Here is a 104,860-nt window from a genome sequence, read left to right on the forward strand (position 1 = left end):
TTGTACTTACAATTCATGCAATTGTATTTTTACCAATCTTTCAATCCTTCAGAGACACCTATGACTAGTAAACCAATGTACCAAAATAGAAATCAATGATTTTGTGTACAAACTAGCTAGAGGTTGGAAAACTGGTTGATTTTGAAGACTAAGTATACTTACTACCAGTATAAAAAAATACTTAGTATCGAAACTTGTTCCAAAATACTTACTAGTAATACATACTCAACTGGAACTAAAACTAACTCCATATTATTACAGTATAGTCACCATTTCTGTCCTTCACTATACCAACTTTACAATTAGGGAGAAAGAGAGAGAATGACGATTTGAAATATCGGCTTTAATAGAATCGCTAAAAATTACACTGAGTGCTGAGGCGATTTTAACCGGATAACTGCCGCCAGCGTCTTAGCACGCTTTTCTATTCCGAGAACAGAGGGCCGGCCAAGCAAAATGCGCGTGCAAAGACGCTCCACTTGAAACGCAATATATCGGCCGAGGTCAATGTTTTGAATAATTCAATCACGTTGCCCACACAGCGACATCTCTTAGGATCATGGTGTAATACTTACATTTGACAATTTCTATATTATCATCAACGAAACGTCAATTTTAAACAAAGCTTTCTTGGGTTACCGAAACGCGTCGCTAGTAGGCTTATGACACGGATCCGATATTTATCAAATCACACGCCGGGATTCCCGTTTACTTATAGTAGATGCAATCGAAATTATGGTTCGCTTATACATATGAGAAACGGGGAATACTGTGATTCCTGAATATACACTAATACTCAATTGGAGTGACATATCTTGGAATACATACCAGTTGAATATTCGTAGTCGTATTTGACGTATCTAATTCGGTTTCGCGGCTGAAATATTTTCACTTTATAATTCATTTCTTTTATGATAGTTTTATAATAATTACTTTTAAACTTTTTGCATTTTTATTCATAATTTACGGGTACGATTTCGTAATTTTTAAACCTTTGTAATCTGTGTTGTGTCGATAATTGTTTATTTTATAAGATATTAGTGTCGGGACTTAGTTTATTCGCATAGTGTTTAACTTATTTGACTTTTTTGTATTATATATTTTTATAGTACGAGGGTGGGTCAATAATTCCTTAGAAAAAAGCATTAAAACAGTTTTTATTTTTGTATTTTTTTTTTTATTTCTCAACATAATCTCCTTGGAGCTCAATACACTTGGTTAGACGTTTCTCAATTTTTTTTAAACCGTCAGAAAAATAAGTTTTCGGAAGGTCCTCAAAATAAGCATTTGTCCGATCGATGACTTCTTCATTTGAAAAAAAACGTTGTCCACTTAGCCATTTTTTTAAGTTTGGGAAAAGGAAAAAGTCACTGGGGGGGCAAAATCTGGCGAATACGGTGGGTGGTCGACCAATTCGAACTTCAATTCTTCAATTTTAGCCATTGATCGTAAACATGTGTGAACACGGGCATTGTCCTGATGAAAGAGGATTTTTTTCCTGTTTAAATGAGGCCGTTTTTCTTCAATTTCGTTTTTTAGCTGGTCCAATAAAGATGCATAATAATCCCCTGTTTTGTTTTTCCTTTTTACAAATAGTCAACGAAAATAATTTCACGTGCATCCCAAAATACAGTAGCCATAACCTTACCAGCTGATTTTACGGTTTTCGCCTTCTTTGGATATGGTTTGTCTTCGCAATCCACTGCTTTGACTGTTCTTTCGTCTCGGGAGTATAGTGGTGTATCCATGTTTCATCTACAGTCACAAAGCGACGAAAAAATTCATCCGGATTGCGTTGCATGAGCGACAACAGGGCTTTAGAGGCCACCACCCTATTGCGTTTATTGTCGACTGTGAGCAAACGCGGCACCCATCTTGCAGAAATATTTTTCATGCCCAATTTGTCATGTAAAATAGAAATGACGCTACCTTTTGAGATCCCTGTAACCTCAATTATCTCACTCAACTTTAATCTTCGGTCACTTAACACCATATCGTGGATTTTATTGATCATTTCTGGTGTAGTCACCTCTACAGGACGTCCTGAGCGTGGTTCATCCTTTGTTGATGTACGACCACGTTTAAATTCATTTAACCAGTTATAAATAGTTGCAAGTGAAGGAGCAGATATGCCGTGAACTAAATCCAACTCATTTTTTATTTCCTTTGCTGTTAACCCTTTTATATTAAAATGTTTAATAACAGCTCTAAACTCAATTTTCTCCATTTTCCATTTTTCCATTTTCCACAAGCAAATTTTTTTTTTAAATTTACGAGAAACACACAACAACCCGACCAATCTGATTGAAACTTCGCAGCATACTGAATCGGTAGTGCCGCTGCATGAAAACAAACCGCTTACAGTACTAGTCGCGCCACCTGTCGGCTTTTCTAAGGACTTATTGACCCACCCTCGTATGTCAAGTTTCTGGGATATTTGAACTTTTTTACATATAAAAAATTTTATCTTCAATATTATTATAAAATTTAATCAAAATGGAAGGACACAAAGTACATCAGAAAATGCCTAACAGGCCTCACTGTTGAATCGGATGACAGTGATTTTGATGAAGAGGAACAAGATGTTTTGATTCCCAGTGCATATGAAGCTGCATATTGTAGAATTATTTCTCATACATAATCACGTTCTCATCTCTACTGTGAAAGTGTTGTGACAACCCTGACGTTTTGTGAAACATTAAGTTTGATTTATTTCAATAAATCAAGGCGTAAATGGACACATCGTGTATTAATTTGGTAAGTTTATATGATATAGTATTAATATAATGCCGAAAAAAGTATATTTACTAGGGTTTATTTTTTCAAAGAAAATCGCGGCCCTCCGTATACGGCCATACTAATACCTCCTGGCATAGAACAGGTTAAACACATTTAAAATTCATGAGCTTTTTTTAAGTGATGTTTTAATATTCTTGAACGAATATACAATTTTTTTTATTTCAAACATATTTTGAGCTGTCATAATAAGCCTGTGGGAATGTGATCCAATAATTACACAAAATTTATCACCTATTGTTTATACATAAGTGAGTCGCGGCGATGATGTCATAGGTAGCAACAGTACCAACTAGCTAGCGGACTCGCTAGTATCAAGGATGGCGAGATCTCATACTCGTTGCATGCATTCTGCAATAACAAGTATATTGGGCCACACGTACTGAGTATGGGTAGTACATGCCAAGACTTGAGTACGCAAACTGGTGACAGTATTTCTAACTCACCTCTATCAAACATCCTTTTTTCTGGTTTGTAAATCTGTTGAAATACCTCAACATTGTCAGGTCAATAAATATTGCATATAGGGTATGGCCATTCGTTATGTCCTCTCCCTGCCCCTAAAACAGAAGTAGAACAACCAAACCTCTATAAAAATTTTGTTAGATAGGTCTACATTGAGAGTTGATATGAGAAATATTTGAATTTAATTGAAATTAGGATTCAAACTCATGACAGTTGTTTTCTAATTCGATGTTTTACCAACAAATGTCTACTTTTGAACAAACAACTATAACTTGCGATGTGACCTTTGTGGCAGTGTCACCAGTGGCGCACCCAGGATATAATATTGGGGGGGGCCCAAGGAGGAGAATGTAAATTAGTCCCATAGGCTCTTTTTCTTCTTCACAGCCTAATTTCTCGTTTATCGGTCTTTTGTCTATTGCACTCGGTGTACCTACACCATGGTCCTAACATCCTGAAACGGGCCCTCAGGCTAGGATATTTGGTGGCCCCCCTACCTACCGCTAAGATTAAAGGCAGTGTGAAACACTAAATTAACGTTTTCCAAATTGTGTTTTAGTTCAAATTAAGGGTACTTATACGGTGAATTATTGGCGATTTTCAATACATCTACTTTAATAATGGAGCTGTCGAGTATCGACACATAATAATCAAAAAATATATTGCACAATTATATAAGTAATTGAAAATGGTCATGGCCATGAAGAATAATAGCGCTGCAGGCGACTTTTTATACTATTAAAGTTAATTTATGATGTGTGTTTATCTCACTTATCTGGTCAACCCGACACGCCGGGCCCCCCATAACCCGGGCCTCCAGGCTAGAGCCCTGTCAGCCCTCCCAAGCTATGACCTACACCACTCCGGAATTCGGGTGGACACGGAGAATTTTTTGACAGTTCCATTAGGGATTGGGTTTCTAAAAAAACCCGACATTAGTATTTCGAAATTTTGTGTTTAAAATCTAAGAAATTTTTATTTGTTTAAGCCCAAAGGTATAGTTTATTGGCTTTCAATTTCAATGTTTAAAACGGGGGTTTGTTAAAGTTTGGTAAAAGTTTAAAATGTTTTAAAATGGGGGTGCCAGGGCCCCTTGTCCCCCCCCCCTGGGTGCGCCACTGACTGTTGGTCACTAAAGACTAAAATGTTTGGGGAGGTGAGCCTTGAATTTTTATTTTCTGATTTCGGGGGCCCGTGGTATGAAAAAGTTTGAGAAGCACTGGTCTAGACTCAAGAGCTACAACACAATACAGCCTAATTTCTCGTTGATCGGTCTTTTGTCTATTGTACTCGGTGTACACCAGTCCAGAATTCGAGTGGACACCGAGAATTTTTTGACAGTTCCATTAGGGATTGGGTTTCTAAAAAAACCCGACATTTTCGAAATTTTTGTGTTAGAAATTAAAATCTAAGAAATTTTTCTATAAATGTGCTGGTGAATTACATTCTGATAATTTTTATTTTGGGGGGTGCCAGGGCCCCCTGGCCCACCCCCTGGGTGCGCCACTGAGTGTCACGATGCGAGTGTTGCTGGCGTATTGTGACCTCACTTCTTGGTTGTTCCCTCATGGTTGAGGCCTAAACTGCTGCATCTCAAGTTATAGTTGTCCTACGAATAAAAATAAGGAATGAGCATCATACAAATCACGGCAATCAGAAAGGGCGGCAAATATGGCCGACATTGCGTGATACACAAAATTACAAACGCATACGAAGATTATACACACACGTCCAGACCACGTGATATTTGTTTACGCAAAATCGTCGCTTTCCAAAATGGCGAATTTTGTTGCCCGTTTTTATACTGCAATGAATCAGTATGTTCCTTCCTTTCTTTTTTTATTCGTTGTAGTTGTCACTATTTAGATTGTTTTAATTAAATTTAAGTTTTTATACAAGATTTAAGACTGCAACATCCTCTAATGAATATACATATCTTGGAAGAGCCTTTAGATATACTAACACTATAGCGCGACATTTGAGAAGTTGATTTTCCAGCGATAAACATTGTTAAATTGTGCGACATCTCCGCGACATTCCTGAGCTCAAGCCACCTGGCGGATTCAAAAAAAATCAAACCATTCTCTCGGCTACGCAACTTCTGTAGGTGGCCCAATGTCCAACGAGTCAGGGATCTAATACAAATAGCCCAGTATAGGCTGGTGTACTGCAAGTTGGTCGCCAACTTTTAATGGATGATACCAAAAGAAGACATAAAAAAGCATCAAGATGGTTTTGTGAACTGAAATAGTACAAAATGGTGTTTGATAAGGGACGTATAAGGACAGGATAGTGGACTCTGGTGATAAAACAGAATTGGTGCGTGATGAAATATGAATCCCCGTTTATTATCCCAACCAATAAAATGATATAAAGATTTACAGACAAGGAAATTGCGTACAATTGACAAATCAAATTACGAAAAGGCGTTTCTGAGAGAAATTACTATAATCGATGGTCAGAGCTTCTACTGTATGCACGATTTGACTGACTGTGTGTTGAATGGACGTTGGCCCGTCCGTTTTTGCAGTTTCAACCTTGATGGGGTCGCTCTTCATAAGCACTATTAATTTGCTTGTGAAATCGATTCGGTCACTGACTCGAGCAAAGCTTACAAAGTTGCGAGACAACCAAAAATAATATTTTAAAATAGAATTTGCAATATCGATTTCTTAACAATAAGTAATGCGTTGTGTTTTCACATTCCCGAGGCAATGGTAGTTTGCATTTTAGCATTTTAAAATGTAGTTTGCACTATTGTTTTAGGGTTACTGACCTCTGTTTGCAAGATTAGGAGACTACAATACTCGCTGCCTGTTTTACACTGTTATTAAAATACCTAAACATGCTGCGACTCTTACAATGCAATTAATTATTAAATCATTTAAGTAAATTAACACAATTGATGAAATCATGGTGAGCACCGACAGGTGTAAGTATATTTGAAAAATCCTTAAAAAAAACTTGAGCCGAATGGGAATTCACCTACAATCCAGGCGAAAGCTATCATGGCCCCCACACGGACGGGAGGGGGGCTGACAGGGCTGCAGCCTGGGTACCCGGTCTTAGAGGGGCATGGCGGGTTGGCAAGCTAAGTATTGTGAACAGAGAACAAAAGCGACTTAATAAAATATTGAATTTTGTATTGTCCATCCATATTATTTCAATTGATTTATTTTATCCAAATCCTATAAAGCAGTGTCTCCCAATTTTTTTTATTTATTTTTTACCATGTCCGATCCTAAAATAATCACAATATGGGCCTCCACGGGTGGAAGTTTGTATTAACATATTTGTTTTTACGAGAAATGGATGTTAGCCACCTGTCAACGTATTAGGTCCATACTCTAACTTTGAACACGCATTGAAAAACAATGTGTATTTTCCAGACACAGGATTGGAAACTGAGACACAATAATATAAGCCGACGTGTTAGCCACTCAGCCATCGTGGACCAATTTAGTCGCATAATAAAAAATTATAAGATTTTTCTCTTAATTAAATGATAATTATGGCAAATATCATATTATTCTTTATTTAGTATTAGGTAAGAATAGTAAAGAAGTTAATTGCGGCGCTATTTTATCACTTTAATGCTGCGCAACGTATGTATTCATAGATTTTTGATTACATTATAGTCCCTAGGGTTCCGCGGAATACCAGTTGGGAACATCACACTGCCCTTAGCAATTGGTAAGGGGCTCGCCAAAGATCCTAGCCTGCTGGCCATAATCAGAATGTGGGGGCCATCGTATATGTATGTGTTTGAGACTGTTCTAAATTATATATGAACAACTCGTCTCAAGGATTAATAGGGAGAGAATAAAACACAGTTGTCGTTATAAAAAATATATATTTAAAGGTAGTTACTACATAATATCACAAATATTATTTATAACTACTTGATAAATTTCTAATGAAATTTCTGTACATCCCATTCGGGTCAGTGTTTCCCAGACTTGCAACGTGGACGTCAAACTTTTGATACAATTGTTTTTAGTTTCCGTCACACGTTTCAAACAAAAACAATTTGATATAAGAGAAATCTATAATATTTTTTGAAAAAATTGTCAATCGCACACACTTTGGATATCATATGGGAAACACTGAATTAGGCCAATACTCATGCTACTTTAAAGTCACAACCAAATGAAATAGTTTAGTAGAGCTCCATTATAATGATGAAGAACAAACATTATTTATTTTATGGTTAGACCAGCTGGATAAACATAATATCAGTCTATACGTTGAGCATTCACTCTGGACCCGAACATAAGAGTTTAATATACAGTCGAACTTGGTTATTACGAGGAAGATGGGACCGACTGAATTTGCTCGTTATATCAGAGAATAGGTATTTTTAAATTAGCGGTCACATAATACAAAAATACACGCATGGCATTCATAAACTACAATTTATTGTAATGAATGCTGGTAGGTACCTACTGACTTCAGCTTGGATTTTTTACATGAAATTTCAACCATATGCGTGGATACTTTTTCAATCTTGTCTGCGAAAACACCAATTAGGTAGGTACTTAGACACTCAACTAGTGTCATAAACGTAATCCGATCCCGGCGGCATTATAAAAGTGAATAAATGTATGGAGAAAATCATAAACTAAAATGTCAACGAATGTTTTCTCATTACATCCTAAATCTCGCTATGTCAGTGATCGTAATAACTGAGTTCAACTGTATTATTATATTTACATGACATACATATTATGCTCAAATTACATGACACATCGAGTTACCTGCGGAGTTATCTACATAATAAAAATGATACTTTTTAATCTGTTTGGAAAGTCTGAAGGCAATTCTATCAATCCGGCACCGTCAGGTTTTATATAGTGTTGGATTAGTGATATTGTACAGTAAATTTAATTATTCATTAAAATGACTGGTAGATTATATCTAAAATTGAGTTTAAATGCTTGTGGTTATTGACAAATGCGGGCAAAAGTGTGCAATAGTTATAACTGTCGATCGTTTACGACGGTCGGCAAGAATCTATAAGTCATCAAGACAGTTCATGTAATTTAGCCACTACAAATTAATAGCATGCTGGCACGCCTTAGTATAAAAACTATAGCTACTTACACTATACATGGTAAACTTTTTAACAATTTTTACATTTCATATACATTATAATTATGGCACCACTTTTTTATCTTAAGTTCATACAATATAATAAGGCACTGCAAAAAATATTAAATTTTATAATTGCACAGGATTGTGCAATTCTGATTAGTCAGTTAGCTTCATTCAACGTCATTAACAGTTGCTCTGACTGTTTTAGAGTTCTTATGTATTCTGACATCAGGTTTACTAGTATCTAACGGCATAATAAAATCACAAAATTTTGTATTAAGATAGCCTGGATATCGACCCAACCATGCCAAAGTCACCAATGTGCAAAATGACACTTCTGCGGGTCTATTCTATACACAAGGCGGCTATCGACCGTAGTTTATCATATTCATGTATTGAGGCAGTTAATTGTTACAATAAGTTAACTGACTTAAACTGTCAAAAAGTGCTATTTTTTAACACCCCCTTTCTTGGCTGTGTTTTAGAGTGAGATAGAGATGATAGTTTAGACAGCTAAATTATTGTAACAATTATAATAGTCAATACATAAATATGATAAAATACTGTTGATAGCCGCCTTGTGTATAGAATTGACACACTGAGATAATCAAGTTTAAACATTTTTGGGAATTCATTACCTTATCCTAGGATTATTATGAGCCTTACAATTTTGATTTATATAATAATATTACTTATTTGGAGACTCGTTGTCTATTATATACTGTCTTTGAAACATTGGAAAGAAACGTTTATTTTTTTACACAAATGTACATTTGTATTCCATATTTAGGTACACAGTTTATTACAAAGTAATGTCATTATTTCGTCCATTTTTAGAGCCAGTAGCACTTTTGGTCTTTGGCATAATAAAATATTTGTTGATTTCTAACATAGCAACGCACTTAAGTCAAATTAGCTAAAAAGGCACATTTGTGCCTTTGGCTCCATTGGGACGATATCTTTTTCACACAGGTGACAAATTGGACGACTTCTACAATGCAGCATTAATAAGGCATACTCCTTCTGGTAGGTACCACATCCAAGTTGACAATATTTAGCAAAGTTTGCAATTTTTTTTAAATATTTCGAAGACAGAAAAAGATTGTATAGACAGACTATGATTAAAATTAACATTTCATACAAGATGTACCATGAAAATTATAATAAACATATCATTTGAGGTGTATAATTACAAAAACTAATAACTTCACAATAAAGCATTGGTTTCCGAGCATGAAGCCGGGCTATCATACAAGTACCATAAATGAGGCCTGTATTTTGAAAGTGAACTTATTCCACTTCAACAAATTTTTGGCCAAAACCAAAAAAACTGTTTGCGGTGTTGATGTTACATATGTTTTTTGTATTGGAATAAGTTACTTTTGTAACTAACACCAATTTTGAAGTTGATTTTTAGGCTGGATTGAATGCTATTAGGTTCTTCTATAATCTATACAGAAAAATACTTGTTCAAAATTTTATCCTTTAAATTCTGGCATTCATATCTCATTTTCGTCAAGTAGTGGAATAAGTTCACTTTGAAAATACACCCTCATTAATGTTCAAAAATATGGTATAAAATATTTTTTTAATACAAATAAAAACATTTAAAAATTGATCACTCGGAACTGAACCATCAAAAACCGTTATTTATTTTGGAACAAAAACCGAAATGAAAAAAAGTAACAGTTCGAAGCCCTGAAATCAACAGCCTCAAATGATTTACAATCTACATAATATATTTACATGTACTAGCGTCGATTTAAATTCAATTTCCAGTCGATATTATTATACAATAACATTTTTTAAAGCTTCAAAATATTAAGACTAAATAGAAATGCTTACAAGAAAAACATAGTCACTTACTATATAATTAAATTAGTCAGTCATATAATACAATTAACAACAATAAATTGTCTACAATTTACATCACATTACTAATTAATTAACAATACGTAATAAATTAGTGCTTACTATATTCTTCAATGGCCAACATTCTATTCTATATTAAAATGTCTGAGGCTATATACAAGAAATGTGTAGGAACCAACGAGTCCTGTGGGAACCGATAACACGAGCCTTGGCTGAGATATATCAGCTGACCTAAAATATAATATTCAGTTGCGCAATATACATTTTTACCTGTAGTCAGCGGGATCAATTATCGCTTACTCAATAATTAACAGAATCCCAAAGTGGTTGACCAAGTAGAGTCCAACACCAGAATCCAATGTGAACACGTTGGGGTCATCACTTTGGGATTCTAGTGTTGATTATCAGAAGATTACGACTTTACTGACTGGTTAAATAAGTACGAGAGAGACAGTTATACAATGCAGGGTATGACGTGATTGAGAGGTGCTCAGTCCGTGGCGTGATGATATGGAGTGATATCCCATCAATTGTGATTGCCTATTTATTTCAGTCCTCACAATTCAATAATACTGACTTTGTGAAATGCTTATTTAAGACAATAAATATTACAATTGGGGTAAGCGTTCTTATTGGTAGGCAGTAACTGGATACTCGCTGACTGTGTGGGATAATGATTGTTAAGAAAATTAATATTATATTTGAGGTCCGCTCCTATATTGCAGCTAGGCTTGTGTTGTTGGTTCCAACAGATGCTTATGATAAAAAATCTGAAAATTAAGTTATTCTAGTTTTAACTAAATTAACAATTATTAGTAAAAATAGAAATGCATTTCTTTTCTTATTGTATTTTCAATTTTGGAAGACCATTAGACGAATTAGTTACATTCATATAACACAATAAAGACTTTTGTCACAATCACTTTTACCGATAAAAGTATGTTATGCCGCTTTTTGACTATATAATGCAATATCTTAAATTATGACTTCCTCTTTAACATATCTACTTAATATATTATACCCTAATTTAAAATTATCCATAATGAAAATGAGAACTTAGATATTATACATTGTTTTTTAAAACGTAATCACTGATAAACTAGGGTACCATATCCTGGTCATTATAAAAGAAAGACACCTAAAATGGTTTGTTAGGTTTTTAGGATAAAACAAAAAATATTTTTAATACACGTATCGCCAACAAGTTTCAAATAAAATGAATAGGAAATGATTTGTTTTTAAGTTTATTTGATAGAATAATATTTAAGAATTTTTTGTTTTTTTACACATTTATTTACACTATTATTGCTTTTATTGGTGTGCCAGCCACAGGGGTTACATGAAAATTGTATGTAAAACATTTCACCGTGGCACAGTTAGCCATGAGCTTTCTATCGGTAAGAGATAATCATATAAGTACTATACGGTCTCCAATTTTATTAGATTCAATATGAACATTAATTCAATTTTCATAGCTGATTTTGGCAAAATTCATGAATTCAAGAATGAAAACCTAACCTAATCTAACCTAACAAATAATGCAGTATATCGGCTATTTTCAAAATTTGTTTGCTGCTGGCTTCCTGTAAAGTGTAAACCAAAAAGAACCGTTTTTTATTTAGACATCAATTTTATGTCAGTACTATATAACCCATAGAGGTACGGTCTTTAATATACGGCCATATATTTCCGATACAACATTTCACAGTGAAGTGTGATACGGCGAACTGCATACGTACAAGTTTCCGGACACGGGCCACAGGATGATTTACCACATTGTGCCAGGCCGGCCACCCCACATTTGTCAATAGATGAACAGCATACTAATCTAGAGAACCGAGATTTTGATATTATGATTTAAAATGTTTTTTTGTTTTAATTTTGTCAATTAAACTTCATTTTTTCAAGGTGACGATATATTATATTATTATAAAGAATAACAGTAAACAAATTTACATGATTAAATTATTAATTATAATACTGCATGTTCTTTATAGATAAAAACTAACAAAATACAAAACTTAATTGTACATGGTAAATTTGACTATATGTACATGGCACATTGATTAAAACTAATACTTTTGATCGTCGGTTCATGGGTTCATGGGCTCATATACCACTGTTGGGTCAAATTTACAAGTTGTTTTTGGGATCGAATCCCGTGTCTGAAAACTACACATGCTATTTTTCAAAGTGTGCTTGGATACAGTTGCAGCAAATGACTAATAAACAAGGCCTGAACGAAAACGAACGATATATGAAGCATTCAGCACGCGTATAATCTCTGCAATATGCGTTAGAGTGAGATAGAAGACATATGAATAAACGACTTAATGAAGCTAGTCATAGTTAAGTGATGTGCTTAGAGCAAAACCGGAAATACGTATTGCTGGAATATGAAGATAATGGTCAATATTTTTAGTAAATTTAGTAGAAAAGATGGTAAACAGTATTGTGTTTAAATGTGGTAGGCGCAATGAGAAGCTAGATAACGATATAACGCTTTATAGGTAAGTCAATAATAAAATTGAGGTTCTACTGTGTGTCATAATATGTAAAGAAAACGGCTTCATCGAGTCGGACAATACCCTCTCTCTTATTTGCTCTGAGGTAACAAGCATTTCAAAAATTCTCACGTTCAAATTATGTTTATGAGTCAGTGCCGAAGGGTGGAGGTAGGCTGCTAAGATTCAACATAAATAGTGCACATTAAACTATGTCAGTCATTCATTATAGTTTTGGTATATTTTGGGCAATACGATAAAATTGTGCACACTTTTTCATGCATACTTATCTGTTTTCGTTGGATTAAGAATACATATTAGGTGCACATATTGTTAGTTTTTTTAATTCATTAAGCCCCGCCTAACCAAACTATAATAGATAAAAAATATTATTCTATCTATAAAATATTCAATGTTTTAATGATTTCAGTGCACAAATTTAGATATTTTATAGAGACGAGTATTTTTTGACTATTATCTGGCAGGGTTCAATTGAATTCTGACACCACCTGTAAATTGTAGTCTTTATTTCAATGAAAACAAATACGCATGACTGACAAAGTTTAGTGTGCACCATTTATGGCGGATCGTAACAGCCTACCTCCACCTTTCGCCACTGGTATAGTTAATTCACTATATAGTGGCACCATGGACATAGTAAAATCACCATGCAGTTGTAGTGGTATTGTTTGCTAGCATAGAAACAAGCATTGCAGAAAACAATTCCAATACAACCGCGTGTCGCCTATGGTGCCACTGTAGAACAATTTACCTATATGGAGTCTTCATCACTGCTGAATATAAGACGAGAGCATTTAATTAATAGCGATAACGGTTTTCCGCACGGTTGAAGCTCAAAGGGTGTTTCGTTTCTTTGTGAACCCTCAAACAGAGAGGTCGGCGGGCTCTATACGAGCACATATCACAGTGATATGGCTTCTCATCATCATGTATCATCTGATGCCGAATCAAAGAGCGTCTGTCTTTGGTTTTGAACATACACACCGTACAATTAAGCGACTTCACGCTGCTGTGGACGACGAGGTGTTTCTCCAGGTCTATCTTCTGCGCCGACCAGAACCCGCATTCGTTACACATAAAACGCTTATAATTGAAATGGATCAACATGTGCCTGGTCAGATTGTACGGGGACCGGCAGACAAAATCGCACAACTCGCAATGACATGGATTATCTTCGTGGACTTTCTGATGAGTGCGGAGTATGTACCAGCTGTGCGTGGAGAAGTCACATAAATTGCACGCAAACTGTTTATACTGGTGGCACAATTTGTGCGTCTGCATCTTACTTTGATTGCTACATTTATAGCGGCATACGTCGCAATTATAAGGCGTACTACTGGGAATGACAATTTTGGAAGAGAGTTGTTTTTTATTTGGACTGATACATTTTCGCCCTACCCTATCGGCTGCATCGAGTGCTTTGTCTTCCACTCTGGCCACTTTCACATCATTACTTTTTACAACATTCATTTTACTAGTGTTAGCGTCTAGCGTTTTCGGACTAGTATTTCGGACCTCTGTTTCTATTTCATTTTTTAATATTTCTTGATCATTATTGCTCAAATTATCTTTTTTACCTTCTTTATCTTCACTGTCTCTCTTTTCTTCATCTAATGTGTTTGGAATTTCAGTATCACACATATTTAAATCCCCATTTTTTTCACTGACCGTTTCCGGAATTTCTACATTATCATTATTCGACGTCTCTTCTTTTTCTACATCTTCCATATTCACAATTTCTATATCACAAGTCTTTCTATTTTCTTCGGTTATAATTTCTGGCATTTCTATATCTTCTTTGATAAAATTTTTTTCTGTTTCTACAACAATATTATCTAAATTTTCTACCTTTTCTTCCTCCTGTTTTTTCTCATTTTCAACAAGTCTGATCTCTTCACTGACATGTTCTTCATTAGGAACCGACAGAGATAATTTAGAACAATCTGTACTCCTCGGTTCCACATTTTTTCCTTCATCTTTTGTTTTCAAATACTTATTGTTCAAATGACTATCCTCTTGTCTATGTGGGACAAACTTATTATTTTCAGTTTCCGCTATTGTCTTTTGTTCGTATGACGTTTTTACATTTTTATCTTTACTTGTAGTTTTTCCTTCATCCATTTTTATAGGAATTTTTGTATCATCATTTTCAACAAGTCTGATGTGTTCTTCATTAGGAACCGAGAGAGAATATTTAGAACAATCTGTATTCTTCGGTTCCGCATTTTTTCCTTCATCTTTTGTTTTCAAATACTTATTGTTCAAATGACTATCCTCTTGTCTATGTGGGACAAACTTATTATTTTCAGTTTCCGCTATTGTCTTTTGTTCGTATGACGTTTTTACATTTTTATCTTTACTTGTAGTTTTCCCTTCATCCATTTTTATAGGAATTTTTGTATCATCATTTTCAACAAGTCTGATGTGTTCTTCATTAGGAACCGAGAGAGAATATTTAGAACAATCTGTATTCTTCGGTTCCGCATTTTTTTGTTCATCTTTTATTTTCAAATATTTATTGTTCAAATGACTATCCTCTTGTCTATGTGGGACAAACTTATTATTTTCAGTTTCCGCTATTGTCTTTTGGTCGTATGACGTTTTTACATTTTTATCTTTACTTGTAGGTTTTACTTCATCCATTTTTATAAGAATTTTTGTATCATCATTTTCAACAAGTCTGATGTGTTCTTCATTAGGAACCGAGAGAGAATATTTAGAACAATCTGTATTCTTCGGTTCCGCATTTTTTTGTTCATCTTTTGTTTTCAAATATTTATTGTTCAAATGACTATCCTCTTGTCTATGTAGGACAAACTTATTATTTTCAGTTTCCGCTATTGTCTTTTGTTCGTATGACGTTTTTACATTTTTATCTTTACTTGTAGGTTTTCCTTCATCCATTTTTATAGGAATTTTTGTATCATCATTTTCAACAAGTCTGATGTGTTCTTCATTAGGAACCGAGAGAGAATATTTAGAACAATCTGTATTCTTCGGTTCCGCATTTTTTTGTTCATCTTTTATTTTCAAATATTTATTGTTCAAATGACTATCCTCTTGTCTATGTGGGACAAACTTATTATTTTCAGTTTCCGCTATTGTCTTTTGTTCGTATGACGTTTTTACATTTTTATCTATACTTGTAGGTTTTCCTTCATCCATTTTTATAAGAATTTTTGTATCATCATTTTCAACAAGTCTGATGTGTTCTTCATTAGGAACCGAGAGAGAATATTTAGAACAATCTGTATTCTTCGGTTCCGCATTTTTTTGTTCATCTTTTGTTTTCAAATATTTATTGTTCAAATGACTATCCTCTTGTCTATGTGGGACAAACTTATTATTTTCAGTTTCCGCTATTGTCTTTTGTTCGTATGACGTTTTTACATTTTTATTTTTACTCGCAGCAATGTCTTCAATAATACTTTTTAAAATGTTCCCTGTTTTTGTATGTAGAGTTTTTGGAGTAACTAGATCGCTTTTTTTTATAAAATTCTTCCCTTCGTCGATTATCTTTGAAGTTTCTATATCATTCTTAAATTCGTCGCCAATGTTGTGCACAATTTTATGAACTAGTTGAACAAAATTAGAGCATTTAGCAGTCTTCGGCTCGACAATATTTCTTCTCGAATACGATCGTTTAATTATTTTATTTCGTTTATTTGAAACATCTGCTTTAATTTCATTTTTAGGACGGGCAGATTTAGACAAATTTTGATTATCAGGCTCCACAATTCTTTTTCGTACATGCGTTCTTTTGATTTTTTTACCTTGTATTTTACCATCTTCCGAACTTTTTGCCATAATTGCTAAATCAAAATTATTTAAAACATTAGCCTGTATTTTTTGAATTTTTACGTGACCATTTCTAGCATTCTTTTTCCCTTGACCGATGTATGAACTTCTATGAACTGATGAACCAATATTAGAAGAATTATTACTACTCGGTTCCACAGTTCTCCGTACATATGGTCGTTTCTTTCGTTTTTCTTGAATTAAACCTCTTTCCGAATCCTGATTATTCAACATTGCTAAATCCCAATTATATTGAAGATTATCTTGTATTTTTGGAATTTTTACATTATCGTTTCTAATGTCCTCTTTTCCTCGGCTGACGTGTGAACTTTTGTGAATTGATCGGGCCAACTTAGAAGAGTTTTCACTCATCGAATCCACAGTTGTTCTCTGCGCATGAGACGCTTTAATTTTTTTGAATTGTCTTTTCGGAGATTCGTTTTTAACAATATATTTTACATTTTCGAGATCGCTATCCTTAACGACATCTTTCTTTCTATGTCCTGTATGTTTAGAAATCCCATCATTCTTTGCTTCCTCAATATTTTTCCTAACGTAAGATCTTTTGATTTTTGTTTTGTGAGAATTCGCATCATCCTTTAAAATGTCACCACTTCTTTCGCCAATGTGAATATTTTTATGAACCGATAGCTGAATTGCAAACACACATGTAAAATCACATAAACTACAAGACAATTTCGTATTTCCATTAGTACTAACAGAATGGATTGATTTAAAATGTGATGCTCTTTCGAGTCGTTTGATTTTTTGTCTAATTTTATAGGATTTTACATTCAATTTATCCTCCTCACGGAGCAATACAAAACAATTTCGCGGAAACGATTTCTGTTTTGCATACGAATTCACATTTAAAGCATTAGATTTTTTGTCATTTTTATGTTTACCACCTTTAATACGTCCATTTTTCATTTTACCATATTTATACCTATTTTCACGGTGACGACTATTATCATGTTCTTTTCCATGTTGCCCATTTTTACAGTGAACGTCTTTACCATCTGGCAACAATTGCGTTTCACCACTACTCACAAAACTAGACTTGGAGCAAAAAGATAACATATCATCACTTACATTTTTAGAATCAAATTTTATAATATTGTTTTGTTCATTTGACACCTGAATTGTAACATCGGGGCAGATTTTTTTGAGTTTACTATCATTGTATTTTAAATCTCGATTGATTAACACTTCACGGTTTTCATCAGAAACCTTTTTTACACGCGGTTTCGAACTCACAAGATCAGCAAAATCTTTATCCTCCTTTCGGTGTATGATTACATTGTGAATACGCAATTGAAACTCCGATTTACACGTAAAATTACAAATAACACATAAAAACTGATGACTGTCCACCAATTTATTACTGATGTCAAATTTCTTTTGCAGCTTTTCAATTTTCTTTTTAATAGTATACTCTTTGAACGCCAACACGTCGGTTTCGTTAATTTTTACATAATTTTTAAAAAATTGTTTATCATTACTTTGGACCGCCGGCGATGTAATATTATCTTTGACTGGAATTCTCTCCTCGACTTTCTTATGGCATTTGTTTTTCTCATGACACTTTAGCTGAATGGACAATTTACACCTGTAATCACACTTGGAACAGGACAACAAATTATCAGTGTTTATTGTATCATTCTTATGTACTACAGACATATTCTGGTCATCTTGTTTGTCACTAATAATCGAATTCCCAAACTGATGAAGCAGAACATCTTCACTATTTTCGTTATAAGTCACAATATCTTCCTTAACTGACGATGCAGAATTCGGAGGCGTATCATAAATTGCAACATCCGATGTCTTCCAATTCATTTTTTCTTCCGTTTCATCTTCTTTGTCTGTGAACACATCCAAATCTTGAGCCTTTATAATATAGTTTGGAATTCCGTCTTCTGTACATTCTTTAGACTTTGATTTCATATAAACGGGATGAATTTTAAAGCTTTTTTTACGGTGTATATTTGTATGTATTCGTAGCTCAACGGCAAACTTACATTTGTATGAACACTGGTCACAGGCGAAAGCCAAACTATCGGTTTTACTATAGGACAAACGTTCAGATTTTGAGCCATCACTGATGCCGTCGATTCTTACCAGATGCCATTCGATTGGATTAAAGTCTTGGTGATCGTCAGACCTCCTTGCTATCTTTTGTTTCGTCGTTTCATCATATTTGTGTGAAGCTTTTCTTTTCTGGATCATATGGTCCTGGGAATTCGCCAGCTCCTCCGGTTTACTGTGACGACGCGCTTCTTGTGATGGATTCCTGCCATCTTGATGATCCAATCTTTGATTACGATCCATAGTTTTTTTTCCGTTTATAATGTGTCCAGATTGAAGACTATTCATTCTTCGACTACTATGGTAATTATAATTTGAAGAGGTCATCATATCATCACATTTTTGTCGACCATCCAATTGTTCAAAATCATTCACAACACTACAATCGACTCCATCGACAGCTGTTATTTTGTTGCAAATACGATTTTCAGTTTCATCTCTAAATGTTTCTTTCTCTTTTTCACTATAACCGGTGAGAGATTTCTTTCTGTGTTTCTTATGATGGCTTTTATCCAAAGACAATACAGCATCATTAGAATTGACTGACTCTTCCAAATTACCAAAAAGCCTCTCTCGTAATGTGTTTCGAATATTTGTCAGAGAGTTACTTTCTGTTGACTTCATAAAACCACCATCAACATGATTTGATGTTTTTCTTTTTTTTGGCAATACACCGTCATTCAAATCAACTGAATTATGTTGATCATACTTATTTTGTAATAGTTTCTGGGTATCTGTAGCTATCACAACATTACAGTGAACGTTTACGTCATTTACAAATTCTTTTATTGTATTATATTTGATATTTTTTGAACCTCTCGATCTTCGTCTCCGAAAGTGTTTCTTCTTCAAAGGAAACACCGACATTTTGGAATGGGGGTCAACATGCATTTCGCTTAACGATTCCCGTCTATCGGTTGTAACGTCACGATCAATTACATTTATTTCTTTGTGAACAATTTTATCATCTAAATCAAATTGGCCAATTCCTTCTGTAATCGTTTCTTGTGCACTTTCAACATGTTCAGGTGGTAAAGGTGTTTTATGTTTTCGGGCATCTCCCACAATATTGTTCTCCACTTCACCCAATTTACCTGCAACAGTGTCTATTACCTCAATACAACCCAATCTGCCAGCTTCATTCTCAGGTATTCGTTCATTATCTAAATTAACTTTCACGCTTAAACCTCCATATCCATCATTCCTACGGCACTTTCTTTGATGTACTCTCAACTGAATGGACAGTTTACACACGAAACCGCACAAATCGCATTTCAATTTTGCATTATTTTCATTCACCGGAATATCTGACACAAAATCGTCTGATTTTTGTGTTTCTTGAACCTTCTCCGCGGAACTCTTAGGTGACATCACAAGATTATTGAGTATCGCCTTTTCAGTGTTATCATTCTTACTTAATTCTGATCCGGTGTATAAGTTTGCATTTATGCCAATTCGGTGGCGTATATTTTTGTGGATATGTAACTGAACCAAAGCCGAGCATTCATAATTACAAATATCACAAATTAACAGATTAGAATTTTGTAATACACAATCTTTAACACTAGACACTTTCTTCATTTCTTTTTCTTTTTCTTCCTCTGAATCGGAATCTTCTATCTTTATAATAATTACTTCTTTATTATCTTCTATTCTAATATTTTGTTTTTCTTCAAATACAGCATTATTGTTCTTATGTTCTTGTCTATTTTCTTTCAGATGAGTATTTTTATGAAATTTCAACTGTATTGATAGTTTACATCTGTAATCACAAATATCACAACGTAGCTGTCGATCATCAGTTACATTTGCGTCAATAATTTCTTTTCTATTATTAACTAATTCTGAAATATCCTTTGTTTTATTATTTTGTTCTTCATTAATAATAATCAAAGCTTTGTTCTTATCTCCTTTTATATGAGTATATCTATGAAACTTTAACTGTATGGATAATTTACAACGATAATTACACATATCGCAAGCCAGCAAAGTGCAGACTGATTCTGCCTCCTGTTCCGCGGCTGCAGTGAGATCTCCCATTTTCGATTTTTCAGTTTGAATTGTGGTCACACCGTACATGACGTCATCGGCGTAAGTACTCCGAACAAAATTTCTCTGCTCTGCGACCCATTCACGAATCTCCATGGTGAAAACCTGAAACAGAAACATGAATGTTATAATTAAAATATTCAAAATCGCTCAAAAGCGTACATTCTCTTGTTTGTGGGGACACTGCTGAACAAAAATATAAAAATATGTGGATATCTACATTTGATAAGTATTACTTATGTACTTGGGGTTTTGTAGCTAATTTAATCTTGGTTGAAGAATTAGTATGGTGTGTGGTATTGCAGTATGATAACTCTAGAGATATTAAAAAAATATTTACATACTACATATCGTCACTCTTCTGGCAGAAGACACTAATTCGAAAAAATTACATATTGAGTTAGTTATACCAAAATGTTCCCTATTTCAAGCTTTACCGTGTGGAAACCTTCTTAATAAATAAACAGTCTTTATTTTAAAGTCATCCTTTTTACGATTACTTAATAAACTGACATGATAGACCATTTCAAACATTTTAAAAGCTTCAAAGTCAAATTACTCAAAACTAGTATTCTCCAGTTAGTGTGTTCTGCCAGAACAGAGACGATATAATTACACAATTAATACATACTATATTGTTACATAGTATACTTAATTCATTTAGTGTACTAACAACGCGACTGGCGCGTTTGCAGTAGTTGGCCATTAGATATAATTAACATGATATTTAAATGTGTTAATTAAAAAGTAATTAACCGGTCAGTGACAGTGAATGTATTAATACATTGGACGCTAAAGACCCGCCTAGCGCTTAACGATTGGGTGGCCATTCGTTATAATTAGCATGCAATTTAAATGTGGTAATTAAAAAAGTAATTATCTAGTCCGCAGTCAATGTGTCGATTATTTTTCAGGATGCTTCGCATCTGTAGCATCTATGAATGGCATGCCATTGATCTATATGCCCCCATCGCTTACAACACAAAAATAGACCCTCCAAACCAACCCGCCCCATACAACACTTGGTCTTAATCGAGTGTATCACGAGACCCTACGTTCAATGTGAAGCATCAGAAGTTTTTTTACACCTTAGAATGTCTCAACCCAAACTGACTTTCTAATAAAAAGTTCCTATGAGATACAGGAGCACAGTGATAAATGATTCTGATTAAATATATAGTACAAAAGCTAAAACCATACGCACATAAAAAAACTAAGTGAAGCAAATTTATGAAATGTAACAGAATTGTCCTTTGTGGCAACCAGGTCAGCCGGCCCGATGGGCCCAATAGCTCTTCCCTTTTGGAGCACATTCTAGGACATTCCCAGAGGATGTGGTTTGCATCCTGTAGTTTTATGCCACATGGACATGTTGGTCGGGTGATAAGTCAAAACTTGGCAACGAACTCACTGTGTCCAGCCAAAAATTGACTGGTGTGGTGGTCAGCCATCGCAAATTTAGGAAAATCAAATATGTGTGCCTGCCCTCGGAGGATGCATCCCACTTTCGCTGCCAGGTCTTCAACGCCTTCAACAAATCCACCCCTACTTTCGTGTATATATCAATCCCCACCCCCCACATTCGGCATTTCTCAACACATACAGCAGTGGCGAAGGGAAAAGTTAGGCTATTAAATAGTGCACACTAAACTTTGACAGTCAAACGTATTTGTTGTCATTGAACTAAGATTACAATTTGCAGATGGTACTGGTAATTTTTTAAAAATCAATTAGACCCTGGCTAAACCAAACCGTAATAGTTTATGTATGAGCGATATGATAAAAATAATGTAGGTACTTATACTTTTTCAGTCATACTCATTTGTTTTCGTTAAATTAAAAATACATAATACAGATGCTTCTATATTTGCTAAAATGATAAAAAAGGATTATTGACAATTAAAGATGTATGGTTTTGCGATGCTATTTTTTTTATTGTGTATTGATACTCGACAACTCCATATTTCATGAGAACGTATTCAAAAATACAAAAAATCGCTTAAAATACGCTGAATAACCTTAATGTTACCTCGAACACCATTTGGAACGCTAATGTAGAGCTCACACTGCCGATAGGTATGGGGGCCCGCCAAAGATCCTAGCCTGGGTGCCCGCTGCAGGATGTGGGGCTCATGGACTCATAGTAATTTAAGAAATACACTTTTGTTGACTATTCTAGTGAATTCAGATTTGAGAATTTATTGTTATATAAACAATATACAATTTATATAACAAAAAAATAACATGTAATGATTAAATAATGCAAAATAGGTGTTTACAGTTAGAGGCACTGTGGAAAGAATGCATATCCAATAACTTGCGATATGCTATAAATAGATATACAGATTAATGCGCTGACTATATATTAATTAAATGAATAATCAATAAATTGTGATCAGCTACTTATATAGATGCAGTCTGACTAAGCTTTTGCTGACAATACTTGGGTTGTTGACACCAACACAGTAAAAAAAGATTTTTTTTTTAAATGTTTCCGTACCTACTAACTACAAATATTTATTTATGAATATTTTTTAAAATAATTATCTTTATATATTATTATCCCAAGAGATTTTGGAAAACGCACCAACAGCTCATTTAAGCGACATTTTATTGTTATTTTTACATCTTCACTTTGATATGTGCGCTACCGAATTATCTACCGATTGAATTGACCAAATTTGAGAATGATTTTCCAGAAACGTGACATTTATATCCGATATTTTTTCATATACCGTATACGATTCGCCATATTTCTTTTAACGCACAACAGAATGACGTCTTTGTCGCTTAAGACCTTCTAATCCTTTATTGACAAATGGAATCGATTATTTTTATTCAAATATCGTAATGGAGGCATTGGCACATTTTTTTCCGGTGAGAAAACCATAATCTTGGTACAATTCACTACGTAAATTATTTTCTGACAGCCGCGTTCGCCACTGCTATAGTATCATAGATAACGTGATATTCCAAATTTGATTCTTTTAAATACTTCTTTGTGGCTGTTCGCGCACTCTTTTTTTTATTGAATAAATACCTAGGCTACTAATTTCCATAGATCACAATATAATCATATTAAACTAACAAAGTTGCCATTGCAAACAATGAAAGAAATTAATACGAATTGTTATAGTTATCAAAATGTGTGACATTGTATAATATCTACCTATTTTTATCGTCCCTATCATCATCAATCTTGACCTATCCACTGCTGGATGAAGGCCTCCTCAGTCTTATTCTACTCCTTACTTACACATGAATTGTTATATTTATCAAAATCAGTGGTATTACATTAATATCTATATATATAATGCCATTATTATCACGAGCCTCAATAAATCCAATGCTGGATGAAGGCCTCTCTACGTTGATTGTATTCTTGACAGTATTGAATTTGTATATTTATTAAAAATACTAATGTTATTTATCTATATATTCATATCGTCATCATAATCATCATCATCATCAACCAGGATCAATCCACTGCTGGATGAAGAGTTCCGTAACCTGATTCTACTACTATCGGTTTAACGTATTTGTGATATTATACCTATTTCTATCATTCTTATCATCATCGACCTGAACCACCTGAACCAATCCACTGCTGGATAATGGCCTCCCTAGCCCGGTTCTACTCCTTTCTGTCATATGAATTGCTGTATTTATCAAAATCGGTAATATTATATTTATCTACATATTCATATCGTCATCGTCATCATCATCATCATCAACCAGGATCAATCCACTGCTTAATAAAGACCTCCCTAGCCTGATTCTACTCCTTTTTGTCATATGAATTTCTGTATTTATCAAAATCAGTGATATTATATTTATCTACATCGTCGTCATCATCATCATCATCATCGACCTGAACCAAATCACTGCTTAATAAAGACCTCCCTAGACTGATCCCACTCCTTTCTGTCATATGAATTGCTGTATTTATCAAAATCGGTGATATTATATTTATCTACATATTCATATCGTCATCATAATCATCATCGACCTGAACCAATCCACTGCTTAATAAAGACCTCCCTAGCCTGATTCTACTCCTTTCTGTCATATGAATTGCTGTATTTATCAAAATCGGTGATATTATATTTATCTACATAATCATATAGTCATCATCATCAACCAGGATCAATCCACTGCTGGATGAAGGGTTCCGCAACCTGATTCTACTACTATATTATACCTATTTCTATCGTCCTTATCATCATTGACCTGAACCCATCCACTGCTGGATAAAGGCCTCCCATGCCTGATTCTACTCCTTTCTGTCATTTGAATTGCTGTATTTATCAAAATCGGTGATATTATATTATATCTATTTATATTTCCTTTATCATCATGAGCCTGAATCAATCCACCGGTGGATGAAGGCCTCTCTAAGTTGTTTGAATTTCTGTCGGTCATATGAATTGCTATATTTATCAAAATTGCTGATATTCATAATATCGTCACTATCATCATCAACCAAGATCAATCCACTGCTGGATGAAGGTTATCCTAACCTAATTCTTCTCTTCTTGGTCATATAATCTGCTATATTTTACTGCTACCCATTTATATCATCATTATCGTCATCGACCTGTATCAATCCACTGCTGGATGAAGGCCTCTTTAAGCTGATTCCACATCTTTAGGTCTTATAAATTCCTATTCTTATCAGATATAATATGTATTGCTTCATTATTTATCAACATTTGTCTCGATATGAATGTCCCGCACCGGCAAACTATATTGTTTAAGGTTAATTTTTAATTCAAATTTTGATTTTTCAAATATTATTCTATGGCTGCAAGCATTTATTTTTTATAAACAATGTAATAAAATGTTTAAATTTATTTTTTACACTGCTAACCTTCTTCTATTATCCCAATGGGACCCGAAGGAGATTAATATCACGTTATATTGGATCGCTATTTATGATAATCACATAATATATTGCTTTATATTTGAATGATTGAGATGTATAATTATTTATCATATTTAACTGCACATACCTACACATATATTGTATTAAAATTAAAATGTCAGTGGTAGCAATCGGCGATTGCCAGCTGTTCTGCTAGGCATAGCAGCCTAAGGTGGTGTAAGACGATATTGTGAAGGCCAGACTCCTGAATAGACTACGCATATGAGCCCAAATTTATATTGGCAGTGACGATTTGCAAATCATAAAAATGACAAATAAGCGAAATGTCAAACTGTCTGACATGAATAAAAAAAACCCATCCCGAAGGGAAAACTATGGCGCCATCTATGCATACTTCACAAATATATTAAAATCCAACACCGCCAAGCCGTCTGCAAGACAGACTGGTGACCGCCAGCTAGCTATTTACCTACTAGAATGTCATTTGCTAACTGTATAAACATTATGCTCAAGAAGAATTGATCAATATCAGATCAGATTGAAGTGCAGTGGAATTGAAGTGAAATTGAAGTAAAATTGAAGTAAAATTTATTGAAAAAAGTATTTCAAAATTTCGGATAAGGATATCTGTGTACATATACTTAGTAAATTTTTCTTATTTTATTTTGTTTGTGATAAATCTCTATATATATAAAAATCTCGTGTCACGATGTTTGTGGTCGAACTCCTTCGAAATGGCTACAACGATTTTTATGAATTTTTTTATGTATATTTTTTAGGTATGAGAATAGGTCAACAAGTATATTGCATACCGCTAGGTGATTAGGGTATCTCTATCCAGAAAATTTTTTCTTTTATTTTTTTGAAAATTTCTTTTTGTATTTTTTTTATTATTTTGCATTAAAAAATACCTATAACCCAAAATTTTCACCCCACCCTCCCATTTTTTATTCGCGATTTTATTATTTTTGTATGAACAAATTTAACCGTCGTTCGTATTTCAAACAGAACGAAATTATTTATGTTGTTGAATGACAGATGGCGCTACGTCCGAGAAGAATTCAAGAGAAGCGTCGCGTCATTTTGACATTTCATTCGGCATATCACAACGCAGTGCGTGCAAAATTTTGTACGATTTATTTTAATTTATCTATTTTTGTGTGCGTGTATTACAGTGCATAATGCCATCAAGACGCAAGGGGGGCCATTTGGGCCGTCAAACGAATAAAGCAACAAACATACGAAATAGTAGAGCAGAAAGAACAGACAAACAAATCCAACAAGATAACAAAAACTTGCGTGTAAGCATGTTGCAATTGCGTGCATCCCAATCACAAGAGGCACGAGCTGAACGAAATCAACAACGACAATTGGAACGGAGCCAAGCGCGCCGGTTCGTAGTTAACACACGCAGAGCAAATGACCGACAACGCCAACAAGTACATCGAACATTTACATCCGCTTCGTTCCTTCGTCTCGCATTCGAGTACGAGCCAGATATTGAATATTCCGCTCATCCGAAAGTGCTGATTGGTGCTATGGACAAAGAATGTCCCCATTGTCATGCGCTCAAATTCAAACATGAGTCAGCCGGGATGTGTTGCGCATCAGGAAAAGTGCAACTACCAGAAATTGAGATACCACCAGAACCATTGAACGGCTTGCTCATCGGCACGGTTCCAGATTCAAACCTGCTCCTGAAGTCCATTCGCACATTCAATTCATGCTTCCAAAAGACTTCGTTCGGAGCAACAGAAATAGTTCACAATACTGCGGCAAATGGTCAACAATTCCATTCTACGTTCAAAATCAAAGGCCAAGTATACCACAAAGTAGGCTCATTGCTGCCAATGCCAAACGAACCACATAAATTTTTACAAATCTACTTCATGGGCGGTGAGGACATCAATCATGTGGATGCACGTTGCGGCTACAATAGCCTCAATTCGCCTAATGCCAGGCGTATCGTCGGCGAACTGGACGGCCTGTTGAATGAGCACAATGAATTATTGAAATTCTTCAAAGCACAAGCAAAATGCACGAATTGCAAAGTGACAATCACGCTATTGTCATCAATCCTGATAAAACACCAGCTGGAGAGCACGTGCGTCGATTCAATGCGCCTGTTGTTGACGACATTGCTGGAATCATGGTTGGCGACCGCACATCGACGCGAAAAATCGTGATTCGAAGAAGAAACAATAATCTGGAGTTCATCGCTGACACACACCGTTCATACGACGCTCTCCAATATCCGCTAATTTTCTGGAAGGGACAAGACGGATATTGCATAAACATTAAACAACGAGATCCTGTCACAGGTAATTCATTCATTATGAACATCATTACTCATTTTGAATTGAGAAAATGAATGGTTGATGTTTTTTTGTTTTTATCGGCGGTCATCATCTACAGCGCTCTATTCCTCTTTCTGTCATATATCCCATCCCCACACACTTACGATACATTCGTTATTTTTTATTTAACAACCAAAATATTCACTAGAAATAATTTATATGGCAGAACAACGTTTGCCGGGTCAGCTAGTTATATATATATATATATATATATATATATATATATGCAGAAGGCCTTCTATAGTGTCATATTAGTTGTGATATTGGATTAATGAAAGGAAACAATCAAATCGATATTGAGGTTATTTCATGTCATTTTACGTGTAAAGTTGATGAGGCGATAAAAAATTAAAACAATGAAAATTAACAAGTAGGTAGCCACTATAAGTCAGTAGCGAAGGGTGCAGGTAGGCTGTTAAGATCCGCCGTAAATAGTTCACATTAAACTTTGTTAGTCTTTGTAAATAAGACTACAATTTACAGATGGTTTTGGTTAGTTTTTATAAATCAATTAAACCCTGCGAAAACCAAGCCATAATAGATACATAAGTCAAAAAATACTCGTATATTATAATATAATATATAGAAATAATTTCTTTTATTTTGATAACTGTCAATTCATGGTGGAACTGCATTGTATTGTTGTTTTTATTTAATAAAACGCAATTTTTTTAGTACTTATTCCACTTTTAAGCAATAGATTAGGACCGGTTTCGTCCGCCTCAGAGGGACATTTTCAACTGAATGTGGAATAAGTACTAAAAAAATCAATGGCACTCAGCTCGAACAGGAGAAAAACCACATCTATTTAGGCAGTGACGTCCCTAGACAAAATGCCGCCCCTGGGCAGCGCCATAATGCCGCCCCATTTTTGTATACAATATTTTTTATCATCCGTGTTCGTGTCGTTTCTGGTCACCAAGGACGTCGAAGGGAAACGGAAGTAAACTAGACATCACGAACCCGACAAAAAAATACAGCCCTGTTAAACGTTTTACGTTAATTAATGCATTTTTTTCCGACCAGTGAGCTGATTTTTTAAAAATGAAAGATATTTTCGTTATTTAGTACTCAGTTTAGGGTCTAGGACGATTTGGCACCGGACAACTGGACGCCACGGAATTCGAAAATAAATAGACGTTAGGTACTTATAGGTACTTTAAAAAAAATTATTCAATATTATTATTTATACTTCAATTATATTATGATTTAATAGTTGGTAAGAATGTAAATATGCAGACGTAAACAATGATTTAAGCGTGCATATGTTTAAGTTCCAACGAAAAAAGAGTTTTTTATTTAATATAAAGCTTTAGGCATGGTAATTCTCAATCCGCGATAAAGAATACATTATGTTAAGAGTAAAATGAATTCAAACTACTAAGTAGTAGATAGAAACTGATTAAAATACCTCGTCTACACGTGTCTACGACAGTGCGGCGTCCAATTGTCCGGAGGCCAGTCGTCCCATTCCCCTCAATTTAGGTAGCTATTTCTATATATCGCTCATGAGAAAACAATACCTCTTATGCCACAAAACATGAGATGAAGAAAACTCTTTCTCGTCACTATCAAGGCATAAAAATTCTTCATTTTTGTATATCACTATTAGGATTAATAGTAGAATACGAAAAATACGTGATAAATTTGATGGAATCATAGAGAATATAGATATTTTTTCATCTCATCCACAAAAAGTGTCATGTAGCAAACGAGGTATTGCTTTCTCATGAGCGATATACCAAAAGATTCTCCTCGATTTGCCGCCCTTCGAGTAACTGCCGCCCCCAAGCGACGCTCAATCTGCCTACCCCCACGGGACGTCACTGTATTTAGGACAACAAGTGTTTATAGATGGATGTATATTTGATGAAATTGTTCGCAGAGTAAAGTTAGGCTGGAGCGCTTTTGGCCGCCTGAATAATGTCTTCAAAAGTGACCATCCACTGTGCCTAAAGCGTAAAGTGTTCAACCAGTGTGTGCTTCCCGTATTCACATATGCGTGTGAAACTTGGCCCCAAGTAAAAGAGAGATCCAGAAACTTAGAGTAGCACAACGTGGTATGGAGAGGTGCATATTGGGCATAACGCGAAAGGACAAAAAAGAGGAATGAGTGGATAAAGAAGCAGACAAGGGTTTGCGATGTAATAGGGTACATTAAAAGTCTCAAATGGAGATGGGCTGGACACATAGCTCGAAGAAGAGACAATTGTTGGACAATTTTAGTCATCCAGTGGTATCCAAGAGGTACAAAACGTCCGCAAGGTAGACCTAGAGGCCGCTGGATCGATGAAATGGTAAAATTCTGCGGAAGTACGTGGCAGCACAACGCACAGGACCGAGAGAAGTGGAAGCAGCTTGAAGAGGCCTTCATCCAGCAGTGGATAGATTCAGACTGATGATGAAAACTTTTGAAAACTGAAATAATTTATTTTTCGGCGGAGGGGGGCCAGGCCGGTGATTATTTTTTTCAGATTTAGGATGGCACACTAAAAAAATTTGGATTTTAAAACACTGTAATAGATCACCAGGGTAGTTGAGTACTACGCAAAAAAAATATGTTTTTTTACCAGCGCCGACTCACACCAAAGTATCTGCATTAAAAAAAAGTATTTGTAGGTATGACAACCCTAGCATTATAATATTGTATTAAACACCTAACATTAAAATTTCACCAACTACAACAGGGAACTCAGAAATAATGGGAACTGAATTACCCAACGGGTGTGGAGTAACAGACGACCGATCTCGAGTGTGGAAGAACATGGAAACACGTGTCTGACAACTGCTCTCGGTTTATTTATGCACTGACGCTCATTCAATATTGGTATATTTGAAGGTTATGTGTCAAAATGTAGCGTATCGAGGTATATCCTATCGGAATTATATTTATCAATCTGTTCTGTGGACTACAACGTATTAAGGAATCCAATCCCGGACAATTTTCGATACCTATGAATCCCGGGATTAGTAAACATAATCCCGAAACCTCTGGGATTGATTTTTTTATCAATCACAATCAATTGGTATAGTATGTATAAAATTATGTTAATGAAGTGTATGCACCTGCACATGTCACAGGGGGAATCGCCGGATGCTCACGGATAATAAATAACCATTTTTTGTTGTCATACGGAATGGTAAGCGAAAAAAGTCTTTTAAAGCTAAATTGGATTTGTTGATATCACATCTGCAGATCAATTCTCTCGTGCATTTCCCACATATGAATAAAATGCTAGGTAATAATGAATTAAACGGGTCATTATTTATTAAGCATCTTCAAGTGTTAAAAAAACAATTTGAAGAGAGATTTTTGCAGTTTACAGATTTCGAGCCAATTGTTTCCTTCTGTATCGATCCTTTTACTTGCCAAATAAATGTAATGGAAATGGCTGCATGTATTGCAGATTTTGTTCAAGTTAAGACAGAAAAACTAGAGTTAGAAATTTTGGAGCTTAAGAATGATATTTTGCTTAAATCCTTAATATCAGAGGACTTTTAGAATACAGTGGAGAGAGAAAAGTTCCCATTTTTGAAAAAAGCGGCATATAAAATTGAATCATTTTTCGGTTCGACATATTTACGCGAATCATTGTTTTCAAACATGAACTTAATAAAATCAAGATATAGATCTCGACTCACCGATGAGCATCTTTATGATTGTTTGCTAACAGGATTATCGTCATACTCTCGTAATTATGAGGCACTGGCCAATGATATGCAATGCCAAAGATCACATTGACATATTGATATTCTATTTTTTTATAAAATGTTTTCTTTGTATTTGTGTTTTTTGTTTACTTTGTTTACGTTTTGTAAATACATTTCTCTGTGTGTATGCAATTTGAATAATAGTTTTATTATTTTGAAACATTTTTGTTTATTATTTATTAATAAATTATGAATATAAGAAAATAAATTATGGGAAAATGAGAAGTCACGGAAGGAGTTTGTCGATTAAAAATAAGTGGTGCCCGCCACCCTACCGATATTTTAGAATGTGCTCTAGAGTACAAAAATGTTGGGAACCCCTGGTTTACAGCAACGAAAAATAGCATTAATAACGTTTAATGAGTTTTCTAGCTCGGGTCAAGGGTTAAAAGAGGGTGCGAATGCAGGTGTTTACCCCAAAAATGGTAGATAACAGATTGCATGAGCTCGTAAATAATATTAATAAAAAAACACTTAAGTGCATTTCTTGGTTCACGTCAATGTTTTTAAAAGAGAGTAAGAATATGCACGTGTTCAAATCAACATAGATAGAATATTACTTTGGCTTTAAAGTGCTACATGTATAACAAATACATATATCATCTTAATGAATATATTATTATTATTACTATGACATTACATTAAATGGACGCATGTTGAATTTTTATGACAAATTAAGTTTTGTTCGGCACGCGTCGTTTGTACAATCTGCGCGTCGCGTAGTCACGATCTTTTTAGACCATGCCTCAACTGAAGTATAGCCTTAACACGTTATTAACAATCAATACAAATATAGACATATTATATATTAAGAGATTTTGATGTAATTTACGGACAAATAGGTAAGTTTTCTATGAGTAGATATACTCTCAGAATGACGTTTAAACCAGAGTTGGAGCCGAGCTCGGAGCAGGAGTACGGAGCAGTGGAGCAATATGATTTTACCCGGAGCATGGAAAATGTGCAGTGCTCCACTGCTCCGGATATTTTTTTATTATTAAAATTTTCGCCATAAAACTAATTCTAAGTGAGAAGAGGCAGATAATGAAAGACGATTTGCTGTTGGAAATTTTGTTAACGCATGATTAATAATGAAACTTTTTACCCGGAGCGGAGCAGACCCTTGGAGCGGAGCTGGAGCAAGTATTAGGGTACCGGAGCGGAGCTGGAGCGGAGCAACTCAAAAAGGGTCCGCTCCTAACCTTTGGTTTAAACAACAACTGCCTAGCCAAGTAGAAGGGATTTATATATAGGCGGTTGATAACAATAATAGAAAGCGACCCTTGGTACATGATACGGTCAGTCATTGGACCTTAACAAAGAGAAATTAGTGTTTATTATTACTTTGATTATGTATCAATAGCAAATGAACAAATGTTAATTGTTTATATTATTCGATCGTCTCTATTTGTCTACTAATCAATAAGAAGTATTGATAATGATAAGAGCTTGACATTGGTATAGATCTACCATCATAAATTGGCATTTCAGTGAGGGCGCTAGTATGACATTGAGAATTTTACCATAACTAACAAAAAAATGGTAATTTATAATTTTTTTATTGGTAGTAGATTTCTTTACAAATATTATGCAATCCATAATTCGAGAAACATGTTGTAAAATTAAATGGCATTTATAACAAATTTATCCTCGATAGACAATTTTAGTTTCAAATTCGACCGGCTGCCAACTTACGATGGTAGATCTTTAGTAAAAGCTGATAATTATTGAGAGGCAAATGCGTACAACTGTGGGGCTCTAACACGCGACCTTCGTAATAATAATAGTAAAATCATTGACATGTTTTCTTTTTCAAGTACATGCGGAACGTTTTTAAGTCATCTTTACACGATTTAAGAATATATTCAGACGACTCCATCACAAAAAAATTGACGTGCTGTTGTGTACACTAATAAAACATCACACCTATTTAATTTACAATACTATTTGATTATAGCACCATACAAACTTTAAGCTTTTAAAGTAAACAATATAATATAATATAATATAATATAAACATTTATGCACCTACTTGACTGTGTCAACTTAAGAAATGTTCAAAAGGGTCTCACAACATTCAGTTCACCATCTAAAAGCAATAAATTAACTAAGATAACGTTCTAAACCAATGCACACCTGCAGTAATAAATAAGATGATATATGTATTTATACAAGTAGCACTTTAAAGTCAAAGTAAGACAACCTCTTATCCATACTGATTTGAACACGTGCATATTCTCACTCTCTTTTAAAAGATTGACATGAGCAAAGAAATGCACTTAAGTCTTTGTTATTAATATTATTTACGAGCTTATGTTAAATGCTCACACTAGGGGTAAAGCAATCTGTTATCCACATTGATTGCACACGTGTGTACCTTTTTGGGTTAGCTAACATAAATCAGTTATCACTGTCATCTCTCGTTGATGTAAGTAGAAATTATAATGAACACCTGCAGATGAAATGGAGTTGTTCAAGTCAAAAAAACCCATTAAAGTGAATCGTATATAATCTCAGGAAATGTCACCCCTATTGTCTATTGCCTCGAAACCGTTCACCTAATACGTAGCTCTGTCTGTTAAATATTCTGTACTAAAATTACAACTGAAATAAACAGTATAGTTTTACTTTACGTAAAACTCTATTACTTCACCGTGTTCACAATCAATTATCAACGTCCACCGCTCCAGCATCCTAGAAGGTAATTCTCCTGACAAATTTACCTTCAAGACAATACGGTCTATAAACGTAAAACCGTGAAGAATAACATCAAGGAGTCTCACAGAGTGTCCCAGTTCCGGTAAGAAACTTAAGGAAGGTTAACACCATCAAACCATATAGGACACCTACCAGCCAGATCACCTATTTCCGGAAAGTACTCATCGACAGGACATAACAGTGCGAACAGGTCGACTATCCCTCTCCGAATGGCAACGCGCCTCAACGCGGCCGAAATTTCGTTCCACATAGTGTTGAAAATTATTTGCCGTTTCAATTATGTACGCTCTTAACCATAATAGATAAAAAAAATATTCTTCTATCTATAAAGTACCTAAAATGATATAAGTAGATGGTTTATTTTTGACTATCATCTATGGCTTGGATTAGGCAAGGTTTAATTGAATTTTAAAAAACTAACCAACACATTGGAATATTCAATGAAAACAAATATGTATGACTGGCAAAGTTTAGTGTGCACTATTTATGTCGGATCTTAAGTGCCTACCTCCACCCTTCGCCACTGAAACACATAATCAGTTGACAACTCTAAATACCTAAATTATCAACATACCAACTTTTAGCAGTTACCCAACTCCTCAAAATTATTGAAATTGACAGATGGGCCCTTCTGCCATCTGAAATATTGATTAATTGAATATATTGAATCAATTACGTATAATATAAATGAAGTTTAAAAAATAATCGAAATTAAATTATGTATTTGTAACAAAATAATGGTCCCACTTATTTATTATCACATTATCAGTTATATTTACCACAACTTCCTGTCGCCTTTTCAAGGTTATTACACTATATATACATAGTAAAATTTGACTGGCAAAAATACATAAATTCAATTCAAATATAAGTATAATATCTCTTCGTCTTGGGTCTGAAGGAAAAATGAAAAAGAAAAAAAACTAAGACAAAAATGGGGTTATAGTATACAGCGGTTGAGCTTCGAATTGACGGAGCAGCACTGCGGAATATTTTTTTTATATCTATGCAGATGGAGAGGGAACCAAGTGGCCTCTTTTTTGTTTCCCACTGTAGGGGAAAAAATATAGACTGATAAGGAGTGACAAGACTAATTTATGAGCAGTATTGCTCTTGGTCTCGAAAGTTGGATCGTAAGGCTGCGAGCACACGTGTAAGCAACTATCGAAATTTACCGTCTATCCCAGCGATTTCCAAACTGGGAGGCAAACCTCCGTGGGGAGGCGTGGAGTGCTGCAAAGAGAGGCGCGAAAAGTTTAACACAAATGTAGCCGTCCGCCAAAAAAACGTCCGCCAGTTATAAACTACATAAAAAAACAGTCCTATAAAAGGTCGTTTGCAAACCTGTCTGGAGATATGGGGACTAATTCTATAATGCCTCACTTCTATACTATATCGTGAAGCGCGCTGGCTATCTCGTGAAAAAATGATATAAAAGGGTAAAATCATAATATTGAAATTGGAGGCAAATTTGTTTAGGAACGATAACTTTGTTGTTAAACTCGTCTATTTGGTTTATTTTTTTTTTAAATTGAGTGAATAAATCAATGCAAGGACCACTAATGCATTCACTGATTTAAAAAGACAAAGTGAATGCATTAATAAAATTTTTGGAAATCAAAATTACAAACACAGTAAGTTCGTCATGTTTCCATTTTTAAATGATTTTTGCGCCAGATTATATATTGAAGCAAACAAAAATCTATTTACTGAGCACTTGGATAGTTTGCTAATACACTTTTCATATTATTTATTTATAAGATCTCGATTTTACAAAGTTCGCGTGGATATAAAATCCATGACCCCCACAAGGGTGGGCTGACAGGGCTCGAGCCTAGGGCCCCTGGCATAGGAGGGTCCAGCGTGGCGGGTCTTCCAGCTATATGAGATTAATACACATCAAAAATTTACTCTAATAGTAAAAAAAAATCTTGTTTAAGGGCTATTAAATATTTTAAACATGAGGTTGTGCGTTGCAATTTATACCTATATGTTGATTGATATACTTAAATGATAACTCCCGTGTACACTTTATGAAACACTCATACTCAGCGATAGGTAGGTGGGCCCGCTTCAGGATGTGGGCCCATTATAGAATCCATTTGTCAATGAACGATGATGAATTTGGATCGACTACTGATGAAAAGGAAAAATTGATAGAATTATCACGCGGTAATTCATTGTAACAAAAACCCTAGTTTAATTTTGGTTGAATTGAAGTGAAGAATAATATACTTAATACTTTGTCAAGAAAAGCAATGCAAGTTGTAGGTAAGTAAAGTACTGCTACCATTCGTAACATCATAATTATGCGAAACGGGATTTTCTGGATTAGCTGCAATGAAATTCAAATAATATCGATCCCGTTTCGTAGACAAAGAGCACTTTGTGCTAATAAACAAGCACATCGCATGAAAAGCAAATTAATTTAAAAATTAATGTAGTATAAGTACTTAGTAAAACCTTGTTTGTTATATAATTAAGTTTTTTTCATTTTTGTATTAGTACCTACATTTTTGACTATTTAAAAAGGTGATGTATTATTTAATGAAATAAAGGGGGGGAGGCGCCAAGATTAGATTTTTTTAAAGGGAGGCGTAGTAACATAAAGTTAAAACGCACTGGGTCGAATTGTTGTGCATGCCTAAGCGATGGTGCCCATAGAACGCGTCGAGCGGGCGAAGTCGGCGTATGAAGTGTTTATTCATAACCATAATCATACGTCTCTTCCCGCGCATTACCCTTCACCTATGTAATAAGCGGCCCAAGCAGCACAAAATAATTATTTTTACAGCGTCTCTCATAACAAAGCAATAAAAATATTATATTATTTCGGGGCTTGTCATTAATATTTACGACGACATTATTCAACCAGCGAAATATAGGACACGGAACAATGACTTCTCTGTAATTAAATAATTGCTTTTCGCCCGTCGATCGACGACGCTTCGCGCAGCGTGATTTTGGTAGCCGTGTTCAATGAATGGACTTCTTTGTATTTTCATTAAATCGTATCGCCGAGAAGCGAAAAACAGTGACTCATACGGCAGGCGGGGCGCAAGGCATCGTCAAGTCCAGTGTGCGCTGGCGTATTTGATTACGTTGTATTTTCGATGATTTACGCGCCACTTGTAGAAATTTTGCGCGAGCGCCGCACTCGCTGCGTCAATGGGCTTTATGCCTAAGAGGTACCACATATTATTACACCTATCAAATTTGCATTACCACTTGATTATTGAATCTCTCTAATCTTAAACTTTTAAATAAACAATATAATATAATATTACTAACCTAGCATTCAAAAGTCTCACACTTTAGCTCCTTATCTAAAGTCAATAAATTAAAGAGTAACATAGGTATTAAACGAATTTGTAAATGATATCTCTCGAATGCACACTTGTCCATTTTTGAACTGTATAATATTCATCTCTATTTTGTACTTCGTACCGGAGGGGAATAGTCTTTTATCAATATTGTTTGTGTTATAAAAGCACGTGCGCACTCTTGAATGCGCACCTGCATCATCCCCGTAGACTTTGGTCCAAGTCAAGAAACCCATTAATTATTATCAATGTTAGTTTTCGTGTTATGAGCACACACCTTGCATATACCTACAAGTGCCCATCCCTTGGACCTTGGTTCAGGTTAAAAAAAAACGTATTTAAATAAATCATATAACGGAACTCGCAGTTCTGTTGTCCATTATTTTAAATCATTCATACTGTAAGCATCTCAATCTGTCAATAAAATTTGTATTCTACTTTACGTTGAAATAGACAGTAATATTTTACTCTACGAAAATCTTATCTGTTTCCTGTATTCACGCCATCATACTGCAAAAGATAAATTCGCCCAAGAAGATAAAATACCTGACGATTATCTTCAAAAAAGACATACGGTCTCTAACCGTTCAAACTGTGAGTATTAATAATTAATACTCACACTCTGTGAACTCCTTGGTGTAATTATTACATCAAGGAGTTCACAGAGTGTCCCATTTCTGGTAAGAAACTTAAGGAAGGTTAGCCCTATCTACCCGTACAGAATACCTGCCAGCCCAAATCACCTGTTTTCTTAAAGTACTCATCGGAAGGACATAACAGAATGTGTTTTCTTTGCGTCAATATTATCGAAACATCCGGACAGAGAAAACAGACTTTTTTTTAGAACTGCACTCCGCTGCGAGCGTATTTATCTCTCAATACAGTGGCCACCTACATTTATTTTCCCATTATAGCTTCTTTTGGAACTGGACTGTTTTATATCGAAAGCGTTTTGAAAATTACCTATTATTGAGCCTATTATGTGTCATCATAAACTTTGACTGATTAATACTATCGACCGAGGGTACTTGATGGAGTTTGAATTTGAATTCTAATTGATTTAAGTTTTGTACTACTCCATTTGAGTATTTTTTGCGATCCGGGTTTTGCCTTTCAGCATCTTCAGGCACTGTGCGCACTTGCCAATGGCAAATATACATTGACATCGAATTCTTGCTTATTAAAACAATAAAAAATAACGAAGAAAGGGTAAAAACCTTATTACCCAAATACCTACTGAGTAAAGGATGAAGAATAAAAACATAATAGGTATTTTGAATAATTTGAATATTTTCAGTGTTTCTAAAAACCTGTTGTAAATACTATTAATACATTCGGTAGGTAAGCAATTTTACAATATAAAATAAAAAGATGTGATACAGCTATAAGAAGTATTTCACCTGAAGAAAGGCTCGCCATAACTTATTATAAGGTAAACTAGGTAAACCATTATTATTTATTTTGTAGTATGTACTTATTTAATTTATTTTTTAATTAGTTGACACTTTTATCTTCTGTAGACACACTAAAATGGAAATGGTAATAATAATACTTATACGTTATACGTATAAATAAGTACTTGTATAGGTACATATATCGCTGCCTCAGTACAAGGGTATTTGACAAAAACCCGTTGGGAGAAAATGGCTGTCAAAGTTTTTGAATACCAATAAGAGAATAATTGGATAATCTAATGGGCGTGTAGACACTTTCGCAGACCATAGGCATAGAGCTAGGGCGGCAGGTTATATGAAAGTATGGTTAAACAGGCTGGTATGGTGAGGCGGGTTGGTAATCAAGTAGCGGCAAATTTTCCTGGTTAACATTATATTATATGGGTACGTTATAATGACCAATTAAATCCTCCGTGATGCCTTGATTTTTTTTATCGCGTCGCTATTTCTCGTAAGTTGTCGGCTATTGTAGGCATGCTTCATTCAGTTGTATGAGAAAGCCGATTCCTTAACCCTCTTTTTATTTAACCCTTAGAATGCTACGCAACGATATATCGTTTTTTTGATAATGGCCAGAAATGCTAACAACGATCGTCGTTTTGCTTTTGATGCCTGAAATGTTAAGTTAATTTGGGAACATACTACTGCACCAGTGGTACGAAACATTGTTTTATCTATTTAGTTTTATTGTTGTGTAATATAACCCGATTCAAATATGTTTTGTGACTGGGTAGGTTTAGAACTTATAACTATTGTATATTTTTTTCATGGCATCACCCTTTTTATAATAAAAACAATTCCAAATACAAATTCCAGTTTACAATATAAAATTTTGTTTACAGTCAAATTCTTGGTGGAAGGACAATGTTTTATTTTATTTGAATTGGATTTGAACCAATGGGAAAGTCTTCTACTCAACTCAGTGTTTAAAGTAAAGTGCATTTGTGCTATATAAAAACAGTTTCATTTATAAAAAATAATGAAATAAAATCATTTGCAATACATATTTTAAATGTTCCAATAAACAAACACCATAAAACCCTTTTTCACAAATCACGCATATTGTACGAGATCTTTATACGAGGCCACCATGCAAAAATTTTCTTTTTAGCCGGGTAATTTCCTAATTCCACTACTTTGTATTATCCCTCGTGTGGGATAACCGATTGTTTCCAATAACTGGTAAAAATCAAAACTCTGTGCGCGGATCGTGCATTTCGCTCGCTCTCGAGATCGCCCGTATGATGGAGCGATAAAGAGATATGTCAATTACTTTTAACAGTAGATGCAGCTAGGGATATCTAATTGCCTCATTATCTATTCAAAACGATAAATTAATTACGAAACGTGTTTTCATAATATTCCGATTTCGCAGAATCATTTAGCGTGGTAAGGTGTCTAAAAATAATACAATACTTTAATTTATCGAAAATTATTGGTAGCAATCCTCGACCGGATTTTGCATAACATCGTAGCAGCCAAAGGGTTTTAATACCTCTATGGCATAGAGCAGTGCTCCCCGCAACCGGTGTGCCGCGGTGCAATAGCCAAATTTTCGTACATGGCTGGTAATATATTTGAGCACCTGCATGAACTTAATAAAACAATGCATGGTCAGAATGAAAATATATTGACGTGCTCTAATAAATTAAAAGAAGTCAAAAACAAAATGGAACTTTGGCAGAAGGACAAGATAAGGATCTCTACAAATTTTCCAAAGGAACTACCAAACCACCATTGAAAACAAGCAATTAATTTTGGATCCGTCTCAAAAACATGTAACTTTGCTGCAAAAGAAATTTCATCGGTACTTTCATACAATAAATGCGACAGGATACAAAACCCTTTTGCAACCAATGCCGAAAATTCTATAGAAGCGCTTTTCCTATAAATTCGAAAGGAATTTGTAGAATTGATAAACGACGGGACGCTAAAGCTGAAGTTCGCCGATGTTCCATTGGCTATTTTCTGGATTTCGGTTAATAAAAAATATCCTCGGATTTCCGACAAGGCGGCTATCGCAGTTCAGCTCCCATTTTCGAGTCAAAAAAGTCGCCTGCGGCTCTATTTTACTACGCTAGTAAATATTAATATTTTAAAACAAGTGATTGTAGGACACAATTTATTATTATTGTATCAATACTAGACAAATAATTATGCCTAACCCGACAACTGACCATAATTATATTAATAGAATATAACCATACAAAAAATCGCTAAACATAAAATCAATACCATTAATTTTACCTCGAACACTATTTGAAAAACTCTATTTTAGAGTATCACACTGTCTTTAACCTTAGCGATAGGTAGGGGGGGCGCCAAATATCTTGGGCTGGGGTCCCCTTTCAGGATGTGGAGTCCATGTTTTGGTGTATAAATTGTTTTACGTGTAGTGAGCCGCGGGATTCTGGGAAGACCTTTGGTGTGCCATGGGTTGGAAAAGGTTGCGGAGCACTGACATAGAGCATGGTTGAGGGACTTTTCAGCATGCGGTCTTCAAATAAAACAATTTGTTTGAAAAAAAGGGTCACTCGGGCGACCACACAAAAGTATGCGACCATTTATTAATTAATTTTCTATTGGAGGTCTAACTTTTTTATTCATTTTAGAGTGATAACACCACACCATCTTTAGGTAGGTACATATAATTATTTGGATTGCAATAACTTGCGATGTTATTTTTTATCTCCGTAAAACATATAAATTACATCTCCAATTATTTTGATAAGCTGTTCTATAATTCTATTACACAACTTAGCTTAACCGTTGAACGGATCTAATGTTAGGGGTGAATGGCTAACAACCATTACTCTTAAAAATATCTTAATATAATTTCATCTATGTAGACGCCCATATGCGTAGGGGTGAAAATTCATACGCTCTACTTAAAAATTGTACTTTCTTTTTTTTAATAGAATTTTGTATAAATTTTGTTTTCTTTCTTGTGCGGTTCTTTATAATTCACTTTTACCTGTGTGATTTTTTTGAAATACGAATACCTATTGCATACGTTAAATCAATTAAGTTCGTCTAGTGTGCAATTAAAAATATTTATCAGGTATTCCCTCCTATTAATTTTTCTGTTAACACACTTTGTTTAAGTACATTAAATTAGCTGCATATTTAATTAACATAAAAAGTATTTTTCTGTAGGTAGGTACCTACTTAAGAATGGTGTACCTACTGACATATCCTCAGGGTCTTTCGGGGCTTGCTCAGTCGGGCGACCCGAGGTGTCAAAGATTTTATTATATTTATTCACTTTCGTTTCGGTAGATTCGGGACTGTAGTGTCATAAAGAGACACGGGTGAGATAGTAGGTAATTTAAGGGCAACACAAATTTTTGGTAGATTCACTTTTATTATATATATATTTTTTAAGAGCACATTATTTTAACTTTACTTAATAGATAATTAATTAAAAAACTTAATTTATTCTTAATGGGCTATTTGTTGCTCGCACGAGCTTTCTCCTATATAATAAACTTCCCGACAGTAAGTGTTTAGCGGTAACTAACTTCGACAGGGTTCACAGTACCCAGTCAAGAAAAAAAAATAGCGGAAACGCGACGGGGTTCTCCTTATTTAATAACACGACAAAACAATAAATTTACAATGTATTATCTAATGGTATTTATTGCGTATTTATTATTTAGAATTATGATTTTACTATTACAAACGATTCTACTGAATTTAAATTATATTCGATCATTACGCTGTATAATTTATGTTTTATTAACTAAACATTTAATATACATTTTACATAACCTTAATATTAATTATACTATTATTTAACATCTCATTCGTCAGGTACAACTCACACACTGCATCCTTCACACTGTTTACATATTATTGTTTATACGATTCAATTTACAACTTTAGACATTTAATACAACAATTAGGGTAATACAACATTAAAATTGTATCTACTAAACAATTATTTAATAACTAGAATATATTGACGGGTTATCAAGGAGCTTGGTTGCATGTTTTGTTAAACCGACGATTTTTTTAAGATTATGTAACATGTTTCAGCCTTTTTTGAAGTTACAGTGTAGGCACTAGCAATAGGATAATGTGAGAGTGTATCACTACCTTCATATCTAGGATTATGAAAAAAGTTATGAAAATAAAACAAGATTAACTGTTAGTATAATAATGGTCACCCTATTTTCAAACAATAAACAAAAAAAAAAGTCTTTTGCATTATATTTAACAAAAATGTCATGTTTATGCATTGGAGTAACCAGGCAAACAATATATTTTTATATATTCTCTTCGAGAGGTAATAATTTACTATATATCTGTTTCACCATGCGCTAATCAAAACTGATGTTATTGCTCGTACCTAGTATATACGGTCAATTTCAGGGAACTCAGAAATAATGGTAATCATATATAACTGAAATACATAACGGGTAAGGCGATAGTAGGTAACCGACTCAAGTAAGGAAGAATCCGGGAAGAATACGTTTTACGTCGAATACTGAAAACTGCTCTCGGTTTATGCATTTACGCTCATTTAATGTTGGTGTATTACACACACTAATAGCACGTGCATAATGCGTGCTTCGTTTTTCGTAGGACACTCACACATTCAAAACACTGCATCAACATGCGGCGTATTGAATATAGCCTATCGGTATTATATTTATTATCTGTCCTGTGGTCAATTTCGATAGTTGCTTACACGTGTGCTTGCAGCCTTATTCGTTAGATCAGGGGTGACGAACCTGCGGCCTTTTAGGGTCTCGAGTGAGACCTTTTGACTGAATCCAATTTTTACAAAATAAATCCTTATATCTTTTTAACGCTATCTTTTTTAAAAACACTTCTTCAAAAAGAAATTTCGAATGAACATTTCCCCCAGTTAGCGAAGACCATTGATGAGCAAAATAATTAATATTATTCGAGTCATTTGAAGAATACACAGCTGTTATTGATGTATCAATTGTAGAATACAATGAAAGATTTACCGATTTTGAGACACATGAAATCGCATTGAAATTAGCATTTCAGTCTCACCTAGTGGATGTCATCAAGGCACCTAAGGAGGTACAGATGGAATTGATTAAGCTATCAATAGGTGATAATATTCTCAAGTCATTGTTTGATGCTAAGAAAGATCCAATTGAAATATGGGAAAATGCCGTAGAATACCCACGCCTTCGGCAAGACGCTCGTAAATTTCTTTCCTGCTTTTCAACCACATATTGCTGTGAATCTACATCCTCCTATCTAACCCTAATCAAGACACGATTAAAGTCACAATTGACAGATACCCGCCCATTTAGAGGATCAACTGAAACTGCGGATCTCTATGCTGCAGCCAACTATTCCAATGCCTTCCAAGAAAAATCAAACAACCCAGTCATTAAAACCTTCACATTAAAAGCTGTCAAATTAATAAATAGTTTTTATTAATTTCAAATATTTACTATATCCGTGGAAATATATATTGTATATTACAATGTATGTATACATTTTAAGATAAGGATAAGGATAAACCCTAAGTAAATTAATTAATAAATTTCATTATTTTCCTTCACTTAAAAAATAAATAATAAGAAAAAACAAAAAAAAACATTTTTTCTTTCTTAAAAATCCTTAAGAATCTATATACCGCGTAAATTATTGAGGGATGACTGTACATGCATTTTTATGTATGTTTCTTAAATGCGGCCTTATTTGATTTAAGATAAATAATGAATGCGGCCCTCCGACAGGAAAAGGTTTGTCACCCCTGGTTTAGAACATTGATCGACCGGTTCGGGAAGTCTGTTATGAGAAGCTGTTGATTTTTTTAGAAAGTTTTAAGGCATAGTCGTAAATAACGTAAATAGTTCAAGTCTCAAGTGTTCAAGTCTCTATGAAGAGTGGTATTGCGTACAAACCATAGGGTATCTGTGATCTGTGTTGATGATACATACAAAAATCGTTATTTTTATAACTCAGTGGAAGTAAAGCATCGAAATTTCTCAAATTCTCCATTTTTTTTTGTAAAAATCAAAAATTATTACAATATCTTCAATAGATGACGAGGCATATTGTATTTTTTGAGAAAATACTATAATTTCTTGGACCGCGTACTTTATTCGGTGACAAAAGGCTGGCAACACTGCCACCGATTGTTGCCTTGCAGTGTGATTTTGTATTTTGTGACCGTACTGTGCTATCGTTTGAATAATATCTATGTCGCTCACACTCTGCCGGCAGGGACGGCTCTAGTAAAGGAGCAAAGTGTGCGCTGCACTCCCACCATAGGTAAAATAAAAATATATAATATAAAACCCAAATGTATTCCAGAGAACTAGAATATCCAAAACTTATACGAAATCACTCATTTTAAATTCCGCGCGTAAAAGTGTTAAGCGAACCCTTTTCGACGCACCAATACAAACATAATCCCGTCTATGACGCGCCGCGGTGCATAATTTAGCATCTACCTTGAATATTATATGTTTTTCGAGGTCATCTTAGAGCGGGAATATACGGACAACATCGTGTTGCAGTTGCTGGCAGCAAACGATCTGCCGACCAACGCAACAATGCGGCAGCTCATTTTGCTGTGATTGGCAGCAAACGTGTCAGCTGGTGTGTATGGGATTGGAATGACAGTGCGCAGGACTATGCGGAGAGAGAGGTGGGGGTCCGTTGCTATAACGGGCAGCCAGCGCTACCGGTGTATGTTTAACGCGGCAGCAATTCCGGGCAGTGCGTCGATAGCAGCTGCCGAGGTTGGCAGCAGTGTGTTGCTTTGTTTGCGTCCAGTTTGAGTTTTGTATGAAAAATTGGGGATTTCAGAGTTGCGACAGCAACGTGATATTGCTCGTGTATTCCCGCTCTTAGCATGACCTCGCGCTGCGAATGAAGCTACTAGAATCAAAACCACCAAAGTTACATGAGGCTTTGCTGGAAACGATGTTGTTCAAGTTAATTTTCTGAGAGGTCTCCTGTACCAACGCATAGCACACAAATATTAACTCGACGTTTCGACTGTAATGCACTACCCAATATAATATATTCGAACGCGTGCTCAAGCCACGCGTTGAGCTATAGTTTGGGGCCTAATTTATAATGAAACCGAACGTCATGTCGATGCTTGTTGCTATGCTATGTATCCAATAAATTTGAAAGATGTAATATGAATGTATTACTTATATATTTTTATTACTAATATGTATTAATTTATATTTTTAACCTTAGTAAGACAAATATACGAAAAATAGAAAACTTGCAATTTGAGACATTTTTTTGATAATTTACAATATTATTTCAACTGTATTAATTAATAAATATATATCTGAAAACATTAAAAAGGATTTGTTTTAAGTCAAAGATAAACTTACAATTGTAAAAAAAATGTGAATTTGTCCCATATTTATTTCCCCAGTTACGTTATTTACATTATATTTTATGGTCATATTTATTATGTAAATGCTGAGTACCTCCGCTACATGGAAGTACATTGGAATGTGAATAATGTGTCTTCAATCGCTCTCAGATATATACATGTTCCAATGTACTTCCGTGTAGTGGAGGTACTCAGTAGAGGTGAGTTAGAAATACTGTCACTAGTTTGCGTACTTAAGTTTAGGCATGTACTACCCATACTCAGTACGTGTGGCCCAATATACTTGTTACAAAATACTTGAAACGTATTCGAAGTTCGAACGCATTCGATGATAATATCAACGCCGCGACTCGCTAGTTGGTACTGTTGGTAGACTTTCAATACTATTGACATTAAACGAGCGCGAGCGAGATAGCTTAATACACGTATGTCTAGCCGTGATATTATACTCAACTGTCATTGCTCTTCCTTTCTCCTCAGTTGTAAAGTTGGTATAGTGAACGACAGAAATGGTCACATGTTCGTTTTATAGTAATACTATTGAGTTAGTTTCAGTAGTGTATGAGACTTATATTGAGTTGACGTCAGTCTGAAGTCCCGGAGTTCGACGCATGCTATGAAATCTCGCCGTCGGCTAGCTAGTTGGTAGCGTTGCTATGTATGACATCATCGCCTCGGACATCGCGACTCGCTTATGTTTAAACAATATGTGATAAATGTTGTGTAATTATTGGACCACATTCCCTCGGGAATATGATGACGGCACAGGCTTATTATGGTGACAGCTCAAAACATGTTTGAAATAAAGAAATCATTGTATATTCATTCAAGAATGTTATAGTACGAGGGTGGGTCAATAAGTCCTTAGAAAAGCCGACAGGTGGCGCGACTAGTACTGTAAGCGGTTTGTTTTCATGCAGCGGCACTACCGATTCAGTATGCTGCGAAGTTTCAATCAGATTGGTCGGGTTGTTGTGTGTTTCTCGTACATTTAAAAAAAAAATTTGCTTGTTTACAAAAAATGGAGAAAATTGAGTTTAGAGCTGTTATTAAACATTTTAATATAAAAGGGTTAACAGCAAAGGAAATAAAAAATGAGTTGGATTTAGTTCACGGCACATCTGCTCCTTCACTTGCAACTATTTATAACTGGTTAAATGAATTTAAACGTGGTCGTACATCAACAAAGGATGAACCACGCTCAGGACGTCCTGTAGAGGTGACTACACCAGAAATGATCAATAAAATCCACGATATGGTGTTAAGTGACCGAAGATTAAAGTTGAGTGAGATAATTGAGGTTACAGGGATCTCAAAAGGTAGCGTCATTTCTATTTTACATGACAAATTGGGCATGAAAAAAATTTCTGCAAGATGGGTGCCGCGTTTGTCACAGTCGACAATAAACGCAATAGGGTGGTGGCCTCTAAAGCCCTGTTGTCGCTCATGCAACGCAATCCGGATGAATTTTTTCGTCGATTTGTGACTGTAGATGAAACATGGATACACCACTATACTCCCGAGACGAAAGAACAGTCAAAGCAGTGGATTGCGAAAGGCGAACCATGTCCAAAGAAGGCAAAAACCGTAAAATCAGCTGGTAAGGTTATGGCTACTGTATTTTGGGATGCACGTGGAATTATTTTCGTTGACTATTTGGAAAAAGGAAAAACAATAACAGGGGATTATTATGCATCTTTATTGGACCAGCTAAAAAACAAGATTGAAGAAAAACGGCCTCATTTAAACAGAAAAAAAATCCTTTTTCATCAGGACAATGCCCGTGTTCACACATGTTTACGATCAATGGCTAAAATTGAAGAATTGAAGTTCGAATTGGTCGACCACCCACCGTATTCGCCAGATTTAGCCCCCAGTGACTTTTTCCTTTTCCCAAACTTAAAAAAATGGCTAAGTGGACAACGTTTTTTTTCAAATGAAGAAGTCATCGATCGGACAAATGCTTATTTTGAGGACCTTCCGAAAACTTATTTTTCTGACGGTTTAAAAAAAATTGAGAAACGTCTAACCAAGTGTATTGAGCTCCAAGGAGATTATGTTGAGAAAAAAAAAAACTGTTTTAATGCTTTTTTCTAAGGAATTATTGACCCACCCTCGTATAACCTAACATAAAAACAACTCATAAATTTTAAATGTGTTTAAAAAATTTATAATAAATGGGACACTTCAAAAAGCCCAGCTCAGTATATTTTTAGCGATTCTATTGAAGCTGATATTTCAAATATAATATGGAGTTAGTTTTAGTTCCAGTTGAGTATGAGACTTATGTCGTATACGCATGCCAAACGCTCTATATAGTATTCTACACACTAGCAAGTATTTTGGAACAAGTATCGATACTATTTATTTATATGCATTTTTTATACTGGTATTAAGTATACTATTAGTCTTCAAAATCGACCAGCTTTCCCACCTCTAGTACTCAGCATCAGGCTACTGATGCATTTTTTTTCATATATTAGCACTCCCTCGTATTCTTGTCACCGGCCGTCACTGCCTGCCGGCAGGCGAGTTAATGATAACAACATTATATTAATTATTTGTTTATACAAGCAATATATATTTTTTTAATATTATCGTCAGTTTAATGACCTCTTAAAAATGCCACACCCAATGACCCGAAACGCGTGACCCCGAAAGTTTCTAATCGGTTAGAATGTAAATTCAAATTCCACTAAGTACCAGTGGCGAAGACTCCATACTAGGCGATTATTTAATGCCTACCTTCATAATATTATATTCATAATTCATATTAAATAATATAATCACATAATAATATATTCATTATGCCCAACGACATCTATCGTATAATTGTACGAACTTTTCTCCTATTTCAATAATTACCATTTATGGTATGTCTCTAAAGTTTTAAAAAAAATAAGCGACATCTTGTTTTGCATCACATATTGTATGGATTATGTTCGCGTGAATCGATTTTTTTTATATTATGAAGTTTGTTTCTCATAATTTCAAGACGTCTGGGGCAGCCCATACAAATCGCTAAGGTATTTAAGGAGCGCTTACATATTACGTAAGTGCACATTTATTCAAAATAATTTAATAAGATAATTTAAAAAAATAAAATCTATGAGATTCAGTTACATATAAATATTGATTGTTGTTAAAAACATAAAATAAATTATCTCGTGATTTTTATTTATCAGTTAGTTCATTCATAGACTAAGACAATTTATTCAGTCAGTTATGTCAGTTGAAATCTGATATTGTACATAAGTCTGTGTTTTTGTATCTGTAAATAAAGAAGTATTTTAAAATGTCTACTTTTACGGGTTAAATTATAAATTGTTGTTGAACAGATGCACAACAACGGATTTTTTCAAAGATAATAATATATGTTGTGCGTTTATAAATGTTTAGGAAAATAAATATGTAATTCAAATTATTTGCTTAATTTAAACCATCAGTGACCTTCTGAAATTTCATCGATTTTTGTATACCTATTGATCAGAAGTAATATCGTATTATCTTCTTATTTCCCGTAAATATATTTAACAGATGTGCTTTATCCAAAGCCTACCTCTTTCCAAAAGCCACCCTTCGTCACTGCTAAGTACCCTCGGTCGATAGTATGTTTTTGAAATTTCAATTTATAAATCCCCCTGGACACTGAAGATCTGACATCTTGCAAAATACGTATCTCGTATACGGTGTTAAACAGCTAGAATTTCATGGAAAACATTCTACAATTTATTGTTATTCCTTAATGCTCAATATCTTAACAATGACATAACATACAGCAGATAATCAAATTTCGTAGTGGTTGTATGCGAATTATTTTGTTAGCTTGATCTGTAGCATTTTTTCTGCCAACTATGTACTTTATTCTCTGATCTTGTCTTGCAAATTTTAGTCATTGATGTTAATGGCCCCAGCAAGTAGAGCGTTGGAGCGGAGCTCGGGGCAGGAGCACTGGAGCAATGGGATTTTACCCGGAGCAGGAGCGGAGCCGGAACACCGAAAGTTTGTAGTGCTCCACTGCTCTGTTTTTTTTATTATTAAATTTTCGTCCTAAAAACCAATGAAAATAGTATATTTTGACACTTTGCAACACTGGAATTATTTGAAATATGGCAACAAAGCCAAGCGATAAATAACCTCACTTTTTTGACAGAAGAGGTCAATAATGAGAGACGATTTTCTGTCGTTTGTTTAATATAATTAATAATGAAAATGACGATTATTTTAAAACTACTTATTTTTTTTATTTTTTTACATTTGTATACACATAATACTTATTAAAACATTTTACCCGGAGCGGAGCAGACACTGGAGCGGAGCCGGAGCAAATATTAAGTCCCGGAGCGGAGTAACTCAAAAAAGGTCTGCTCCAACGGTCTGCTGTACTTATTCTATAAACTGGCATACACGTGACACGTTCCACTGTTGCAAGTTTTCAATGTTTGGGAACTAGATGGATGCTAAAGCGGGGGGAAACCGGCACGCCAGCTTATAGAAGACAGACTCTACAACCACCCCGCACCACACCCGGTCTTAATCAGGGGCAACCTACGTTTGGATGTGAAGCATCAGCAGTTGTTTACGCCTGTGAATGTTTCAGGAGCAGATACCAAAATCTGAGTAAGCTTTGACTGAGTTTAACGAAAGACTTAATTTAATAAAATGTGTCAATGGAGAGAAAGGCACGTAAATGAATTTAATGATAATATATAAGATTAAGCTAAAACCACACGGACATACAAAAACTAAGCGAAAAACACAGCAAATTTAATAGAATAAATTTATTTGAATTATGGAGTTGTCAAATATCGACATATGTTATGATTTCATAAATAAAATAGCGCCGCAGACGTCTTTTTTTCACATAATGGTAATTTTGATAATGTGTTTATCTCACTTATCAGGTCGACTCGTCACGCCGGCCCCCCCAGGTTAGAGCTCTGTCAGCCCCCCTCCCCCTTATGGGGGCCATGCTACACATAATCAAATGGTTGGCATATTATTACTTAACCATTTTATTTATTAAAATATTGTTAATTTGTTCATAATTTTCCAAACAGTACTTCCTGTTTTCCATTTGAAGAATTTAATTGAATTGGTAATCAATATAAAATAAACATTAATACAAATTGATTGGAAAACTTTCAGTAAGTATTAGGTCTGGGGGCGGAGGTTGGCGGTATCTTTATATCGCCGCCTTTAGGACTTGGATCCATGAGCCGGTGCGCTCGAAAACTTATTGTACGCGACCTGGCGTATGACACGGCGCTGCGTGCGTGGCAGGGCGATGGACCACTTCTTCCAAGGGCAGAAAAACGCATTTGTTTTTTCCTCATATAAAGTGGCGCATGGAGATAACCAGATTGACTCCAGACCATTGAACTTCTCAGTTCTTAACCGGACACGGTGGTTTTGCCTCCAAGCTCTGTCAGCTTGGCCTAATAGAATCTCCGACTTGCTTATGTGGCGAATTGCAGGATGCCGATCACATCCTCTGGGAGTGTCCCCATATGTCGGTTGAAAGGGAAGAGCTTCTCAAGTCGGTCCGACCCTCAGTTGGACCGGTCGGCCATTGCGACTTGGTATCTACGAGGGAAAATTTCTCAGCTTTTAAAAATTTTGCGGCATTATACGGCGAGCGAGAAGGTCTTTTCTCATCGAGAATTGACCGTAATACATTATATGGAAGTAGGGATCACGCACACTCTAGTGCACGCCAACCAAGGTCTTGGGAAGTTGCTCCTGGGACACTTTCGGCACAAATTTGAACAGCGCCTATCGTTCGTTACGCCACGGTATACGCCTGCATAACGGGTGTGGAGACGTGGCGGGTGGTGGAGGGAAAAGCAAGTAAGTATTATTATAGTGAAACTTGCTCTTATAAAGTATTCCCACTCTGACACCACCAATTTATATTATACAATACACGTTGAGAAACTGAGTGATAAAGTACAAAGTACAACACTTAATTACAGCACCTAATTATAGCAGTTGTGGTAATTTAATTATAAAAATGAAAATTGAATATTATATTAAGAATAATATAATTATTAATTAACCAACCACAGATAGATAAGAGATGGATAACGCACCAAAGCTTGGTGGAAAAGACACTTTATCAATTTAATAAAACGCAATAATATTAACACGCATAATTTTAATTCAAGCGTTGCTAAAACCGCAAATAATATGTAATAACCTATTTCTCATAAAAAGGGTAGAATATTACACCAACATTCTATGTAGGTATTCGTTATTTTTATTGCTCACTCAGAGCAATTCTATAAACAAAGAGTTATCTACAATTTGTTAGCACAGTTAACACGTCTTAGTTGATTCTAGCCGCCTCTCACATCAAAATTCGTCTCGCCTTAAAACGTGTCGAATACGTCGATGTGGCGTCATCGTTATTCAACACAAATAAAAAAACACACGTTGCCAAATGGAGCTCCACAGATTGGTCGAATGCGACTGTTTCGTTTGAAAAAGGCATCTGACTGTTGCAATCGACAAGTTGCATCCTTCTCGGGCTTTCAGTCGAAGGGTCAAAGTCATATGCAAACCTACGAATTGGTCATTCCTATACCGGCTCGCCGATTACCGCATTCAAATATCAATACGTTTCGCAGGCTACGGGCGACTGTCGCTAGGTATCATGTGCACAGTTTTCACAAGCAACATTGGATTTCAGTAGTTCTCGGAAGGTTTGTTCGGCACACGATACGAGTTTTGATGTGAGAGCCGTCTAATGGGATGCATCTGGAATCAAGTAAGACGTGTTAACTGTGTTACTCAACGACAATTGACAGCTCGCGGTTAACGCGGTCATGTTAGAATGACCCTGCAGATTTGCTTGAAAATCAACTTTAAGTCTTCCAAATTATCATTAAATTGTAAATTGATGTGTAATACAAAGATAATATTGTTATTCCAAGGTATTTAATTTTGTGAAACGATAAGCTGTGTAGAAACGTATATGACGCCAATCTGAATATAAACATTTGAATTCTTTTATCGTGTTAACTGTCAATTCATGGTGGAACTGCATTATTCAGTTGAAAATGAGGCGGACTAAACCGGTCCAAATTTATTAAATAATAAAATTGGAATAAGTAGATACTAAAAAAATTGCGTTTAATTAAATTAGGTAATCAAAAACATTTGAGTTATTGAAAAGTGTGATATAAATGATTGGTATTGGTAAATCAGTACACAATGGCTTGTGGTTTCTCGATTTTTTCGTGTTTGTGATTCAAAAATTTTCGAAATCAAGAATATTTTTTTCCGTGTCAGGTTTATTTGTGAATGTTTTCTTTCGCCCTACGGCTACCTTATCTAATACGTAATGTCCCTACCTCGTTACCTCCTACACATTTACCTACATAGATATCACGTTATGGTACTGTTGTGTACACTAATAAGGCATCACATCTATTTAATTTACAATATCATTTGATTACTGCACCATACAAACTTTAAGCTTTTAAAATAAACAATATAATATAATATAAACATTTATGTACCTACGTGACTGTCAACCTAAGAAATGTTCAAAAGGTCTCACAACATTCAGTTCTTCATCTAAAAGCAGTAAATTAACTAAGATAACGTCTTGAACCAAATGCACACCTGCAGTAATAAATAAGATGATATATGTATTTGTTATAGAAGTAGCATTTTAAAGCCAAAGTAATATTTTAACTATGTTGATTTAAACATATGCATCGTTATTATATTGCTTCCACCCTCTTGTAAACATTGAAACAAACCATAAAATGCACTTAACTGGTAATTATCAATATTATTTACGAGCTTATGTTTAATACTCACACTAGGGGTAAAGCAATCTGTTATCTACATTGATTGCACACGTGTGTACCTTTTTGGGTTAGCTAACTGCATTCGCACCCGCTTTTAACCTTTGGACCAAGCCGTAACAAGTAGGTAGTTGGTAAGTAAAAGTAACGAGACTAAAAAGTAATAGTAAAATATAAGTAGTAGTAAAAATTGATTCTGATAAGCAATTGTGACATGTATAGTTAAATTTTTGTTGAGTGCATGCTTAGTGTGACCAACCATAACAATCGTTTCATTGGACTAACAGTAGCAATAATATGTTTCTAACGTCCCCACCTTAGATTGTTTCTATTGTCCCCGCACCATTTTTTTTAAACCATTAATTATTTTGTAAACAACGATCAATTGCAATAATGTAAGCTATTCCACCAGTGGCGCACCCAGGATTTAATATTGGGGGGGCCCAAAGAGTGTAATGTAAATTAGTCTCATAGGATCTTTTTCTTCTTCACAACCTAATTCCTCGTTTATCGGCCTTTTGTCTATTGCACTCGGTGTACCTACACCATGGTCCCCACATCCTGAAACGGGCCCTCAGGCTAGGATATTTGGCGGGCCCCCTACCTACCGCCAAGATTAAAAGCAGTGTGAAACACTACATTAACGTTTTTTAAATTGTGTTTTAGTTCAAATTAAGTGTACTCGTACAGTGAATTATTGCCGATTTTTAATACATCTACTTTAATAATGGAGCTGTCGAGTATCGACACATAATAATCAAAAAATATATTGCACAATTATATAATTGAAAATGTTAATAGCCATGAAGTATAATAGTGCCGCAGGCGACTTTTTTTGCTATTAAAGCTAATTTATGATGTGTGTTTATCTCACTTATATGGTCAACCCGACACGCCGGGCCCCCACAGCCCGGGCCCCCAGGCTAAAGCCCTGTCAGCCCTCCCCAGCCATGACCTACACCACTCCAGAATTCGGATGGACACCGAGAATTTTTTGACAGTTCTATTAGGGATTGGGTTTCTAAAAAAACCTGACATTAGTGTTTCGAAATCTTTGTGTTAGAAATTAAAATCTAAGAAATTTTTCTAAAAAGGGTGCAACAAATCATTTTTTACAAATCATTTTTTTGCCGTGTTTTTATTTGTCTAAGCCCAAAGGTATGGTTTATCGGCTTTCAATTTCAATGTTTAAAATCATTCTGATAATTTTGGGGGGTGCCAGGGTGGTTTGGAGGGATTAACTTAAATGGTTTAGGCCAGTGATTGCCAACGTGTGGCATACGCCCACAGGGGCAATTTTAATGTTTTGGGGGGCAAAAAGGTTATCTTGAAAATCATTTGAAGACGAAGCATAGCACAAAGATCGCACTAATTTTCTTCCGAGTTGTACATTATAACGTAATATACAAATTTACTTACGAAAGTTAAATTTAAAACAGTATTGCCAATGTGCATTTTTTTATTTGAAGCAATTCATTCAGTAATTAGTTAGGTAACTATAAAAATTTGATTATATGGGTATGGAGGTTTTTGAAGCGTTGAAGTGGGACTTGGCAGAAACAAGGTTGGGAAATACTGAGGCAAGGTATAATAATTGGATTAAATTAACCAAAACCATCTGCAATTTATTTTCTTAGTTCAATGAAAACAAAATATAATTATGACAGACGAAAGGTAAATGTGTATTATTTAATATGTCAGATATCGCCTACCTCCACTCTTCACCACCGGTATGTAGACTGCATGATTATCCAGATTATTAATTATCAGGTTAACACAATGATCATCATTTTTATATCATGATAATAAAAAAATTCAGTGACGTTCCGTGGGGGTAGGCAGATTGAGCGTCGCTTGGGGGCGGCAGTTACTCGAAGGGCGAAATAGGTAGGTACCCAAACATAGTAATAAGGAAATAAATGTGTTAAATTAACATCTGTATTTTTTGTCGGGTTCGCGATGTCTAGTTTACTTCCATTGTCCTTCCAAGGACGTCACGTCCTTGATGACCAGCAATGAAACGTGCAGATTTGCGAATTATATTTAAATTATAGGTACTTATTGTAACGTTGAAAAGAGCTTTCAAGTTTTTAAAAAGAGATCGGCCAAGAGATCAAAGATTAATTGGTCGATTAATATTACTTTTGTTGTTTCAAAATACTTGATCACACTTTAAATTATAACTAAACAAATTTATTTTATTTTTATGAAGAAAGAATATCATCATCATCAGCCGGGGTCAATCCACTGCTGGATGAAGGCCTCCCCAAGCTTTCTCCAACTCTCTCGGTCCTGTGTCGTTCGCTGCCACGTATTTCCGCCGAACTTTACTAGTTCGTCAATCCAGCGGCTTTTAGGGCGACCCTGTGGCCGTTTCGTACCCCTTGGGTACCACTGGATGACGGCATTTGTCCAGCGGCCGTCCTTTCGGCGAGCAATGTGTCCCGCCCATCTCCATTTCAGCTGTTTGGCAACGTCCATCACTTTTGTCTTTGAGACATTTATCTTTAGACCGACCGTTTGACTGACATCCGCGAGTTCTTGCATTCTACCTAGGAGGTCTTTCGGATCTTGTGAGAGTATAACAATATCATCTGCAAAGCGTAGGTGACTGAGGTGCCCCCATTAATTGGAACACCTTTTCCCTCCCAATCAAGTTTCCTAAATAAGTCCTCAGGAGTAAGATAATATAAACAAACGAATCAACGCAACTGGCGATGTGCAAGGGTCTGTCATTAATCTCACTCTCACTAGGATGTTTTTTCACCTATCTTTTCTTTTAACTGAGACCTAGGATGTCTATATTTAGTCTTTTTATATTAATCATATTGTTTACAATTAGATATTCGGGTCGCTCGCTTTGGCAAGGATGTTTAGGCCCGTTTCAGACGGAACATCGGTGTCGCGCTCGATATAATATATGAGGCCTTTATATTCGAATAAAGAGACCTTTGTATTATGTTTATGAACGCCCCAGAGCTAATGAGTCAACGCATAATTTCGCTTATAAATTTGAACATAAAACTGGCTGCGGTAATAAAAACCAGTGTATCGGCGGCTCGAGAATGTCGCGGACGACGGACTCATTAGCTATGTTTATAAACATAATACAAAGACCTCCTATATTATACCGAGCGCGACACCGGTGTCCCGTCTGAAAGTCTTTGGTCTGTTTATATTAATCATATTGTATATAATGTAGACTCCGGCCAGCCGGAGTTCTTTTTTTTTGGGGACGGGCTCTAATATTACAACATTTTTTAATTAAAAAATGCGTTAATAATTTATGGAACCTATGTTTTTCAGAAAAATAAGGTGTACGATGTAGTAGGCACATTGAATTATTATGAAATAAATATTATTGTTATAGTATCTTTATGGATACCGAGGAATTTTCATTATGTTGAAGCGATGGTATTAGTATAGCTTAGTACCTACTTATTTAGACAAATTATTGAAGAATACAGTCACAGTAGTTCATTAACTATTTAATGTGATCTATGGCGGACAAAAAAATAACAAGTATGTGAGAACTTCCAGAGATCATCGCATCCGAACTGAATGTGTGAATTCAAATGGCAGTGATTTTACTTGTGCATGCGATGCCATCATCGCACTCGATTCTACATTTTGTGCACTGTACTATGTATTTTGGCTGAAATATCACAATAGATTTTGATAAAACACTAAGTAATTTTGCAAACCAAATTACTATTATTTAATATTATGTTATTTGCATGGAGGATGTTTTGGCCCTTGGGTAAATCTACAATCTACCTCGAACAACTCTGCATGTTTTACTCCAAGAATCAAAACTCTTCGTCATCATAATGCGTGGACAGTATGTCAAACTTGTATCTACCTACAGAATATTCATATGAATTTATTCAACAAAATTTCCCATTGCGGTAGCTAATAAATAATAATATTTATAATAATATGTTAACATATTTAAAATAAATGTATCATATGAAAATATATAATAGCTGTGGAGGGATGTATCTCTTAAATTTCAGCTTAGCTGAATATATTTGTGATGAATGATTTACATCGCAATTGAATATAACACAGGTAGCTTAGTTGGCAGAGCACATTGGCGCGAATCCAGTGGGCGCAGATTTGTATCCTGCTGGGCATCGTATTATTTTTTAATAAGATCTTTTCAGTTTTCTTTGATGTGCTTTCAAACTATGTAGCTATCTTCAATTAAAAATGTTACATTGTCAAATCTTGTGAATTATTCGTTGACTAAAAAAATAGTTAATTGGATGATTTATAATTTTCTAAAGCTCTTATTGTACATTTCGTATATTTATTTGTTGTATATTAAATATCTACTCACTTATACATAGGTGTGTAATATTATATCTTTGAATTCCTTACTTATTAACTTAAAAATAACAATAATGCATGAAATACTCATACTTATAATATATATTATATCACTTCAAGTACCTACCGATAACAAGGGCTGCGCGACTTATCAATACTCTGACTAGAGACGTATACATGTTGCTTTTTATTAGGTATTCTTATAAATTGCTTCACTTACTCTTATTTAAATAACATATCATTTGTGAACGTCGTGGATTAATAATTCTATATGTACACAATATCCTTTAAATAAAAAGGGAGTTAAGTAAAACATTGTCTTTATGGAGCTTTCTATATTCTGTTACGCCACTGAATTGTCTTAAACAACTGATTTAAGAACAATACGCATACATAAAATAATGATAGTTAGATGGATACAATTTTCAGTCCTAATTTGAAAACATATATCTCTACGAAGTGCAAGTTATACCCACCTATTAACGTACCATTCTTTACGAGGAATAATTATTATTTAGTCATTCGCCCAACATCACATGCACAATTCTTCGACTCATAAAAAATGTCAAAAAGGATAGGATGTGATATTTCAAATACGATCATTAAGGTGATGTCTCTAGGTAAAGTTGTTATCGAAAAATAGCTAGAAAAGTTTATTAATCGGTAGATATATATTCAAAAGTAATGAGAAAAATAAAATAAAAAATTAAGATGTATCGTGGAGTTCTATATACCAAAAATACATGTCAAATTCGGTACATTTCTATCGGGTGGTAAGAATGAATGACATAAGATTTATTATCAAAATTACGATAAAAATGTACGTAAATCTATTACCTAGGGAAACGCTAAACGTTAATTGGAATTTATTATATCCTTATATCTTTTTTTTCAAATTTAAAAAACATCGATTTAGAGGTTAGAAAGCATGCAATTAAAATCGAAACATCTCGGTTCAGACGTAATTTATCGCAAAAAACGCTTAGCGTTTCTATTAAAAATATTATTTAATAATTTTTAGGCTAGTTATTTAAATTTAATCTTGTATTTTTGTATATTAACGAATCGATTGTAAATAAAATGAATATTTGACAAGACTTTATCGACATATGCTGCTAACGCGGAAATAAATCGAACTATTTTTGAAACAGTACTTGCATAGATTAAAAAATACATACACACACACATACATTGAAAATAAAGGTTCGCCAGGTACGAAGACAAAAACTGTGTTAATTCTGCTGTCAATAATTTTTGTTTGCGATATTGGAGCATATGTCAATGGACTACATATATCAACCTCCACTTTCTGAAATAGTGTTGTGTAATTATTTCAGATATTTATTACTGTTTTGACGTACCTACCTTTTATAAAGCGATTTTAAAATAAATATAGTTTCATAATAATATAAAGAAAGCATACGAGCGAAAATGCCTAAGATACTTCTGACACACATCAAATTTAATCTTTGTCTAGTAACTGTACAATTTATCCATATTTAAGTGTTTAAAATGTTATAAGTAAAAAAAAAAATCGTCTATTCACGTGGTAGTCGCGAAAATTATGAACAATATACAATGTTAAAAATAATAAGAATTGTTAAAATTTCTAGTCACAATATTATTCAAAGACAAATTAACTCGATAAAAACAGCCTCGACAAACTTCCACTTCACTAACTTTTGTTCTATATGTTTATCCTGGATACAGCGGCAAACACATTTTGAAAATAGCCGATATACTGGATTATTTGTTAGTTTGGGTTAGTTTAAGTTAGATTAGGTAATCCTAACAAATAATCCAGTATATAGGCTATTTTCAAAATGTCTTTGCCGCTGTATCCAGGATAACCGACTTGTACCCTAACTTTAATTACATACATACTATTGTACTATATTTGGGCCATCAAACGTTCATTCCTGTCTACGGCCTTAAAATTATTATCTACGTGCCTATATAACTGTATGCCGTCCTGTCAAAAAGTGGAGGTTGATAATTTAGTATGTAGAAAATAGAAGTTATTATTAGTCTCCATAAAATATAGGGTAAACAATTCAGTGAATGAACACATAAGAGGTGAATTTGAAAATAAATTAAATTAAAAACGATTAAATGAACTAAGAAAATTATAACAATAGGTAGGTACAATAAATTGTGTATAACCGTGGTATTACTAATTTTATGCCGTGATGCTTTGATAGTTGAACTTTTCATAATATTTGGATCACTATTTAGTTGCTCATTTATCTGCTACATCATAAAGTCGTAAATATTGTTTTTTTATGAAGCAATCATAAATACAAAAAATTAAGATCTACTTTTCAATCATAGTAGATACCTAGGAATATGGTATAGGTGTTGATAATTTTTAATTATTTATTCGAGATCTTCAGGGAATTACAAAAGTCCACACCTAGAAACCACTGGGCCAATAAGGTTTCTTTTTATATCTCCAAATCCATTTCACTTACACATTTATAGGTAAAATAAATAAAACTATCTTTTATTTTATCTTGCACTGTTCTTTAAAATCGAAATTAGATTTTTTCAAAGAAATAACGTTCTGTCTTTTTCTTAGAATATTATGTAATCAGTGGTGCACTTACTTCAAATTCTAAATTTTTTTCTTACGTTTTACAATTTTTTTTTTAATTTGTCACTTATTTTGTCCTTGGGTTTGCTTATCAAGATTTGTTCGCATGTTTATTTACGTTTTTTCTTACCTCCAACTTCTTTTTTATTCAATTCGTTGCGTGTCTTACTTTATTCTTATCTCAGATATAGTTAGTTAGTTAATACAAACCGTCCACTCTGTGGAGGCCCATATGAACCCATTAGGATCGGACATGGTTGAAACGAAATGAATTGGGATGTCTATATAATATCGACATTGTCATAATTATAACTACAGTCGAACTCGGTTATTACAATCTCGGACATAGCGAGATCTCGGATGTAATGAGGAAACAGTCGTTGACATTTGGTATATGATTTTCTCCGTACATTTTTATTCACTGTTATAACGAGATACTTATCGGATATACCGAGCTAAAATACTGGTAATGTGTTGATCGTTTAAAGACATTTCGACCCTAAGCAATAAAATCCGATCGGACAGGATGCCGCCGGGGACAGATTACGTTTATGACACTAGTTAAGTGTCTAATTGTTGTTTTCGCCGACAATAAAAATACCTATTCTCTAATATAACGAGTACCGCTTATAACGAGCACATTCAGCCGGTCCAACCTTCCTAGTAATAACCAAGTACAACTGTATATTCCTTATTTTGTTTAATAATAATTCGAATGGCATTTGTTTTGCTGTTCATTTCATATCATTCTTTTATTCCACCTCTAGTAGAAATTCGATGTAATTGTCAATTGTACAAGATTAAACTCAATCTTATAAACATTTGTACTTAAATGTTCATTTACTACTATAAATGAATTTTACTGTAGAAAAATATTTATATTAATTCGTATTGACAACGTAAAAAAATCTGGTTCATTGACTGGACAGGATACCCTTGTATTGCCACTGTAAAAAAAACTACGGTAAACAAAATGTAAAAATCATAAACACTGTAAATCAAATCAAATAGACATGTTAGAATTGTAAATATTTTATGGGGGAAATATTAATTGTAAATATTTTTACATAGGTAAGTAAATATATAATAAATTTAAATGCATTTTTATCAAGCTTATGATTTTTAATATGTGGCGACACACAATATTTTATTTTATATTTTATTGCCATCTGGTTGCGATCGACGAAAGTTTTTAGTAACACATTTTTAGAAATTCATGGTAGATGCCTGTAGATGCCTTTAGATGGCGTTGAAGTCACATTTGATCGTAAATTGAGGCAAAGAATTCGCCTTAAGAAGAAATCCTGCGATAAATTTAAATTGAATTGGATGGCTCTGTGAAATTGTCGGAACAGAAATGCCATCTGCAATGCATTCGCAAAAGGTTCATTGGTGATATATTTGTTTATTCGGAAACAGATGATTGTGTCAAATGCATCAAAATATGCTCCGCAGCAAATATGCAAGGATAATTATTCACGTCTGGAAAGAAGTGGATTAAATGAAGGTTGTATATTTTAAAGAGGCATTTAAGTCAAAAAGTGGTGAACTTTTGAATATAATGACAAAAAACCCGAAGAACGAAAGAATAGGATTGAGATCGCTGAGCGCAAAAAATCCGGTTGCGATCTAGTCAAATTGTTAATTATTGATAATGTACTATTGGCTATAACAATAAATGCATCTATGCTTTCTGTACAAGATATTCATAATCAAGTATCTAAATACACAGATATTCCCGAAAGTACGAATATATCTGTGCAAAAAAATCCGATTTTACATCCCATATAACATTTTAATGATAACGATAAGTAGCCGAGCTAGCAGAGATTCAAAAATTAGTCTCGTTTTGCCAAAATGTAACATTCGATACCCATGTCAATGTATTTCTAGGAATTGTACAAAAACTGTTTTTATATATATAGGTCATTGATATACTAAGATGAGGAGTTCCCATACAAGTGTCATTTTAAAAATGTACCACAAAAGAAGATATTACGAATATCGTCTTTTAATATTTCCTTGTAGGCATAATGCGTTAAGACCGTTAACATGGATTCCCGAATTTCACCCGTATTGCCCTGGCTGTAAAACTAAATTTGCGTTCTTGGAATAGTGACCCTAAGGGTGTACCTACTACTAAGGGTAACCCAAAGCTTGCAAGCTACCAAAAATTCATGTCTGAGCGGACAGAGCAAGTCGTTATGCGCAGGGGGGGCAAACTGCGGCCCGCCATCATTAATTGTACTTCTGATTACGAATAACTTTTTTTATGTTTTTAAAAAATATTGACAATAGATTAAAATTTGTTAGTACGCGATCCATTTTCAATAGATATTGATAGTGTACCGACAGAGCTACAACTTGAGATTATTGATCTGCAGTGTGACACTGATTTAAGAGAATTGCATCGTCGTGAAGAAATCTCCAAATTTTACAATGGCCTTAATTCAGACAAATTCGACCAACTTAAAGATTATGCAAGAAAAATGTTCGTTATTTTTGGATCAACCTATACCTATATGTGAACAAACATTTTCGATCATGAACCCCAATAAAAATTCTTTACGATCAAATATCTCCAATGCCCATTTACAAGCAGTTTTGAGAATACCAACTACAAAATTAACAACTGAATTTTAAAAAAATGTTAAAAAAAAGTACAACAGTTTCATTCTTCTCATTAATTTTTTTGTAATGTTTATTTTTGGTGATAATAAACAGTGTATATCTAAAAATTGTATTTTACTTGCGGCCCGCCGCTCATTTTGAATTCTTGAATTTGGCCCTTCATCCAAAAAGTCCCCCCCCCCCCCCCCCCGAGTTAGAGTAAGATGCAAGCTAGATCGGGCTTACTCATAATTATTGCCAGATCGTTTTCGAGACAAATATTAAGTGAGCTTATATCGAGTTAAGTCCGCTGATACGAGTATTAAAACAGTAAGTTTTAACACTGGCCGAGTCGCTGAAAATCGGGCGTCATTTTAAGAAGCATATTATGATTCATCCAGTAGTATATCAATGATATAGGTATATGAGTATAGAAATAACTTTCAGGGTTCTACCATTGGTGGAGACTGGAGAGTAACAATGAAGCGAATATAAAAACGCAGCGAAATAACACAAAGATGTAATAATTTATCACCTACATTCAGTCCTACAACAGGAGGGTACAATGTACAATGGCGTCCACGTATCTATAGTCTATGCGTCCCACCAATTTTCGATGGGTCCGCATTTTATTGACAATATATTATTATTACGACCTATTACAACTTCAATACTGAAACCGGCAGATGTATCGCACCGTTGTGTTTTTACATTATTTAGTTTTAATTGGTGATTCTCAAACTGAGAGGCGCATTTAGATCAAAATAATCCACTAAATATTTATAAATTATTTTTAACGTATTCTTTTTAAAACCGCATAAATCAATAAAATATTACAGAATGTTGATATAGGTTCCGGAATCAGCATTAGTTCAGTTTTAAATACATACAATACGTATGAATAGGTGGTGGTTTTTTGTTGTTTAGATGTTACGAAAGGATTAAATATCAATCCGAGCTGTGATACAACTGCGATAGTCTGACAAATGAACATGAACGGAAGACGCTTGAACAACGCTAGGTTCCAAATTATCAAAATTTACTTTGACAATCAGTCGCAACTTATAGACATTGTTTTACCGCAAAATTGCGTTCAGTGTTGAGACTCATTTTTGGCTTAACTTGGGTAAGCTTTTGGGGTGACTCCAATCCAGAACTGACCTGACAGATTCCATTACATCTACAAAAATGCACCGTTTGGTGCGGTTTACAAGCTGGTGGCATCACCGGAAATTATTTCTTCAAAAATAATCATGATCAGTTTTTTTTATATGGATGACATTGATCAGACCGAGATATAGTTTCAACGGGATGGCAACTGCAACCACCGACTTATTCAAATCGAGAAATTGACCTGTCAATTGGCATCAAAAGTCGTGTGATCTGAAACCTCAGGATTAATTCCTGTGGGACTACTGAAGTCACTGGTTTATGCTGATAAACCATTAAAAATTGACGAATTGGAAACCACATTGCTTTATATAGTTTTAGGATGATGTTACATAAATATAAAATAGTGAAAGAGAATTTATATGTTTTACGAATTGTTGGGGATGCTGTATTTTTATAAATTAATATAGTTTTGACCACCCACCTTGGTAGGGCATCCCACCGCTGGTAAAATATGCACGTTGATAATAATATGTTAAGACCAAGGATTCATTCAATGCGCTGGGCAAACGCCCACCCACTAACCAAATCTCGTAAAAAACTAATACCATAACATCCAAACTGTGGCTTTAGACTCTTAGGAGCGAAAATATTAACGCATGAACTACCTAACTAAAAATTATTAAGTATTGGTGCAGGCGCGCACACAAGAGGCGGTTGGCTCGGGTTTATAGCTGCAGACCAGGGTGTCTATGTTGTAACTTGTGACATGAAGTCACCCGACGACATGACGTAATTGTGACGTAAGCTCAATACACGCATCGAGGACAATGCACACGGCTCACCATAGATATTATTATGCTGAAACACCTATTTGTGTATGGGGACAATGAATAACGCCAGTATTAGAGTAGCGTTAATTTCTCGAATGCTATTGACTCACTCCGGTAGTACGTCACAATGATGTCATATGACGGCATATCGACCGGGCGACTTCAACTCGCAAGTTAGAACATAAGGCCCCAGGTGAAATGTTCATAGCTAGACTCAAAGTGTGGAGTGTCTGGGTATTATACCCGGAAAAGTGCGGGAGTCCGCGAGGTAAGTGTGGAAATCGGTAGCACTTGTCAGATTTTGTTACGGATATACCTACCACGCTAAATGCTTAATAACATTGGCAGACGCGCAGATCCAACCAGATCCAACGATCCACGCCGATCGTCGTGAACAACGTCTTTACACTATAAGCAATCACACGCAACGATTCGATCGCGTTAGTCTTTGCTTTTGATTGGTATAAAATAAACATAGTGTTGCTATTATTAATAATATAGGTTGACCGAAAACTATTACTTCGTCAGATTGGTGGGTACACTGAACAGTTTTCCATCGCAATTTTACGTCAAAACTCAGCTGTCAAACATAAACTGGCAAGCGGGCGGTAGCTTCAGATATTTTCGTACGTTCTCGGCAATCTTCGAGACGGAAATAGGATTGGTTCCGATTGGCTCACGATCGTTCACGATCCCGGAAAACCATAGATAATAGAGTTTGGCAATCGTGGCAGACGATCGGGCCAGACGCCATCTGCCATTGTATTTTGAGCATAAGAAAACGTTTCATATTCTGATAGACTTACACATCTTAATTATACAACTGAGGTCTGTTATTGTAACATTGTGGAATTTTTAAACGCCGTGACAGAAACAAAATACACATTGCATAGTAGGCGGCGACGTACATTACTAAAGCTCAAATGGTGTTGTGGATGAGTAAGCCGAGATTTGATGGTTGCTCCGATGGATGGAGGAGCGAATTTTATTTGCAGCGTAAACAGTCGGTACAAGAGTATGTTACAGTAGTTATGTTAAAATACTTATGATACTGTTGTGCGGAGCGATACAGAGACTGAGATACTAACAGACCGGGAACTTATATTCGAGTGACATGTCCAATGAAGTATGATCCGCTATTTATTGACGTACTCACAATCAAAATAATATCTTGAAAAGAATATGTAGGAAATAATTATGACAATAGAGTCAGCAACTCCATATGGAGTTTACGTCATTGGATATAACTGACTGAGGAAAACTTGATATTGCGGAAATTATAATTGCAGTAAGCTATTTACTGAGTTTGCCATAATTGGACTACGGAAAATGAATATTAAAGAATTTGTAATTGCCGTCAGTTATTTAATATCGCCGATTAATATGCTGACACGGATTGAGTTGGTTACCCCATAAACTTATTAATGTCAATACAAGCAACTGAGCGTAAATCATGAACCAATCAAATCAAGCGTCGACAGTCAATACGATCGAGTTGGTAGCTGAATAAAATTGTTCTGTGCAATTGCTATTTAAAGTTGGCCATATGTTATGTCATTGAGTAAACTCAAGTGAGTTGTAAGTCAACTGACAGCATAATAGAGTGACATTACTTTATAGATTCAATCAAAATGATTGTGTAACATATATCTCGAAGGGAGAGTAGTGTTATAGCTCCGCAGCTTTGAGCCTATCTTTGTAGTCTTATTAAGAATTGATAAGCATGCATAATGAATGGCTGGTAATGCATTTGATAAAGATTTGCTTTATCGCACCATTGTTCTTCTGAATACAATGTATCTTCATCGCTCATTATTTCAAACTTCTATCTAACGGATATTGTTTTATTGGTATCCACTTTTCTTATCAAACGTCTGAGAATGCCATGCGTAATATTAATAATGTTTGTTTTATATAGAATCAAAATAACTTTTCAACTTAGTTTTAACTCAACTTTAAGGACACATCTGCATTCAAACATTGTATCAAATCAGACTTACTCAACCAACACTCGATCAACTTATTGTCCATTGTTGCCAACCTGTCGTTGCTAAAAACATGCCAGACGGGGTACGAACACAAGCTATTTGGCAGGAAGAAACGCTAGATTTTGTGAAAATAAAATTTCAATACTTACCTTTTTGCCTATCCAAAAAAGTGCAAAAAAATCACACCACATTTACCCAGAAACTCATTTTAAAATTGACAAAAAATAATTTATTTATCTAACAACCTATAATACGTATCTAATAATTACGTAATAGCAGAGAGTAGAATCCTCCAATAATCGTCAATGCGATGCCACGTGCCCAAGCACACTTTAAATTATTATATCTGATACCTATAACGCCAAGAATGCTCATATTGCTTCATTGTGTTGTTTTATTTCTCAAGTACCGTTGAAGTCCTACCTTCATTAAATCTGAATAAATAAATTAAATATCTAGCTCATTTGCAGTACATTTAAAGCTGTTAAAGGCATCAACGCTAATAAAAACGCCATAAGCTACATGCATTTTTGCAAGCTAGACACATACCGATGTTGGCAACGCTGCCATTGTCCATAACATAATCTATTATATATATATATATTACATTTTAATAAAGAGAAGGATTATACATGCGAATAATGAAAGCTTATTCAAGAAAAGTAATCCTACCAAGGCCTGAACAAAAACGAACCATATTACGAGTGAGTAAGCATTAGGCACGCTTATATCTCCGCTCTATGCGTTAGCGTAAGATAGAATTTCCACGGCTGAATTTAAAAAGTTTGAAAACGTCGCCGGAAAAAATTGATTTGGCTGATTACATGCATTTAAAAACTGCGAGCAAGTGTTGCTGAAATTTATTGTTTTTGTGTTTAACTATGAACTGGAACAATTATTATGGTTAACTATGTTGTGTTTAAATTTCTTAGTTGTACTAAGAAGCAACACGATGGTATAACGTTGCATTGTTAAGGCTGTACATCAGTTGAGGCACGGTCTAAAAAGATCGTGGCTAGGCGATGCGCGGATTGCGGGTCGCGGGTGCAAATGACGCCTGTCAAACGAAATATAATTTGTCATATAAATCCAACATACGTCCATTTTATGTTTTGTTTATTGTTCTATTAGTAACAATAATAATATATTCATTGACATGTTTTCTTTTAAAAGTAAATGGGTAACGTTTTTAGTAATCTTTACACGATTTAAGAATTAATTGGCCCGTCGCCATCAAGAAACAAAATGATGTGTCTCCAGCTTGACGTTCTCTCACTGAATGCGAGCGAATCCAAAATTTCGTCGCGCCAGTAGTTGAAAATTATTTGCCGTTTCACTGATGTATCACCTTAAGTCGATAATAATAAAATCGTTGTTCTACTGTGCGTTGTACGCTAGAAACACGGTTTCATTTTGCCGAAAAACAGGCCTTCTCTATTTATATCATTACTCTGAGAATCCTAGAATCCCTCACTAACTTTGGTTACAAAGGCAATGACACATAAACGTCATTTGTATGAGCTTATATACTAACCGGAAATGGGTCTTATCTATAAACCAATATAATGTTATTTGTTTCATATTTAATTTTATTGTGGTTTTTGATTATACAGCGGATGCCACGGTTCTTTAAGGCGATACATCAGTGAAACGGCAAATAATTTCCAACTATAGGCGCGAAGAAATTTTGGACTCGCTGCCATTCGGAGAAAGAACGTCGAGCTTGGAACGCGTCAATTTGTTTCGTCATGGCGACGGGGGACGACGGACAATACTTAAATCATGTAAAGATGACTAAAAACGTTAGCCGTTTACTTTAAAAATAAAACATGTACCTAAATTGGTTACGTTTTTTAGTCATCTTTGCACGATTTAAGAATTAATTCCCCCTACGCCATCACAAAACAAATTGACGTGTTCACAGCTCTACTTTCGCTCTCCGATGGGCAGCCAGTCCGAAATTTCGTCGCACCTATAGTTGAAAATTATTTGCGGTCTCACTGATCTTAACATGAATCTTAATATTTTATAATATATTTAGAATACTAAATTGTAAACAATCAAATATTAATAACTCAAAAAGAATGTGTTTAAATAGTCTTAAGATACAAAGCCTGAGCATATCTTTGTGCACAAGCATATTTCTCAACCGAGTGGTCCCATTTATTTTTTTCAGCTGTCAACATCAGATCCCAGATTACCTGGCATATTGATTTGCAAAACCACATAATGATAAGCTCTCTCTCGTTTCGAATTGAATTCGCAAATCTAATGTATCACATATCAGTGTTATTTACAAATATACATTCCTGCTATTATCAGCTGTGAATGTGAGACTATTCCTTGATACAAAAAACCTGTGATAATATGTAGCATTGGGCTATACATTACGTTTGTAATTGAGCTATACATGTAACTCATCTATGAAAATCAAACCATTCCATATGGCAAGACAGCTGGAAATATCGATTTGCAATAGTATTTTAAAACTTTCATAAACATAACCTAAAACTGGCGTAAACCGCATTTATAATTTTACGAGAAAAACAACGTCTTCGCCTAAAATAATATGTATTGCTTAGTTATTAGTTATTGTCGTTTAGAACTGACTGTCAATTTGACCATAATCTTTATATTATACACAGAATAAGTTTACTTACTTTGGTTGGCACTTCCAATTATTAATAACACAAAACCACTAATATAGTTACGTTACTTACTAATAGGTTAATATACTTTATCAGTTTTTAACGAAATCAATAAAAATGCTCTGACGAGTGAACGACACGTCAGTATAAGCAATCTATAGAATAATGATAGGTCACCTATAGACAGCAGCGGAAGGGGCAGGAGAGGTAAGACCACTCGCTGCCGGAAATTTTTCGAATGCTTCGGCTTGTAGGTACTTAAGTCGGCTTTGGTTTAAATCACTCGATTGTTTGAACATAATTAAAAGAAGTAAGTACTGCTTTAATATCATTTAAAATACAGAAAAGAAAACAAAAATATTTAAAGGGAGATAGGGAGGTTCAAAGTTCAATAAATAAAAACTTTCATTTATTTTTCTTCAGAATTTTGTGCTAAATAAAAAACCAATTACGTCCTAATAATTTTTTTAAAAATAACTGCTTGTGTTATACAGCATAATCTATTTTCATATGATAACCCATAAAATATGTGAAAAATATTGACAAATGCCGAAACAACATAACACGCGTTGATTCGCAGATTGATGTTGCATCCTTCTCGGGCTCCGAGTCGGAGGGTCGAAGTCACAAAGAAACACATACGAATTTGTCATTCCTATACCGCCGCCGATGACCGCATTGAAATATCAATACGTTTCGAAGGCTACGCGCGACTGTCGTTAGATAGATGTGCGAGCTGTCTCATGCAACACTGGCCGCCCGTTCTCGGAAGTTTTGATTTATGGCGGTCAGGCACACGAGGCGAGTTGTGATGTGCGAGTGGCTTGTTTCAAAAGTTATCTACGATTTCTTATTCCTATGTGTCAAAATACAAATATTTTTTAATAAAACTGTTCCCAGTATTATCATGTATCTAAAATCGCTTCAAAGGTTTGGAAATATTTCCAATCTCATCGCTGATAAAAAAGGTCATATAACCTTGGTATCATAGATTTTTAAGTGCATTTCATTTAAAACTTGGTTGGAAACATGAATACATACTTATTTTTTTCTATGCAGTGACTGTTTTAATAAATAATATTGGACTAAAGATTCAATTAACAGGTGTCATAAACTAAAAATTAAAAAAATATTTAAAATAAAAAACGGTACTTTTTTAGATATTTTCTTTAAATCCATGTTTACTGGTTGGTAAGAATTCCTGCTGTGTATTATATTAAATATGTGGAGAACTTCTTTCTTAAGGCTATATTAAGTACTCTTCGGTTATACGGAATACAGCGGAAACGCATTTTGAAAATACCCGATATACTGGATTATTTGTTAGTTTGGGTTAGTTTAGGTTAGGTTAGGTTGGGTTAGGTTTGGTTAGGTTAACCTAACAAATAATCCAGTTTATCGGCTATTTTCAAAATGTGTTTTCCGCTGTATTCCGTATAACCGAACAGTACCCTATATTATATACTTACCTCAGTTGAGGCATGGTCTAAAAAGATCGTGGCTAGGCGATGCGCGGATTCTGCAAATGACGCGTGCCGAACGAAATATAATTTGTCATAAAAATCCATCATGCGTCCATTTAATGTTATGTTTATTGTTATATTACTAATAATAATAGTATATTCATTGACATGTTTTCTTTTTTAAGTACACTACGTAAAGTTTTTTAGTCATCTTTGCACGGTTTAAGAATATTTTCATCCGACGACATGACAAAACAAATCGACGTGCTCACACCTCGTGTCAGTCTCCGATTGGCGACTAGCTAGTGAGAAATTTCGTCGCACCTACTGTTGAAAATTATTTGCCGTTTCACTGAAGTACGCTCTTAACACATTTTATACCAGAATTTTTCGATGAATGCCCTAATATGGTGGAATAGCAAGTTTAGTAGGTTTTCAAATAGGAGAATTTCTCATGTGTGTGTGGGTGCCAATACGTTAAAGAGAGTGGGCGGTATTTATTTTGTGGTTTCCTGCTAATACGTTCATTAGCACTGACGCATATGAGATCGTTCAATCTGGTTGGGTTGGGTTAGGTTGGTATAATTAGGCCTCAACAACTGATCATTACCTCAATTGGTATTCCTTAATTAGTTCCTGCTAGAAAAACGCACCTTCCAAGTAAAACTCTCACTATCTTACAGCCGTATTCATAGTCTCGAACCGCACTCAACGCAGTTAGTGGTTTATCGGCCGAATAAGAAAACTATAAAAAAATCATACGTCACGAAGATGCGTACAGACATGCGCACCAAACTTAAAATGGCGGTGATCGGCGCGATCTGTCAGTGTCACTTTAATATACGTCTAAAATGAGTTCATCACAACAAGCGATTAGTAGGTTTACTTCGTCTTGATTGAAGTTAACTGCCCGTCGTCGTTGGGCTATAGATGGATTCATGATGGTAAAAATGCTAAAAATGTATACAGATATCGAGGATCGATGGAAATGTCAATATTGTCAATGAGCCCGCGAAGCTGTATTGCCATATTATGGAAATGTTTACTGGGTATACTTTATCCTTTTGCGCATTAAGAAGTATAAAATAAATATGATATTATAACAAATAAATTATTTAAAGTTCATGATAATTATTCATTTATAATTAATACATTTATATGGTACCGTTCGCATATTATTACAGCTATTCACAATTTCAAAATTTTAAATTAATTATCGGGGAATCAAAATTTAAAAGTTGGTAACATTAGTCACGGCATGACGCGTACTACGTCAGCGACGTGACGTCACTATTCAACGGATTCTATTTAGGTTTATGCATGCAAATTTGCATTAAATAGCTTGAATGCAGTTTGCTGTTATATGCATACGCCAGTTACACTTCACTATAATAAATTATGATGTGATATCTAGCCCAGCAACATTCAAAATGCTTCATTGTTTAAAATACATACACCCGATCCTCTATTTGCACGGTTTCGAAATAACACGGTTTAAAAAAGTAACGGATTATTTTTTATTTACACTGATTTTTTTGCTTTAACACGGTTTAAAAATACGTAAATGTGTGTACATATTTATTTTTAAAAATTGCGTTGCAATGGACCGCACGCTACTGGTGCATACATATGTCGTCACCGGATGCCGCCCCACCGTCAGTCACTTTGGGTTTGATACGAGAGAAGGGCCGCGTGCTTCGGCGTCAGCGTAATTAAATATTTCCAGCGATGAGTGATTTTTCGCCAGCGAAAAACATCAGTAAACGGGCACGTTTATTGTCAAGTAGCGACACTGCATGAATATTTCTCTTAGCTAAATTTAATTTAAATCGAAAACTATGTATTTTTATGTATAAATAATAAATAAATTCGATATATTTTTGAGTTTGAAGAATTTCTTATTTTGAGTTGATTTTTAAGTATTGGAACCTATCTACCATTTTTGTATGGGCACCTTATCTTTTTTTACACGGTTTTTTTTGTTTTGCACGGTTGTCTTTGGAACGTATCCCCCGTGCAAAAAGAGGATCGGGTGTAGTTTACTTTAAATATTTTAACATCTCTCAAGTAGGTACGCATTAAAAAACGTTTTCTATCATATTTTTTGCAAGTCTGTGAATTGTCGCTGACCCCTAAGGGCTTGCGCAGACAGAGAGCGGTCGGAGTTCTGCGTTCAACCGACCGTTGACCGCTAGCGTTCAGGGACAGCAGACAGGTGGCGGTCAACAATAAGCGTTCCATTTGTTTACAAACGTTGTAGTGACACAGGCGCTGCATAATGCGAGACCGCTATATTCCGACTGCGAGTGGAAGTGAGAAAGCACCGCTGTTGCGTACTCACTCCCTCGTGTGGTTTCGCTCTATGTTGTGTGACTGCTCAAATTCCTATGACGGGACTGGACGGGAGGTACGGCGTTATTTGTAATTCCGGGAATAGGACTCTAGAACGCTAGCGTTCCAATTGACCGGCGCGGTCTGACCGCCGGCTGTGTACCCATACAGTATGAAGTCCATACAGTACAAAGAACGCAGAACTCCGAACGCGGAACGCAGACCGCCTGACCGCTCTCTGTCTGCGCAAGCCCTAAAACAGCTCGCGAAACACGGTTAGTAAATCACTGACTAACATCATAGGGATTTATTTGTTACAGACCTACGAACTTATCTGAATAATGGATGGGGGAGCCACAGTCGAAAACTACCCAATCAAGACAGGCAATTGGACAGAATCTGACATTCGAATGACGTTTTCAAAATGGCGTCCATATAGTAGTTCCATTTTTGACCGTTCTTCAGATAAGTTTGTAGGACTGTACACACGTGGTTAGATGCGAATTATTGTTGTTTTTCTTGATTGAAATTTTGCAATAGACTTAGGTACGTACGAATGGAAATTTTCTACTTCCACATTAATAAAGTATGTAATTAACTTCGTAGATAAAATTGGTCTTTACCTAAGGGGTCGCTAGTTATACTTTCGCTATTTACGCCATAATTAAGTAATTCCAAGACCTGAACAAAAACGAATTATAAGTGCGAGTGAATAAGCATTCGGCACGATTATAATTATTATTAATCTCCGCTCCATGTGTTAGAGTAAGATAGAATTTTTACGGCTAATTTAAATATTTTTTGAAAACGTCGCCGGTAAATATGGATTTGACGGATTCCGTGCATTTAAGTATTTAAACACTGCGAGCATGTGTTGCTGAAATTTATTGTCTTTGTGTTAAATATAAAGTTGATGATAATTATTTTTAGTTATTTAGTAGAACATGTGGTTAACTATCTTGTTTTCAAATTTGGTGGTCGTACTGAGAAGCAACACGATGGTGCCGGGTCCATAATACGATAATATTATCGTAAAATTTAACGAGGTTGCCAGTGTGGACACGGCATAGCGTGTGTTATGGAACGGCGGGATCATTTATATATAAACACTTTTTATATTTCCACTGATGGTATTAGAAGGTAACTTTTATGATTAATATAGCAGATTACCTACATTTCGAACAGTGGCTTTTTGTACAATGGTTCAACACACGGAATGCAGTCGATACGTCTTGCTAGGTGACAATATTATATCCTAGTGAACGAACGCACACTATTCTATCGCAATGGCCACACTGCACGCTTCGCACCTCGCTACGTGATTAGAGTCACCTCGTGAGTCTCCCGACGTGTTGGTTATTTTTATTGTGTCACCTAGATTTTGCCATTGTCTATGGATTTTGCAAGATGGCGGATGTTTCTTCAGTATGACAAACGTAAAACACCGTATAGTTTGGGGTTATGAATAATTGACAGTACGCACACAACTTTCAAAATTTTAAATTAAAATTCCCTGTGAGAAGTAGCTTTCTGGTTAGTTTTGAGAGTGACATAATATCGTTATTGACTCGAGCGCTCGCAAATGTCAAATGAATTTGTACCTAAAGCATGCAATGTGGCAATAGTGTTTTTAGTAGACAAGCATAGCATCTAGCTCAGGACTAGCGAAGCACCTGAGCGCTTAAACAAAGTATTCAAAAGGTTTCGCAGACAAAAATAAATACATTTGAAACATAATACAAAGCACGCCCAAGTCGAGGGGCTATAAAAAATACAGGTAGGTCGGTAGGTACCTGTTTAGTAAGAAATAAAACACAATGAAACATTTTTATGAATTATTTAATGTATTTGTGTATTACTTCGAATTTGCGTACATAAATATAAAATACTAATTTAACTATCATCGTAAATGTATCGTCACTGTTCTGGCAGAAGACACTAATTCGAAAAAATGACATACTTATTGAGTTAGTTATACCAAAATGTTCCTTATTTCAAACAGTCTTTATTTTAAAGTCATCCTTTTTACGATTACTTAATAAACTCACATGATAGACCACTTCAAACATTTTAACAACTTCAAAGTCAAATTACTCAAAACTAGTATTCTCCAGTCAGTGTGTTCTGCCAGAACAGAGACGGTATGATCTTTAATTCTCTGCCTATCCTACAAAGACCTCTCGTCTAGGGAATCCAATCCCGAGCCAAAATTCTGATCCCGGGATTTCGGGATTACAATTTGACAATCCCGGGATCCCGGGACTGGTCCCGGGATTGGGATTTTTTTCCATTGTTAATATAAAATTTTTATATTTACAAATAACATTGATAAAATCGGTCAAAAATAAATCTAGTATAATTTATACTATTTAAGACATTTAGTGTTAATATTGTATACGTTAAATCTTGGAAATACACAAGTTTAATGGAGTAAATAATATTGTAATATAAATAATAATGTGAATTTAATATGAGATTGCTATTTCTGATAGTAAAGACATAATGAATAAATCAGCGAGATTTAAAATAGTAAAGCAAATAATCATGGCGTACTTATGGCCTTTCCGCTTCATAAATCTAATTAGTCAGCCAAATATGAAACTGCAGTAAAACGTATGATATCATGGTGGAATTACTTTGTTAAAAGTGCGAAGCATTGTTTTTTTACCAATCTTTCTCATTTTCAATAATCTATGTGAAAAAATAAAATGAATCGGCAACCTACACATCAAGTTATTTTGTATTAAAAGTATTTTTTCTGTTATATTTTCCATAAAAATTGATAAAAAAATCAATCCCGAAATCCCGGGATTATGTTTATCAATCCCAGGATTCATAGGTATCGAAAATAGCTCGGGATCCCGGGATTGGATTCCCTACTCTCGTCTTCAAACATAAAACGAAACTTGAATGCCGTTGACACAATATGCAGCGATTTCCAAACCGGAAGGCGCGAAAAGTTTAACACAATTAGGTAATGTAGCCACAGGTTTGCAGTTGCATAGTTTATAAAACGGCCGCTAGTTACAAACTATATATAAAAAAACAGTCTGAAAATATGGAGACTAATTTTATAATACCTCACTTCTATACAATTGTGAAGCGCGCTGGTTATCTCGTGGAAAAATGAAATAAAAGGGTCAAATCATAATGTTGAAATTGGAGGCAAATTTGTTTAGGAACGATAACTTTGTTGTTAAACTTGTATATTTGGTGGAAATTTAAAAAAAAAATGAGTGAATAAATCAATGCAAGGACCACTAATGCATTCACTGATTTAAAAAGACAAAGTGAAGGCATTCATAAAATTTTTGAAAATCAAAATTACAAACACAGTAAGTTCGTCATGTTTCCATTTTTAAATGATTTTTGCGCCAGATTATATATTGAAGCAAACAAAAATCTATTTACTGAGCACTTGGATAGTTTGCTAATACACTTTTCATATTATTTATTTATAAGATCTCGATTTTACAAAGTTCGCGTGGATATAAAATCCATGACCCCCACAAGGGTGGGCTGACAGAGCTCGAGCCTAGGGCCCCGGGCATAGGAGGGTCCGGCGTGGCGGGTGTTCCAGCTAAGTGAGATTAATACACATCAAAAATTTACTCTAATAGTAAAAAAAAGTCTTGTTTAAGGGCTATTAAATATTTTAAACATGAGGTTGTGCGATGCAATTTATACCTATATGTTGATTGATATACTTAAATGATAACTCCCATGTATAATTTAGGAAACACTACATTAGAGCACCACACTGCCCTTAACCTCAGCGACAGGTAGGTGGGCCCGTTAAAGATCCTGGCCTGGGAGGCCGCTTCAGGATGTGGGGTCCATGATAGAATACATTTGTCAATGAACGGTGATGAATTTGGATTGACTACCATTGAAATTGATTGGGCAAACAAGCACATTCATCGCATGAAAAACAAATTAATTTAAAAATGAATATAATATAAGTACTTAGTAAAACCTTGTTTATTTTTATATATATTTTTTATTTTTATATTACTTAGTACATTTTTGACTATTTAAAAAGGTGTCTGTATTATACGAAATAAAGGGAGGGAGGCGCCAAGATTAGATTTTTTAAAAGGGAGGCGTAGTAACATAAAGTTTGGAAACCACTGAATGCTGAATATTGAATATAGGTAGGTACCTACTTGATAATTTTGAAATAACTACATTTCTGTTAAAATGTGTGGTTTTTACACGTATAGACATTTTTCGATACACGAACTCAAAGGTAGGTAGGTACTGACTTCGTTCTTGTTAGATAGAATAAGTAAGTAAATTTCCTTGCAATTTTATTTTCACAAAATCTAGCTTTTTTTATGCCATACCTATAGCTTGTTTTCATTCCCCGTCTGGCATGTTTTTGTCAACCACAGTTGGCATCACTGCGCATAGCTAATGACTCGCCAAATTTTCTTCTTTTTAGTGATTTGCACAAATAATAATTCATAGTAAGAACAGATTTGTTTAAGTAATAACGAAAATTTAGTAAGTACAAGTAAGCAGTGGTGAAGGGTGGAGGTAGGCCAGATCCGATATAAATAGAGCACACTAAACTTTGTCAGTCAAGCGTATTAATTGTTGTCATTGAACTAATACTACAAAGTGTAGATAGTGTTTTGTTAGTTTTTAAAATTCAATTAAACCCTGCCTAATGCAAGCCATAGTAGATAATAGTAAAAAAATATTCTTTATCTATAAAATAGGTAAAATTATGACATTAAAACATAAGTAGGTAGGTACATCATTGTATGGATGAATATTTTTTATCGATTATGGTTTGGTTAGGCAGGGTTTGCTAAATTAATTTAAAAAAAAAACTAACTAAAGCCGCGTTGACACGGTCCAAGTACGATCCAAGTAGACTTGGATAGGAATAATTAGTATGAAGATGTCTCATCCAAGTGACAGCTTCATACTATTTATTCCTATCCAAGTGACAGCTCCATACTATTTATTCCTATCCAAGTTAACTTGGATGAGTAGGACGCGGTCCAAGTAGCTTGGATAGGAATAATTAGTATGAAGATGTCACATACGAGTGCACTTGGACGGCACTCGGTCCAAGTGTACTTGGATCGAGTGTCATCCAAGTTTGCTTGGATAGGAATAAATAGTATGAAGCTGTCACTTGGATGAGACATCTTCATACCAATTATTCCTATCCAAGTCTACTTGGATCGTACTTGGACCGTGTCAACGCGGCTTTACACAATGTGTAATAATTTATGTAAGAATTCTCAATTCAACGAAAACAAAGAAGTATGACTGAAAAAGTGTAACTGCAACAGTTGGAAAAAATTGAACTTCTATTATGTAAGTACGTACTTATTTTTTTAAGTCTTATCGCTATGTTGTGGCTTGTATTGACATGTTGTGACTTGTAACAGTATAGATAGATTGTGATTCATCGCGTCAATACAAGACTGGACATGTTCGCAGTTGGTGAGGAAAATAAATTGGTGGGAGTAGATTAATAATCATAAATCATCGGCCATCGCATACTCGCATTCGAGTCGCATACGCCTTGGTGTGCCGGCGCTGGCCGAGTTCGCTGCGAGAGTTCCTCTTCCGCATGACAATTTTTTAAAAGGCTCGTTTATTTTGTGTCTGCGTTTCCCAAAGTTGGAGGTATTAGCCTCAAAATTAATTGGGGGGCGATGAATAGAAATAATGGGTCGGTAGAAGCAAAAGGTAGAAGAAAATTTTGATAAACTGTTTCGTAGGTGCATGTCTCATGTGTCTTTTAACATACAGTTGAATTTTCATTTTCCAAATTCACACACAAAACGTATTTCATTTTAAAAATTATTTTTTTAAAAATAATATAATAAAAAAATAATTGTATTTTGAAATGAGCAAACATCACATTAAAGCTCAAATGTTGGAAAAAAAAACTAGCGAGCTTTTAATATAATAATTATCTTGACTGAACCTAAGATAAAATGTAGACAATAATATTATAGTACTTCGAGGACCCTGTTATAAAACATAATATTATGTAAGTAATTATAACTTACAAGTATAACAAATGAATCAATAAGTAAGTTAATAATTGACCAACATCCCACTGTATTATTGTAATGAATGTTTTTATATCAATAAATAAAATACTTATTTATTTAGAATAAGTACTTACTTACTGAATAATCTAAGTTAAGATTTGTTGTGTAAATTTAAGATGAGTCGTCAGAAGGAGAGATGAGAAGTCGAGATTTGGAGGTTGCTCCGCTCCGATGGATGTTGGAGCGAGTTTTATTTGCAGCGTAAACAGTCGGTACAAAAGTATGTTCCAGTCAGAGAACTCAGAAATAATGGGAACTGAAATACATAACGGGTAAGGCGATAGCAGGTAACCGACTCGAGTAAGGAAGAATCCGGGTTAAACTTACACACGTGTCAAGAATACGTTTTACGCCGAATACTGGTCTCGGTTTATGCATTTACGCTCATTTAATGTTGGTGTACAACACACACTATTGCACGTGCATAATGCGTGTTTCATTTTCGTAGGACACTCACACATTCAAAACACTGCATCAACATACGGCGTATTGAATAATATAGCCTAGCTGTTCTGTATTCTGTGGTTACAGTACTAATGATACTGTTTCGAGGTCCGAATCTCGGTAGGATGAGATGTTGTGCGGTGCGATATATAAGAGTGAGATTGTAACAGGCCGGGAACCTATATTTGAGTGACATGTCCAATGAATTATGATCCGCTATTTATTGATGTACTTACTCACAATCGAAATAATATCTTGAAAAGAATATAATTTAGGAAATAATTAGAGTTTACAATAATTGGACACTCCGGAAAATTGATATTATTAGAGAATTTGTAATTCCGGTAATATAGTTAATTTCGCCGTTCAGTATGCTGACATGGATTGAGTTGTTTACCACCATATAATATTGTTACATTATTGATTCATAAAATCATTTTTAGCTGTCAACGCCTCCATGACAAAACAGAACAGTGACAAAACAGAACAACGATAAATATAACTATGACTTTTCAGGAAAAATATAAATTTAATATTGAAAGTGTCCTATCTCTATTGTGTTGATAGAATTTTAATAGCACAGATTTTCAATACGCCATAATACATCAAAATATATACCTAATTTCTGCATTCCTAATCGCTAGAAAGCCTCAAATAAACGGGACTTAACTCGGTGTTGCCGGCAAGCTTAGGATATCTCATCTTAATCAATATAATAATATGTTCAAAATGATTGGGTGACTAGGTGCAACGAAATAATGACCTAACCTAACCTAAATAGATTCCACAAAAATTAATGTTTCATTTTTCCCCTGGCTGTTCTGTTTTGCCATGTTCTGTTTTGTCCGGTTACCCACAATTTTTTTAACAACTTAAATTTTAATTGTAATTAGAGAAAAAACTTGACAACAGTCTCACGACAGAGTTACGGCAATTATAAAGTATATATTATTGCGTACAGAACATGACCGTAAAATAGAAATACGTATTTTTAAAATCAGTAATTTAAAATATTGTTTATTGGAATACGTGTTGCACATAGCCAATTTCGACGAAAGTGTGCTGTATTATAATCACAGAACTGATAATAAAATAAATAGAATACCGATAGGCAATATTCAATACGCCGCATGTTGATGCCGGGTTTTGAATTGTCCTACGAAAATGAAGCACGCATTATGCACGTGCAATAGTGTGTGTAATACACCAACATTAAATGAGCGTAAATCCATAAACCGAGAGCAGTTTTCAGTATTCGGCGTAAAACGTATTCTTGTAAATTTAACCCGGATTCTTCCTTACTCGAGTCGGTTACCTGCTATCGCCTTACCAGTTTATGTATTTCAGTTCCCATTATTTCTGAGTTCCCTGATTGTAATAATGCAGCGCCATCTTAAGATAGTAAAGTACTTAAGTCGGCTTTGAATAATGCCGATGTTAAAAAGTTCCAAGAAGTCAATTATTACTAAGTTTACAAAAACTAGCAAAATTACCTGAGAACCATTGTCAAATAATAGGTACCACAAAAAAGGTCCTTTTCACCGTTTTATTTACAGGTAAGCACGAATCTAGCAAACCAGTTTGTCCTACGACCTAGGCCTGAACATAAACGGACCTTAAGTATGGTGAGAAAGCATTCGGCCACCGCGATCTTTAGATTAAGGCTATACATCAGTTGAGGCACGGTCTAAAAAGATCGTGGCTAGGCGATCGGCGGATTGCGGGTCGCGGGTGCAAATGACGCATGTCAAACGAAATATAATTTGTCATATAAATCCAACACGTGTCTATTTAATGTTCTGTTTATTGTTCTATCAGTAACAATAATATATATTCATTGACATGTTTTCTTTTTAAAGTAAATGGGTAACGTTTTTAGTCATCTTTACACGATTTAAGAATTAATACGCCCGTCGCCATCACGAATCAAATTGACATGTTTCCAGCTCCACGTTCTCTCTCCGAATGGCAGCGAGTCCAAAATTTCGTCGCGCCTATAATTGACAATTATTTCCCGTTTCACTGATGTATCACCTTAATAAAGCCCGAGCATAACTTTTTACACAACCAACGAGTGGTCCACTGCCATACTACTTATTGATAACGTACTTGCAAGCAGAGTTTAGTATTCTATAATGACTGAAGAGTATAAATAAGTTATTAGTTATTGTCGTTTAAAATCGACTGTCACATTGACAAACGTTCTAGTGTATTATGATATTATACACAGAAGAAATTTACTCACTTTGATCGTCACTTATAATTATTAAAAAAACATAACCACTAAATCAGATGAACTCCAAGGTCTCCACTCCAAGATACGTTAAAATAATCTGAAACTAAGAATACTCCGACAAGTCAACACGACAGACGCGTCAGTATGAGCACTCTATAGACAATGACAGGTCATCCCTAGACAACGGGAGGGGCGAAAAGTAGAACCGGACCAGTCGTGTAATGTATCGGCTTCCTTCTTCAGTGGGCAATGATTCGGCACATAGAATTTCTACGGCTGAATTACGCGTCGCCATTAAATATTGATTTGAATTACTACGGGTCCGCAGTGAATGAGTTAACTTCATTAATATTTAATTACCACATTTAAATAACATGCTAATTATATCGAATGGCCATATAATGCCGACACGGCTGCCGTGTCGTCAGCACTGCGAGCACGTATTGCTGAAATTTATTGTTTTTTTTTTGTTAAATATAAAGTTAGTGGTAATTATTTTTAGTTAATTTAGAAGAAAATATTGATAACTATATTGTGATTACATTTGGTAGTCGTACTGAGAAGCAACACAATGGTATAACGTTTCATAGTTAAATTGATAATAATAAAATTGAATTAACTATTTCTTTTATTCAAACGAATAATTCACAAGATTTAAGAATATATCATTCTGATTATTGAACATTATATAATTTTAGAAAAACACTGAGAGAGTATATCACAAACAATAGAAAAAACTTTTTTGAAAAAAGTAAGCCAACCGGTCGGGAATCGAACCCGGCATCTCCAACGGGTAAACGCCCCAAACTCGTCGCATTCAACCATTATGCTACGGAAGACATACTAATGACGACAATATTTATGTCTGTCTAGGTACGCAAGAAACACTGTTTCATTTTGCCGAACAATACCCACTCTCTTTATATTATTACTCTGAGCCTACACCGGCTATATTATGTTTTCCATCAATGGTTGTAAATTTAAAATATGGAAATCATTATTTTAAAAATTCACAATCGTAATAATCGGGATCGACCAAATTTTGCTCCGCGATCGACCGGTTGAGAACCCTTGCGGCTAACTGTATTTCTAAATTGCAATATGTATTCGTTACTATATATATAAATAAATATGATTATGAGAATAGATGATTGTAAAATTATTACATTTCGGGGTAAATTAAAGAGATATGGTGGCATTCACTGGCATACACGGGGTTTACTTAGGTACTGTGGCAAAATGTATCACAGAAACATTCAGAATTGAGAAAATCATACTTTATTGTAAAATGTCATGGCTAACGTGATCATTTATTTTTTGCCTAGTAGGTGTCCCACTAATTTTAGTATTTAAGGAAACGCATATTTTTTAATTTATTTTATTTATTAATTAAAAGAACATGAATGAACAATTGAAAAACAATCTATGTATTTTTCTGAAGAACAGTATACCTATTTATATTTGGTTTTGATTTCAAATAAGAATGAAATTCTTGGCAGGACTTCTTAAAATCTACTTTGCTTTAATACAGTTTAAGGTTATACCTCAGTTGAGGCACGGTCTAAAAAGATCGTGGCTAGGCGATGCGCGGATTGCGGGTCGCGGGTGCAAATGACACATGCCAAACGAAATATAATTTATTGTTCTATTAGTAACAATAATAATATATTCATTGACATGTTTTCTTTTTTAAGTAAATGGGTAACGTTTTTAGTCATCTTTACACGATTTAAGAATTAATACCCCCGTCGCCATCACGAAACAAATTGACGTGTTCGCAGCTCATCGTTCTCTCTCCGAATGGCAGCGAGTCCAAAATTTGGTCGCGCCTATAGTTCGAAATTATTTGCCGTTTGACTGATGTATCGCCTTAAGAACTGCGACTTGCAACTGTGTTTTTTTCAAAGCCTCGGTAACATCATATTAAAAAAAACTGTTTTTTCGATCGTCCACAACTTCATAAGAGAAAAGATGTGTGTTCAGTGTTCAATCCTATCACTTTTTGCGGTGTAATGTAATTAGAAATAATGAATAGGCACTCATCAAATACTTCTGTACTTGGTTACAATTGATGAATCCCTTATCAATCAATTACACTTTGAATTTCTTCCCGCGTAGGTATTTTGGTTAAATTCGCCGATTCAAATATTTCTATTTGTTACCATGGGTTGCTCTCTTTCCGAAAACGGGACATTTGACGTCCCGAAGCTGTGCTTGGGGACAATTGGATAGGCTACCTAAAAACAAGACGTTCCCGTTAAAAACGGGACGTATAGTCACGTTAGTCACGGCCCCCACATCATGAAGCGGGCTCCCCTACCCATCGCTAGGGTGAAAGACAGTGGGACTTTTTAGAGAATCGTTTTTTTTTTAATATTGTTTCAGATAAAATTACGGATATTGGGTGTATTTTTAGCGATTTTTTTGTATTGTTGAATAAATCCATTTGAATTATGGAGTTATCGAAAATCGACACACAGTCATCAAACAAAATAGAGACTTTTTTCCCCATTAGGGCAAATTTGAGATGTATGTTTATCTCACTTATCAGGTCGACCCGCAACGCCGGGCCCCCCAGAGCCCTGTCAGCCCCCTTGTGGGGAGCATGATGCATGTATTGTGAGATCACCAGGAATCGTATCCCGTACGTTATTGGACTATGACCATAGGGAGGCTATTGATTATGAAATATGTCCTCTTTTTATCATCGTCAAATATGGGAACCCAACACATATAATATTAGATCACTGCTTACTTGATATAAACCTATCTTATATTATGTATCTTCGGGTAGGCGTTCCCGAGATTTTACAAAAACCGGTGACCAGTGACGTCCCGTGGGGTAGGTAGATTGATCGTCGCTTGGGGGCGGCAGAATCATTTGGAATATACAGAAATAGCTACATAAACTTAGTAATAACGAAAACAAAAAGTATTAATTAATATTAAAGGTATAACTGGTCTGTAATTTTTTGTCATGTTTGCGATGTCTAGTTTACTTCCTTCGACGTCTTTGGTAACCAGAAACGACACGAGCAGATTTGCGAATAATTACAGTCTGACTTATTACCAGTGCGCATGGAAGTTGCGTTGGCCGTCGTAATTCCTCAAGACAGTGGAAATTAATGTAGATGTCGCAAAAATGACATGTAAGAAACCACTAAATTACCAACGTCAAAAAAATCCCTACTCTTGACGAAAAATTATTTATAAATTAAATTTTGTATGTTTTATATTTTGTTAGTAATGTATCCATACAACACATTTATATTGGAATCATGAAAGGATGATAAAAATACTGTATAAAAAATGTGGTGGCATTTGACGCTGCCTAGGGGCGGCATTTTGTCTATTGACATCACTGCTCTCGACCATAATGTTAAAAATCACTGCAATATGGTATCGAATATTTCACAAGACATTTCAAGATAACAAGAACACTTGAAAAAGGTTCACGATGATAGAAAGAAAATATAAGGGTTTATCTTATTTTAAAGCACTTAAAGAATATTTTCAACGACTTGATGATTTATTCTTAAAATAATCATCCCCGATTGGGTTTGGACCCTTTTTCCAAGTAGGATTAACACTTAAAAAAAAACTTGCAACTCTGACTGAAAAAGTTGACACCACTACACTTTATCTTGGATTATGTTTTTAATTGCATTTCCTATATCATATAATTCATAATTTAAATTCAAATTATGTTGTTATTTTAATTTTCTTTTGTTTATGCTTGATTTTAAATATTTTAATAAACAATTTTATAATTTATGCATTGGGGATACTTCTTTATTATATTCCGTGAGTACATAAACAAACATAAATTTACCATACTGCGCGTACACAGAAAAATGGTTGGGGGGGGATTAATTTGAGAAAAAATATCCATAATATTTTTTAATTGATTTTAGAGGCGGCGTAAGGGGGTGCGGTTTTTAAAAAGCGACGTATAGCTTCTCATCGCTACAACTGCGAAATATCGCACACTGTATGACACATTCCCAATACCCAGATACTCCAAACTTTGAGTCTAAGGAACGAATGGGTTAGGAAGCAGACAAGAGTGCGTGATGTAATAGACGTTGCCAAACAGCTGAAATGGAGATGGGCGGGGCACATTGCTCGCCGAAAGGACGGCCGCTGGACAAATGCCGTCATCCAGTGGTACCCAAGGGGTACGAAACGGCCATAGGGTCGCCCTAAAAGCCGCTGGATTGACGAACTGGTAAAGTTCGGCGGAAATACGTGGCAGCGAACGACACAGAGAGTTGGAGAAAGCTTGGGGAGGCCTTCATCCAGCAGTGGATTGACCCCGGCTGATGATGATGATAAACACCTGACCTGCAGGTATGTGGGTGTACAACGCAGTGGTAATCGAATGCGCGAGGTTTATTATTAGGATTGTTAGTATCCATTTGTATTGTCCGAGCCGTCTTGTCGTTTAGACATGCCGCATAACAATATTAAAGCAGACATTGGATGCCCCAGTTAATTGCACCTATCTATGAGTGCCATGGGTCTTTCAGTGGCCATGGGCCTTGCGTGTCGTAGAATGCCGAGAGAAGTGGGCTCAGCCCTTTTAGAAGGCGGGTCTCGATCCTCAGTCATGAGATCCTAACGAAGAATAGGATGAAATGATAAGTATTCGGTACATTTAAGTACCTAAATAATTTGTATTTTTTTCCGTTTTTGGGGGGGGTCCGAGCTCGAAGTGATTATTATTAATTATTATGTTATATTTAAATACCTACAACTGATCATTTTGGCTTCCAAACACCGAAGTGCTCGAAAATTATTTTTGTCCGCCACTAACTTTGGAGAAACAGACATTCTTATTATTTATTTTCATTTTATATATTTAGCCTTTAAATCCTCTAATTCTAATAAAAAGGCACAATTTCTAACATTTTCTCATGTATATTTTATTACATATTGTATCAATCGCCTGTGGTGCAATTTGTTTATTAGGTTTATGCATTTTAATAATATTATGCTTTCGCGACCACTAATGCAAATTATATAAAAATAGCTTGAAGTATTGTTACTAGACAGTGTTTACTTACGTCATACATTATTTAATTTATAAATTGGCATCAAAGGTAGATTTTATACTATTCTGGTGCCAAAAACATTGTGGTTAAAAAACTAGATTTACCATTAATAGAAAAAAATATTCTTCACCAGTGTTACATTTCATTTTTAAAATAGTATTTAAATTAGAGTAAGTACATAATTTATTATCAAATTTTAAACATTATTTAACAACGAAACAATGTGGGTTTATATTATATTGATAATAATGAACCAAATAAAGAAGTAAATTACCGTGTTCGATGGTAAGCAGAAGATAATATGGTTGTATTTAAAAGACTTTTCCAAAAATAGACATTGAAAACACAACACAACATGCATTTTTTTTGTAGGCTTTGAGCCCGCGACTACGCTTCGTATTAATATAAAGACGGCGCCGTTCTATCTACTAGACTAGACTAGAACTAGGCCATCGTGTTTTATTATTGAAATATAACCCAACAATTATAATGCATTCTACAAGTTCAAATGAACAAAACGAATCCTTCACAACAAGGAAGTTAATTAATACATACCTCTTTTGTTTTAGGCGTCAAAATTTCACTATTAATATTCCGTGATTAATGCGGTCCTGGATATATTAATGTTATATCGTATTGTCAGCTACTAAACTAGTCGTATGTTGTGCATGTAGTTCAAAACTCCGATTTAGTTGTAGTTAGTTTGTGGTTATGTCTGACAGTTGCGACAGTCGATCGAAAAGTTTTTGTCACATACACATCACATTACACGACTATTAAGATGTCAAAAACTCACTCCCGCTTTATAAACCTGATATATTATAGTAATAAATATATTATTTCCAAATTATTTCGTTTCGATGATGTATTTAAAAAAAAAATAATAACATAATCATTGAATTCAAAACTTTGTTGATTCGCAACGCACGCGGCTACCATCACCCTCCTCCTCCAAAAGTTTACGATAATTTGAAAGGAAAATAAAAACTCAACCTTGACCAGTGTTGCCATATTTTAAAAGTGGAATTATTGTACCGAGCCACCTAAATTATAGTATTTCAGCCAAAAATATAGTACACGTTGAATGACCAATAATTTTTTTAGACAAAAATTTAAGTGTAAAGTAATTATTGTCTCGTTTCTTAGACAGAAATTAAGATGTAAGATAATTACCTTCTCGTTTTTTTAGACAAAAATTCAAATGGAAAGTGATTGACGTCTCGTTTTTTTAGACAAAAGTAGGTATTTAAGTTCTCCGGAGCAACTTTAGAGCTATTTATTATCTATTGTCAACTTTTTTCGAATTTTGAAAATTATAGTATTTTGGGCGTACTATACCAATTTAATATCGTACATAGTACGCAGACGGAAATTATAGTACAAATACCATAATTAATTATAGAACGGTTGAAAACACTAACTTAACTTCACCCTTGACACAGTGATGCCAACCGTACTATAATTATAGTACAATACGAGGGTGGGTCAATAATTCCTTAGAAAAAAGCATTAAAACAGTTTTGATTTTTGTATTTTTTTTTTATTTCTCAACATAATCTCCTTGGAGCTCAATACACTTGGTTAGACGTTTCTCAATTTTTTTTAAACCGTCAGAAAAATAAGTTTTCGGAAGGTTCTCAAAATAAGCATTTGTCCGATCGATGACTTCTTCATTTGAAAAAAAACGTTGTCCACTTAGCCATTTTTTTAAGTTTGGGAAAAGGAAAAAGTCACTGGGGGCTAAATCTGGCGAATACGGTGGGTGGTCCACCAATTCGAACTTCAATTCTTCAATTTTAGCCATTGATCGTAAACATGTGTGAACACGGGCATTGTCCTGATGAAAGAGGATTTTTTTCCTGTTTAAATGAGGCCGTTTTTCTTCAATTTTGTTTTTTAGCTGGTCCAATAAAGATGCATAATAATTCCCTGTTATTGTTTTTCCTTTTTCCAAATAGTCAACTAAAATAATTTCACGTGCATCCCAAAATACAGTAGCCATAACCTTACCAGCTGATTTTACGGTTTTCGCCTTCTTTGGACATGGTTTGCCTTCGCAATCCACTGCTTTGACTGTTCTTTCGTCTCGGGAGTATAGTGGTGTATCCATGTTTCATCTACAGTCACAAAGCGACGAAAAAATTTATCCGGATTGCGTTGCATGAGCGACAACAGGGCTTTAGAGGCCACCACCCTATTGCGTTTATTGTCGACTGTGAGCAAACGCGGCACCCATCTTGCAGAAATATTTTTCATGCCCAATTTGTCATGTAAAATAGAAATGACGCTACCTTTTGAGATCCCTGTAACCTCAATTATCTCACTTAACTTTAATCTTCGGTCACTTAACACCATATCGTGGATTTTATTGATCATTTCTGGTGTAGTCACCTCTACAGGACGTCCTGAGCGTGGTTCATCCTTTGTTGATGTACGACCACGTTTAAATTCATTTAACCAGTTATAAATAGTTGCAAGTGAAGGAGCAGATATGCCGTGAACTAAATCCAACTCATTTTTTATTTCCTTTGCTGTTAACCCTTTTATATTAAAATGTTTAATAACAGCTCTAAACTCAATTTTCTCCATTTTCCATTTTTCCATTTTCCACAAGCAAAATTTTTTTTTAAATGTACGAGAAACACACAACAACCCGACCAATCTGATTGAAACTTCGCAGCATACTGAATCGGTAGTGCCGCTTCATGAAAACAAACCGCTTACAGTACTAGTCGCGCCACCTGTCGGCTTTTCTAAGGACTTATTGACCCACCCTCGTACTATAATTTTAATTCTGCGAAAAATATTATATACTATAATTTTACGCCAAATATACCAAAATACTGTAATTTTAAAAGATTAAAGACGAAAAATGTTCCTGTACTATATATTTTTTAGAAATACTATAATTTTTACGCCTTTGTACTATAATCAGCATAGAAAAAGATGGAAACACTGCCTTGACACCAATATTGCCATCTTTTTGGCACCGAATTATAGTACGCCTTCGAAGAAATTATTGTATTTCCGCAAAATCATAGTAGGTACGTCTTATCATTTGAAAATGTACAGAATTTTGGTTTTTCACCAAAATAAAAAATAAATGAGAATTTGAGAGAAACCTCTTCTGACCAAAAATACTCAAATAGAATTCTATACATTTTATTTTAATACACTTTTTTTTCTTGGTTTGCCCAATTTTCTTCTGTTGCAAAATTATAGTATTTTGCACCACGTCTTTGTAAGTAAATATTGAAATTTTAGTACCTTTTGCGTATTCTGTATCACTACTTTTTGAACGATACTTTAATACTTTGGTATCGTTACTTTCTTTTGATATCGATATTGACTTTTTCAGAAAGAGACCCATCAACAAGAAGCATAGATTTTGATACCTACCGATACTCTTGAAGTACCTAGCGATTATTTTTAAAACTTTCTTACTTCGATACTTTTTCCGTAGTTGGAATATTTAAATACTGATTAGTGATAGTGATTACTAGACATCGAATTATATGCATTTACATTTATGTAACATGCATATAATATCTCTTTTTTACACTTTATCGTATATTGACATATTATTTATTTTGATTTATAGTGCATAATTCAACATAAAAACATTTCAAAAATGGCCTTAAAATATTTATCGCGTATACAGACCTAAAAAGAAAAGCTTCATTAGAAAGAAGAATTTTATTGTGAAGCCATTGTACAAGTAATTTGATTTAGTATAAAATAAAAAAATCTAAAATTTTTTTTTTTTTGTTTTGATGATATTCCTTTCACATAAAACCATTAAAAAAAAATCTGATGGCTGGTTCTTCCTCGGGTCTCAAGAGGTTAATAAGTATATAATAAAATTTAAGAAAACTTTAGGTAGGTAGAGATTTGAAATTTCAAAAAAATATACCTAAATTAAATTATCTAAAATTTTATTATTTTTGTTTGTGAAGTAATTAGTAAAATAAGTAGGTATGAAGCGTTTTTAGATAATAATACCCACCTACCATTAAGCCTCCCCAAACCAAAGCGAATATTCGCAGCGAATTCGCAACGCCCTCGCTATCGCTGTCGCTACCGCTTGGATTTGATGCGAATTTCGCGTTTGGCCCCACACCAAAGCGTCAGCGACGCAGCCATAGACTAAATAATTTTATTTACGCGCCAGATTTAAAATTGTAAATATTATTAATATTTTACGCCAATTATTCTATAATTTTTATGAATTAAATATAAAAAATACACGTACACTATAGCGCTTTCAGAATTGCTACAACTTTTACCCACTTTGCGTAAAGTGTATTTTAATTATCTGAAACAAGGTGGCAGCATTGGATGCAGCCATAGACTAAATACATATACGAATGTCAAAGTGACAGTTGTGTGTTGACAAAATGTACACGTCTTCTGAATGCTTATTACACGCTGAAGATATAATGAGATGGCGTGCGACAAATTACATCGACATTTAATATAACCTTACTTTATGACAGGGCAAGATTGCCATGGCTCATAGGTAAGATAGATTTACTCAGTTTCATAACTGCACATATTATAAATAAGCATTTACCATGAAGGGTTAACAGGATTTGAAGGTAATATGCTATTGAAATAACATGTCTCCGTTATTTGAATTGTAGATTTTGACTATTTTGCGTTTCTACGCAGAGGGAGCGTACCAAAAACGGGTAGGCCAAGTCTTCTGCGCAATGAGCCAGGCATCAGTAAGCAGATGCATAGGAAACGTGTCCGATGCTATAATAGCAGTGCTTAGTAATACTTACATACAGTCGCCATACAGCGCTGACAGTCTTTAGTGTTGTGTTGATACCCTCTGATCAATTTATACAATATTACAATGTACATGTCATGTAACTAGAGTAACTGCGCATAGACACAACAAGTAAATTACCTACTCAATAAGAATTTAACGGGAATATTATTTTGTGTCGGTAAAAATATTTTTTAATTTCAGACTTCAAGAAAGGGCAGGTTTCCCGAAAATCATTGGGTGCATTAACTGCACCCATGTGCGAATATACCCGTCATACTTGGAGACTTTCAAAAATGAGCGCAGAAAATTTTCTGTAACTGTGAAATTCGTAATAAAATCTATGTTGTTTCTGATACATTCATATTCATTACGTATAATATCATAACATGACATTTATTTTTATGCAGGTATCTGACATGGACATTCTGGCAGTGAGTGCCAGATTTCCTTTGAGTGTTTATGACCAATTCATATTTAGTGGATCGTTGGTAAAAACTGAAATGAAACATCTACAGAACGACAAGAATTGGGAATTTTGTTTTATTAGGGAAGTATGTTAAACTTTACTTTACTATGGCAGTACCAGTAACAAATATTTTTGTTTGGTTTATATTCATCCGTATTTTGTATAGGTACTTCAAAGGAATCAAAATTTTGCATAGGTATGAATATGATATTTAATGAAACAGTTTTTTAATTATTTAAATCCTGATTTCTAATATTTTTACAACTTTCAGTCGAAAACATATTCAAATTAACAGACTGTGTATATTGAAATCATTCTAGTGCCACCATAGGCCAGCCAGACTCACTACACGGCTGCCCGCTGTTTGACCAGGGATGTGATTGAGTGTTTTTGGATAATGTACCACACCAGATCGCATAGCTACAGCAACAAGTGCAAGACCAACCGTGGCTATACATACAGTATACATGTATATATTAAATATAATTTATGTATATTTATTTATGGCTTATACACCGAAACAAAATATGTCACTTAACTGTACTTGAATATTTTTGCAGGATCATTCAATAAAAAATACTTGGTTTAGGTTAAGAAAGTTTTAATAATCATTTTTGCACAGAATACAAGAAAAATATTTATATAATTATTAGAATTACAATGAGCTTTAAAAGTAACACGATATTGTAATAAAATGGACAAATATGAAAAAAAATAACAATAAATTGTATATAGATAGGTAGACAGGGTTCAGATGATTCTGGCAGTGCAGGCGACTCATTTAGGTGTCAGTATTGTTACTTTCAAATGACAATAACACCGTTCCAATGTGATTCGGTCGTGCCAGAAGACTCTGTCCTTCCTCTATTTAGTAACCGGGCGTTTTACAACTTTAAATGAAAATTAAGTGGGTATATAGATAGTATATTTTTTCTAGTACAATATTATTTAATTAGGTGACTTTTTATTTCTTTATTACTTGAAATGGTGTTTATATGGTAGATGGATTATAATGGTTTTGAAATATAGTTATTTTTGTTAATTCTACTTTAACTGAGTCATTTACCTTGACAGCTGTTTCGGCACATAAACTCATTTTCGGAACATTCAACAATAATTTGTGATTATAAAAGAGCTACAGGTCACGTAGCAAATTAAATACGCTTAGTTAAATAATAAATACGTACCAAATATATTACAAAATACACCACATACATCCATCGAATATGGTATATAAAATACAGATTCAAGTATCAAATAATTCTTGGATAAATAGATGTTTATGTAAGTATATGTTTTTTTAAATACTTACATGATACTGTGTTGTATAACATTTAAATTTATATTTTTGATTTTGATTTACATACTTAAATGTACCTACATAAATTTGTAATGTACAGTAGGTACTTAATTACATTTTTAACATTAGGAAATTACCATTATTCGAATTTGACTTTGAAGTCCTTGAGATAGGGTTTGCTCTTTCTTCTTCGCGTGAGGATATATTCTACTAATTTATTTTTCTTTTTCTTGTCGTTGGTCATTTCTCTGTTTTCATTTACTGGTCATACCCGCGCGTCTGTTTTTTATGTATAAAGTTTGGCATCACTTTGTTCATTATGGATTTGACTTCTTACTTTGTTTACGTGTTGCTTCTGACAGTTCATTCTAACTATCAAAATAATTATCTTGGACGAACGTTAAGTGAACGTTAAGTGATCAGTGATTATGGCGCAACATCTGAATGACCGTGAGGAGGATATTCTAAAAGCAATGGACACCAGACGGCGCAGCAGAACTGCTACAGGAGGAAAAGTTCAACGTACCAGCGTCGATTAAGATGCTGATGTTTGAGGTATCCTCGTTACGTACCTTATTTCAGCAGGGGGACCGGCAAGGAGTGGCACAACGCCCAAAAAACAATTCTTGGCGGCCCCTACGGTCGTAGAGTTAGGTCTAAATGACAAGTTGCGTCGGTGCGACCACTCGTGATCAGCTAACCATCTGACGAAAAGGACCATCGCGGCCCTCCAGAATGCGATTTTTTCCCAACGGGACAGCTTCTGAAAGGGTATGCAAGGGTTAGTGGATTGGGCAACTAATCCTCAAAACAATTGGTAAAAATAATAGCCGTAGCCCGCATACCTTTTGTGCGGATACCACCATTGGTAAGTCCTTCTTTACTTTTACGGAAAGATTTTCAAACGCAACAATCAGCAGCGGTCACTCTCCAGATCGAGGACTTAAAGAACTCAGGGGTTCTAGAAGAAGCGGGTCAAACCCCTGGTTTTTCTCTTTACCCTGTTTCTGATCAAGAAAAAAGACGGGGCTCTATGCCCTGTTTTCAACCGAAAGCGTTTGAATGCGTTCCTACAGCCAAAGCCATTCAAACTAATTCACCATTACGAGGTTCCAGCCGTCTTACAAACAGAAGACTGGCTAGTAATAATAGATCTAAGCCAGGCGTCCCTCCAGGTACCAATGGCTTCTCAACATCGTCGATTCGTTCGACTACCCTACCAAGGGGAGCTCCTACGATTCACGTGACTCCCGTTCGTGCTGCCAACCGCTCCAATTATGTTGGCATCCCTGACCGATTGGGTCGCCGAACGCCTACGAAAGAATGGCTGAGAATATTCACTTACCTAGACGACTTCTTAGTAGCCAACCAATCCGAGAAACAGTCTCGATTCAGGTGGAATACAGGATAACCTTCCTACAGTCTTTAGGATGGTTTATAAATATTAAAAGATCCTGTCTGAACCCAAGCCAACAATGAGGGTCCCTGGACATCACGTAGGACACACACAACAAGCGGGGGTTTCTGTCGCCGGAGAAGTGTGTAGCACTCCGTCACCATCAGCTGCTAATGCAGGTACAAAAAGGCAGTTGGTCCCCCAGACAGGCACATATCCAATCCCTTCTGGGGCGACTCAACCTCACATCCTACCTCCATGAGGAAGGTTGCATTGCCGACGGCTACAACGCTCCAGTCATCAATATGGTCGAGGTCCCATCCTCGCCAATTGATGACGATCCCACCACAGGCCCAACGGGACATCATGTGGTGGCTGTAGGCGATAGGATCCTCAAAGTTGACATAACGCAGGAAAAGGCAGTTGGTCCCTCAGACAGGCACATATCCAATCCCTTCTGGGGCGACTCAACTTTACATCCTACCTCCACGAGGAAGGTTGTATTGCCGACGGCTACAAAGCTCCAGTCATCAATATGGCCGAGGTCCCATCCTCGCTAATTGATGACAATCTCACCACAGGCCCAACGGGACATCTTGTGGTGGCCCTAGGCGATAGGATCCTCAGATTTGACACAACGCAGTTACAAAAAGGCAGTTGGTCCCTCAGGTAGGCACATGTTCAATCCCTTCTGGGGCGACTTAACTTCGCATCCTACCTCCACGAGGAAGATTGCATTGCCGACGGCTACAAAGCTCCAGTCATCAAAATTGTCGAGGTCCCATTCTCGCCAATAGACGACAATCCCACCACAGGCCTAACAGGACATCATGTGGTGGCTCCAGGTGATAGGCTCCTCAGAGTTGACACACATCAATCACCTCCTGACGACAGACGCGTCTGACACAGGCTAGGTAGCCCAACTGAATGAACACACCTATCAGGTACGTGGAAACAAGACCAGTTAGCATGGCATGGCATTCCAACAGGAAGAAGATGTTTGCAATTCAATCTCAGATACAATCAATCATAGGATCAGATCTGCTTCTGCAGACAGACAACAAAACAGTGGTGGCATACATCAACAACGAGGGCGGCACAAAATCTGTCACCCTCCCAAACCTATGCCGACAGATACTAGTATTTACCAGTCGAACCAACATCACGTTTACTGCACAATACTTCCGCAGAAATTACAACTGCGTGGCAGATCATCTCTCCTGCAGACAACTCATTCCCGAATGGCACCTCATCAACACCGCAACCACCCCCCTGTTTCAAAGATGGGGTGTTCCCGAGGTGGATTTTTTCGCAAGCGAAACAGCACATGTCATTGCAACGTATGTGTCACGAGACGTTACAGACAGTGGCGCGCTGTTTCACGACGCCTTCAGCCGAGTGTAGGACTTTAGATTGGCGTGGATATTTCCCCCACCAAACATCCTTTCACGAGTCCTAGCGCACCTGAACTCAGCAAGAGGGAAGTACTCACTAGTGGCACCAAGCTGGAAACAATGCTTATACAATGCCTCACCTACATACGACACTAGTTGGTATGGAGACCAACGGTCCACCTCCAAGGACCCGGGACCTGTCCCTTTAACTATGGATAATTTCGGGTGGGGTGGAAATAACATCAAATTGAATGGTGGAAGAAAGGGCACTTCTTACTTCCAGATGGCGGCCTTCGACTCTAAAAATAAACCAGCTTGGAACAAATGGAAGACAATGACATGGGTAACATGAACCTAATGGATCATAATAGCCCTCAACCAATGGAATTGGCCAGATACCTAGGCTACATGCACAACATGGAGGGTTTGTCGTACATAACCATCCTGGTGCATAAGTCAGCCATAGCCACATTTTGCAAACCGATTATCATTGTAGATATCAGCATCAACGTGGTAGTACAACACAATATGTTACAGGAAATTTCGGTTATGATAACTGAAAATATGAAACCCATCAAACCACCGGTTTGGGATCCAGGACGAGTGGTAGATCATCTTAGGAAAACAACACCGGTGGAGTACAACCTATTCGAAACCTCTCGCAGGACAGCCACCTACTCGGCTGCTTCTCGCATCGGGACGAAGGGTTCATGACCTCACACTACTCAGTAATAGTAGACAATGGATTAGTGGAAAAAAGTGGCCACAAATTGTATGGCCAATGTTTGGCTCAAATACAGATACCGCCAAGCATCGTCAATCGGAATGGAAGCTAAGCGCTTCCACGTGTCAAAACATCGACCCAGTATTCTGGTTACGGAAACTCGTCTGCATGTCAAACCCAGGGGTCGAAATGGACCGGAACGCACCGGAGCGCCGTTCCGGTTCGTGAAATCTGTAAAGTTATCGCCCCGTCTCGTGGACAAAATAATTTGACCGTCCGAGCTAGATATGCCATATAAAAAAAAAAAAAAAAAAAATCTAGCACACTTATGTTTATAAAATACACATAAAATTTGATAACCATGTTAATTTTCGAGCGCTCCGGTTTGTAATCTTTTCCATTTCGAGCGCTGGTCAAACCTAAAGAGAGGGGAAGGTCGGTATATTTCGGAATTATTTATATCTTCAAGAGGATCACCAAAACCAACCACCAGGACAGTTATAGGGAATTGGATATGGTCAGTACTGTTGGAAGCAGGGGTACAAGAACCACCAGGTAGTGTCCGCTCAGTAGTGGCTTCCTTAAACTGTAAATATACCCAATAGATGATATTTTAAAGAGAGGTAACTGGCGTAGTGAGTCGACATTTCACGACAACTACCAGAGAACGATGGATACACCACCATCAGAAGGGGAAAAGAACCCATTAACTTCTCTATTCAACATATACATGGAAAGTCACGATGGTCTATACCTCGTCAATGAATCATTGTCACATACAGGAATTTGGCATACCCAACACCAGGTGATAACAAACAGATATCTCAAGGACTTCAAAGTCAAATTCGAATAATGAAAGGAGTTTTACCTACCAATAAAACTCTTATTATTCATGTTGACTTTGAAGTCCAGGTAACTTCTACCTGGTTCCTTGAGTCATATCATAATGAACAAAGTGATGCCAAACTTTATACATAAAAAACAGACGCGCGGGTATGACCAGTAAATGAAAACAGAGAAATGACCAACGACAAGAAAAAGAAAAATAAATTAGTAGAATATATCCTCACGCGAAGAAGAAAGAGCAAACCCTATCTCAAGGACTTCAAAGTCAACATGAATAATAAGAGTTTTATTGGTAGGTAAAACTCCTTTCATTATTCGATTCTATCCACCCGCCATGTCTATAATCACCCCAACGCTGGATAGAAAGAGACATCACACAAAATTGGCTGTTTGATAATAAATGGTAGTTTAAAAATATTTTAGAGTATGATTATGTCCATAGAAACAGGTTTTAAGTCATTCATATTTGTCCGAATAATGTGTAGCAGAAAAATAGAAATTTTAAAAAGGGTCTATTCAGTATTCACCCCATTCTACGGCAAACATTTTTCTTAATAAAAATAGGTACATCAATAGAGGAATCATAAAATGGACCTTGGCCCTCGCCCACGCCTTATTCATCCTTGTATATTATATTATCACACTTAATGTTTTGGAAAATTCATTAACATTGTGCACAAATGCCACTTTTGTTGATTGACACTTCACTTAGTTGATCTCTTTGTTCACGTGAAGTACAATAAAAGTATGTAGCAGCGAAGAACTAGAGACCGAAAATAGTAGAAGGAGCTAGAAGAGGCTTTCATCTAGCAGTGGAATGACCCCGACTGATGTTTATGATGAAATATTATTTTATTCCTGTTAATGCCGGGGGTTTCATTTTTAATTTCTTCTGGTGCTTTGTACCTACGTTGAAAGGTTGAAGATCTTTGCGAAAATTAAATTCATCACAAAGCATTAGTATATCTCCAACATCATTCAGGTAGGTATCCATGATGATAATATAATATTATGTACTTAGAGGAGGTATCTGACCTTTATATTTACATGCACATAAAATTATTAATCTTATTGCCTAATGCAGACCAAGATATACCTACCTACATAATATTACATGAACAGAAGTTTAAGAACATCTCAATTAAGTTTAAAATGTTTGTAGGTATACAAATTAATGTGAAACAGAAAACATTGGTTATGTTAGATAGGTACATGGAACATGTAGATATTATCTTGGTTCGCGGTCGGCACTGGGCAAAACCAGTTTATTAGCTCAATATACCTATACATAATGAAGGAAATATATACCTAGTAGGTATATAGGTACATAATATCGTTTTTGTGATTGAGGTCTCTTGAGATCAAAAAACAAACACAACCTAGGTATGTCCTACTGTAAATAACCCGATAGTAAGTAGTATGTAAGGTTTTTGGTCTAAAACCTTACAAAATACCACAATGACGACATGGAGTACCTACTTATCTACCTATATGTATATTATATCTTTAGCTACAATAGAAATGCTATGCTGCATAATGTTAGATGCAAAAAAATAATCTTAAAGACTAGGTACCTATCTAACCTAAAAAAATATTATCAACGAATATAACATGGGTATTTACGTGACCGATACCGAATATGATTGAAGTAGGTATTGTAAATGATACCTAATTATAACATTATTGATATGACTGCTCAAAAGTCGAAACCAAAACGTCAAACGATCGCAATAAGTTAGAACTGTCAGTGCACTAACAATCAAAGTTATAAAGTTTCTGTTATTAAAGGCTGTGCATGACGCAAATTAATATGTATTTTTTAAATATCGGGACCTTAGATTAAAGTTATTTATTTATAATAGCGTATTCATCCTGTCAAAAAACTTTACATACTTTGGTTAGACAAAGATACCTACATAATATTATTATGACGACCTTCATACCATTTTCAACAATTTCCCTGCCAATTTCATCCCATATCTTATCTTTCTTTCTTATGTTTTGTAGTCACTGTCAGAGAAATCATAAAGGATTGGATATTTCCGGACCAACTCGATCAGCTGCTCAATGTCTTCGCCATTTTGATTTTACTAATTCCCTTGGCGAAATTGTCCGCCGCGAATAAATTCGCTGTCGACAGAGTTCCCGAAAATCGCAGCGAATATTCGCTGCAAATTCGCACTCAAGACGCATGGCGGTCGCGCAAGCGTGCTCTGTCCCGTAAGCCAATACGAGCTTGATTGGCGAATAATTCGCTGCGAATATTCGCCGCGAATATTCGCTTTGGTGTGGGGGAGGCTTTATTTTATTTACCATAAACAACAATCATAGGTAAAACGCAAAAACCTATTTTATTTTAAAACCATATCGTCGAATAATTTTTGGTGATGGCAAGCCATAATAATTATTAGTAAAACAAACCCACTCTTCTCCGATGACAGTTCAAATTTGGCAAAATATGTCTTTATTTATTTAGCGATTTGTAGCGATGTGTGAAGCGAACCACAGAAATGAAGAAGAATTCAAACATTTTGTTTTGTGTAATTTATTTTAACCTGCTGGTATCATGCAACTTTCACAATCTATCAGGCAGACCAGGGGAGGGATACATTATCGAAGTGATGATCGGAACTCCTCGCCAAAAAGTAAGCAAATTCTATAAATATCACATCAATCAAATACACTACGTTCCTAATGCATTGCTTAGAGTTTCATCTACTGAATGTCTAATTTTTATAAGTTTAACTCTTGCAAGTCAATCTATTTTTATGCATTCAAATGACGCGCAAATGATCTGACATCACAGTATTATTATTCATGTACTTCCTGTCCACTATCGGATTTTCCCGAGATTATTATTGATTATGGCGAATGATAGCGTATTATCCTGTTCTCTGTGTAACAGGTTCTTCATTCGCTTGATTTCGATTTCTGTAATCATGTACATTTTAATCGATTATATTGATCTTCTGTGGACACATTTTTATATTAAATATTGGTAGCGCTTTTTGCAGTGAACTGTATAATTTGAAGGTGATGGTGGATCTAGGGTGGGGGGTGGGGCGATTTAACAGGATGACAGATACTGACCTTTTATGATGATGGCACTATCACTCGCGCGGTATTGTTCGTTTGGGTTACCCGGTGCCCGGCACTTAATGGTACACTGTTGATTGATGATATGTGAGGTTGATGAATGATGGACGCGACGTTCACTCAAACCGTAACAGATTTAGTGTAACGAAGGTCGAACAGATATGTTTTGAGTTATCTTTTGAATCACTCTGTATAACGCTGTGCGGCAACACGCACCAGTGGTATTCTTGAACTGACTTACGCGCCGACCAACAGCGGTTTTGAAGTAACTCAATGTTATTTGCATCACGGTCTATCATGACCCGTGACTGCCGGTCACTTGGTCTTGTGACAATAATACTGGGATTTGGGGAGATGGGAAGTAGGGATTAATGCAAATATAAATGGCCCAACCAAATATAATTTGCTGCAGTTAATTTTCCGCCTTTCAACTTCGACAAATTCAAAAACAATGAGCAAACATAAAATTTAACTAAGATGACTATTAGCTATGTCTACATCTGATCTACGCATTCATCTCGTTGTCTACGTTGTGCATCAAAGTTTTCACTTCATCACGTTATAAGTAAATGGATTCGCAAATGACGAACAAAACTATTCTTGCTAATACAGCGCCATCTTACTCAGAAAACTACTGAAAAGAGTTATAAATAAACACTTTTTTTTACTTATTTCTACAATCATTTATAACCAGGAATAATTGAGTGTGTCCTAACAACAAAATCAGTCTATGGAACCAGTTTATTGCCATCTAGTCAGAGTACTTAGCATTGCATGAATGATTAGTAATCTTGTATGAAATATTCACCCCTTCAACATATAGTGCACACTAATCTTGATCATAAATACTTATTTGTTTTCATCGAACTAAGAAAACATATTGCAAATCTTGTTGGTTAGTTATTGGCATAAACTCATGTACTGATGCACTACATTGTTCCAGTTCAATATCCTAGTGGACACGGGCAGTACGAATCTAGCAGTAGCCGGCGCCCTCCATCCCAACATTGACCGATACTTTGTGAAAGAGAACTCGTCGAGTTCGGAGAACCTGCACGAGGAAGTGCTGTTGCTGTACACGCAGGGCCGCTGGTCCGGCGACCTCGTCTCCGATGTTGTCTATTTCCCCACCCTCAATTGGGTGCCGGACGTCAAATGTGATATCGCTCTCATCACTGACTCGCAAGGGTTTTACATGAACGGATCGGATTGGCAGGTATTATAGTTTTGTTTATTACAAAATTAAAAATAATCGACCGAATAGAGGTGTATATAAGTGGCATCTGGGTATTTTCAGAAATAGGTGTGGATTTGGAGATCTACTCAACTTATACTGCTCACAGGCAATATTGGTGTTTATTCATTTTTCCCACGATGGGCGAGCATCAGGCTTATAGTATCGTGGGTCCCAAGTTCAAATCCCGAGTCTGGAAAAAATTCCCATGTGTTTGGACCTAATTGGCGGAGCAAGTACAGCACCGCGATTTCCTAACTCTCGTCTCGTGTGGCACCAGACGAGATGACGTAATTGTGACGTCACGCTCGAGGCATGCCGACCGCGCACAGAATAACCATAGAAAATTTTATTATGATACACCTATATGTGTATGGTGACAATGAATAGCGCCGCTGTCTGACCACTCGCTATTTTCTCGAATGCTATTATCACTCCGGTAGTACGTCATAATGATGTCATATGACGTCATCTCGACCGGGAAGCTTGCACTCGCAAGTTCTAACATAGAGCCCCAGGCATCCAATTTGAATAAATCAACATAAAAGTTAAAAATGCGATTGTAAATTCTACATAACAGTCTATAATAGGACTATTTAAATGAGATTGTCTCTTTCTCAATTGATCCAGTATTCACTTGTTATTAATTTATTATAAAATTACAAGCATTGCGCCCCAAGGTAGAGCATATGGTTAGGCTCCATAGATAGAGGTTTATAGTGACACTCTGAATGCAAACACATTAAATGAAAACAATATGTGAATGTGTTCCAGCTGAAGGGCAATTTTTGAACAAAGCAGTATCAAAGTCATTGTATGAGAAAGTGATTAGAATGTATGAGTAATTTTATTTGTTATTAGATTTTGACAACTGTGTCTGAAAGTGGCGGAGACTTTTGAGCTTCATATGCTTCGACGCTAAAGGCGCTAACCGCGATCGTCTGTTTTAATTTTAACAGATGGTAAACATATTAAAATATGTCAGAACGTAACGTCGAAAGGCTCTGTTATTTATTGTTTTTTGTCTTATTACCGTTGGAAGTGTTATTTTGTGTTTAAACTCTCATTTAAGTATTTATTGTAATTTTGTAATACAGAAACATACATATTTTATTAATATTAGGTTTGTAAAATACATCGGAAGTTCCGTTCACATTCTTGTATTGAATATTATTATTATGAGGTAAATATTGAAGACGTAAGTAGCTTCTTTAAGGATTAATTCGCTACGTACTTTAACAATCAATTGTTTTAAGAATGCAGCGACAACCGATAAGTACTGATTAAATATGAAAATGTCATTACCACATTTTAGATTATTTTACACGTCCCCAAAATGGAAGTGATTCACGCTGAAATTTTGTTGTCAAGATTTGGTAACTGGACGGATCCATTCAAAATGACAAACGAAGCCTTTGTGAAACGATTCCGGTTATCGAAACCATTGGCAGATATATTAATTTCCAGGTTGGAAGATCTAATGTCTACCCCGACTAGCTGTCATGTGAGCATAGACAAAAATATAATGCAAACTCTTATGCGATCATAAATGTCCGTTCAACATTTTCGTTGCATTATTGGTCACCATTCGAA

At 35.3% G+C, this 104,860-nt stretch overlaps 3 protein-coding genes across 6 annotated transcripts in view; 2 read left to right on the forward strand and 1 right to left on the reverse strand.

The window, feature by feature from the left end:
- Positions 1-13,455: 13,455 nt before the first annotated feature.
- LOC147075953 (uncharacterized) lies at positions 13,456-88,985 on the reverse strand. Its single transcript, XM_085942288.1, has 2 exons — positions 88,590-88,985; positions 13,456-20,792 (listed from the first exon to the last, which is right to left on the reverse strand). The coding sequence occupies exon 2, from the start codon at positions 20,781-20,783 to the stop codon at positions 13,551-13,553; it is 7,233 nt and encodes a 2,410-aa protein (XP_085798414.1). The 5' UTR covers positions 20,784-20,792; positions 88,590-88,985; the 3' UTR covers positions 13,456-13,550.
- Positions 88,986-92,405: 3,420 nt separating this feature from the next.
- Positions 92,406-93,865, forward strand: LOC147075954 (uncharacterized). Of its 3 annotated transcripts, XM_085941940.1 has the most exons (4): positions 92,406-92,553; positions 93,013-93,124; positions 93,219-93,362; positions 93,598-93,865. In XM_085941940.1, exons 1-4 carry the CDS (start codon positions 92,543-92,545, stop codon positions 93,643-93,645), a joined length of 315 nt encoding a protein of 104 aa, XP_085798066.1. In that variant the 5' UTR covers positions 92,406-92,542; the 3' UTR covers positions 93,646-93,865. The 3 variants fall into 3 exon arrangements, 1 of the variants encoding a protein (XP_085798066.1); XR_015069949.1 differs by lacking the exon at positions 93,013-93,124 and having other exon boundaries at positions 92,406-92,632; positions 93,219-93,865; XR_015069948.1 differs by lacking the exon at positions 93,013-93,124 and having other exon boundaries at positions 93,219-93,865.
- A 7,481-nt stretch (positions 93,866-101,346) lies between these two features.
- The window catches only part of LOC147075955 (beta-secretase 1-like), an 8,464-nt gene continuing 4,950 nt past the window's right edge, over positions 101,347-104,860 (forward strand). For both annotated transcript variants that reach the window (XR_015069989.1, XM_085942289.1), the window contains exons 1-2: positions 101,347-101,582; positions 102,977-103,249. Coding sequence is in view for 1 of the 2 variants with exons in the window: in XM_085942289.1 (XP_085798415.1) it covers positions 101,448-101,582; positions 102,977-103,249 (408 nt within the window). In the remaining variant the exon portion in view is untranslated. The remainder of the gene's footprint in view (positions 101,583-102,976; positions 103,250-104,860) is intronic.

Source organism: Rhyacophila brunnea, unplaced genomic scaffold (genome assembly GCF_057557595.1).
Source record: "Rhyacophila brunnea isolate RB1 unplaced genomic scaffold, BYU_Rbru_1.0 scaffold_14, whole genome shotgun sequence".
NCBI classification, from domain to species: domain Eukaryota; kingdom Metazoa; phylum Arthropoda; class Insecta; order Trichoptera; family Rhyacophilidae; genus Rhyacophila; species Rhyacophila brunnea.

What these genes read in the sequence shown, in the direction of transcription:
- LOC147075953 (XM_085942288.1), bottom strand. Translation starts at nt 20,783, where the DNA reads ATGGAGATTCGTGAATGGGTCGCAGAGCAGAGAAATTTTGTTCGGAGT.
- LOC147075954 (XM_085941940.1), top strand. An exon ending in ATGAGCGCAGAAAATTTTCT is followed by an intron (nt 93,125 to 93,218) that starts GTAACTGTGAAA and finishes ATTTTTATGCAG; the next exon opens with GTATCTGACATGGACATTCT. An exon ending in AATTTTGTTTTATTAGGGAA is followed by an intron (nt 93,363 to 93,597) that starts GTATGTTAAACT and finishes AAATCATTCTAG; the next exon opens with TGCCACCATAGGCCAGCCAG.